The 135,989-nt window shown below is 39.5% G+C and overlaps 2 protein-coding genes and 1 pseudogene across 7 annotated transcripts; 1 reads left to right on the forward strand and 2 right to left on the reverse strand.

Moving 5' to 3' along the window:
- Positions 1-11,006: 11,006 nt before the first annotated feature.
- LOC306659607 (B-cell CLL/lymphoma 7 protein family member A-like) lies at positions 11,007-11,618 on the reverse strand (annotated as a pseudogene). The gene has a single exon. The product of its transcript is annotated as a B-cell CLL/lymphoma 7 protein family member A-like (transcript).
- A 3,653-nt stretch (positions 11,619-15,271) lies between these two features.
- Positions 15,272-95,374, forward strand: ERCC6 (ERCC excision repair 6, chromatin remodeling factor). Of its 5 annotated transcripts, none has more exons than XM_079136452.1 (22): positions 15,272-15,377; positions 16,115-16,206; positions 20,173-20,608; positions 22,320-22,440; positions 24,636-24,747; positions 29,926-30,640; positions 45,867-45,995; positions 50,989-51,147; positions 55,917-56,052; positions 66,623-66,793; positions 67,272-67,448; positions 71,653-71,769; positions 75,657-75,752; positions 78,713-78,928; positions 79,771-79,881; positions 80,316-80,435; positions 80,844-80,938; positions 82,092-82,237; positions 82,324-83,028; positions 89,610-89,814; positions 90,451-90,526; positions 92,471-95,374. In XM_079136452.1, exons 2-22 carry the CDS (start codon positions 16,125-16,127, stop codon positions 92,891-92,893), a joined length of 4,548 nt encoding a protein of 1,515 aa, XP_078992578.1. In that variant the 5' UTR covers positions 15,272-15,377; positions 16,115-16,124; the 3' UTR covers positions 92,894-95,374. The 5 variants fall into 5 exon arrangements, with proteins under 5 accessions (XP_078992578.1, XP_078992582.1, XP_078992579.1 ...); XM_079136453.1 differs by lacking the exon at positions 15,272-15,377 and adding an exon at positions 15,606-15,758; XM_079136454.1 differs by lacking the exon at positions 15,272-15,377 and adding an exon at positions 19,362-19,489 and having other exon boundaries at positions 16,123-16,206.
- Positions 95,375-112,814: 17,440 nt separating this feature from the next.
- LOC306658745 (phosphatidylinositol N-acetylglucosaminyltransferase subunit C-like) lies at positions 112,815-113,735 on the reverse strand (the record flags this gene model as incomplete). The annotated part of the gene is made up of 1 exon (XM_079135973.1): positions 112,815-113,735. One exon carries the CDS (start codon positions 113,733-113,735, stop codon positions 112,839-112,841), a length of 897 nt encoding a protein of 298 aa, XP_078992099.1. The 3' UTR covers positions 112,815-112,838.
- Between the last annotated feature and the right edge of the window lie 22,254 nt (positions 113,736-135,989).

Raw genomic sequence — 135,989 nt, forward strand, 5'->3', positions numbered from 1 at the left:
GTCCTGGGTTTCCACATGAGAATGTAGCTTTGGCAATTTCTTGATTTGACCTTTGTGAGACACTGGGCACAATTAGAATATAGTCATGCTGAGCATGAACTTCTGACCTACAGAACTGTAGGCTAATAAGTAGTTGTGTTAAGCAGCTAAATTTGCAGCACTTTGGACTGAGGATGTAGCTTATTGGTAGAGTACTTGTTTAGCATGTGCGAGGCCCTGGGTTTGATCCTGAGCAACACACACACACACACACACACACACACACACACACAGACAAAATTGTGGCACTTCACATAGTAACAGAAACCCAAGATAGATCTTGGTACTGTAGAGTGGGCACATCCATGAAAGTCATGCCCAAAACGTGGGCATGACTCTGGAACCAGGAGCCAGCAGAGGCTGAAGGGATTATTTTGGGGAGAATTTTGAAAATCATGACAAAAATCTTAAGTTGCCTTGAACAGACTTAGTAGAAATATGAATTTCAAGGATGCGGCTAGCAAGGGCTAAGAAGGAAGTGAGGAATATTTCATTGGAAACTGGAGGGAAAGGAATTCTAGTTATGTAGTGACAGAGGGCAGAGTTGTCTGTAAGTTGTGTGGAGAGCAGAATTTGCAAGAGATAAACTCGAATGTTAACTATAGACTTAGAAATGAGTACATATGTGGGTGCATATTTTTTCTTTTATTCTATCATATATATATTCTATTGGTTATATTTATATTCTTTTGATTCTGCTTCTCTGGAGACTCCTGATTGATACAGATTCATTTCCCTAAAGATTTCTCTGCAATACAGCCACATCAATGTTCATAGCTGCTCAATTCACAATAGTCAGACTGTGGAACCAACCTAGATGCCCTTCAATTGATGAAGGGATAAAGAAACTGTGGTATATATACATACAATGGAATATTACTCCACCATAAAGAATGATAAAATTATGGCATTTGCAGGCAAATGGATGAAACTGGAGAATATCATGCTAAGTGAGATAAACCAATCTCAAAAAACCAAAGGATGAATGATCTCTCTGATAAGCGGATGATGACATATAATGGGGGGTGGGAGGGGTTAGTGTTAGGGTTAGAGTTAGGGTTAGGGAGGGGGCAAGAATGGAGGAAGGACTGTAGAGAGGGAAAAGAGGGGTGGGAGGGGTGGGGGGAAGGGAAAAAATAACAGAATGAATCAAACAACATTACCCTATGTAAATTTATGATTACACAAATGGTACGCCTTTACTCCATGTACAAACAGAGAAACAACATGTATTCCATTTGTTTACAATAAAAAAAAAGATTTCTCTGCTATTCAGACTCTTGGCAGTGTACTCCCCAGGAAGGTCTGGATCTCGGCCTTCTTTGGAGATGCTCTCAGCTCTAGGAGCTGTAGCTGCACATTAAAGTCATTATTCTGATGTTCTTTAGAATTCTCTTGAGTATTTTTTTTAACCAGCCAAGCCCTCATTACTTGAATCCCCTGTTATGTTAGTAATTCTTTACATCAAACTTTTCTTAATAAAATGATGGTGTGGTTTCGGCTCTTCTGTCTGGATCTTGATTGATACCAGGAGTCATCCCAGAGGAAAGACAACAGAGACAGAACTTGGAATTGCTTTGGACACTTAATCATGTCTTTACCTATGGTTGGCTGTGATGAAGTATTGACAGAAGCAAGTTCTTAGGGACCCAAGTTCTTGTTGGACTGACCTGCTGTGGTAGTGATGATGATTCTAAGGACTGTGATATAAGACGGTTTTGTATTTTAAGCACACTTGAGCACTTACAAAGAGAAAACAGGCAGCACAGTTCTATTCCCTCTCAACTCAAGTCATAGTCTGAAAACTGGAGAGCTCAAAATAATCTCTTATTTCTTGTAGCTGAACTGATAACACTTAAAATCAGACCTAAAATTTATTGTTTTTTGCAGAGTTGGATTTAAATTTTAGAACACTGATGGGTAAAGAATGTGATTCTGAAATCTATAATGGGAAAATCTTGTTGGATCCAGAAAAAATGACAATCTTGAACCTCTAAACTACTCTGGGATGCCCTTCCCCATGGAAGAGGTCTGCCCTCTGGTATTTGAAAACATTGACTTTCCTTTGTCTGAAAATCTGGTGAAACTTCACCCAAGGCAGAAGTCTTTAAGAAGGGTGCCTATACTCCTCAGAATCCACCCAAATCACCTCATGTTGCCACTAGACTCCTAACTAGTGTCAAATCTCAGCCTCTCTAGGGGAACAGGTATATACAATGACCTATCCCCTTTGAATAACTTACACATAAATAATTATAAGATTTTATTAGTGTAAAACTAAGCCTCATTATTTGATATGGAGGTCTCTCAATAGGTGCAATACCTACCGGATGTTCTGGACTTAATGTGTTAGCACATGCAGTTGGAGATGATTCTAACAGTTTTCTTTGTTGATTGACTGAAACTTGATAGCAGTCTATATTTAATGAGGATAAGATGCTAGAGCTTTCCTGGTATGAAGCAAAGAATGGAATCTGAAGGCTATGGAGATAGAAATGTTGACTGAACTTCTGTGCAAACTGGACATCTACTCCCTCCCAACTACATTCTCAGAGAAGGTTCAGAAGATATTCCATTCACTAAGGCATTGAGAAATACATCAGTGAGCAAATCATCTGCACTCTTGAATGTCTCTGGTTCTTTTCTTCTATAGACCAGATATTTCTGTATGGAATGCTTATACTGAGATGGGCTCTTTAGTTTCAACAGGGATGAATAGCACAGGTCAAGAAGAAGAACATAACTGTCCAAGACACATATACTATTAAGGGCAGCATAGATGTGCCCACACTCAGAATGCCTTGACCCTCAGAGATCTTTGGCAGTGGCCAACTAATCATGATATTCCTAGGAATTCTATAGGTGGACAGCCTACTTTATTACTTTTGGATCCACATGGTAGGAAATACTTTAGGTCGAGTAGCCAAAAGTCTGAATCAAGCCTCAGTTTCTCACTCCATTTCTAGACATAAAGCAATTCACACGCTTAGAGCCCTTTGAATGGAGAAGTCCCTTGAGGTAGAACCCTGTATCACTGCCACCAATATACACTGTAAGTCTTACTCCAAGCCTTTTCCAAAGGTACCTATGGCTGTTAATCAGAAAGACTGCATGTGAGAGAAGGAAATTATAAGACCTTTCCAAGGTTGCTAGGCATTGACTCTGAGTTGACACTAATTCCTGGGGACCCAAAATATCATAGTGGCCCCCTACCCCAAATGGGGGTTCATAGCACTTGTGTGATGGACTCTTGGCCCTGTGGTCCATGGACCCACTCTACACTTATTTCCTCAGTTCTTGAATATATAATTGGAATAGACATACAGAATAGCTGCATGGGGTTCCCCACATAGCCTCCTGACCTGCAAGGTGAAGATCATTATGATAGGAATAGTTAAGGAATAACTTCTACCCTCTTTAAGGTAGTAAATCAGAAATAATACTACATCCTTGGGAGAATTGCAGAGGTTGACACTATCATAAAATACTTGACAGGAGGAGGGGTAATAATAGCTGTCACATTCCCATGTAACTCATTGTTTGGTATAGGCACAAGTCAGAAGAATCTGGAAAATTACAAACAATCAAATAATATTGCAGATATTACAAACAATCAAATAATGACTACAATTGTATTTGTCCCAGTTGTATAGTTTTTCTAGATAAAATAAACACAGCCCCCGGTGCTGCTCTGCTTACATAGTCATTTACCTAGCTAGTACCTTTTTTCCATAACTACTGCTATGGTTTGGGCATAATTTGAGTTTTCCACAAAGGACCTTGTGTAGAGTTTTGGTTCCCAGAGTGGTGCCATCAGAAGATGGTGGACTTCAGTAAGTGGGGCCTTTTGTGGGGTCCTTAAGTCATTAGGGAATGGCCCCAAAGGGGATTATGGGTCCCAAACTTGTCCCCCTTCTTTCTGTTCCTATTCCGGATGAGACTGTTTGGTCCGATGTGTGCACCTGCCACTGTCATTTGCCTTGTGGTCTTCATCAGAACTGAGCTGATGTGGTGCCATGCCTTTCAGCCTCCTGTGAACTAAATAAAACTTTTCTCTTTATAAAGTTAGTTGCCTCAGATATTTCATCGTAGCAACATAAAGCTTACTAATATGCCTACTCATCAGGACTACCAGTATCTGTTTGCTTTTATCTGTTAGGGTCAATGACACACATTCATATGCTTAGAGTCAGTTCTGAGCTCTGCATTACTAGAGTCCACTAAGATCTCAATCGTCTTAAAATTTGACAAAACATCATAGCCTTCCACTACATTGATAATATAAAGATGATCAGATCTGATGAACAGGAACTAGAATGTTCTTTAGATTACTTAGTAAGATACATACAATTTTCATGACCACACATTGGCATGAACAGTGGTTCTCAAATTCATCTGTCCAATGTACCCATTTCTATAACAAATAGATCTTAATATCCTTTACACACACACACACACACACACACACACACACACACACACACACAGAGTTTTCAAAATCATGATGTTCTAGAAGAATAAAATAAAAGGGAAGTAATTTATAATGAAAGAATATTCATTTCAATAAGTAAATGCCTAGGCCTACACTCAAGACAAATGAATAGTGAGATGCTTGAGCCTGTATAATCACCATGAGTGTGACAAGCTACAACAAAGACAAATACAGATGTACTATACCAAAGTTGTGGGTACTAGGAGGGGTGTTGTTATTGGGGATGTAGTTTTAAAAATGCTAAGTCCTAGCTATTTTCATTTCACATACCAATTGCATTCCTGGAAAAATCCTTACATAGTAAACTGAGTAAACAGGACTTTATGCTATGCTCAAATAAGTATACACAGGTTTATCACCTACAGGATGTCTGGAATATAGGACAATTCTTTTTTTTTTTCACATCCTACACATTGGAAATATTAGAATTTCTGACTCTTACCCACCAAATATCTATGGTGTGGCCCATCATTGTAGCTACCACTCCCCTTCATGAGGACCAGAAAATGAGCATCCTGTATGTGATGCCCCACCCATTTTTGGAAGGACTATGCTATAGTTTGAATGCTTCTCCAAAGTTCCTGTGTTAGAAATTTAATTTTCAATGCAACAGTGTTGGGAGGTGGGACCTTTAATAGGTGATTAGGTCATGAGGGCTCTGCCCCATGCATGGATCAATGCCGTTATTGTAGCAAGAGTGGGCTTATTATAAAAGTGAGTCTGGTTCTCTCTCTTTCCCTCTCTATTCCTTCCTCTATCTCTCCCCCTGCTCATTTTTCTGTCTGTCTTCCACCATGGAATAATGCAGAAGGTCCTTGCTAGATGTCTGCCTCTTGATTCTGAACTTTCCAGTCTCCAGAACTATAAGAAATGAATTTCTGTTCATTAAAAATTAACATATGGCATTCAGTTATAGCAGTACAAAACAAACTAAGACCGGCCAGAACACTGGAGTCATTCCTGTAGAATTAGTTACTAAGAAACACCAAAATGGGGATCCCACCGACTTACAAACTGTTCCCAGGAGGAGGAGCACTCTGTGGTCTCATTTCTGCTGCCCTTACATTTCTGCTAAAACACATCACTTGATGTGTGACACTTTCATTATTTACTGCTCTGAGGCTCAGAGAGCACAGCAGCCAGGCTGGTCTCTACTCACTCATTCATTAGTTTAATTAAACCCTCTAATTTTATTTATGTTGCCACAAACTGTTTAACAATTTGCCAGCATAAAACAGGAAGTCTTAAAAAGTACCTCGAGGACTCTGTGGGTCTCTAAGCATAGACCTTATACAAAATGAGGTGGGCTGTGGTGTGGGGTGGGGGGGGCTCCTGCCAGGTAGGAAAATTTGGGTTAGCCAATGGGTCTGAGATCTGGGGTTCCTCAGGGGCTGATGCATCAGGAGAGTGTATCTCTCAGTAGTGCCTATGTTCCTGTGACTGTCAGAGAGGGAACAGGCCTGGGCATGACATCCTGTGTTCCTGGAGGGTGAGGTTGTATGAGCAGAGATCCTATTCCCCAATCATTGGAGAAATGGACTTGGACTCAAGTAGCTAGTTACAAGCGTCTGGTGAGTACTAAGGTGGAGTTGTGAACAGAAAAAAAAAAGGACTCCAGACAGCCTGAAAGTGTTCTTGGGAAAGCTTTCTTTTAAAAGGCTGGAATTTGAGCTAACCTGTGAATGCCAGATTTATACTCTGAAAGAAAGAACATGGGCAAAGAATCCAATATTTATTCCTTCACTCTTTAAGGGCCAGGCACCTTGCTTGTTCCAAATACTTGAGAGAGAAAAATGAATGAGTGAATGTTAACCTGGTGGATTTTAATCCAGCAATGAGTAAATGTGATTTCCTCTCCCAATAACCACTCTATCCATTTTGTCTTTTCAGATTATTTTTCTGTTGCTTAAAGTGGGAAGAAAAAAAACTTAGTCTCTTGCCAGATAATATCCAGATCATATTTGAGAATTTTGAATTTTGGTCATGGGATTAAAACCTATGTCCTTTCAGGCAAATATTCAGCTTACTTGGTTGTTAAGGTCCCCTGCCCAGGGCTGGGAATGTAGCTCAGCTGCAAAGCACTTGCCTAGCATGTGTGAGGCCCTGGGTTCAATCCCCCAGAGCGGGCGCAGCAGTGGGGAATCCCCTAACTAGGTTTTCAGAAGCAGGGACCTTTTGGTAGAGACTATATGACCTAACTTCTTTTCCATACCTGCTTTCTTCCTTCTCCTCCTCTGTTCCCTGCCTCAGGCATCTGTGCCCTAAGTGTGGCATGTATAGGGGAGGTGTGAAGAAGGTCTTATTTAGGGACTACTGGTTCTTGGTTATGACCATTTATCTACTTCTTTTTTTTTTTTTTTTTTGGTACCAGGGATTGAACCTAAGGGTGCTGAACCACTGAGCCACATCCCCAGCCCTTTTTAAATTTTATTTTGAGACAGGTCTTGCTAAGTTGCTTAAGGTCTTGCTAAGTTGCTGAGGCTGGCTTTGAACTCATGGTTCTCCTGCCTCAGGCTCCCAAGATGCCAGTTGATTCCTGCATCTTCTTTCAATGCTGCTGGTCTGTGCACTCTTCGAGGTCCCTGGTGGTTGCCTTTGTGTGAACAGCAGGTCTTCTCTGGCACCATCTCATAAGGGAGCCATCTGGTTGTCTTCCATGTCTTTGTGCTGAGTGTTATGACAGCATTCTGGGTCACCTTCCACAGCAGTTAGCTTTTGCTGCATAACAAGTCATTCTAAAACATAGTGCTTAATACGACTGATATTCCTTAGTTCTAACAATTCTATGGGTCAGCTAGGAATTTATCTGGCTTAAGTCAGCATCACTGATCCCTGAGGTCAGCTAAAGGCTTGAATGGGACTAGATGATGTAGATTATTCTCACTTACACATCTTGAATTGACCTGACATCCACTGGAATGATGGAGATGACCTGGACTCATTCACATGGCAGTTGTCATAAGAGTTCCAAGAGAAAACTTTAAAAGTTTTATGATCTATTTTTTCTTTTGCTGCTCATTCTTTTGGTGTTATATCTAAGAATCCATTGCCAAATACAAGGGTATTTTAGGACTTAAATTTAGGTCTTCAATCCATTTTTAATTAAGTTTTATATATGGTGTGAGGTAGGATTCCAACTTCACTCTATTGCATGTGGGTATTCACCTGTCCCAGAACAGTTTGTTGAAGAGATTATTCTTTCCCCATGTTGGCACTCTTGTTAACTATCAGTTGAGTATGGACGTATGAGTTTTTTTCTTGACTCTCTATTCTATCCCCAAAATCTATATGATCAGCCATATGCCAGAATAATCTTTTTAAAATGCAAATTCATATTACTTCTTTATTGAAAAACTCCAGTGGATTTTTTTTAAATAATAAAATCTAAATTTCATGTATATCTTACAGAACTCTAGATATCTGGTCCCTTCTTATCTTGGTTTCAGTCACAGAGGCCCAATTTCTAGTCTTTGTGTTTTTTCATGATTTGAAATTTTACTTTCTGAAATGGAACCATTGTAATTATACAAACCATATCTACTGATGAAAGAAATAAGTGAAAAATTATACAGCTGTACAACACACCAAAAGAAGAATCATTTAAGAGGGGGAAAAAAATTAGGTAACAGTGAAAAAAAGGTCTTTATACCTTTAACCAGGTCCTCAGCCATAATGAACATTCCAAACCATGAAACCCTTTGTTGATGGGAGGTCACCACCCCTTATGAATCCATCATCAGTCTCTGGGTTATGGGGTTAAGTGCCAGCACTTCGTGGAATGTGTAGCCACAGCTTCTCTATCTTCAAGTTTGGGGGGGGGTGGCATTAAGTTTTCCCTGGGAGCCTTTTAGGTCACGGGGTCTGATGTCCTTGGAAGGCATTTGCTTAGGATTCCCTGAAAGGTCTTGGATTCTGTGGGCGAGGAGTGCAGGGTGGGTGGACAGCAGTGCCTCCTGTGAGCAGACTGCATCTGGGAAGGAAGCACTTTAGATTTCTGCAGTCTAACCATTCTGCCTGGAAGGCCTTCCTGGTCAGTGTGGAGTGCAAGGCTGCTGGAGCTTTGCCTGGTGTGGCCTTGGTGGGCTCAGCTGATCCCAACTACTGGCCCAATCCTAACTTTAGGCACTTCAGAGGAAAATTAATGACAGCTTTGGTACCATGGACATCTGCATCCTCCACCTGACCTGCTGCCCTCACCTGTCCAGAGAGGCCACTGGAGGAGAGGAGGCCCTGTCTGCCTTCCTGTCTCCATGGATGCATGTGTTGGAGTCTCCTTTAGCTGAGTTGTAACCTCTTGTTTAAAAAAAAAAAGAAATAAATATCCAGATTCATCTTTCATTAAAGTGGAGTTTTGCTGCAAAGAAAAATGTTACCCTAAATCTACAGGATCTGGAGGTAAAGTTGCCTTGAGATACCTTGAGAAGTGCCTTCTAGTCACTTCTGTGCCAAGGTGCAGAGCACAGTTCTCAGCAGAACTGACCACCTGAGGGGCAAAAGTGATAAGTGCAAGAATTTTTTTAATACAGGATTTTTTATTCATCAATGGACCTTTAATTAATTAATTAATTAATCAATTTATACATGGTGCTGAGAATCGAACCCAGTACCTCAGACATGCCAGGCAAGCATTCTACCACTGAACCACAATCCCAGCCCCAGGATTTTTTTTTTTTTTTTTAAGACAGAAACTTTCAACATTGCTAACTTCAACATTAAGATTTTCAAATCTTTTTGAAAAGATTTTTAAATCCCTTTCCTTATTTCAGGAGACATTTTGCCTGAGGTATTTGAAATTCAGGAACATTTCGATTCTTCTGAAGTGCAGGAAATAGATAGGCTCCCTTAAAAAAAAATAGGAGCTTCACCTTCAGAAACTCTTAGAAAATGGAACCTGGTAGACACTTCTCAGGAGAAAGATTCACATGTCAAAGTGGTACCTGAATACGCACCAATTAGCTAAAACAAAAACAGGAACAAATATCGCCAACAAAACCCAAAGTCCCCCTCCCACCCACCCCAGTAACACACAACTCAAAGAGAGTTAGAACTCCAGTGCAGTAAAGAAAGCTTAGGAAAAGGTTTAAGGTCTGAGGAGTTTGTATATTAATTACGAGCAAATCAGGCCTCAAAACTCAATAGCTAGGCAGTTTATCCAAAGGGGCATCTCCATTTAGAGAGGACTGTCCCAGCACACATGGGAAGGGGAAATTCAGTCACTGCTTTCTGGAGAGTATGTAAATCTTTCCAATTCCTTGGTGCCTTGTTTCTGGTCTTTAAGTCCCAACCATCAAGGCTGGATCCCTGGTGGAAACTGATGGCATGGCAATGAGATTCAATCCAACTGTTCTGAGAGTCGGAACATTATGCAGATATTGAGTGGTTTTCCTCCAATTGCAATCTTGCCTCTGGGGACTAAGGGAGGCCCAGGATGATGGTGGGGTGGTCAGAGGGCAGCAGCTTTCTGTGGATTTGAAATCCAAGCAGTATTCTGTGAGAAAGTTCAGCACCAGCTATTCCTGCTGCCTGCTCTCACCTTCGGGCTCTGCTGTTGTCTTAAGGAGACAAAAACGCAGTCAGCCAGAGAAGCCACTTCATCTTTGGAGTTTCCAGGAGAAAGGAGTGACAGAGGTTCCAGGAGAAAGGAGGGATGGAGGTGGTGGTGATGGTGGGGGTAGGAGGTTGGAAGTGCCAGAAAAATCTAAGAGCTTTGCATGTGTATCAGGGCCTCTGGGAGCTCAGAAACACCCGGCCCCTAAGGCCCTGAGGACATGAGCCATGGCCTGGACTGGAAGAAGGCCAGCCCTTGGAGACTGGGTCCTGGCACCTGTGACTCCAAGGGTCCTGGAGCCTGGTGCCAACCCCACCCAGGGCTCAGGGGTGCCCAAGTCCCACACCACACACATACTGGGCCAGCTGAGGAGCATCTACCCTCCCGCAGCTCCACCCTGCCTGCTCCACGGCAGTCCTGGGCAGGGAGAAGAGAGGCAAGGAAGGTGGTGGCCGCTGCCTCAGCCAACTGAGAGGGCATGTTTGAAAGGGAGATGCAAAACAACCAAGAAACATGCCAGAGGTCACCTCAAGGGCACAAGGCACAGGGGGAAAAAAAGGGGGGGGGAGGAATTGGTAGAACAGTGAAAAGCCCCTGACAGAAAGTGAATTTCTGATGGTTACCACTCTCAAATAGTTTATATTGTTAAATTTTAAAAAGTGGGGAAAACAGCAGCAACACAAATGTAATCTTGGCTTCCCAGTGTGGACCCTTGTGAGTGGTCGACTCCGCCTCCCAGGAGACGTTTTGCTGTTCTGGGTTTTCTTGGATTTACACTTGGTAAACTTGAAATGTTAGTAGTCCTGTTTGTTTGTACCCTAGAGAAATCACTGGGGCTGAGCTTTACTAGATTAAGCCTGCTGATGCACCTGCCAAGGAACACTGACCAGAGGATTTAGTTCGGTGTCCACATCTCTTTCAGGTTCTGTTGAGAGGTCTACAGTTTCATCTTTTTAGAGGATGGCACTCCTTCCAAATCCTGAGAGATTGTGGACATCTCTGCAGCCAGCTCTGACTCTGCAGGTGGCTGCTGTTCTACTTTCTCTGAATTATTTATTGAGTTTTCCATCGAAGACTGGGACTTCTGCTCATCAGAAGCGTCTTCAGCCCCCAGTGCTCCCTCCTTGCTGTCAGCCTGCACCTCGTGCACTTTGGTTCTGTGCTATGGTTGGGCAGAGCTGAGTTGGGTACTGGAGCAGGGCTGGAGTTGCTGCTGTTCTCCTGTTTGGTGAGGGAAGCATCTGCTATGGAGCTCTGGTTGCTGTTATGGTCATTCATGTCCATCATTCCAGGAGAGGGGTTGTTCTCTGGAGTGGTGGCCTCAGAGTCACACTTCTGGTCTTTGCCTTTTTTCTTATTCTTGTTTTTGTTGTTAACCTTTGGCTCTGTCACAGAGGCCCAATTGTAGATTCACAGGGACGTGTTACATACAGTCATCCACGTCTCTCGTTTGTGTACTCTCTCGATAGCCACCCAGATCCTCTTGATATCATCTTTGGCCTGGCTCCTGGTCTCTGCTCAAACTGATCTGCCCAACATGGTTCTGGCTGGGAGAAAGACTGGGAGAGCATGCCCGCTGGGTCCTGCTTGTGCTCCAAGGTGGCCACACTTGAGTCTGCCCTTCTGTGCTCTCTCTCTCTCTCTCTCTCTCTCTCTCTCTCTCTCTCTCTCTCTCACACACACACACACACACACACACACACACACACACACACACACACACACGAAGTCTGATGCTGCTGCATGCCCAGGGCCCAGTGCCCAATTTCTAGTCTTTAAACATGCTAATCTGTGCTTGCTTTACCATCTTTGCATTACTGTACCTTGTTGAGAATCCTCTTCTGCCTGATGCTCTCATAGCTATCTTTTTCCTGTAATTTAGATTGCAACAGAAATGTCTCCTGGAAGCTGCTGTCAACTGAAAGAATTCTCTAAATATTTCCCTCTTTAAAAGTTTCTGGTGTCTTATTAAAGAGTTTTGGACAAACTTCAGATTCTTGGACACTTTTTTTTTTTTTCTGGCTTATCCCATTTTGATCCTTAGCACATTGTTCCCTTTCCACCTTTAACCCTGGGCGTCCTGGTTCTGAGTCATGAGCTCTTTTCAGTCATCTCGAGGATTCCTAAGGGCACTGCAGTTCCGTCAGCCATTCAGACAGTTCTTCAAGGGAATAAGACACCTGCCAATACAACCAGTCAGCAAAGTTTAAAAACTGAATAAATAATGATTCACACAGGTAAGTGTTGCTCATTTCCAAACCATATAAGAATTCCCTCAAAATGGAAGTCAGACACATCTGATGAAATTCTGGGCTCAGTCTCCTTGGCTCCATTGGCATGTTATTGTGGGGAGTGCTGAAGACAGAATCTACTGTGCTCGGTGTGTGTGTGAATGTGAGTGTGCTTAGAAAAGAAACTAGGTTGAAGAATGCAGTGACATAGTACCTGCACTGTGCAGTGCTCTCCTTGGGGACAACATATCCTCATGTATGCTGCTAGAGGTGTGTGGACCTGTGGGATTAGGGATACAAGCAGAGCTACTGTGAGGCTCAGGTGATAGCAACAGAATTTTGGAGAGTCTATTCCCCATCAGTCTGGAGACAGGTTCAATTAAGGCCTCAAAGAGTGCCAAGTAGTGGTTTTGGCAGAGCTTTTGTGGTTCCCACATGACAGTACTTCACTAAGTGGTGGGCACTGGGACCAGACATCATTCCCAAGATGTGAGAACAAACAGCAGATGGCAGCGAAGGAGGCCTGAGCAGGTACACAGGCCAGAGGCATCCAGGGAACTCCAGAAATGATCAAGAGACCTTGCAGGGAAGGTGTGAGTGAAGAGTTGTCCTTGGCATTCAGGTGGGCATAGAAATAATCAAATCTGATTTATCACAGCTCATGAGACCTTAGTACTATTCTCAGGGTGGGGAGGGCAGAAGATACTTGGCTTAGACAAAGTATGTAGATCCTTTAATTAACGAAATATTAATCCATTTAAAAATCTTTACTGAATTAACAGTGAATGTTATTCCGTTTATTAAGTAAGAAGATACTAAAAGGATAATTGCAACTATGTGGGGAATGATACATAGTTTCTGTTTGATGCTCCAGGATCACTTTTCATTTCTCTCCACCTTATTCTGTGCCCTGGAGGCTGAACTGTAGTCAGGCATCGATAGGCTCTTTGGTCCTCTGGCTTTCAGTTGGCTTTGGGAGACACCAGCAGATGAAACAATAGAGGAAATTGAGGTCATTCTGTATTTATTTCAAGGGATCTTCTCCATTCTGCCATTTCCTTCTGCCTGGGTCCTCTCATTGTTCCTCCAGGCCTGTTTGCTAGGGTTGCACTAACAAAATATTAAAATCTGGCTGATTTAAACAACAGAAATTTACTTTCTCATAATTTGGCAGACTGCAAGTCTGATAGTAACTTGTTGGCAGAGTTGTTTTTTTTTCTGAGACCCCTAACCTTGTCTTGTAGATGACTATCTTCTCTCTGTATCCTTACATGGTCTTTCCTCTGTGCATGGGTCTGTGTTTAAATTTCTTATAAGGGCAGCAATCACAATGGATTAGAACCTAACCTAATGACCTTGTTTAACTTAATCTCTTTATTAACCCTATATCCCCAAACAGACTAAGGTGCTAGGGGTTAGGACTTTAACATATGAATTCAGGGGGGACACAATTTAGTCCATAACAGGTGGGCAGAGCTCCTGGCTCTTACTAGCCCAAGGTTATGTGCTGAGCGGTCCTGTTTTCCTAAACCATGCCCGCATTTTTGTAAAATTTATTAACTCTCAACTGCCCCATTTGTGTGTACCATTTGTTTCTTCTGATTGATACATAGATTTCTCAAAATAGTCCATGTTAAATGGGGAACTCATTCTCAAAATTGTTGGAAACTGCTAGGTAAGAACTCAGATTTCACTTTCAAGCATCAAAATTACCAAAGACCTATACTCAGTTTGGAGTGGTGGTGTTGGGGATTGAATCTAAGGCCTCCTGCATAGTAATCACTGCCTCTACCACTGAGCTATGTACACAGCCCCTCTCAACATTTTACTTAAAAGACCACTAGAATTTTCCTTTTTAAAATACATTACATTTTCATGTGGGATGACCACAGTGGATGTCTGTCTCTAACAGAAATAATATGATGTTATTACTCAGCATTATTAAGTCCCCTTCCATTGTCAGATTTCAGGCTTCAAAAGGAGGAACATACACTCCCTTAATCAGATTCCAAAACTCCTTTTGATATTCACCTTTGCTCCCAGAGAACTTTTGCTGCTGGCCCCTCTTCCAGTGCTGGCATTCCTGAGTTGAGAAGTTCTGGTCTGTATACCCACCATTTCTTTCCTTGGGGGAAGCTTGGCTTCCTTCTTTTGTTCTGTACCTATGAGTGAATATCTTATTTCTTTTCTTTCTTTCTTTTAGTGGTCTGGAGATTAACCTACACCCCCATCCTTTTTATATTTTATTTTGAGACAAGGTCTGGCTAAGTTGCAGAGGCTGGCCTGGAACTTGCGGTCCTTAAGTCTCCTGTGGTCAACTTGTTTCCTCAAATGCTCCAAGCTAAAGTTATTGCCTGGTTCGAAATCTTCCCTACCACTAAGCTCTAAAGACATAGATACAGAATGATTGACCTAAAGTAATTAAGACATTTATGCAGGTCCACTATGGGTGCATACACTGCCCAGTGCCTTAGGGCACAGGGGAGAAGAGAGATAAGACTTCTCCCTATTCTTTACGAAGTCAGAGGTGTCAGATGACAAGAGAAGTAACAACCCCATTGTCTAGGGCAACTTACCGATGAAGCACTCAATTGGAGCTGACTTGCTTCCCCCAGTGTACTTTCTTTCTAGGGTTCAAGGTTAAGTGGTAGTATTTACATTTAAATGGCCAATCACATACCCCTCTCTCCCTTAGAAACATTTTAAACTTCTTTAACCGCTTTACTAGTGTGTGCGTGTGTGTGTGTGTGTGTGTGTATGTGTGTGTGTTTTAAATCAGAGGTGAAGAGCTGGTCTCAAGCCACCCACTGGCCAGGGATCGAGGTGATAGTAATACCAGAGTGGCTCGAGGCAGTAAGACCAGACTGCCCGCATTCTTCAAACCACGTGGCCCAACCCGTGCTTCCGAAACAAATTGGCAGACCCGCGCATGCGCCGTCGCCCTCGCAGCGATGTTGGGGGCGGGGCTTACGGTGGACAGAGGGCGCATGCGTTGCGGCTGATTGGGTCGTGTTCCACGGTGGCTGCGGCTTGTCGCGTTACGTGTGGGCAGCTGCGCGGCTCTCTGGTGAGTGGTGACCAGGCTCGATGTCGGGTGGCGGGTGTATGGTCCTGGCTTGGGCTTTTCCGGCGGCCGTGTCCCCGCGCCTTTGGCTTCTGGCTGCCGTGATGGAACCTAAGGGTACGCGCGGCCGCGAACCGGTCCTCTGTCCGGGCGCGCGCTTCATGGTAGGCTTGCTTACCTGCGACCGGAAGTGACGCAGCGGCGCTCGCTCTTCTGGTGTTGCCCTGTTCGGGGGCGTAGAGGGAGTAGCCGGTGTCCCGTTCGCAGGTCTTGGCTCCCGGCCCGGCGGGCCAGCGACCAAGCATCTACTTCACCGAATTCTTTTGAGGTCCGGCGCGCAGGTCCTGCCGCGCCCTGTTTGATCTCTTAAAATACTAGAGAGAGGTCGGTGTGACAGATGTCCGGAGTCTTTTGCATTGATATACCCAAGTTGAAGTAGGCGAAGTAGGGTTGAGCTGTCTGCTTGTATATTCTGTAACCTGCTTTTCTACACAGCGACCGTCTTCACTGCTGTCACTCTGTTCCAAGCTGTCGTCATTTTTCCTGACCATGTCTCAGTATCTTACTGCACTTTCTCCAACCCATTATCACTACAGTAGCCTAACTGGTTTTTAAATTGGGTCACACCATCATCACTGCTTAGAACTCTTCAAAGTCATTTCATTGCCCTTGGAGTAAAGTCCACCCTCAGCTTTCCCAGACCTTGTGTGACCTGACTCTTCTTGCTTACCTCTTCACAGAATTGTGCGTATGTACAAACAACCCTCCCTACCAGGATTCAGCTTACCCTTGGCCACAGAAACTCCAGTGCTTAAGGGAGAGGACAGTGAAGGTAATGTTTTCCCAGATAATTAAGGCTTGCAGTGTATTAGAAAATATTCTGTAAAATTTACACAATGAACGGAGTCCTAATAATCTCTCTTTAACTCAAAGTCAGAAATAAAAAAAACACTCACTGTTTTAGTCTTCTTCCACTTTCCCAAATTCACCAGCTCTTTCCAGCATTAGCAGTTACATATGTTGTCACTCTACTTTTGGCCTCATTAAATTCTGTTCATCTTTCAGATACTGGCTTTATCAGATAGGCCTCATTGACCTTACTCCTACCTCCACAATGTCAATTAGATTTCTCTTATTTTTTTCCTAAAGAGTTCAGTATTCTCTTATGGTAGTTACCATAAGTGCATTTGTATATCCCTCTGTCTATGTATATATAATTTTAAAGATATCTAGCCTTCCCCAAGAGACTAAACTCTGTCTGGACAGAAATTAGTTTGCCTAGTACATTGTTTGATATAATCGACTCTCAGCTATTTGTTGAACATATGATTTATTTCACTTCTGAAACTCTTTAACTTTCCTTTTTTGCGGGGAGAGTGTATTGGGAATTTAACCCAGGGGTGCTTTACCACTAAGTTATCTCCCCAGTCCTTTTTTATTTTTTATTTCCTCAAGATATAGAGTCTTGCTAAGTTGTTGAAGTTGGCCACGAACTTGGTGATCCTCCTGTTGAAGCCTCCCGAGTCAGATTAGTCATGTGCCACTCTGCCTGGCTTTTTTTAACCTTCCGATGAGAACCTTCTGGTTTCCTACCATGACCAGATGCTAGGTGGGTTCTCCACCTCTATCCTATTTCCGATCAAATCCCTTTTTGGCTTTTTTCTTTTTTAAAAAAAATGTGGTCCCCAACCTCAGTTGTTTCACCTGCTTTTCTCAGCATCAACTTCAGGAACCTTTTGTTCTACTACTACTACTCTGAAAATCCCCAGTAGTGAAATTTACCCTAAGGGTCAGCTCATTGCTAGAGGAGGAAATTTTACAGTGTTAGGGAGTGTTGGCAATCCATGGTTTTGGGAGGCCAAAGCTGGTACTCTCAGTATTCATTCTGCATCAGCCCTCTTTTGTTTTCAAATAAGAGATTGTTCCAGAGTTGTGTTGTTTTCCAGCCCCCATCCCAACTTTGTCACCTGACTCAGGAAATGCCCAGATATCCCATCTGATGGGATATTTTTTCTGTGGTTCACTTTAGCTTCTCTCTGCATCTGTAGATATAGGTGCATCAGGAATTACCCTTTTGCCAGAATCAGAGAAAGTGGTATCTTGCTCTCTGTTCCTTTGCACTGTGGACCTTCTACTGCTGCACAATTCATTTAGGTCATCTCTATATCCCCTCCAATGATTAAATTTTCTGTTTTTTTCTTGCCCTCATTTTTCTCTTCCCACTTCCCAACAGATCTCTTATTACTTTGTCACTCCTATTTCCTTCCCACAACCAACCTTCTTAAAGGGATAGTCCACTCCCTTATAGGTACCTTATCTTCTGCTGACTTCATAGCCCACTACAGTCTGGGTTTTGTCCCCACTGTTCCATCGAAACTTCTTTTACTAGATACCCAGTGACCCAATCATGTCCAAATTCACCAGACCCTTTCTTAATTTCCTTATGTGAATGTGCCCTGTCATTTTCCACTTTTAATGATTCCTCCTACCCTTTTTAAAGTTGTTTCCCCAAATTTATTTTTAACCTTGTCTTTGCATTACAATACTATTAATATTTATGTTTGAAATGACCTTTTTTTTTTTTTTTAACTTAAAAATGAATCTGGGCTGGGTTGAAACTCAGTGGTATGGCACTTGCCTAACATGCATGAGACCCTGAGTTCAATCCCACGGACTAGGAAACAAACAAACAAATAGACAAAACCCAAAAAAACTTTTGCATGCATGCAGATAAGAAAAATGAAAATAGAAGTGTTTCTTGTTCAGAAACTTACAAAGACTCTGAACAAGAATCCTGCCCCTTCTGTTGGAAAGGGAGAACAAGCTGAACCTTTCTCCTGAAGATAATCAGAAGGCCTCAAAGTGCTCAGCAACTTTTAACTGTTTCAGTGTTAGCCTCTTTTTACCCTCCAGAATGATGATCTCTGGTACTTGTTAGAGCCTTGAAAACTCTGGGGCAACTTGCTGTGCTGGTGTGTCCTTATTTTTTCCAGACCTTTCCCTTGAGCTCAGATTTGTATCCTGACAGCATCCTGCACCAATATTGGTGACTTCTGAGCTCCTTGCCAGCTCCCCCTAGCCCCTGCTTTTCCCTTCTGCTTCCTCTCTGAGAGTCTCTTTTGTGTGTGTGTGTGACTGAATCGACTGGTTACCCAGACCAAACTTTATACTTTAGACCTATCTGAACCTTACTTCCTCTCAGCAGATATTGAACACCTCCTCTGTGTTAGACCATTGGCCAGGGGTTCAGATCTTAGCTCATCCATAATGTTTCTTGAGCCCTAAACACAAAGCGTTTTTCCCTCTTGTGAGTTCATGTGGCCAGTAATTGACCTGCCTTACTGTGTTGTTACTGGCATGCTTCTTCTCTAGTATGAAGTAAGCCACTTGAGGGCAGATGATGCTAAATTCATGGCAACGTTGTATCTTAGTGCTTGGTCTTTGGGATTGTTTTATTCATGAGGAATGAGTAGGTGGGGTGGGAGGAATTTATGATCATTTCATAAAAGTAAAGTTTCAGAAAACCTTAATTTATTCATAGTTAAAATCAAGTCTGTTTCTTGATGATTTTGCTGCTTTTTAATTTATTTGTTAGATGTTACACAAGTAATAGTGAATATATTCTCTTTCAAGCAGTCCCCAAGTATGTGAATAAAATGTAGGCACTCCCCTTTATTTCTTTCTGTTCCCTTCACTTCCTCCTCCAACTATTGCAGGTTTAGTATGCATCTTTTCAGATCTCTGTGTGCATTCCATATACACAGATGCCCACATGTCTTTCAACATAAATGCACTCATGGTTTTATATCAATGCCACAGAAAATACCTAATGGATACCTTAAACTATTAAAACATGCTATAGTAAGCATCCTTGTACTAGTGTATAAGTAGAGATAGTCTCTGACTTAGAACTTAACATTTTTTAAAAGTTTTTAATGGTATGAAAGTAACATGCATTCAGTTTAATTTTGCTCATTTCCTGTGCAGTATGATCCTTCTCATGAAACTAGGCAGCAGCAGTGAGCTACAGCTCCCAGTCAGCCACATCATCATGAGAATGAACAATTGAGTCATTTGGTGTTCTGTATTTCTCTGGAATAAATACCTAAAACTAGGTAAATGTCATGTGCATAAAAAATTCTGATATATATGCTAATTTATATTCCCACAGTGGTTGCAGGTGGGTCCTCCTCCTTGTTTATATTGGATAGTGCCATGCCTACCAAACCGATAGATGAGAAATTATATTGTTTGATGAAATGGAGTAATTTTTGAGAATATTTTAATTAATCTCTCTGAGAGTCTCATTTGTTGAAAGCTTCTGTGTACTGAATAGATGTTTAGCCTAAAAATTTCTATTGTCAGATTGATATAGAAGTTCTCTCCTTACATCACTGATCCAATAAATTACAGTTGATTGTGCTACTCTAATATAAATAATTTGTGCCATAGCACAATGAAAATGTTAACAGGAAAGAAAGCAACCAAACCACTTCACTGTTGAGAGTTCACAGTGTCTCTCAGGACTGTGTTGCTGGCATTCGCAGCTGGCTCCCCAGGTATTCTTGTTGATGATACTGAATTTTTTTGCTTTTGGTTAATTTTTCTTATTTATTATCAGAAATATGTAATTGGTACCATTTTGGGAAATTATTACTTAGAAACTTAAATTCATATGAAAGGTTATTACTTGATACTTTAAGAAATCAGTGTGTTAATTATAACAATGTTTAAGAAATGATATAGTGATCAATTCTGTATGATCAAGTGGCTCATCATATTTTTTCTATCCTTTTAGATAGTCTGTGGAGGATGCCAAATGAAGCAGTCTCTCACTCAAGTCAAACTCAAGAGCAAGACTGTTTACAAAGACAACACATAAGTACTAATGAAGAATCACCAACTGAACAGAAAAATGGTGGGGATGCAGAGAAAGAGGAGCACCTCCCTTCTCCTTCTTCCAACTATGGGCCCTCTACTTCTACTGAGGGCTGTACATCGGCAGCTGCAAGGAGAGGTCCAGCCCTGCTGCACATTGATAGGCATCAGATCCCGGCGGTGGAGCCCAGTGCACAGGCTCTGGAACTTCAGGGCCTGGGTGTTGATGTCTATGACCAGGCTGTGCTGGAGCAGGGTGTGCTTCAGCAGGTAGATAGTGCCATCCTTGAGGCCAACCGTGTAGCACAGCTCATAGATGCTGAGAAGGAATATCATTCAGTCCTGGATGACCTCACGTGAGTGTGGCCTATTTCTTTTTTCATTTTGTTTTTAAACATGGCAGGGAAATCCAGGTAATAGCTATAATATTCCACAAATGTAGGAGATGTATAAAACCTGTTTTTCCAGGAAACAGCATCAGTAAGGGCAACCCTCCACTTTGACTTTGATCCTTACCCCTCTCCTCAGGAGCAGTGTTGCACATAGTAGTCAGGTGTTCAACCCAGCCAGCAAAGTCCTGTCTTGTGCATACTGTCCTAAAGAGGTACTATTTAGGTCTCATTACCATGTGCTATGTGGTCTTAGAAGAAGCATGGCAGAATTTGGGCATTTTCCTATTTGAGATACCAGAAATATACTGCCCCTTTATCACAACACTAGTTTCTTTCCAGTTTGCTGTCCCCAGATTGAGTGTTCAGTACCTTGACAATTTTTTTCAGATTTACATTTCTAGAAATAGCAACTCCCTTCCCTTTCCTTTCTTCTGTCCTACTTTTGACTCTATGAGGAAAGATGAAGCATGGAGACTTCATTTGTATCACAGAGGAGAGACTGACATGGGCTCAGCTGAGCATAGTGTATTGGTGGAGAAGACAGGGCCTGGGCCACTCTGTGGGATGAGGACAGGAGTGGGGAAGTTGTGGAAAGTTGAGCTTATTCATCGTTGCCATTGGACAGTGTTCTGTGCAGGTCAGGCAAACAAGAAAGAAACTGACCTCTGGACTGGCTAGAGGAATGAGTTAGTCTTGGGGTAGCTGGGGAGGGAGGGTGTGGAATCTGTGTCATCTGATTGGGGAGGCTATGGTATTGGTATTGTTGACACTTTAAGGACATATCTGCTGACAGTTCCCTGGTGTGTTCTTTGGCCTCTTTCTTTTTTGTTTTAATTTAAATTACCTTTTTTGGGGGGCCTTTTGAGTAGGGGATGCGTTTGCATAGTTGTTAGTGACCTTGAGTGTTGAGGACCTCAGCTCCTTATAATGACATACCTTTTACATTTGACCTTGAAAATGTGTCCACTTCCTATAGAGATTACAGACAGAGGAAAATGCTGTGGAGTCTCAAGGCAGGGTGACACTATGGCAGGTGATGTGGTACCTTAGGTGGCATTATTTTTCGTGAAATTCACAAAGGACACAAACAGCAAATTGTGCAAGTATCCAGAAGATTGAATTTGTGTTTTGAAAATTGGAAGCTACAATTTTATAGTAACTGTTTTAGGAATAATTTATTTTCGTTTTTTTTCCACACCCCAAAGCTTAATGCTACACTAAATGAGTCTTCCAGTTGTGCAAAAGAAAAATATTATCACAGATTGATGATTTAATATAAGAAAATGTTTAGGAACTTTTTGGACTTTCAAACTTTGGGAGGCTTCCATAATGGGCTTTAAAAACCTGTGTATGCATTTCTTCATATAAAAGGGAAACATACTGCATCTTGTCCTAGCAGTGTCTTGATTAAAGTAGACTCTTAAAAATGGTTGTAGAAGGAATGAGTCAATTTAAAAATGGAAATGAGCTATTTAAACCAGGAAAAGAAAAGAAAACCACTAGTAGTTATCTTAAACCTCTAGTCTGTTTGTAGCCTGTAAGAATGTGAACTCTGTTTTAGTTTCTTTTTAGTTTGTAAGAAGTAGAAGAGACATGTTTCTAGTATTTGTCTTTATATTATATGATATAAAAATGTTGCCATAGAGGAAAATAGATAATTTATCTTATTTTTCAGGTCATGTACAACATCCCTAAGGCAAATCAATAAAATTATTGAACAGCTTAGCCCTCAAGCTGCCACCAACAGAGACATCAACAGGAAACTAGATTCTGTAAAACGACAGAAGTATAATAAGGTGATTCCAAATAATGCATAAAATATTACATTTTTGAAAAAGTCATCATGTAAGCCTATTTAATAATTTAGGACATATTCTGGGAAGTATTTATAAGATATAAAGCAACTATTTTTCTTTGTAGAGAAGTTTTGAGTCATTTTTATATGTTTAAGCTGTTTCCCTTTTACATCCTTAGTTATAAAGTATTTTTTAAAAACCTGTACATATAGACACACACATATATACACTATATGTGCCTTGCATACATGATTGAGAGTAGCTCCTATGTAACTTTCTGTGCCACTCCACTCTGTTCATTTAAAGTCTTTCTACTGTGACAATTTTCCTTTACCAGCTTTTGCTCTTGTCAGGTATGCTGGTCTCTCACTTAAATCTTGTTTCATGTGGACTTTGTTTTTTGTTTAGTTCTTGGTAACACTGATTGACTTCACCCCTGCACTATGCTTTTGCTTCTTGTTCTGAGAGGCTGGTTCTTCATCCTTAGATATCACATTCAGCACCCAGTTGCATAAGGTTGGAGAACTTAAGGGTTGAAAGATATGTTATGTAGGATGTTGTTTTTATGAGGTTGGAAACATTATTTTTTTTCTTTCTTTTTTTTTAAGGATTTATGTATACCTTTATGCAGGAGCTAGGAATGACTAGTTTTGTTTATTTCATTTCTGCCATCCAAAATGACTGATAGCCTTGTGCTTAGAGTTAATCATTTGCGGCTGGTGGAGTCCTCATGTTTTTAAGTTCTACTTGTGGGGGCATACAGACTCATTTCATGTGACCCTCCTTTTAATTTCCACCCACCAGCTGATTATCTTCACCACCTTTTCTCTCATTTCTGGAATCACAGCCCACATCAGAGCTAATAGTTTTTTAATGACAACTGGATCCCCCCAAATCAAAGAGGGGCCATCTGACCTCTTGTGGGAACATGCAAACTGATGTATGTGCAGAGACCTTTGAGCTTCTTGGGCTTCTTATGGACTGGGATTTCAAGGATGGAGATGATCAAACTTTAGGCCACTTTAGAGCCTTGTCTAACTTAATTATGTTTTCCTGTCTTTCTTTATCAGCTTCTTTTTTGGTGGGGGTGGTAGGGTACTGGGAATTGAACTCACACTCAACCACTGAGCCACATCCCCAGCCCTATATTGTATTTTTTTAGAGACAGGGGCTCACTGAGTTGCTTAGTGCCTTGCTTTTTGCTGAGGCTGGCTTTGAACTCGAGATCCTCCTGCCTCGGCCTCCCAAGCTGCTGAGATTATAGGCTTACACCACTGCACTCAGCTTCTTTATCAGCTTTTTGATGTTTAGAGATAAACTATTCAAAGAGAAAATGTTTTAAGTGGTATTTTGCTGAGAGAAAAACTAAGAAAAAAAATGTAAGTCATTGCAGTATACTATTTATGTTCAGGTTTCCTTCTTGCTCCACACTCTTATTTAGAGTTGAAATATTCTTTTATTTTTTTTTTTCAGTGGTGCTAGGGTTTGAACCAGGTTCTCATGCATGCTAGACAAAGGCTCTACCACTGTTGGAGTTGAAACATTCTTTTCCTTGTAAAAACGATGCAAGTACTCCAGGCCCAGTTAATTGGGAAACTGTAGGAAGACCACAGTATGACTTCTGATGATGAAGACGACAAGACAGGAATCTAGGGCAGGCAGGGTAAAGATGCATGGCAAAATGTATTTGCCATTGAGTTTTATGATTGGGTAGGACACTGTAAAGGATGTCATAAATACGGTGGGTTATCAAAGAGGAGTGACTTTTTAAAAACTATTTGAACATTGTGTTTTTTATTTCTTATCCTTATGTCCAGTTGCCTTCCATAGCCCGTTGGCTGCTCAGATCAGAGGCACAGAGAAGTTTAATGATGTATCCAGTATTTAAGGGGATGGGCAGGGAGGGCAATTCCACCCTGTCGGTTGGTACATGTGATTTAAGTGCCCAGGGATGTGGAAAACTGTATGCCACACAGTGAGGAGGGCCTGTGGGGCAGGAATGTCTACACAACAAGATTGTTTCAAGGTTAACTTGCTGTAGGAAAGTGGTAGGTTGTTCAAATAAGGTTCTGTTAGTAATAGTAATGTAAAATTTATTTTACTCTTGATTCAAGTTTTAAAATTTCATGGTGCTGCTTTTTTTAACAATAAACCACGGCATCGCCGTGTTCTGTATTTGGTATTTACCTTTCAAGGAACAACAACTAAAGAAGATCACTGCAAAACAGAAACGTCTGCAGGCCATCCTTGGAGGAATGGAGGTAAGAGTGGAACTGGATCATGTCAGCCTGGAGGAAGAGGATGCAGGTGAGCACACTGGGAGAAGTTTCTTTGTGTTCTTGAATTAATACCTGTTTAGTGTTTGCCTGGGCTTTGAGAAAAATACCTTTCTTTGTCTTAGTGTTATACTGGATCTAGGAATATTTTATCCTCTACGCTTGCAGACCCAAACCTCTTCAGTCAGAAGGGGCTCTTAGAGAATTAAAATAATTTTTTTTTAAAGGCGGGGTGCTTCACCACTGAGCTATTTTTCTATTTTTTATTTTGGGCCAGGGTCTTGCTAAGTTGCTGAGGGTCTCACTAAATTGCTGAGACTGACTTTGAACTTGGGATCCTCCTGCCTCAGCCTCCCAAGTCATGGGGATTATAGGGCTGTGCTACTGTGCCCAGCTCGAAAGTAAATTTTTAACTTAATTCTCCGCAGGCTGCTGATAGACATTTAGTATTACATTTAATAAACTGGAGATTCTAAACATTTGATAAAGACAGTAGCATTTTGATTGAAATACATTTTGGAAGCCCAGTATCATCAATCAGGACCTGTATAATTGCTCTCACATCTCTTTAAGGATCGTATTTGGCCATTTTTCCAAGCATCCATTCTGTTGCATAAGAAAAGACATTCAGGTTATACCATAACCATATTTCATTAAGTTACTGCTTTGGATTATTGGTTTTTGGAAAACATTTTTGGAAAATGCATAAGCTCTGGAACTAAATATCTTTGCTGTGTTGTGTGTATGTGTGTGTGTGTGTGTGTGTGTGTGTGTGTGTAGAAATTGTTAGTTGCCGCTCAGTCACTTCACTGCTTGAAATTTAAATTAAGGTTTCTTAGTATAAGCTCTTCAAGCAAATATTTTCTAGTAGCTCCAGTTTATTCACTAAGACAGTAGTGTTGTTATGAAGAACTTGTCAATAAGTGATTGAAAAAATATTAGATGTACATTTCAAAGTTCAGTCTTACAAGATTCATTAGTCTTAGGACCAGTGCTTTCTGCTGCTGTGGTACTGTATTTCTCATTGGTAGAGGACATTTGTTCCTGTCTAGCTGTCAAAAATCTAGTTGTCAAAATATTGCTATTTTGATAAAACTTTGCCCAGGGTTAATAGATACCTCCTCAAACCTAAAAGCGTCTTTTCACTCTTGCTTCTCTCTGTTGTTTGATAGCAGCTGATACTTCTGTGCCATCTGGGATCCCTCTCTCTTCTGGTTTTCCTTTCTGCCCTCTGATTACTTCTGTTGAGTTGTTTGGGCCAGCTTTTCTGGTGTTATTTTAAATGCTGTTGTTTCTCAGAATTTTTTTTTTTTTTTGAGCCCTTTTCTTGTTCAGCTTCTCCCTAAATCTCATCTACTCGCGTGGTTTTGCAGCCACTTACTATCTTACAAATGTGTTGCCCTCATTTTTTGATTTCCTGATTCCTATGATAGCTCTCCATCTGGGCACCAGCCATTACTTGAGACTGTGGTCTCTCTTACCATTCTCTTTCCTCCACTCTGCTGAGTCAGTAGAGCAGAGGACCTGAGACTACAGGCTTTGGGGGCTCAGCTCTGCATTGCCAGGTGGAACTTGGCTGTGTTCTTTACCCAAGTCTATCTGAACCAGTGCAGTAGGGGGCTACTTCCCTGAGACTTTCTTTCCACAGCTCTCCACATGGTGATTTTAAGAATTACCTGATAGTCCTTTCTTAGAAATAAATGGATGAGAACAGATTACAAACAAGAGGAGACTTTGTCTTTGCCCAGAGGATGATCTGGAGGGTGACCTTTCCTATTCAGCATTGTACTGGAAGTATAGGAATTGAAGAAAGGAAATACAAAGTGCAAGGATGACAAAGAAGAAATAAAACCATCATTATTCATAGAACATATGATTGCTTATGTGGAAAATTCAGAAGAATTGATGTGTTTAGCAATATCACTGAATACAGGGTCAATATATAAAAATTTATCATTTTTATATGCCAATAAAAACAAAAAATAAAACTCAATAAAGATGCCAGTTGTATTGAAAATCAAATACCTAGAAAGAAATCTTAGCAAAAAATGTGGTTTTCTCAAAGACCATATGTTCTCTCTGATATGCAGATGTTAACTCACAATAAGGGGGTTGGGTAGGGAAAAATAGAAGTACATTGGATTAGACAAAGGAGAATTAAGGGAAGGCAGGTAAAATGGGAATAGGAAAGATAGAATAGACTGAATCAGACATAACCTTCCTGTATTCATCTATGAATACACAACCAATGTAATTCTACATCATGTACAACCAGAAAAACAAGAAGTTCTACTCCATGTATGTATAATATGTCAAAATACACACATAAATATATATACTGTCCAGTATATATAACTAAAAAGAAAAAGAAAAAAATGTGGTTTTCTACAGTGTTTCCTACATAAAAACTACAAAAGACCACTGAAAAATTAAAGAAGACTTAAGTAATGGAGATATACTGTTTTTGTGGATTGGCAAATACAGTGTTGTAGAGATGTCATTTCTCCTAACTAGCTGCAGTTCCAGTGCAGTCCCAGTGCAGTCCCAATATACATTTCAGGTTTTTGTTTTGTTTTAAAGCAAAGGGCATGAGGGGAGGAAGTGTAGGTTGAGGTTAGAGGTCATTAACAATTCAGTTCTAAAATTTGTATAAAGTTGTGTTGGGCTAAGAATAGCCAAGGCAATCCTGAAGAACAAATGTCAAGAACTATCACATAGCTGTAGTAATTAAGTCAGTGTAGTGTTGACACAAGGATACACAAACCAATAGAGGGTCCAACAAACAGGCCCACCCACATAATATCACTTGTTTTATGGCAAAGCTGGTAGGCAATACTGTTGAGAAGAATTAGCTTTTCAATCAATGGTGCTGGGTTGATCCACATAAAAATAAAAGGAATCTTGACCTGTTTCACTGTGCACAAAGATAAATTCTGAGCAGATGATAGATCTGGATGTTGATGCTAAAACAAAGTATTTAGAACATTCCGTAGGGCAAACATTTTCATGATTGTGGCATAAGTAAAGACTTAAACAGGATACAGAAATGCTTTCTGTAAGGGAAAAGATTTATTAAATGGCCAGTATAAAAACTAAGAACTTCCGTTTGGCATAGAATTTAGGGAGTGCAAGGGAATGCTGCAGAGTGGGAGAAGATATTTGCAGAACATGAATGACATATAAGACTTGAATCTAGAATGTATAAAGAACTAGAAATTTTTATTTTTGAAATGCAGATGGATTAAGAGAAAAATGGATAGAAGACTGGAACATTTTGTGCATAAAAGAGACTGTCCAAAAGATCAATAAATCTATGAAAGGAACTTTGTTTCATTAGTCATCAGGGAAATTGCAAATTACAGCCACGATGTGGTACCACTACACACTTGTCAGAATAGCCACAAAGGAATGGCAAGAATATGGACCAGTTGGAACTTTGAAACTTTGCAAGTCTGTTTGGCAATCTGTTTGTTTTCTACTAAAGCTGAATATACTCAAAGAATTATATATGTTTATTGCTAAAGGATGTATATGAGAATATTCATAGCAACATTATACCTAGCAGCTCAAATCTAGAAACCACCCAAGTACATTAACAGTGGAATGGAAAAATTGTAGTATGTAGCCTTATAGAATATTGGCAGCAGTGAGAGTTAATAAACAGTAACTTCATTCAATAAGTCAGTGGATTTTGCAAGTAGAAGAAGGCAGTTACAGGAGCACAAACTTTCCATTTACATCCCTTGACCAGAGTCAGCCCTGTCATTGTCCCTGGGTATGCTGGAGGTGGCACCAACTGCACCTTTGGGGATGCTAGTAGTTTCTGTTACTTGATGTGGATGCTAGTGCATATATATTTTTTCTGCATATTCATTGAAGTTATAATTTGTGCACAATCTTGTATATTTTATTTCAGTGCAAGTTTAAGGGAAAATTGGCTTGGTATCATTGGCCTTCAAGCATTATAGATTTTAGAATATGGATTCCTTCTTTTTAAACCTGAGGTTTTTTGGTTTTCAGATTATGTAGTTAAGTAAATATTTTGCTGGAGATTAATTTCGACTAGTGGGAGATGGATTTCTGCATGACTTTACACTTATGGGGGAAGTTCTCCACGTTGAGGGGAATGTTGTCCACTTTGTCAGTATGGTAGCCATTACTCACATGTAACTGTTGAACTCAGTTTTTAACTTAATTTTTAAATAGCTACAGTTGACTGGTAAATACTGAGCAGTGCAGAGCTAACACTTTGTATTTTTCCTGTTTAGGTACATGGTGATGCCTGAGATGTCTGTTTCAATTTTACTGTCTTGAATTTAGGTCTATCTGAATGTTGATATTAGCAAAGATATGGAAAGTTGGGATATTATTTTTCATGTGGGCTACTCCTCTGTTGATAATTTATATAGTTCTAGGCCTGTCTTTAGTTGTACTGAGTATATTTATAATGTGGTTTTTAAAACTTTAAGTTCAAGTGTATTTTTTTAACTGAGAAAAATTTTTACATGTTTATAGGGTGCCATGTGATATTTCAATACATGTATATAGCATAAGGTATAAGTCAGGTTGAACATATCTCTTCAAATAGTTATCATTTCTCTATGGTGAAACATTCAAGCTACTTTTCTTGCTTTTTGGAATATATAGCATGTTATTATTATCTAGAGTTACCTGCTGTACCTGGTTCTAGGAAGCAGAACTTCTATTCCTAACTATAACTCAGTACCTTGACCCCATTCTTCCCTCCCCTTGCTCTCCCCAGCCATTACTACCATTCTGCTCTCTACTTTTATGAACTCAGCATTTTTAGATTCTGAATATGAGTGAGGTCATGTAATACTTGTCTTTCTGTGAATAGCTTATTTCACTTAGCATGATGATCTTCACTTCCATTCATGCTGTCCCAAATGAGAGAACTTCATTCTTTTTTTATCTCTGAATAGTATTCCATGTTTTATTTATATATATATATATACACACACACTGTATTTATATAGTATGATATATATTTATATTGTATGATATTTTGAAGAAAAGTAACTGAGAAGTCATCTTTTGAATAGGTATATATTAAATGCTATAATTTTTATACTTTATTACACTGATTTTTTTATGTGAGTTATTGGTAGTTACCTACTTGAATAAGTGTTTATTTCCAATACACTCTTGGGAAGTTTTATGCTAGTCCACATTATTGTTGCTCTTTCAGAGCCGGGGCCATCCTGTCTTGGCAGTATGCTCATGCCTGCCCAGGAGACTGCCTGGGAAGAGCTCATCCGCACTGGCCAGATGACACCATTTGGTACCCAGGTCCCTCAGAAACAAGAGAAAAAGCCTAGAAAAATAATGCTTAATGAGGCATCGGGCTTTGAAAAGTATTTGGCAGACCAAGCAAAACTGTCTTTTGAAAGGAAAAAGCAAGCTGCTAATAAAAGAGCAGCCAGAAAAGCCCCAGCCTTGGTCATGTCTAAGGCTGGCCCAGCACCAAATGAAAACAAACCAAACCAGAGAAGCAGAGTTCTCTCAAAAACAGATAAGTGCTTGAAAAAGCACATCAGGAAGCTCCAGAAGAGGGCACTGCAGTTCCAGGGAAAAGTGGGGTTGCCGAGAAGGAAGAAGCCCCTTGAGTCAGAGACCAGGCCAAAGTCAGAGGGAGACTCTGAGAGTGGGGAGTCTTGGTCCTGTCTCACAGAGCAGGAGGAGGAGGCAGAGGCCAACCTGTCTGGAGATGGCACTGACTATGAACTAAGACCTGTGCTCAAGGGCAGGAAACGCCAGAAGAAAACCCCAGTGCAGGAGGTTGATGACGACTTTTTCCCAAGTTCTGGGGAAGAAGCTGAAGCCAACGGAGGAGGAAAGGGAGGTCGCAAAGTAGTGAGATGCCAAGATGATGGAGACGAAGATTATTATAAACAGCGATTAAGGTGGGTCTGCAGGGATTGTGAGTACTTTGTACTGCTTGCTTGGTGTTAAGGCAGCAGCTTTATTAATATGTAAACATTCTAGGTCCAGCTTACTTTTCTGGACTCCCATTTGTGCAGAGGTTGGACTTCCTGCAGCTCTAACCTTCTAGAAATAGGAGCTGAGGCCTCAGTGGACCTGGCCCCAAAGCCTTGTACTTGTGGGTCTTGAGCCACATTTGGAATCAAGTCTAAGATGAAGAACTTAAGAAAACGTCTGAGGAAAGAGCATAGAGAGTACTGAGGTGAGAGCTATGTGACTTTTACTCAGAGTGGTCACACTGTAATAAGTATAACAAAAGGAAAAGATTGTGTTGTGTATACTGGGTATGGTATTTATTTTTTCATTTTGAAGCAGAATAGTAATTTTAGAAGTCTTTTAAGCTTACTTTCTTAAATCTCTCCTTCCGTGTCTTGAGAAAATAGTCATCTACAGAATTATAAACCACTATTGTGTAAGAAATGTACTTTGTTTGCACAGCATACCTTCCTTTTCACTGTGATTTTTTTATGCCAGAGACTGACTTTGTCTTTTGCTTCTGTGACTTTTTCGTATATGATACAGGTGAGATAAAAGGAAAGTAAACATGTGTAACATGAAGTCAGAATTGTCATCACCGTGTTTTTTGCAAGCCAGGCAATCTGCACACTGTAGGCCTCTCACTGAGTGCATTAACTCTAGATCTCTGAGGAAGTCAGAGGAAAAAAGGAATGGCAGTACTTCTTGAGTATTTAATACTAGGGTGACTTTTTCCCAGTCCTCAAGATTTTTTCCTTATTTCTCAATGTGGGGAGACCTAGTTAATTGTATTTCTTGTAGCTTTCCATTGGTCTTTGAAGATGGCTGACCTACTCTTTTTCTTCTTTTTGGAACCACTAGTAGCAGGGAGTGGTGGTGCATGCCTGTAACTCCAGCTGCTCAGGAGGATTGCAAGTTTAAGGCATCAGAAACTTGGTGATACCCTGTCAAAAAATAAAAAAAGGGCTAGGGTTGTAGCTCAGCGGTAGAGTGCCCCTGTGTTCAAACCCCAGTATTGCCAAAACAACAACAACAAAAAAAACTAATTGTAATCCCAAATTACACTCCTTTTCAGAGTGGATGCAGCACAGTTGTTTCAATCATATGACTTAAATCCAGTTGGTGAGAGCTGTTGCTCATGTTCCACTAGTACTTTATATAGTACTATATAACTGAGGAGTGATTTTTGTCATTTCTCACTGCAACTTCAGTGTGCATACTTGATATCTGTAACATCGAAGAATATTGCTCAATATTCTCAAAAAGTAAGCAATGTCAGTCTTCTTAATTACTGTAGAAAATTAATAAAAGTATTAATCTCAACATATTGATTTTAAGTAGAGCAATATATATTCTCATTAAACTTGGTCAATATTAAATACATTTTAAGTATATCAGTATTTTGATCAAGAGCAATTTATTTTGATTGAATTTTAAATATGGGTGCAATTTAATTTCATGGCAGTAAGTTTTTCTTAATAATGTTAAGATTGTAAAACAATTTGTTATTTCCAGAGCTATATCGTAAGCCAGATTTTTTTTTTGCTAAAGTTACAGTAAAAATCTCAAATGAATTTCAGAAATATCAATAACTCTAATTGCCACCAAAATACGATAGCTCTTAAAATTTTATAGCTAGTTATTAAGGTTGTTAAGCTGCAGATATCCACATTGAAAGGTTTGTATTACATCTCCTTTGGTGCTCTTTGAATTGGGGGAAGTTAAAAGAAAATAAAATGCTCAGGATTGAAAAGCATATTAAGAACATTTGAGAACTGTGAGTCTCTGTATTTTGTTGCTTCTTGCCAGTCTTTGTGGATAGATTGAAATAGTAATGATATTCCCTTCAGTGAAGAAGAAAAAGGATTGTGTATTTTAGCAATGATTTAATGATGGATGATCCAAATTAAAAAGCCACATAATTTACAATTTGGAAACTGAATTTTTTCTTAGCGGTTAGAATTTAGGAATACGACTCGGGCTAAGAACCTTGTACAAAACTTAATAGATACACATTAGTTGTAGCCTGCTAATTATAATGCTCTTTCAAACTCTTGAAAGTGAGAGTGGGCGACTCCTAGACATCTCATCCCCTGTATCCTCTCACCTTGAGAGTCATAGGCCTTTCATTAGCTATAATGAAAAGTTTGTCCTAATTAGGCATCTTTGTTTTGCCTGATGCTCAGCAGGCATTTCCTGTTGGGCCTTTTGAATAGCATAATCTTTTCTGGAACTGGGCAGTAGGAGTCATGATCCTGCTTTCTCTTCATTGATCTAGGACCTCAGCTCAGTCTTGGTGGTTCTAACCATTTTTAAACTACCTGTACATTTTCTCTTCCCACATGTTTTTCTTTTCTTCTGTGTACTCCAGTGCCTTTGAAGGTTGACTTCTCAGAGGTGTTCTCTTGGTGTTTGTTCCTCTGCTTAATTCAAGGAGGGAGGCAGTGAGTCTCTGCTTAGAAGTAAATGTTTTGTTGATTCCTATTCGCATCAGTGGTTTGCAGGTTCTATCATTTTCTATTAGGATATGACACTTAAAATATGCCACTGTTTTAGAAATCTCAACACCAAACCCTTCTGTTCAGGGCAACAAATTCCATTGGTACCTGTGCTGAGACCTTGCTGCCTCAGTGTTGACTCACTTCCCAGTTGAGATGTGGGATCAGCTGTCTTTGCTTCACCTCTGCCTCTACTATGTGAATGCACATTTTCATTCTAGGACTGGCTTTGAGGGTTTCTGGCAAAAAATCTGCAGGCTGTTAGTGGACATGAGCACAGATAGGACCTAACCAGGAGTGAAGGGAATAAATGAATTTAGACTGAGGTGTCTTGGGACTTTGGAGGGGGGCCTTGTGGAAGTGGTTTATTCCAGTGCAGGGACCTGTTGACTGGGTAGCTCAGGTATATTGACATAGACCTCATGATGCAGGTTAAAAACTTTCTGCATTTTCCCCAAAACTTTAGGTGTATGTATCACTGAGGAGGGAAAGGACTTGCTTTGCTTTGAGATCCTCAGGCATCTCATTTGGATTACCTTAAGAGATTATTATGATAGTGTGATCTGCAGAGAGGCCCAGCTTCTGAATTGTCCACGTCAGGACAGGGATTCACATGTACTTCACTTGGCCTGTTGTCTTCTATCTCGGAAATGGACATCTGTTCAGTGGGAGGTTGAGGCCCGTTGGGTTCACTGGAAGCGTGCTACAGTTTATTAGTGGTGGAGGAACCAGCAGCATTCATACCAGCTGTTTGCCACCTTTAAGATAGTCAAACAGAAATGCCACTGACTCTGGCACTTTTCCCAGCAACGGTCAGAACTGCTGTGGGGTGCAGATCAGGCCCACTTCCAAAGATGATTCTGTCTTCTTACTGACTGAACCACAGCTAGTATTTATCATTTGACTTTAACCCCAAGCTCGCTCTTCTGTTTTCACCTGCCAGTTGTTATTTAAGTTGCTAAGTTAACTTCCTGTACTTCCTTAGCAAAAACATGGGCTGAAACTGTCCTTCCTGGCCCACAAACTGATTTTGCAACCACTGGGGACCTCATTGCTGGACATACTAAGAAGGTCTAGTGTGGGGCCACAAGGCAGGACTTTGAAACACCTTGCCCATGTCATTCTGGTACACTGGATTGGAAACTACTGGATGTATATAAATTGATTTTTTATGTTTTCGTTTCTGAGGCTATAGCTGTTAGCCAACTTGGTTTGTATCACTTTTTCTAAATATTCCCTTGTGTGCTCTGCTCAATTGTGTTTACATAGATGAAGGCCTGGAAGGTGACTCAGGGTCAGTTCATTCAGCTAAATTAGGTGCACTAATCTGCTAAATGCAACAGATTTTCTGGTTGTTATGAGTGTGTGCACATCAGAATCACCTGGGCACATTTCAGCAGGCAAGAGCTTGACTCAGCTGCTGAATCTGAGGCAGCAGGTCTGGGCCTGGAGGAACTGGAGGCTACTCTTACGCTTTGACTGAGCTTCACTGATTCTGCGGTGAGGTCAGTGGCATTCTTCATTATCATTGGCTCTGGTTTAGAAAGAAATGTGCTCCCATTTAGGGCATCTTTGAGGTGGTTGGAAAGAATAGTAAGGATTTTGGGGTTTAAGATGTAATGTTTTCTTTCTACTCATCCCAAAGTCAGCATAGTATCGCTTCTGGGATAAATCTCCAACCAACTCCCACCCACAGTCAGTAAAACACAGAGTTCAGAAACAGATTGTTCTCTAGGTGCCTGAGTTTCCTCAGATGATCTGGTACATTGGGCTAGGCTGCTGAGATTGCAGCCTGAAACTGATTAGAGTTAGTACCTTTTTATAGTTTGAAGGCTTTTCACTCTTTTCCAACCTCTCTGCACTTTTGATAATTTCTTGTTTTTTAAATTATGAAAGTATAACAATATAAACTGGGCTGTGGTGGTGCACACCTATAATCCCAGCTACTGGGGAGGCTGAGCAGGAGAATGGAAAGTTCAAGGCCAGCCTATGCATCTTAGTGACAGTCTATCTCAGAATTAAAAATAAAAAAGGCTGGAGTATGTGGTTTAGCTGTAGAGCACCCCTGTGTTAAATCCTGAGTACCTCAGAAAATAGCAACAACAACAACAAAACAATTATTAAGATGAAGAAACTACCTGTATCTATGTTTGTTTTTATTTTCTACATTATTCCAGCCTTTGATTCTGTGCATACATGTCTTTACATTGCTACAATAATAGTGGTCTATAAAAGCAATGTACCATAGTCCTTCCAAGTTAATCACTCTGCTCATGGTCTTACTGTTAAAATGCAGATAGAGCTGAGGTTTTGAAGAGTCAGTGCCATGGAAATGTGTTTTCTTACATTGAGATTGGGTGGAAAGTGCAATATCAAGGTGTGACCACACGGTGGTGACAAGGACAAGCACACAGCTGTTGTCATCTCTATGACCTAGAAACCAAATCAGAAAGCTAAGCTAGGATCTGGGAGTTGGAGGAGGGTATGAGGAGATGGCTAGGGAGTCTAGAAGACCGCAAAAGTGTGGTATAGATGGGGATGGGATTTGCCTCATGATCTGGTGTAAACTGAATCTGTATGATGCTTCTTGCTATAAAGTGTTTTCACTAAATTTTGATTCTAAAGGTTTTTCTTTTTTTTTTTTGTTTATTATATATGTATACATGTACATATATATCATTTTATTTATTTATTTATTTTGATTGTACGCAAATGGGGTACAATTGTTGTTTCTCTGGTAGAATCCCACCATTTGTATAATCATACATGTACATAGGGTAATGATGTTTGTCTCATTCTGTTATTTTTCCTCCCCCCTCCCCCATCAAAAATGGGTCACAAGAAAAGAAAAACCAAGTCGGGGTTTTTTTTGGTTTTTTTTTTACTTTATGTGAATGAATATTAAGTTAAAAAGGGCGGATGGGGAGTCCATTCATTGTGTAAATCTTACAGAATGTCTTCTAATTGACCACTATGCTTAATCATCTGGAAAAATAATGCTCCTTATTGTCTTTCTCCTTAAGCAATATTGCTTCTATGGCCAGGGTAAGTTGGATCCTGGTTTGTAGGGTTTGCTTGTACACATGCGCAGTTCTGAGAAGGGGCAGGCTGTCATCATTTTTAAATACTGAGAGGGATCAAGCTGTCACTGCACAGGAGTCCATGGAGGTACCTCCAAGGGACAGCATGACTTGAACTAGGCCTCAGTAGGTTCTTGACTCAACATGGCTGAAAAAAATTCCAGGATGCATCAAAAACAAGGTGTAAGTAAAGATTATTAAAGGATAGCAAAGGTGTGCACACCTCACCCCAAAGGTAGGGTGCAGATGCCACTCACCTCTCAGAGAGGAGCAGACAATTGATACACCATGGTTGAACCCTCTGCCTACATATAGGATTTTCTGGGAAGAAAAGTGCAGGTCCCCAGGCAACCTTTTTGGAAATGAAATTCCATGTCAATCATTTGATATTTGGGGTTCAGAATGTTTCTTGGTTAAGCAGTTGAGTCATAAATCAGTTGTGGCCTTGTTGTATGAATCTTTGGATCTGGTAATGTTGAAATTGATGATGTTTTCCTCCTATTTGTTCTGGTACAAGCAAACACTGTAGGTTTTGTTCTTTTAACTAAAGTGACAGGCATGACTGGTGACGCTTATATATTTGGGTCTTCATCTAGTAGGTGTCTTTTTTTCTCTTTCCTCAAGGTCCCACCTATCTCAAAACCAAATAGAATAAATATTTAAAACTGTCTTATGGATTTGCCTGAGCAAGGGTGATATCAGGTATGGGGGGTGGGGCAAGCTTATAAGGACAACCAGAATTATTCTGTTTGGATGTTTACCACTTGGTGATGCTTCACAACATGTGGGCTATTTGGTTTAATCCTCACATGCCCTAGGAGATAGGAATCTGATCCCTGAGAGTGATGACATTTAGCCAAGATACAGTTAGTGGAGGAAATCTTGGGAAGGCCTGTAAAGGTAGGCGTGATCCAGTAACTGATCTGTTGTAGTGGACTCAGGTGAGCATTGCCTCAGGGACTGGTTTCTCTCCTAACTTGGTGGCACCAGCTCCCCTTTGTCCAGAGACCTTGCTGAAGGCCATGTTTGCAGAACCTCTGCTCCATCTCCATTTTGTTGTCAGTATGGAGCCTCTTTCTCCTCCTTTTGCCAAGAGCCCTTTTTCACTGGAATTGTTGCCTCTCTTGTCTTTTGGTTGGATCCTTGATTGCACTGGGTGAGCATTCAGCAATGTTAGGCCACACTTAAGCAAAAATAAAATTGATCAGCTGGTACCTTTTGTTTTTTAAAACCCAAATAACTTGATCTCTGAAAATCTGAATTTAGTAAAAGTTTAATCTAGATTCATTCCAGAAACCTAAATACAGTGATTTGAAGATTGTTCTTATCTATTTCTGTGAGTTCATTTCTTTTTAAAAAATAAGCCAATGTTCTTTTTTATTTTCTTCTTCTAGGAATCTGTATTTTAAAGAGAAAAGAAAAAGTTATTCCCTTAAGGGTGTTTTCTTAGAGAGCATTTTGGCTTCTTTTAAATGACAAAGCTGAGACACAAATGAAGACTAATTCTGCTTCCTGCTCTATGCACACCTTTCATTCTCAGCTCTGGGCATAATTGTCTGCATCAGTCTTAATTTACTCTGTGAGATCTGGACTCCTAACTGAGGGTATTTCATCTGCTCAGATGTGCCAATTAAGTCCACCCAGATAAACCATATAAAGGCAGATAAGAAAAGTAAAATACTGAGTATCTCAATTTAGCAAATTAGACTAATCTGTAAGGAATTCTTAGCTGTCTGAAGTAGAAAACCTATTGCAGTACAAAAATGCAAACTATATTAAATACCCAGCTTGGTGCCTAAATATATTTTTAAAAATCAAATTGTACTCATTGTACTGCTATTGTAGAATTTCTTTCAGGGAGATTGCAGTAAGTGGAGCGTGATTCTGAGGTTGAAATTTCACTCCATATTAAGAACAGTTTAACTCTGTGATGTGTAGTTTTTTTTCCTTCCCATCAGTGTAGATTTAAATTGTTTTAGGCCCAGTGACCCTTGCAACATAAAAACAATATAAAGGCAAAGCAGTGGGGACAGTCTTGAATTTTAAGCACCTCAATATGTGCTTAAATTTTATTGACGTTTTGGAGGAGATGTGTTCATTTACTAATAAGTGATCTAAGGCTGCACATATTTGACAGTTCCTGTTAATAGGTGTACCTTGTCCCTTTGATATGGGTTGATATGGGCTGTATGTATGTTGATTTATCTGGTATTAATGTATCTCATGTGATGGTTCAGTCTAGATTGTAGTCAGAAGAACTTCTATGCTGACTTTCCTTTGGTTTGGAAAAGTTTGCTGATGTTTGAATTGGAGTTTTAGATTTTGGTTTGCCCTCGTATAATTGTTTTCCTTCTGTGAGAAAAGGGGAGTTCTATGGAGTGGTGTTTTTTTTTTTGTTTGTTTGTTTGTTTTTGGTACTGGGAGTTGAACCCTGGAGCACTTAGACCACTGAGCCACATCCCCAGTCCTTTTTTTACTTTTTATTTTGAGACAGGGGCTCATGAACTTGGCTTAGGGCCTCACTAAGTTGCTGAGACTAGCCTTGAATTTGCCATCTTCCTGTGTAGCTGTGATTACAGAGGTGTACCTGATTATCTGGGCTGGAGGCTTACTCACTATCTTGATAATCCTTTGTTATGAGATTACACACGTCTCCTAGCCTGCCTTTATTTAATTGCGAAATAAAAAAGAATAACAATAGTAATAGTTATAGTATCTGCCCGATTGGATTGTAAGTACTAAATGAATCAATAAATGTGCAGTACTTAAATTAGTGCCTATCACTAATCAGTAACTGTCAGTTGTTATTGCCTAGTATTTGTCTTCTGACTCTGAATTTAAAAATATATATGCATGTACATGTGTGTAATCTCAGAACAAAATTTGTCCAGAGCTAGCCAACTTTACTTGAGGAGACAGTATATTGGATAGGGAATGGAACTCATAGGCGGTGGGATTTAAGTGCCAGAGATTCCTCATCTGTAAAATGGGAATGGTTATCAAGGGTGGTGGAACTCCCAAGATAATGCTTGCTGACTCTTAGCTGTTTGTGTTTTTACATGCCACTGACTGAAACAGGAAAAAGATTCCACAAGCCAGTAAGATGCTTGAAAAGAGGGTCTGTGTGAACCACAAAGAAGAGCTCAAAATGTTGAGGTATTTGAAAAGGAGATCTCTTTTCCAAGCAAAAGACAGTTTACAATTGATACTAACTAGTATGTATAACCAAATTATTAGCTGTTATACATTTAGTTTTGTACCTTTCACACATTTTTGATTAAGGCCTACTTAGTGATAAAACATCTATACAGGGTTGGGGAGATAGCTCAGTCAGTAGAGTGCTTGCCTTGCACGCACAGGGCCCTGGGTTCGATCCCCAGCACCGCAAAAAAAAAAAAAAAAAAAAAATCTATACAGATATGAAGTACAGTAATCAATAATACAGTCATCAATTCTCCTTTGTATACACTAGGGGGCACTAGACCTCTGTCCAGGGGACACTGAAACTTTACTGCTTCTCCTTGCTTCTGGGGGCAAGGTAGGTCAAGATGGCACTGTGGGTCCTCATAGTTATGTTTTATGGCAGATGTGCCAGAGCCTTCCCTTGGGGATCTTGTATCTTCTCCCGGGGCTTAATTTCCAGAGTTTTTGTAGTTCTGGATGCCTGGAATGGCATACCCACAATGTCCTGTCCATGTTGACCGGCCAGTGTGGGGTGGAGTAGCTTGGAAGCTGAACTTAAATCCTGCCTGCCCAAGTTTACAATAGGTGTTTTGACATCAGTTACTTTTAATTCACATTTAACCTGCAGTTACCTAAAATTTCTTGATTTTACTTTTTTGTGAATGTTATATAATCTGCCAATTATTATAAAATAGCTTCTGATATTTATGTAGCATCCTAAGTGTATTGTCCATATACCATCTCATTTAGTCTTTAGAAGGACCCTGTATTTGGCTCATTTGTGATCAAGGAGACAAATGCAGCAGTGGCGAGTGACATTTTCTGAAGTTTGTGTCTCCCCTTCCCAGTTGAAGGCCTATAATACAGCTAGCTATCTGCCTGCATCTTGTTTTTATTTCTCGGTAGTTAGCACAAATCTGTGTTTATTACTGGATTCTACTCTAGTGGCCACCACTGGAGTCTGAGGGGGGCCATAGGAGGGAGAATACCCTGCAGTGGATAACACACTCACTCTGTTTTAATTGGTTGTAGCTGTGACTGTTCCAAGTCTTGAGTAAAGACAAAAATGAATATGGGAACACCAAAAGCATTATTTCCTTCTTAGGAATGTACACACAGTTTAGGATGAGTTAAACTCCTTTTTCCTATTGTAAGAAACATTATTTGATAAGCAGTTGACTCTTTTGACCAACTTTCTCTATTGGTCCTGAGGAATCTTGGAACCAAACATGGGGTTTCTGATTTTTTCCCACTGGGTGGGATACAGAAACCAATCAGTCTTGTTACAAAGTAGATCCACTGGTGGACCCAAAAAAGTGGTATTCAGATTTGAAAATAGCTTAAACAACTTTAATTTCACTTACTTATTTTATTTTTAATTAATTAAAATAATGAGTTTTCCTTCCCCTCCTTTTTTAAAAATATTTTGTTTTTGGCTACAAGATTCTAAATTAAGAATTTCTTTCTCTTTGAGGTCACCCTCTTCAGGGGTCATTCTGAAGGGGTCATTCTTTATAATAGATTGTAACCATGTTTATTTGACTGATAGAGGTAGGTTCAGGACATCAAAAGTCACACAGGTAGAAGGAACAGAAGATGAGGAGGAGGTAGGCTCTAAAGAAGATGGAACAGAAAGTTTCTAGAAACATTTCTGGATGACTTGCTTTGACAGTTTTCAAGCCATGCCCCTCTGTCCCTCTGTGTCTCTGTCTTATTTGTAGCCCAATTCTGAACTTCATTCTTTCATCATTTATTGAGTGTTTGCCACAAGGAAGGCATCATGCTAGTCTCTCAGGATATAAAAATGGCTAAGTAAATCTCTGTCTTATGACTAATGGAGGAGACAAGTGTGGATTTCACAATATGCTAACACTTGATGGAAGTTATAAAGGGTACTTGGAAGATAGGATGTTACCTCTGCCTGGTAAGGGAACACTTACTTGGATCAGAGGTACTGCTCGGGGTAGGGATTTGAAGGGTTCAAAAGATGGGTGGATGTGCATGGTATTAGATATGCAGGTGGACAGAGTTGAGGAGGTCACATACAACATATGGCATAATGATGGCTAGCCATGTTTTTCCACTTACACAACATGAACATCCTTGAATGCTGGAAATTCTAAAATAAATTAACTTTAGATGGTGGCAACTTGCTCTTGGGTGTTTTCTTAGGGTTCCATTGATGAGGGACCCCATCAGTTTACACTGGTTGTGGTGCAGTTGAACTGGTTATGCTGAGTTGCCTCTGACAGTTCATTGTTGCAGGATTAGCCCCAGGCCCTGCAGCCTGGGCCAGGGTCTCATTCCTACGTGAATGTGGATAAGCCAGGGAGTGTTTTCTGTGCCTGCATCTGATTGGAATTGTAAGTTTATGTTTATTACTGGCTTCTCTTCTAAGTGGCTGCCAGCGGAGTTGACAGTGGGTTGAACATGGCAGCCGTGCGAGAGTTAGAAACCCTGCCAGGGAACACCAGGCCCACTTCGTTTTATGTGGCTGCAGCTGTGACTATTACATGTGTGGATTTTTTTAAATGAGAGTATAGAGAACATGAAAAGTTATTTCTTTTCTAAAAAGGTAAGCATTGGACAGTTTACTGCCCCCTTCTGCTTTTTCTCAGTTAGCTGATGTATTTCTTGAAGTAACAGAATTAAGACACTTTGGACTCCAGTTCACTTAGGCATAGATCTTGATTTTGACCTGCCTCTACCAATTTCAAGTTACTGTGTGTGTGCCTTTATTACAGTTATACAGAAACCTACTGTACTTCATGACAGCTTATTTATGAATTCATGGAAATTTTTTAAAATTTATTTTTGGAGCTGGGGGTTGAACCCAGGTTCTTGTGCATGTAGAGCTAAGAATGTACTCTACCACTGAGCCATATCCCCAGCCCATGGCAAAATTTTTTAAGTATGATAGTCCAGCAGGTGTCTTCTGGAAGAGCAAGTGTCTACTTATATAGTAATCACATTATTCACAATAATTTACTGAACATCCCATTTTGATCAAGTTTTAATTCAAATATGCATGTTCTGGTAATTCTGTTAAACATTTGTGGTGCATTGCATTGCAGATTTTGTTGTGTATTGCCTGTTTACTCCTTTATATGTGAATGTGGTAATAGTGCCTGCTGCAGGGTTATTGTGAGAATTTTATCAAGTTTCATTGTATATAGTACTGTTTTAATTGATTAAGCACTTGTATTTTAGGCTCTGTTTTGAGTGCTTTGCATGTGACACCTAATTTAAACCTTCCCAAACCCAGTGAAATTCTCCCCATCACAGATGGAGTATGTGCTCACAAGGTTTAGTTACTTGGTGAGGGTTCACAAGCTAATAACAGTATTCGATTCTAGCTAGTTTGCATCCAAACTTTTGTGTATGGGCCTGTGCTTTGCATGTGCAACCTGTATTGCATACAAAGCACAGCTTCCTCCTTTACTTCTGCTGGTCAGACAGATGGCTCAGCTCATAGGCCGCTGGACAACCCGATTAACATGCTGAAGAGGGCACCTTTAAGGTACTTGATAGCACCCAGGGTGGGGAAGTCCTCTGTCTGTCTGTATTCAGGTGACATGGTTCTACCTCTCCCTGATGTACATGTTCTGTACTATGTCATCCCACTTGTTGGCCAGCACCTTGCTGTACCACTGTAGTGGGCACAGCTTAGATGATCTGCTCTAAGCCACATGAGGAAGCATTACTGTATGTAACAGAATCTCTTACTTGAGCTACATATGCCTAAGATTTTATCAGCCTGATATTTTGTCTTTAACATGTGTATGTAATTCTGCTGGGGCAATTTGTCTTCACAATGCTACAGGTACTTATAGGCCATAATGATTTCTCCCCACTACCTTTACTTATCCTTTGGCCAAACTTAATAAATGTTCAGTGCTTTTCATCCTTGTGAAGCGGAAGACACTGGGATGCAATCACTTCTGTGGTCGCTAATGTGGTTTTCTAGGTGCTGAGTTCTGTGGTGACATGATGCCTATATATTTTAGGAGGAAATGGGGAGGAATGAGGAGAAGGTGAAACCTTGTCAATGCAGAGAGATGCGGTGGGAAATTTAACAGCCACAAAGATTTACTGGCTAAGTCCAAGGAAATAGCTGTCATCTATCAATGACGTTTAATACATGGTACTCTGGTGTGGAAATTTTATTGGTATTATTGTGTCAAACTTCTAAAGCCAGTTTCTTCTGATGTTTTTATTTCTCTTCCTATAGGACGTCTTTGAGAAATTGCAAAATGAAGTCTTTTTAAGTGACTCTGATAGCTTTTGTGATTCTTTGAATTTCACATCATCCTCAAGTGTTTTTTGTTATTCTGCTATTTGGCACTGAGTTGATAATAAGGATTGGGTACTGAGAAATTACCTCATTATCTGAATCTGTTTGATTGCTAAATTTCAGAAATGAGTAGTAAGAATTCTGACATGTGCATCAAAAAATACATATATGTCTTTTCTGTTTCTAAGTTCTGATATTAAGGGATACCTCCATACCAGGGTTTCTCAGCCTTGACATTATTGACATGTGAGACCAGATAACATTTTTTATTAGTGAGGGTGGGGAGCCTGTGAGTTGTAGGATGTTTAGCTCCACTTGCATAATGTCCCCTTACTCCTCCCATACTTAAAACAACCAGGTGTATCAGATTACCTCTGTGAGGGTGAAGAGACAGAATTACCCCCTGTGGAAAATAACATGAAACTCAAAAGAATAGCAAAGAGTGTTGTAGGCACTTAGAGAAACTTCAGTTCGTCAATTGCATAGGAATAATTTTTTTTTTTTTTTTTTTTTTTGGTACTGGGATTGAACACGGGAGCACTTAACCACTGAGCCACATCTCTAGCCATTTTTTATATTTAACTAGAGACCCAGGGTCTCACTGAGTTGCTTAGGGCCTGGCTGAGTTGCTTACGGCCTGGCTAAGTTGCTGAGGCAGGGTTTGAACTCCTGAACTTCCTGCCTCAGCCTCCCAAGCCGTGTCACTGTACCCAGCCACAAATAATTTTTAAGGAAAAAATTCTAATAAAAGAAAGGGAGAGATTGCCTTTACAAGCTAAGTACAAAAAGGACATTAAGTTTTTTATATAAAAAGAACATCATATATTATACCTTGTAGTTTTATATGATAGCTATTTCCCTAGACTTGTCCATATACTGTCTTTTCCACTTGCTGTTCTCTTGAAATAACCAATAGTGCTTCATTGATCTTATTTTCTAAGTTCTTTTACTACCCTGCAGTGCAGTTTCAGATCATCAACTAGTGCTTTCTTATTGATGACAAATAAATTTTAGCCAGCCCTTCCTTTTGTTAGTTTGAAGAGTTGAGATTTTCAACCAGGGAAGAATTTATCAAAGGATGTATGTGCTTTAAGATCTACCAGCAGCTCTCTGGATGGGAATGCCAATTGCTCTGGCAGCTGGCCTCCATGCTGGGTTTGTAATGTGTCCTAGAAAACATATTCTACCTCTAACTGGGCAGTGTTTACAGTCTATATCTTTTCAGTTCTCTCTTGCCTTCCCTCAGACAGTTTCTATTTTTATTGCATAATCACTGGCAGGTAAATGCCTTCTTTGTATGTTGCTGTTCTCATCCTCTTCCTATGAGATTTTTTAGTTGGAAGGCATGTATCTATATTTTTTATTCCATTCCAACCATTTTGTGACATTCAGAATATCAGTTGCATGTAAGCTGAAAAAGTTATTTATTTATTTTAAAGTGAATAGAATCTGAGGCTATCTACTGTGGGTATTTTTAAAAACAAAACCAGGGTCCATTATAGTTATATGAATGCAAAAAATTTATGACTTCAGACTTTATCCAGTGGACACATTTTTTTCTGAGTGGTATGATTATTAGTAAGTTCATTTTGTTGATGCTTCCACCTCATTTAAGTGATTAATAAGGAGTATCAGATACAACAGTTTTGACTAAAACATTTGCTGTATGTCCAAGATGCTGTGTTGTTTTATGCTAATGACTATCATTTTTAGCTCAAAAATAGTAATTATAAATAAAATGTTTTTACACTGTATTGCTGTTTTGGAGATAACAGTTATATTGAAATTTTTTCTGAATCTTTTCTAGAACTAAGTTCACATATTTTTAGAAATTTTTCCTTAGGACATGCCAGAAGAGGAGCGAGTAGTTTTGATAATGAAATGGGACCTTATAGGAATATTTCTAGGGCAGCTATAATACTTTAAATAAGAATCAATTGAGATGGCAGGAGAAGAGAATTGTTTTTCTTTGACTCTCAGAAAAATAGGAGTAATGATGGCAGTAGAAACCTGAAAGACCATTCTAATTTGACTGTTTTATTCCAGTGTATGATCTAGAACTACCTATTTTAATATAACCAAAATAATGGAAATATGATTTTTATTTTCATGATAGGAGATGGAATAAACTAAGACTGCAAGACAAAGAGAAACGTCTGAAGCTTGAAGACGATTCTGAGGAAAGTGATGCCGAATTTGATGAAGGTTTCAAAGTGCCAGGTTTTCTGTTCAAAAAGCTCTTTAAGTATGTGCCATGTGTTCTGTCCTTTAAATTGTCATTGAGCCATTGGGCACAAATTAATATTTTAGGAATTACACAGTAGTTATCTGTGGGCCCTTAAGGTACTTGCAGCAATTTATTGCAAATACAAACACTGTCAAATGAAATTTTAGCCACATGCTGTTCATTAAAATTAGATGATAATAAATTGACTAAAGTGTGCATTGGGTATGTTTGTAAACTGATGAATCTATATGCATCTGTCTCAGCAGACTAAAAGCAACACATTTTAAAAACTCTCCATTGAATTGTTTTTTTTCTGTTTTTAGTAATTTTAAGGAGCCAAACCTCTAATTTCTTACTTCAGACTAATTTAATAGAGAATTGTATATTAAAATCAATATCTAGAGTTGTATATTAAAGTCAAACCTCTGGGAGGGTTTTTTTTTCCCTTTAATTTCTATGTAGAAATAAAATAATGTCGAGACGATTTTCTGAGTGTCCTATATGGTACCTAAGGGTATAATACGTTTGAGCTGACCAAATGTGCTTCTGAATATTTTATGTAGATGTTGTTCTAATGTCTAAAAAGAAGGCAACACCTCGATGATTAAGTTGCTATTTGAAGCTGACTTAAGTTTCTTATGTAAATTGGCTGAGTGTTGTGAATGATCAGCTGCTGCCTGATAGATGTATACTCTGAGTCTGTAGGCTGGGCATCTCCCATGATGAATGTAAATACTAAGGAACCTTTTCCATCTCCTTACTCCTAGGATTTACTTAACAAGATGCTTAGGAAGGCTTCTTATATGCATATAGGAAGTTAAACCATTAAATAGCTTCTTTCTCTGTCTTTCCTATCAATTCACAGTTGGTAGCAGGATGCAAACTTTTTTCTGTGAGATAATTAAGTTTTATGTCCTTTATAGATTCAGCCATCAGCCATGCCCTAAACTTGTGGAAGATGTCTACATAAAAACAGCATGCTCTTTATATTTCCTTTCAAAGAGTCATGTGTGTATACATATATATATGAATATATATATGTATATATATATATATGTACATATATACACTCCATATATACATGGCGTGTGTGTATTATGCTGGGGATCAAACCCAGGGCCTCAGGCATGCCAGGTGAGCCCTCTGCCTCTGAGCTATATCCCCAGCCCTGTATTATATATAGTTTGAACTTCTCTGTTGGGAGGGCTAGGGGAGGTAAAGAGTAGTTTGTTTGTTTGTTTTTTTCATTAAACTTATAGCAAAGAGGAGTCTGCAAAATATATGAATTGATGCAGTTGGGTGACCATAACTGAACAGAGGAAGAATTGTAGGTAAAATCTCAATCTCTCTAGTAATTTCTGCAGAGAAGTCATTTCATAGCCTGGAGAGGTGGCTGCTTTGTTTATTGCTTCTCCCAAATGAAAATCAACCATGGAAGAGTAAATAAAGGCAACATTTATTGGCAATTCTTTTCATTTTCTCTAAACTGATTGCTTATTAAGGAATAGGCCAAATATTATCAGTGTTATACTAGCAAAAGGAATACCCAAATTATAGATTAAATTGATTTAACAAAGACAGGATATTTCTGCACATGTAGTAAGTGATTTGGCAAATATCCTCAGGAGTCAAGTTTGAATATGCATTTTTGTATAAATGTCAGATTTTCTAAGAAAGAAATTTCACAGTTGATAAAACCAAACTTAAACCTACTAAGAGTATATGTACTTAAGAGTCATTGCATTGACTGTTAACCCTTTTGAATTAAATATTAAATGCATATATGTTTGTGTTTTTAATTAGTCTTAAACACATTCTTGGAAAGAATTTTATTGTTTTTATCAAAACCAGGATTTTAAATATTTTATAAGTGTTTAAAAACTTCTGTTCCTTTTCTTCTGTATAAAAAAATTAATACTAGTCTCCATTTTCTTTTATGATTAAGTTTTTACCAGGCCTGTTTAATTTTAAACTATAGATATATTTTTACTGTATTTACTGTGCTCTGTGGAATTAACAGGGTGCATAGTTGTTCACAAGGGAGTCAGAGGTACAATTATCCACTTAAGTGCTTTTTTTCTGCAAGATAATATTTAACTTCTAAATTTCTGTTTTGAAAGTTTGCCCAGTAAATGCATTAATCTGTATAATTTAGCAATCAAATGACAAACTTCTATCTTTTGACCTTACCTTTAGTCAAACTAGTAAATGCAGTCTTGAGTTAGTGTGGCAATGCTAATATACACCAATTTTTGTGGTTATTTTGTGATATTTGGTATTATGGAGATAGCAGAGTATAGTATTTCATTAATATTTTTAATTAGTCTGTAAGAATCTTTACCTTTTTTAAAGAAAAATGTTCATGCTTTTCAAAGGCTTTGAAACTTGATTCTGTAACTGTTTTCATCTCAACTGTGTAATTGTTTTACAGTATTTATTATTAAGAAAGTAGAGCAATAAAACTAGTCAGTTGGTAGCTCTGCTGGAACCAGAGCCCAGGCCCCCTCACTCCTCACCCATCATACACTCCTGCTGACCATGGTGCATGTGTGAGTGAATTTCCTTCAACTGCAAGGGCCTACCTGCTGTGGGTATACAGATTGAGATACTCGTACCATCTTTGTGCAATATCCCTAGCTATTGGAGATTTCCATGTGGAAATGTGACTTACAGAGCTACCTATTATATATTTTTCCTGAAGTTATTTCTTTAGTGCCACTCATCTTCTTGTAAACACACAATTGTGCTGTTTGAGAGCTCTTGGAAATTAGCTTTGGAGATGTGGCAACAACTAGCACATTACCTTTCTAGGGTCACGCGGAATCCAGTGTCCCCACTCTCTCCCAGACTACTTCTGGAATACCATACTGATTACCATTCCTTATCATTATTTCCCAGTTGCTGCTCTCCAGATTCTTCACACTTTTATTACATTTAGGTCCCAGACAAAGAGAGGCGTTGCCCCTGTGTTGGGTGGAGACAGTGTGGGTTGTATGCCAGTAGTGATCACTGGGAGATTCTGATTCCTGCCCTGAGTACCTTAGAAGGAGATCAGTTGGCTAGAATTCAGTGATTCTGAAAGTGACTTGATGAGTGTGCATTATCTTTTTGGAGGGCGTTTTAGAACGTGTCTTTTAAAAACTGAGGTTATTCTAGGGTAACCGGTTCATGAACCTACTTTTGTTCCAGATCAGGGTTTCTCAACCTTGTCTCAGTTGACATTTTGAACCAAATAATTTGTTGTTATGGGGACTATCCTGTGCATTGTAGAATGTAAAATAGCATGTCTGGCCTATGCCATTTGACTCCAGTGGCACTTTCCCAGCTGGAACAAAAATGTCTCTAAACTTTGCCAAATGTGCCCAAAGGTGCAAATTGCCTGTGGTTGAGAACTATTGGTCTAGATTATTTCCAGAGTGAAATTGCTTTGGAATTATGAAATTCTGAATTTCAGTTTTGGCTTGCTCATTTTTTTCTAGCAGTGTGCCCTTTCACAAGTTGCTGAACCACTCTGAGCCTTTGTTTCCTAAATAAAAATGTGCTGATTAACTGCCTCTGTGCAGGTTGTTTGTGAGTCTGTGTCCAAACCACCTGGCTGAGTGCCTCCCCAGCAATAGACTCATTATTCTCTGTTTATATCCCACATATTTATGGAACATGTCCATTCTAAATTAAGTGGTCTTATATCCATACTAGACCATTGTGCTTTGATTTTTAATCCTCTTCTCCAAAGTGCATATCCAGTGTGTATATTGTAATTAGCAAACTTAATAAGTAGTGAAGTTCTCAAAGTTTTCCTTACATTGTAGGTAATAATGGTAACAACTAGAGTAAAACTTCTAGATTGATTTGCAAAATACTGGGGGAAAGTTAATTACTAAGAGGATACTAAATAAAATCAGCTCAATAAGAACTTAGGTCCAAAATGAGATTTTGGGTACACATACCAGATAGCAAATCATAAATACTGAGGCAGTAAAACAATAAGAGTAACTCCATCTTCTTTTAAGGTGAGTAGCTCATTAGATTTGTACTTTTTGGGGGGGAAAACTTAAGTAGTTTTTATTTTAGATTTTTAAACTTCATAAGATCTCATATTATTGAGTGATGTTAAGTCTTTCACTCACAAAAATGTTTTTGCATTATTACTTTAAAAAAAAAAAACACTTCAGTTTTGGATTTATAAACTGACTGTTCCATTGGTGGAGAAAAGAAAATACCATCTCCTATATATATATTTTTTTTAGGAGAATAGGAATATATTATTTCTCTTTGACCTGTTTTCCTTATTTAAAATTTTAATAGTGCTAATCTTCTTGTCCCTATGATAAAATCCCTGAATCAATTTCTATTTTAAAATATTAAAAAGACCTTTGTATTGTTGAGTCTTTAAGCTTTCTTTTTGCATCTGCTAGTAATACAACAGAGTCATCTGTTATGTACTAATTTTGAGAGCAACCCTATTATTCAGACTTGTTTATTGCCTTAAAATTTAATTCTTCCTATAAAAATATGATTATCAAGTGACTTGACAGTTGTATAAGCTATAAATTGTGGTGTTTTCTTCCTGCTTTCTTGATGCTATTCAGATTGAAAAAATAAACGTATTGCCTCTTTTTAATAGAAAAACGTATGAACCTTTATAGACTAAAAATATTTGGAATTTTTTCCCAGAGAGTGAATAAAAGATAAGAAGTTTATGATTGTTTACCAAGCTATTCCTAATGTTGGAAAAGAAATGAAATAGTCCTTAATTACCCCATCTATCAGTTTAATTAGAAATGTGTTAATGTTCTGTAAAGAAGAATTTGTGATTTTATGCCTAGGTGATCAAAAATGTATGACCTTATAAATATAATACTCATGTAAAACACACATCCGGCCTCTTTCTCTGACTGGTACTAGAACCTAGCCAAATGATTAATTCATGAATACTTTCTGTTATGATCTGTATTATCCACCATTTGCTGTTTTCTCTTTTCTCTTTTCTTGTTGGTGTTTGTTGTTGTAGGTACCAGCAGACAGGTGTTAGGTGGCTGTGGGAATTGCACTGCCAGCAGGCAGGAGGAATTCTGGGAGATGAAATGGGATTGGGCAAGACCATCCAGATAATTGCCTTCTTGGCAGGTCTGAGCTACAGCAAGATCAGGACTCGTGGTTCAAATTACAGGCAAGTGCTCCTCTGCAGACTGTCAGTCTGTGGAGCTCAATTAATATTTCATCAGATGTATTGCTGTGGAGGAGGGCCTTGTGAATTATTGATGACATTTCAATTACAATATTCCTTTAATTCTTTTAGTGGGGGACATCAAAGGAAAAATTTTACGAGACAATGGAGCTGTAGGGCAGGAGAAATTAAACATGTAACACTTTTAATGAATTCCAGGCATTGATGCTTCATTTTGCAGATGAGCCCCACTAGATATTTTGGGTCAATACGATGTCTAAGGTTAGCTCCTGTAAATGGATTGTTTACAAACTCAATTATGTTAATATCAATAGTTTACACAATATGGAATTTTAAATTAGACATAATATCTTTAGTTCCATTTATTAAATTTTACATTAAAATATTTGTTCTGGCAGGAGACCAGGTGAGCATTACAGTAAGTACAAAGTCTATTCATGGGGAAAGTTGGAGCTTTGAAGAAGCCATTCTCCCTAATTATAGTCAGTGTGTGTGGTAGCATTTATAGAAAGTGCTCTTTTTCTTTCTTGAATGAAGTTACTTGTCTACTCACTACACTCCCGTTTCCCTTTTGGCTCCCCTCTCAATCTTTATGATTTCGTATATATTCTAAGGCTAAAGTCAAAGACTGTATAGATTTTAATTTTTATTCTCCTTAAAAATGTAAATAAACTTTAGAGTTCCAAAAGAATATGCATTTTATTGTTTAGTATGGTAGCACTGAAATACCTGATCTTGAAGCAAAAGACTGAGTACATTTCCATATGTAAGTTTAAATTGGCTTTATGGAAGTCTGTATTAGTAAAAATATTTCTAGGTAACTTACATAGGATGCTTAATCTTGAACCCAGATAATCCAAGAACTCCTATGTTTCGGTAGATTTGTGTAATGAGGAACAAATGGTTAAGATCTAGGAACTTCCAACACATGATTTGGAAATGCCTTTAAAACAGTGTCTGTGTGTCTGAAGTCAGCTACTGCAGAAAGTTACTTCAGTATCAACAGAGAAATGTTTAGTAGAGAGACAAATATGGACTGTGAGCTATTGAGTAAAGACTGTATTTTTAGTTTTCAAAGTTTGGCATTTTGCTTTTATTTCTTCTTGTTCTTTCATTCAGTTAGCAGATTAGCATTTCTTGTGAGGAGTGTTTGAAATTTTTTAAAAATTTGGAAGTTCCCATTGCATTTATATGAATGTAGGAGGGGGAAAGCATTTAGAGAGTTTAAAATGCTAAATATTTTGTTACTATCATTACAAGGAAGTTGTATTGAAGCAGAGGAATTTCTTCAAATGTTAGAATTCTATTATGTTTTGTATGGAAACATGTAAAACCATTTCAACCCAAGGGAAAAATCAAAGTTGAAAATGGGCACATGGGGCTTTCTTATTTATGATTGTCATTAGTTTAGCATTTAAAAAATGATTTTGTTTTAAAAAAGTTTTTTGATTGGCTTGGTCTCTGACTGTTGATTTTTTTTTTTTTGTTTTGTTTCTGTTTTTTAGATAACTAGAATGTCCCAAGTTGCCCCAAATGATTTGTAGGATTGTCTTTCCTTAAATGATTTTTAGAATTGTCTAATTTCCCATCTCTTTCCTTTCCTATTATCATGAAACTTATGTGGAGTCTAATACTCTGGGTGTGGAGTCTAATACTCTGGGCCTAGGAAACAAAGTCATCCCTGCAGTGTAGTTTAATCTAAAAATTAAAACATGTTCTCTCAAGTGGTGACAATCCTACTAGGAATGTAAGTCAGGACTAATAATGAGCATCATCTGTAATCAATTAACTATCAATGCTCATAACCTCTTCTTCATAATGAAATAGTGCAGCATATTGGACTAGTGCCCAGATCATCTTTATTAAAGTAGTATTGGTAGAAGTGGCTTCTGAGAATGCTGTAATATATCAGGCAAACAACTAGGGTCTTTATGAATAGAGGTGTACTCAGGAGCTTGGTTCCCCTCCACTCTTGTGCCCAAGCAAATTAGTTGACATTTTTCTAACAGTTTTATAACAGGTTCTACCCTGAAACTAGGTGAACTCAAGAGTCCTCCTCTTTGCTTTGTCCTAGAGAAAAATAATCAGTGCTTGAGGTCAAATGAAATTCTGCCTGAGTTGTCATTGCTTCATTGGCTATGTACATTTTCTCTGAATTCTTGCAAGCAGGACATATTGGGGACCAAATTTGAGATGGTCTTATTGTTGCAATTTTAAGGTTCATGAACATTGGAACAAGAAAATATCTGTGATACCAAGAAACTTCATAGCAAAAGAAATTTTTTTAATGCCTATTATATGCCTATTCGTTTTTGGAAGAGGGAGAAACATATTACACATGGTTAATAAAAATCTAAACCAGTTGTTTTGTTCCTGGTTCATAATGGTTATACTGCCTTCTTTCTACCTTGCCATTCTTATTATAATGATGGGCCCCCTGAATGTTATGATGGAAAGAAAATAATTTACCTTTCAGACTTCAGTTAGTACTTTAATGTCTTGGTTATCATTTCATTAATTTCTAATTAAGAATGAACATCCCAAAAAAGTTAATAAACTTTTTATTGTACTTTGTAATTCCTGGTAAGTTCTAGGCTGTGACTAGCAGGTTTGCAACCTTATGATTGAAATATTTGACCATGAAGCTGTTGGCGTGTATCAAATTCATTAGGTAATCAATGATAATTAAAGATAAAAGAAACTGGAGTCTGTTTGGTAAGTGATGCTAATAACTCTAGTACATTTTAGCCATTTCTTAGGTTCATCTCACTGGTATTGAGGTTGGAAAGGGTGGTTCAGTTGTTGTGACTGTTAATGGGTTTGATTGCCCCTTCTGTGGTCCAGGAGCAATCTGCCTCAGCTCTGAGATTTCAACTCAGTGTGAAAACCTCCTTATTCTTTTAGTGGGGGTTGGGGGAAAATGGCAGAAATTAAAGAGTATAATAATGCCAGATAGATGTAAAGCCAGAAGAAAATAGTAGCTTTAAATGACAAAGTGTGAGTTATCAGTGTAGCAGTTTGCAGAAGGTGTGTTGTAAAAGAGAAAAACGATGATATACAACCTACAAAGGCATATGTATGAACATGTGCTTATTTGAATGTGAGTTTGTTTTTAAATATTTTAAACAGCCTTTGATTGGTTGTTCCCTAATCCCTGCTAAGTGCATATTGATGATAACTCTCTTTTATGACCCTTGGAGGATATAAAGAAGCTGGTGCTTTTAATCCTTTTAAAAAGAAATGTGTTGTGGAAGGAGCTAGGGCAGAGTCCCACTCTCCCCAGAGAGTTTAAGGGGCATCTGTCCTGGCCTTGCCACTGGTGAGGAGCTCAGCTTGAATATTCTGAGGACATTCTGCAGAAGTGTTGAGTCTGTTGTGGCCTCTGGCTTCTGCTCTGACCCTGAGGGCCAGGTGACAGTAACCATTCATAGCAGGAGGTGGGAGTCTTCATAGGCAGACAGAGGCATTTTGTCATGTTGGCAGCGGGGAGGATTGGCATTTACCCAAACCATAGTTCTGTTAGGAAGGAGAGAAGAGAAGAGGATATTGACACAGTGGCCACCACCAGTATCCTGGCTACCCGTGTGTCCGAAAATTGGAGTGATTCCATAAATAATTTTACTTTATAAAAATTTACTATGAACATCTTCCAGGTTATTAAATATTCTTCAAAAACTAGTTTAATGTTTAAATCATGTTTTATCTTTTACAGTATTTACTATATGACACTCTCCTGAGCACACCACATGTTTAATCTTTATAGTAACCTTGTAAGATCAGTACTGTCATTTGTTCTATTTGAAGATGAGAAACTGAGGTTCAGAGAGGTTAGTATACCTATGATGACAAGTTAGTGTAAGTAGAGTTGAGGTTCAGACCCAGGCAGTGTTCATAACTACTGACCTGTGCTGTGCAGAAGATACGGGATGATTCATTCAGCCCTTCCTGATCTTTTTGGATATTTTTGTTGCCTCTGCTTTTTCTGTAGTATAAATAGCACTAAGATGTGTAACCTGGTACTAAATGTTTGTATTGAGATTGCTGGGCTCCTGTGTGACTGCTCATAAAGCTCTTGCTTGCTGTGCTCAGCTGTTTTCCAGTACAGTCCACCAGTGCAGCCTTTCTGGGGGAGAACAGTCACTGGCTCCTCTTCCAGGTGTGAACACATGGAGAAGCAGACAGCATGGTGAACTGAGAGCAGACCATAGCAAGCAGCAGACTCACTTCGAAGCAGTTCTCCCATTTCCTGGTGACGATGTTGCTCTGGGCACACCAGCCTTCCAAGCTGCTGAACATGGGACTAGTTCTTTCATACTTGCTTCCTAGGATGGTTATGTATTGAAATTCTGTGGCTTGAAAATTCTGGTAGACTGTTAAGCTCCAAACAAATTTAAGATGATAATTGTGTTCACTTGTATAATAACTTCACTAATGTGGAATAGAAAGGAAGGTATTTTTGTTATATGATATTGTTCAACTTTCCTTTACTATAGATGTTAATTTTTAATATTATTTAGCGTTTTCCTGCATCCATTGATGATTGTTGGACTAAGATTTTACTTACTGGGTTTTAACCTCATTGAGTTGTTTTCTTTTTTTTTTTAAAGAAATACCAGGAAACTTTCATAGTTTGCATTTTCTTTTTTGAATGTTAAGGGTTTTTTGTTTGTTTGTTTGTTGTTTTTTAGCAGTTGTTTATGCTGTATGTTGGCTTTCATGGTTGTGTTTTCTTCTTGGACATTTGGGTGCAGGTTCGAGGGGTTGGGTCCCACTATACTTGTCTGTCCAACCACAGTGATGCATCAGTGGGTGAAAGAATTCCACACATGGTGGCCTCCATTCAGAGTGGCAATTCTACATGAAACTGGCTCCTATACCCACAGAAAGGTAATGCTACAATACTTCAGTACTTTTTGTTTGTTTCGTTTTAAAGTTGTCTATTACATAGTTGGTTTTTCTTTGAACCATGCATTTTTCAAATATATATTCCTGTGTTTATTTCATGCATTTAAAATTACTTCGTAATTATTGACAATGTACAACTCAATGCTTATGAATATAGACTTTATTGTTCTAACAGTCTGTAGTGGTATTGGGATGTGTGTGTTGTCCAACAAAACACAGCTCAGCACACACTGGTACATAAGCCTGGTAGTATTCGAGGGATCACAGCGGGTGGCTTAAATGATGGTTCACTGAACTTTGGGCAGTATCAGCTTTAAACAGTTTTAGGAAAATAAATACAGGTTGAACATCTCTAATCCAAAATTTGAAATGCTTCAAAATCTGAAGTTTTCGAGCACCAACATAACACCACACCTGACTTCATGTGGTCAAAATATAGGTACTGAAAATATTGTATAAAATTACCACAGGCTATATGCATGAGGTGCATAGAAAACATAAGTTAATTTTGTGTTTAGACTTGGGTCCCATCCCCAGGATATCTCATTATGTATATGCAGACATTCCAAATTCTGAAAAATTCCTAAATCAGAAACAAGCATTTTGGGTAAGGGATACTTAACCTTAATTGGTAAATCCATTAGTTAATGTGTTTTTAAAACATGTTTTTGATGAATAAAAGAAGCAGCCTGACAGTTTGAGATTTTACAAGTATTATTTTTAGTTTGTTACTTTTTGTTTCCTGAATCCTATATCATCATGTATTGAGAGTTGTATTTCTTCTTTATTTATGTTCTGTTAATAGCCACATTATCAAAAAGGAGGTTTATCTCTGCTCCTATGGTTAATGTTATTGATACATTGTGCTAGGCTTTTTTTTTTTCTTCTTTCTCACCATCCTGACTGCGAACTCAATAAACACTGTATTTGACTCATTTTGCATTCCAATTGCCCCATAAGCATTTGCTGAATAAATAATAATCAGTTTCACTGATGGTTTTTCCAGTTACATTACTGATAAGAAGTGGGAGTTTTTTATGAGTTCTGCCTTTCCTAAGAAGTGAGCTCTCCTTCACCCCATGAAAGCAGTGCCAGCTGAAAGGGCCACGGAAGATTTGCCTCACTGACAAACTCTAGTGGCTCCCTAATTTTCCCCATTCCCCCTTCAAGTACCCATGTGTTCACAATCATGTGTGAGCAGAACTTTTGATAAAAATTAATCAGGAATATCTGATTTGGTGACTGAATAAGGTGAAATGGAATCTTGTTTATACTAGCTGTTCCTGTTAAACCACCAAAATCTTTTTTTGCCCATAATTTAAAAGAAAATGGAAAGCATTTTAAGGTGATTGGGTCAATGCTATGTTTTAAAAGAAAGTGATTTTTAGCAGTGTGAAAATACTAAGTTTAAGTTGTTTGATAGCCAGACTCTCACTTGTTATAACTATTCTGTCCTCACCCACTTGAAACTTTTTTTGCAGGGGAGGGACTGGGAATTGAACTCAGGGTCTCTTGACCACTGAGCCACATCCCCATCCCTATTTTGTATTTTATTTAGAGACAGATGTCACGGAGTTGATTCACACCTTGCTTTTGCTGAGTCTGGCTTTAAACTCCCCATCATCTTGTCTCAGCCTCCTGAGCCACTGAGATTATAGGTGTGCAACACCGCGCCCCACCATTTAAAACTTTTTGATTCCTGTTTTCATTTCCATTATCTATTGACATCTCTTAATGTTTTATGCTGTAAAATCCTGTAGCAGGATTCATTAGTAAATGTTTGTCTTATAAAGGCAAACTTTTCATTGTTCCTTCTTTATCCTTTTGTTTTATTTTGGGTTAGCAAAGTGCACATACTTGAAACCTTCACCTGGTTTGTGCTTACCTGCGGTTCCTCTGTAATTGTAACCTGAAGAACTACTGTCCTGTAAACCACCTACATTGACTCATTAGTGGAAAGAGAATTGACAGTGAACTGGTTGGGGAAACTTGATTCCTTAACTGATGGAGGGCAAAAACTTAAAGCCTAGGTATTTTGCTTTGGTTAGAATAGTTCCACCTTCTGAGGTGGATTTACACCCACAGACACATGCATACACCTGGTGGTTTCTCTTTTTTTCAGTGCTTTCCATTGTACCAAGGACTCAAACTTGAAATTTCTTACTTTTGAGGAAATGAACTATTACAGTTGCTACGTGTTTTTACTCTTAATTTTCTTCTGTTCCTTTCCCGTTATAAAGTACCTAAGATCTCTGAAGATGTAAGCTGCTATGCAAAGATTGAAAAGATATACCTTTTATCTTTCAGACTATATTCTTGACTTTAAAAAGTTTGTTATTTATTATTAATGTTAATATCAGTTTATTATTTGTGGTGGTGACCCATCGAGAATGTGTTAATAGTTCCTTTGCATAGGCCTGGTTAGGGTCATTTCCAAGATAGTAACTTTGCTTTCTGGATTCAAACATTGAAGTGATAGTTGATTCCTCTGCTCCTTCCTTTCCTATCTGTGTGTGCATATCTTTGTCACCACCCCATGCACACCTGGTAGCTTACAAATGTATGTTAGGCTGCAATAAAGTCTGTGTCTCTTTTTCACATTTTAAATAGTCTGTCAATGCTGGTCTGTCCCCTAAGCCAGCATTGAACTTCTTTTCCAGCCTGACTTCTTTCCCTTCCTTATCAGCTGAGATTTCTTTTTCCCGTGGTTGAGGGTTCTATACTCACTGACTGTCCTTTCTGAATTCAGTAGTGACACTTCGGCATAGGGACATGCAGTACTGCACAAAATAGGGGAAAGGAGAGAATTTCTCTTAAGAAATATTTAAAACAGTAATAATGACAGGTGTTTTCCTTATAATTCAAGTGGAGTATCTTTATTTTTCTAATGTCTAGTTGTAGCTGGTATGACATAAAATTTTGGAGATTTTTCATTTGGAAAGCAGATTATTAGGCAACTGAACAATTTCTAAATAGTGAACACCTGTCATTCTTCTTCCCCAAATTGTCTTTTAGCTTCTCACTACTCTCACCACTTAATCCTATATTTTCTTTGTTACTAGTCTCTTTGATTGGCAGCATAATTTAGAATTGTCAAGTGCACATCCAACAACCATGCAAAAAAATAGGCATCTAACAGTTTGAACCAAATGATCATATCTGATAAGGAAAATTTTGGGTATCTGAATCTCCTTTAATAGTCAGTTGAAATTGCATTGAATAGGAGTCTAAGATTTTCTCATTGTGATTTGTGATCTCTTTTTTTTCCTAGCACAGAAAAATTTTGTGTGAGTTAATATTTGTTGAACAAATATAAATACTACATTCCAGGTTGATATTCTTAGGGCTCTAAAATTGGATATGGTGTTTTTAACTAACCTTGAAAAGTGAACTGTTTTCTTGGGGAAAGAAAATAGGATGTATGAAAAGATAATGAAAGAAGGCAGTCTTGTGAGACTTTGCTCATAACTCCCAGTGGGTGGTGGCATCGTTAGCACTATGTTGTAAAGCTTATTTAATGATTAAGAATGCTTTTTTCAATTTGTTGGAATGTGTGTAATGAGAAATTGCTTTATATTCTGAAATAGTTCTCACCTTATCTCTCCCACCTTTTTCCACTGTGTAGGATCCAGTAATTCTGTGACTATTAGATAATTCGAAGTGTTTTGCCTTGTTTTGATCAATTTATGCTATTTAGAGTCATAGGAGTGGGAAAAACAACAATGATATAAAGTTTTAATTGCATAGGTTTTGAAGTTACCACACCTGGGTTTGAATCTTGACTGCTATTTTATAACTTTATGACCTCAGTCAGGCAAGTCACTTACCTTATCTGAGCCTAGTTTGATGGCCTATAAAATAGAAATTTTTTGATAGGTTAGTGAGGATTTCTTGGATTAATGTGCATGCACAAAGAGCTTAGTGTGGTCCTTGATATGTGAAGTTACTCAAATATTCGTTGCTCTTGTCAGAAACAAAGCACAACCCAGACCTCTTCATTTCAGTGGTTGAAAAAAGATCCTTAAAGAGGCACTGCTGATTGATGTGACATGTATTCTAGATAGATAGTTCATAAGTGCTTTATCAGAACCATTTGTGGTCATTGAACTTCTAAACCTGTTTTTCTCACATCTAGGTACATATGATCCCACATAGAATGAAATAGATGTTGAAGTTCTTTTTGGGAAGTTCAAAATTGGGAAGTGGTTAAAAAGCACACCTCACAAAAAATTGGCCATCTGATGAAACTGCCATCATCGATTCTTTAAAAAGGCCCTTTTCCTGAGATACTAGAGCAAAAAGATTTGGCTTTTTAAAAAGCTGAAAGGGGGTCAGGAAAAAAACATAAGTAAAAATGAAAAGGGAACCACCAGGTCCCTCAAGCATCCTAAACATTTCAGACCTATTCCAAGTACACGATTATAACACAAAGTGATATAATTGCTATTAACTTCAGAGTTAGTGTATACACCTGATATAAGAAATGATAGATGCTAGACTTGTTCCATGAGTTATATTGTAAAATTATGTTGCTGGGCCCTTTTTTCTTCATTGTCAGCACAAATCCTTGTTTATTAAAGATTTAGCTTGAAGGAAATTTTAATTAATTACAGGTGCAGTAAATCCTGCCTGGGAAACTGCCGTGCTGTGTTTACCGTGAATGGCCTTCATGTGCCTGTGCTTCACTCGCTCTCCCTGCTGCCTGACAGTGTGATTTATGGCTGTTGTTTTCTACCAGTCCACTGTTTGCCCTCTAGGAGGGATTGGTCTCCTGAGCCTCCATAATAACAGCAGCACTTCCACAGACATCTTTTAATGACAACAGCACTGCATTCAGTAAGTCAGGCTAATTGCAGATGTACCCTATTAATTGCAAAAACTAGGAGAGGTTACATATTTTACAAGCTTTTAATTTGAAACCGCCCGAGATGATTTGTCTTAAGTGTTTGGATAGAGACGTCCATAATATTCAACAATTCACTATTATTGAAACTCCAGTCTAGGCAGTTATAGAATTCTGAGATTGAATCAGGTGAAAACAAATAGTCTTAGATGTATTTTTTACCCAGTGGCTAGGTGAAGATTATATTTGCAGTGGAGACATTTTACACATCTTCTTTTTATAGAAGCATCTTCTTAATTCTTGTTAATTGTTGAACATCTCTTTGAACACGGTAGGAATTCTGTATTTCTATAGCTAACATTATAGAATATTCCAAATAAACTTTGATCTTTTACAAGCAAAAGAAACTACTCATTGCAGTACTTTTGAGGCTCAGCATCTCTTTTGTTTATCTCAGGTAAAGCTCCCAGCTACAGAGTGATGTTCAGAATTCACTTTGGGATTGTATTTCTTGAATGTTAATGGGAACTATGGCTGGTCTATGCATCCAACAGTTAGGAGTTCCAGGATCCTTGAGCAGGTAGACCCACATTTGTAGATGTGGCTATACATAGTGGACATTTTACAAATATGAGTGGTAATTTAACTTCCACTTTCTTTCAGGCCCCCCAGATAGCTGAAGTTGTTTCCTTTCACTGTCTGAGTGCACATGACTTGTGCCTAGAGTGGACTTGAGCACAGTCCCGTGGTTGAGTTTGCTATTGTCTCACCCCACCTGTTGGCATGGCTTCTGGCAGCCCCTCCTCTCCTGGAGGGGAAGATAGTGATAGAAATAGAGGGAAGCTGTCTGCCTAGAATCTCAGTAGAGAATTTAGATGTGGAGGAACTGTAGAAGTCAGTTCTGGCTTCTCAAAAGTTACAGGACTGGCCAGGTGAGGTATTCGATGTGCAGCCTGCTTCTCTGGCAGCGTTTTTCTACACTGGGCACCAGCAGCCAAGGCAGTAGCACTGTAGTCCAGTGAGTGGGATGGAGGTGAGACCTGGACAAGCCTGTACATGTTTGCAAGGCTGTGCACCCGAGATATTTACTGCTTCATTTTCCTAAGATAAAAACCAGAAAATGGTTAAAGCAAGTGTGACCTTCGTTATTGTACTGTGCAGATGTTGAACTTTGTGAATGGGACGATGATAAAAGAGTAGTTACAATAATACATTTCTCACCTGTCAAACCTTTAAAAGGCTCCAGGTATTGTTTTGAATCTCCAAAGCAATTTTATTAACTCCTTGAAAGTTGAATGTGTTATGACACATGAGAAGACAATTCCTTTGTTTCATTTTCTCAAAATTTCCTCAGTCTTCTTTGTACTCTTTTATACTCTGTTGAATTAAAAAACATTTTAATCCTAGTTATCGAAGATGATATTAGTAAAATTATCACTTTTTTAAGATTTTGAATTCTACACAGATTGAGATGATTGGGATTACATAATGATATTAAACTTTCTAATATTTAGCTATTCTGGTATTCCTTGATAAGCCTTATTTGGTTAATGTATTGCTAGACTTTAAAGTAATGACTTTTGGTTTGGAGATCTGGGCACATCTGTCAAGTTTTGGAGGCTGGGTTTTGTTAGCCTTGTAATAATCATTTGAAATGCATTCTCTTTCTGTATTGGAAACAGTTTTATAACTAGTTCTGTTCCTTTGTCACTTATAGAAAAGTGTATACATCTTTTTTCTTATACTTATAGAAAAGTATACATCTTTTTCAAGTTCCTTGGTATTGTTCTGCTCAGTTGGTCTAATTTTTCTTGGGTCCATTTTCATTAAGGTAATTTGTTTTTGTAACTATCGTCTTCTGTCATAATATTCAGACTTTTTGTCACATGGTATTTCTTAACATTTTTGTATTCTTTACATTGGTAACTGTTCCTTTAATATTTCTAAAGCTGTACAGAGTCTGTTCTTCTGACTGACTTTTCAGAAGTTGTTTTGGTTTTTTCAAAGAGGTTTTTTTTTTTTTTTTAATTCTTATCAGTTCTGTCAGGTTTTTTTTTTCTGTAAGATTTAAATTTTTCTTTTATTAATTCTGTCTCTTCTCTTTTTAACCCATTGGGTTGATTGTACCTCTTGATGTCAGCTTTTTATTTTTTTTATTTTTTAGATTTTTATTTATCATTATTATTTTTTTGTGTATGGTGCTGGGGATTGAACCCAGGGCCTTGTGTTGGTGAGGCAAGCACTCTACAAACTGCACTATATCCCCAGCCCTATTTTTTAGATTTTAACCTTTCTGAGTAGCATATTTATAATGAATGGATTTTTTAAAAAATTTTTTTTATTGTAAACAAATGGGATACATGTTGTTTCTCTATTTGTACATGGAGTCAAGGCATACCATTTGTGTAATCATAAATTTACATAGGGTAATGTTGTTTGATTCATTCTGTTATTTTTTTCCTTCCCCCCCACCCCTCCCACCCCTCTTTTCCCTCTATACAGTCCTTCCTTCCTCCATTCTTACCACCCTCCTTATCCCTAACCCTAAACCTAACCCTAACCCTAATGCTAACCCCTCCCACCCCCCATTATATGTCATCATCTGCTTATCAGCGAGATCATTCGTCCTTTAGTTTTTTGAGATTGGCTTATCTCACTTAGCATGATTGAATGGATATTTTTGATTCCCTTATTTGGAGGCAAAGAGGAGGAACGGTGGAATGAAATTGACCAAATTATGCTATGTGCATGTGTGAGTATATCACAATGAATCCCACCCACTTTTATGTATAATTATAATGCACCAATTAAAAGTAAGAAAATATATAAATGGAAGATCAGTAGAGTAGAGGAAGATAACATGGGGAAGGGAAGGGAAAATGTTGAGGTTAAAAATGAACAAGCATTCTTTGTGCAGGCTAAGCCACTGTTGGTAGCTATGAAGGGAGCTCTTTGGTGGCACTAAAATCCTTTGTATACCAATTTTTAAACCTACTTTCTTTAAACATCCTTTTCTCAGAAGCTGTGGTCAGGCCTCAGGACAGGTTGTGGTTTTCAGAGCTTTGCTTTTCTGTTTGTTGTTGTGTTTTTTGACAGGTAAAGGTGAATGGTGCTTTGTTTTTTTTTTTTTTTGCAGTGCTGGGGATCGAACCCAGGGCCTTGTGCTTGCAAGGCAAGCACTCTACCAACTGAGCTATCTCCCCAGCCCTGTGCTTTGTTCTTAGTATTTTACTCCATTTAAAATATAAAACATCTCTCTTCTTTCTGTTCACTTCTGTTTGTCTTATGTTCATTTTGCTAAACCTACTCTTTTTTTGTTTGCAGTTCTTAGTATATCTTTGATTAATTCTATTTCAGCTTTAATTAATTGCCAGCCAGGTTGGGTCTCCTTTAAACTCCAGGCTACAGTTTTGCCTTACCCCATGGAAAGTTTTGCTGTTAAAAATCCACCATCATGGTGACCTCTGATATGTGTTTAATCTGCAACTTACTATCTTGTTTTCTATTTATTATATATTGTTTCCTTTTTTTTTTTTTTTGCTATTTTTATTACTTTTTCCCCTATATAGTTCTACATTCTATATCTTTTCTAGTGTTTATAAAGAAGTAGCAACCATTAATCAGTAATAGGCTTAAATTTTTTTAAATTATTTATTTTTTTTATTTTTTTACAGACTGCATTTTGGTTCATTGTACACAAATGGGGTGCATCATTTCATTTCTATGGTTGTACACAATGTAGATTCATACAATTCGTGTAATCATACATGTACATAGGGTAATGATGCCTGTTTCATTCTACCATTTTTCATAACCCCCTCCCTCTCATTTCCTTCTGCATAATCTAAAGAAGGCTTAAATTTTTGACAAATGTATTTCAACATATTTTTCTTTCACAGTTAAGAATTAATACTGTATCTATTCTGTATTCCATTCTACCTGTGGATCCAGGATGGTTTATATCCACTTTTATTTTCCCCCAACTGTACTCCAGGTTTTATTAAGCTAAACAGGGATTATATTATACTTAAAAATATTTCCCCTTTTATATTTTAGATCATTTGTTAACAGTTTCATTTGTATTTGAAAGTGTTTAACATTTGGACTATTATGTTTTAATGATTTATTTTAAGGTACAGTATATATATTACCTTTTCCCTTTTAAAATTTTTTTAAAAATCTTATTGGTTCATTATTAGTATACATATTAGTGGGATTATTGTATAGTCATGCTTTATTTTATCTTTTAAAGTTTTTCTTTGTAATATATTTCCCAGCTTTGGGGAATGACTTCCTTCTTTGGAATTCTGATTCCACAACTTTGTGACCTAGTATATTGGATACTAAACCCAAGCCATGGTGTCTGCATATATAAAATGGGGTTTGTAGTGGTTACTCTGCCCTCACTTAGGAAATTGCTGTGAGCATACTCTCTGTCAAGAGCATAGAGGGTAGAGAGTGCTTCTCTGGCTCTTCCCAGAGGGCAGCATTTGCCTGTCTGCACATACCTCTCGGCTTCTGAATTCAGCACACTATATCTAGCTAGCCTCTGGGTGGCTTATTTTCTGAACCATTGCCTATCTGAAGCTGAAATTTTTAAAATGTTTTCATCAAGCATGGCTGCTAGTTGGATTGATGCAGAATTCCATGGTTGCCACTGCTCCCCTCCCCTAAGAATTGTGTAAAGAATTTTTTTTCTCTTTGCTTTCTAACATTTTTAGTGTTACAGAAAGAAATGCCCAATGCAGGCAGTCTTTCTATTCTGAAGGGAATCTTCTCTTTCTCAGTTGTGTTTTGGTCAGAAGCTATGTCATTCTCTCTCTTTTCTTTCTTTCTTTCTTTTTTTTTTTTTTTTTTTTTTTTTGCGGTGCTGGGGATTGAACCCAGGGCCTTGTGCTTACAAGGCAAACATTCTACCAACTAGCTATATCCCCACCCCCTTTTATTTCTATTTTTAGAATTCTGACATGCAGAAGGACATGCCTTGGGATAAGTCTTTTTCATTGTTTCTGCCTGACATTCTGGGATATGTTTTTCTTCAGATTCAGGTCTCTTCTCAGTGTTTTTTTCCTATTATATTAAAAACCATTAAGAAAAAAAATTAGTCGTAGATGGACACAATGCCTTTTATTTTGTTTATTTATTTTTATGTGGTGCTGAGGATCAAACCTGGTGCCTCACTCGTGCTAGGCAAACACTCTACCACTGAGCCACAACCCCAGCTCCCAAAACCATTGTTTTAATTATAGGATTCTGAACTCTAGGATTCTGGAATTTATGTTGTATATGGTTAGGAATCCTAAATTTGACTTCCTTGTCTCCATGGAGTTTCTTTCATTTTTTTTTCCTTTTATTTTAAAACAATCATTTTCCATTCACCTTGTTATTTTAAATTTAACAAGGGCAGAGACAAAGAATATTTTAGAAAATAAAAATTGAGTGTTTAACATATTATGCTTTTGCTCTTATCTTTGTTTTGAGAGCTCCCCTTTTCCCACCACCAATAGCAGCTTTATTAGTCAATGTTTACTGTCTTACAGATTAAACAAATGTAAAGTGCACTTCTGCTGAAAATGTATTATTTAGGATGTGTGTATTATGTTTGTGCTCTAAATTGTATCATGATTTAAAGGGTGTCACTTTAAGTCATGTTCACTGTATTTCACTTCCTTTTTAAAATCTGGCCTTGCTATTTTATTATGATTTTAGGAGAAACTAATTCGAGATATTGCTCATTGTCATGGAATTTTGATCACTTCTTACTCCTACATTCGACTGATGCAAGATGACATTAGTAGGCATGAATGGCACTATGTGATCTTGGATGAAGGACACAAAATTCGAAATCCAAATGCTGCTGTCACTCTTGCTTGCAAGCAGGTATGACCTCTCATAACAAGGGATTTGTAGGTTGGCAATAATATTTGATCTAGAATAGGCTTTCTGCTTTTAGTAACACATTTATTAATTCCTTATGCCTAAGGAATTAAAAATATACATTTTACCTTAATGTAGAAAATTCTGTATGCTCAACCTTGTTTTTTTTTTAAATTCTGATTGTTCACATTACTTAATGTCTCTTGTGAGGATCAGTTGTTAGAATGTAACCAGATTCCATTCTAACCTATGGTATTCAGCTTGAACAATAAGAAAAAAATTTTCCCCATTTTTTCATCTATATGTAATTAAAGAATTATAATTGCATAAAATGTTTTGGAGAGGATCAAAATGACATAAGAATTAAAATGATGAGTAAAATGTGTTAAATAATGGTATTAACTGGGAGTGTTTGGGGGCAGGAATGTCCAACCTGGTAAATGGTGAATTTATTAAGAAGGTGCTTTATTTCCCAAACTAGTTCCGCACACCTCATCGGATCATCTTGTCCGGCTCACCGATGCAGAATAACCTCCGGGAGCTCTGGTCCCTCTTTGACTTTGTCTTCCCAGGAAAGTTAGGCACATTGCCTGTGTTTATGGAGCAGTTCTCTGTCCCCATCACCATGGGGGGATATTCCAATGCTTCCCCAGTACAGGTAAGTAGTAGGCATTTTAGTATTTAAAATGTTCTCATTAAATATTATATTTTGTATTTTGTAGCCAGGTCATTCAAAATGTAAGGGAAATGGCCAGGCTTATAAATTGGCATCTGATAAAAATCAGGTAATTATTTTTGCTTGATAGATTATATTTTTCCAGATAAACTTTTTAAAAAATCATGTAAAATATTTACTTAAAGGAGAACTAAAATAAAACTTCTCTTTGCAGAACAGAATTGAAAATTTGGGGTTGGTTCTTCCTGGGATTTTTTCTGTCAGATAAATTAAAAAATGATGTTAACATGTGATCACAAGAGCAGTTAGGAATTATGAAGTGAGAGCAGATCAGTTCTGGATAGCACATAATTTAGTGCAAATTGGGTAGTGCATCTTATGAAGTAGTGAAAGACTTAGGAAAGGGGACACCAGGAGGGATTAGATTGTTAGGGAAAATAATGTGTCGCTTAGCCTGGTTCTGGGTAATAGGCCATGAAGAGCGAGTCTGGCTGAGGCAGTAGCGTGAGCACAGCCACACTTTATGGCTGGAACAGTGAGGAGACTTGCTTGACTGAACTGGAGATACTTGTTGGGGAAGGAGGTGGGAAGCTATGGATGCTGGAACTGGGGCCCAGAGAAGGAGGCAGTGGTGCTCAGGGATAGCAGGGAGGTGTCTGAGCAGACTGCTGGAAGGTGGTAGTTCTCAGGGATTGCTCATTCTGCAGTAGGATCACGAGAGGGAGGCTGGCACTGAGAGACCTTTGGGGACTTTTTGTAGTAAGGACAGTGAGGACATGAACGTGGCTGGTAGTCTGAAAAAAGACCATGGGGAGCAGAGAGACCCAGGTGGTGTTATAGGCAGTTCAAGCACGATGATAGAATAAAGGAAATGATGGGGCGGGGTTTGTCACAGGCAGGAACCTCAGAAGCTAAAGCTAACCTGAGGGAAGTTTGTGGCCTTTGGGGGCAGTCTCTAGTTTTGGAGGGAGGCAGGGTTTTTGCACAGCCCTTCTCAGGTGGAGGGTGCAACTGCTGGGTCATGACTGGACCAGGATTAAAGCCTTACATCAAAAGAATTGCTCATATGTTTTGGAATGTTTTTAGAAAAATAATTTCAGACCATTTTAATACTTTTACTTTAATACCTTTACCTTTAATACCTTTGCATTTTAAGATTGAATAGTTTTTAATTAACTTTTGCAAGGGCTTTCTTCTTCCTCTCAACCTCTGCTATCCTTCAGTTGTACTATTCTTTTTTTTTTTCTTTTAACTTGCAATTTTATATCATTTCAAATTGAATAGAATGTGTTAAGAATTGTAAAAAAGAACTCCCATGTACACTTCATCTAGATTCACTGATTATTTTCTAACATTTTACTGCATTTACCTTATCATCCTTCCATCTTGTTGAATAAATGTATACAAATTAATGCTGTTTTTTTTTTTTTTCCTGAATCATCTGAGTGAGTTGCAGGTATAATGTTCCTTTCTTCCAAATCCTTCATTGTATTTCCTAAAAACAAGAACAGTTGCTTACAAATTAAAGGAGGCAATTTAACATTGATATAATTCTGTTACCTAATCAGTTGTCATTCACATTCTTCCAGTTGTTCTAATAGTTTTTATGTCTCTTAAGTGTCTCTCTGTTAATCTGGAAAAGTTTATTTAATCTTTCTTTTGTCTTTCATGACCTGGACAGATTTTAAAACTGTAGGCCTGGTATTTTTCTAGACTGCACCTAAGTTTGGGTTTGTCTTACATTTCTTCATATTTGGATCAGATTATGCAGTTTTGGCAGAAATATTGCAGAAGTGATCTTTCTTTCTCAGTGCATTTTACCTGGAGGTACCTGCTGTTCATTTGTCCCATCATTGGTGACTGCTTGGTAAAGTTTTCTTGATTTCTAAACTCTGAAGTCATACTTCTGCTTTGGCAGTATTAAGTCTTTTGTTGAAAGATGTTTTGAGAACATGTAAATATAATCTTTCTTCCTGGAAATCTTTGATTAAGGAGTTTGTGTATAGTAGTCCCCCCCTCACCTACAAGGGCTTTATTTTAAGGCATTTAGTGGGTACCTGAAATCAAGAGTATCCAACCCAATGTCCTGTCTTCTGTAATTTTCCATTTGATATTTTTGGACTACAGTTAACCTCTGGTTGCTGAAACCATGTAAAAGTGCAGATAAATAAGACTCCTTTTCCCTTTCTAGTGTTTTTAATTTGCTTCTTTTTGTGTAAGAACATGGTTGCCATGTGCTTTTGAATTCCAAGAATAAAGACTGTCTATAGATAATGATTGTGTCAGGCTGGGACTAGCATGATGAGAGGGTATTGGAAGCCAGAAGCTTCCCTGAGTAGTATTTCTGGTTCAGTGTGGGGCAGACAAGGGGAAAGTGGTAAATTAAAATCCCAGAACAGAATAATGAGGACTGTGACCTAGGCAGATATATCCATTATCAGAGACTGTGGAGCTCAAGAAAGTCCTCCTGGAGAAAGGATGAGGAAGCTAGGCCAACTGGGCTGAGGAAGGTAAGGGTAGGACACCACCAACCCCCAGGGTGGACTGTTCCCTTCGTAGGTGCATTCAACTTGGGCATGGAACTTCAGATCTGTAAAGAATCTCAGGAGCTGTCTGGTTAAACTTCCTCATTTCATAGTCAAGGTAACTGAGACTCCTTGTTTTGGTGATTTGTCTAAGAGGCAGAGCTGGAGTATAAACCTCTCTACCTTGTCAGGAATAGGAAGAAGATTGGTATGTGCAGTAAGGTAGCCATTTTCCACAGCGCTAGGGACTTGGGAAAGTTAGAGAAATACAGTTAGATCACCACCTTATGTTTTTAATAACAGAGGCAGCCATGGGAGCCAGGTTGGAATTAACCACCTCAGAGTTGACCTGCAGGAGAGAGAAAAGCTGAGGGACCAGCCCTCCCAGCCAGCTCTGTTTTAGTTTACCAGTGTCTACAACCAATAGGAAAGAGATACAGCCAAAGGGAGGATGTGGGGAGTTTCCTCAGCATACTGAAAAACTGTTTCCTCAGTGAGACCATAATGTACTGTCAAATTCTAAAATTTAATCATCTCTGCATCACAAATTGTGTGCACCTCATGATTATCTTAAAAGTAATTTTGATCAGTGTCTAATGATACACTCAAGGGGATATAAAAGTTGTTGATTAGTGTAACTTCTTTGTTTCTGTTATCCCAGGTAACACCTTTTTTGTTTGTATGCACATCCATTCACACATCTACACAAGTGTACACATACACACATGGATTTAGGTTTGAATGAGATGTTCTTATACTTTTTAAAAATGTTTTCTTTTTTAATATTTTTAACTTGAACCTTTCTTTGTGTATTATGTCAAGCTCTTTATTATCATTGATTTTATAGGTAACTTTCTTGTATTGAAACTGTGGACTTTTTTCTTGTTCTGTGAAATAGTAATTTACTTAATTGTTAAGCCTATTTAGTTTTTTTTTTTTTTTTAAGTGTCAATAATTTATTGAAGTCTTTGTTTGCCTTTAAGTGAATTGTAGAGGGAGGGGTTTCCTGGGCTGTGGGTCTTTGTTTTTCTATGTATAGTTAATATCCCTTTCGTGTGGCTGTGTCCATTATGAAGCCATATGCTCCATTTTAGGCTAGAGTGACCTTTCATTTCTGGGATCATAGGGCTCCTCTTGAACTTACTCTCTTAAGTCTCCAGTGGGCAGTAATCTCTGCTTATTAGCCGGTGGCTCGCATTGCTGCAGCCTCCCCCACACTTAGCTTTTGATCTTCAGTCTTGCATAGTAGCAGTTCCTTTGTAGCTTTTGGAGTATACAAGATTATAAACAGATTTCTTTGAAAGCAGTTTTTCCCTAGAGTCTAGTCAAGAATCGCATAAATCTGTACTTTAAGGTCTAACTATATAATAATTAAAGCAAGTATTGAAAAGGAGTAAGACACAAAATTATTGGGTTTTCTTTTGTTGTACATTTTGGTTAATGAGATCAGTTTTTTCACCTGATGATACTATGAAAGCTACTGTCACCTGAAGTATATACAACTTGTACAAAAAATTTCAAGTCATTTTCTAACAATTTCAAACCACTTTGAACAAACCATTGGTCATCCTTTTAAGTTTTTAAGCAGTGGAATCAGTTAAGAGGTAAGAACAAATGCATTCCTTAAACATGTAATAATTTCCCCTTTTCTTTTATTATAGGTTAAAACTGCTTATAAGTGTGCATGTGTCTTACGAGATACTATAAACCCGTACCTTCTGCGGAGAATGAAGTCAGATGTCAAGATGAGCCTTTCTTTGCCAGATAAAAATGAACAGGTCTGTAAATCTAGAAGTTAAAACCAAGTATTCCTCAGGTGTGCCTGCCCCCTCAATCTGATTCTCCTGTGTATAAAAGACTAGGCCTATAGGTGGGTCCTGGCTCTGGAAGGCAGGCTGGTCCTCATCTGCATACACATGTATGTGACAGATATACCTCTGTGACATCTTCCCTCAGCTAGGCTCTTTCTCTAATCCATAGGCTTTGGTTTCCCTCTCTTAACACATAGGTTTCTTTAACTACTTTCCTTAAATGTCTTAGTTTTCCTTAAGCCCTCAGTTCATTCATACTGCACATTGTATTACATGCCAGTCAGGTGCCCAGCATGATTCAAGGCTCTGTACACAGCAGGTGGCAGAGCAAGTTACATTATCATGGTACTCACATTCTTTTTTTTTTGGTCCTGGGGATTGAACTCAGGGGGCACTTAACCACTGATCCACATCCCCAGTCCTTTTTTTGTATTTTATTTAGAGACAGAGTCTCACTGAGTTGCTTAGCACATCCCTAAGTTGCCAAGGCTGGCTTTGAACTCACGATCTTCCTGCCTCACCATGCCTGGCCTCACATTCATTCTTGATGTGGAGAGAGAATCACAAATAAGTATAGAAGATGGTAGGTGGTTAAGTATGGAGAAAAATGAATCTAGGTGAGGAGATGGGGAGTGCTAGGGGCAAGGGTTTTAGACTTTTTATAAAAGAGATAGAGAAGATCTCTGATCCAATGGTAGTTAACAACAGAGACCCATAGAAGGTATGAGAGGGAGTTGTATGGGAGTTGAAGAAAGACTATTCCTGCTGACAGATTGGAGCAATGCATTGGTATGCTTGAGGACCATTTGGGAAGCCACTGTGGCCAAAGCCAGGAGCAAGGACAAGAACCACAAAGGAGGAAGGTGGAGGCCAGATCTCAAGGGCCTGCTGGTCATGGGAAAGATTTACTTTTTGCGAGGCAGAAATTCGTAGGATTATACTGAGCGAAGGATTGATGTCATTTGACTTAGGTGTCAAAAGAATCATCCTTCTAAATTCCATCCTAGTGTTCTGTAATCTGAAAAGATGATTGTACCTCTGCTTGGCACCTTTAAATAAATGCATGTTCAATGTTTAAACTGACCTTTGAGGTCTGTTATAGAGGCTACTTCCTTTCATCCTTGCCTCTTCCCTTCCCCCCATACTTATCTCCACTTGGAGCTTTTATCTTTACATTCCCCACTCTCCCTTTTGAGAAATCCAGGTACCCAAACCACAGGTGTCTGAGCTGGCTAATTCCAAATCAGCCAATTGCTGTGGCATTTTATTTGTCCTTTTTCATTCTCACTCTTATCAGTTTCACACCCAAGGTTTGATCATAAACCGGTGCAGTCAATGTCTGATGAACTTCCCACCCAACAAGACTTCTCACTCCATTCGGTATTGCCCATTGTTGCTGGATTAATTTTTCCCAGGCTTATTCCTATCAAATATACCTTCACTGTCCCTTTCCCTATCACCTATTTAAGATCATCAGTTTAACTTATTCACACCATTTATTTTCACTATGGAATCTCAACTGTTTTCTCCATGCTGTAGCCAAACGAATCTCTTTCTGCTCTTCCAACATATGTCTCACTTTTTTCCATGTGCTTATAGTGTCCCCTTCACCTGAAGATTCTGCTACACCCATTCCACCCCTAAGAAAACACACAAAGAGAAGTTCTTTTATTAAGATCATTATAGGGAGCTGCAGTTGTAGCTCAGTAAAAGAGTGCTTGCCTAGCATGTGTGAGGCACTGGGTTCAATCCTCAGCACCACATAAAACTGAGTAAATAAAATGAAGGTATTGTGTCCATCTGCAACTAAAAAAAAGATCCTCTCAGTCTCTCTACTAGACTAGAAACTCATGGAGGTCTGGACTTTGTGTACGCATCTTAAAATCCATTATAACAATTATCTACAGTAATTCCTAGGTGCTAGGTCCTATTGGTTTAGTTTCCTTTGTGTTTTAGAGGAAAGGCTTTTTCTCTGTTGCCCTTGAAAGTAAAAGACTGAAATGCAGATGTAAGAAATTAAGAATTATAAACCCTCAGGTTCATATTTTAGAAAGACTACTCATGCCACAAATTAAAATTTCCGAGGGAAAGTAAGTAGAAGCAGAAGGATGAGGTTCTAAAAAATCCTGGACTGATATGAAGTTGGGGCTGATGGAAGGTACCAGAAGGACCCAGGATGTCCAGATTTCTCCCTTACGGTGCTGGGATAGATCTTTTGCTATAGAGGCCTCAAAAGGACAACCAGCTTTTAGGGCATGACTGACAGGTTTAATTTAGGATGCATGTGAAGTGCCTATGCAAATATTCACTTGCCCAAGAGGCTGTCGCAGATGGGTCTAGAGGTCTGAGGAGGATCTTAGGATGTAACTAACACCTATGAGTGTTAGTTACACTCAGTATTTTAACACCTAGGAAGGTATTAAAAATTCTGAACAGGGATTGGTTTGACCATAGAGTATGTGGAGAATGAGAGAAGATAAGCAGTCTAAGGGAACAGCAACTCCTAAGGGACTAGCTAGGAAGATAGGGAGACGCAGGCAGACAGGTAAGAGGTGAGTTAGGAGAGTGGAGGCCAGGGCTGCAGAGCAACAGGGTGAGTGGGCTGAACTGGAAAGAATCTGATGATTTTGGCAATTCTGAAGTCATTAGTGATAGACACACTAGGAACAATCTCAGTGGCATCAGTGGGGTGCCCATTAGACTTGTTCTCTGCAGAAGCACCTAAAAGGTGAAAAAGTAGAATGGAAGTGAGGACTATCCCATATTATTTCAGGAAATTTCCTCCCTCTTTTAGAGTGTCTTAATGGGCATGGTTTTCAGATATGGTACAAAGGTTGAGGAGTTACCTTTGATCCTTACTAGAGCCTCTTCCTCTGGAAATAAAGGAAACTAAGGCAAGGTAGGAGCAGAAGCAGAAACATTTTAGGGAGTAGAAACTAAGGAATCCTGTCAGATTCTGGTAGCTTCAGGTTTGGTTTTTACTGTTTTGTTTTTATTTGCTTGCTTTTAGGTAGAAGTTGAGACAACAGTGGCTGGTGTGGAATAGCTTGGGGAACATGAGGAGTGTTGGCACAGCAGTTCTCATGCTGCACTGGGCATTAGGAAGGTACCGGGCAGGGTATGTGTGAATGAGTTCCCTGAAACAGGCAGTGGCAATTTGCCTCAGGACAGGAGATGCTCCTGGATATTGACCATAAAGAAGTAGAGAAGGCAGGTTGGGGATCTGCCACTGGAAATTCATAAGGCAAGTGTAGTGGGTTGAAAAGGGCCCATGTTGGTGTCACAGGGATAGCTAGGAACATGGGAGTATGAATGGCCCTGAAAGAAAGTTAAGCCATGAGGTGGTGGTGATGAATTTGGAGAAGGAGAAAGGTTGAGAGGTGGGAAGTCCATGAACCCAATGGCATGGAGTAATTGATGGAGCTGGTCTAGGAGGGTAGAGGTCGCTGTCAGAGATGAGTCTAGTAAACTTACAGACTCCAGGAAAGGAGGAGTTCTAAGTGAGGTGAATGTTCCCATCAGGTCTGCTGAGCAGAGTGCAGATAAGGGGCATGGGAGATGGGATAATCTGGGCACATTGAGGCCAGGAATGATCTGTACACCTGGATTCTGAACTTGCCTGTGAACAGGAAGCCAGTATTCACGGACTGTTGGGGCAGTGGGGCATGAACCAGGAGAAATGGTCTTTGTTTAGCTATGAGAAGAATTGTCATTGTTGTTTTAGTAAGAAGTATTGTTACAGTTGCATATATTGTGCTGTTTGATTAGGAAACCAAATGCTTGCGTTGTAATATTTTGATTACTTTATTCTAGTGATTTTTTTAGAAACTATGGTTTGTTTTTTCCCCCTGCAGGTCTTATTTTGCCGTCTTACCGATGAACAGCAGAAAGTCTACCAGAATTTCATTGATTCCAAAGAAGTTTACAGGATTCTCAATGGAGAAATGCAGGTCAGCCGTAGAATAGAAGCTGGAGAAATAAGTTGTGGATGAGGAGAGGTGGAAGAGGAAAGGAAACTGGTGTCTAGAATGTGCCAGGCTTTTTATATCACGTTGCCTCGGTTCATTTGTGTGCATGCTGTGGGGAAGTGTATGAAGTCAGAGCTTCAGCATGCAGGCAGTGAGGTGCAAAGGGAGGTCACGGGTGGGAGATTGGTAACCGTGAGCTGTGTTGCTGGAACACAGCTGTGAGTGCGACCACAAGCCCCTGTCGTTCCTGTGACTCTCAAGGATCTCACCTGACAGGTGGATGAGTCTGGGTTTTCCTGGGAATGATGACAGAAACTATATATAATGAGAAGAGGAATCATAATTTTCATCAGCTTCTTAAGGAAACCCTGAACCCTAATAAACATGAATCATTACCATGTTGGAAACCAAATTTAATTTTGGTTCAAATGTCTCCGGTTCTAATTCTCATCATCTGCAGTGTGTGAAAAGAAATTAGGGTCACTCTGTTCCTTCCAATACTCCAAAAACTTTCTATTGTTGTCTAGAATTCAGAAGTTACTAGATAGTGTCTTCTTAGAAAAAAACAAAGCAACAACAACAAAACTTTATATAACTATATGAATGTGCTAGAATTTAGCTTTCTGGAACACATTCCCATGGTGGACTATCCCTGGGAACTTTTTAAATAAGAATGTGCTGCTGAGACTGCACAACTGATGGCATCATGTGCTGGAAGCTGGGCAACTAAATTTTGTTTAGATGACATGCTACTGCTGGGTCAGGGGTTTTCTTTGACCCTTTGAAAACATTTTGGTGATTACCTTAACTAAATTTCAAGCCCTTGCAGAAGTGAAAGAACACGTTAAATTTGTGTTGTATTCTTTACTGCAGTGCTGTTTCATTTGAATCCAACATTCTGGTCTAATGGAGGAATAGCTAAGTGATGGCATTTGCAGTGATGAAGTTTTCAAGGACTGGGGAGCCCATGTAGAATATAGAGAAACAGCCCCAGACTGCTGGGGCACATTGTGAGGAAAAATCATTTTTACACATTTTTTCTGTAATAACATTGTACCTATAGACAGTACTGAGTGCTCAGAGTGATTATATGTATGTTAAATAAGTAGGTGCAGTAGTATAATCAGCATTTAGTCTAAAGTTTCAGACAAACTGTACCCCTTCTTTGTGCATACCCTATGAATTCTGTCTTATTGATTTGATACATAAGATTCCTAGGGCTTAAGGATGCCCACTCTTCTTGCTGTCATCCTGAGCAAGAGCCATTTCTTTGAGGTGTTTTCAAAATAAGCCTTAGGAATCTAGACCTTCCCGTAGCAGGTGAATGCTTGTGTGTCCTTTAATCCATGCTGAGCTTTGAAGTCATGGTCCTTGTCCTGTCCCATTGGAGTAGTGATATATGCTCTGAAATCCACACTGGTCTGCTCCCAGGCAGGTGTGGCTGCCTGTGTTCATAGCACCTGAGGGCTTGTGCTTCCAGATTCAGTGGTCTCTTTCATTCTTTTAACTACATCTGTTTCTTACTTCATCTGTCACTGGTATATATATAAAGACTTCTAAATCATTCACATTTCTAACTCGTAAATCTCCCTTTCACTTCTTCATGTGCCTCCAAGTTATGTGGTCTAGATCATAATGTCCAATAGAGAGTGCAAGCCACACTTGTAAGTTTCAATCACATTACAAAGATAAACAGATAAAATTAATTTTGATCATGTATTTCATTTAAACTAATATATGTAAAATATCATTTTAGTGTATAATCAAAGTTTCAAAATGATGAGTAAAATATGTTACTCTTCTTTTTTTGTACGAAGTTTATGAAATTGGGCATATATTTTGCATTTGCCGCACATCTCAATTGTAGCACATCTCAACTTGCACTAGCCATACTTTATGTGCTTCATAGCCTCATATGGCTAGTGGCTACTCTTTCAGACAGTGCAGGTCTAGAGGAAGAAACATGAGTTAGAGATGGCTCTTTGGGGAGTTTTGACAGTATTTCTGATTTACTCAAATCTTTTACTGTTCGCTTGTGTAACTTTCTGATTTAAACTGCCATCCCTTTGATTATTCGCTTAATTTTATGAGCTTTCTTTTTCTTTTCTTTTCTTTTTTTTTTTCTTTTTGATACTGGGATTAAATCCAGGGGTGCTCAACCACTGAGCCACATCCCCAGCCATTTTTATTTTTTATTTTGAAATAGGGTTTCCCCAATTGTATGGGCCTTGCTAAATTGCTGAGGCTGGCCTTTAACTTGTGATCCTCTGGTCTCAGCCTGAGAGACCACTGGGATTATAGGTGTGTGCTACCATACCCAGCTTATTTCTATTTTTCTACTTGAGCTTTTATACTAATGAATTTGATTTGAGTCACACTCTGAAACCTGTGAGAAGGCCTCAGGCAGGGGCTGAGACAGGGGTTAGAAAATGCTTACCCAGCCTCTTAGTGCTTTTCTGTTGCATGAACCCTTCACATCCTTCTCATTTGTGCTTTTGTCATGCAGTTTCTGATATAATAATAATATAAAGGTAAATGGAACTTCAGCCTCTGACTCATACATTCAAATGAAGAATTTTTAGCAAGGTGCTCAGGAATGTAATATTTAAATGTATCTGATAGTTCACATGATGGATTTCTCTAAATTTAGATTGGTATGATATTTCAGATTGTTATTTTTAAGGAGTTAGTTTTTATATAAAGCTTACAATGCAGTAAACCACATATCGTTTTTTACATGATCAGTTAGGGAAAGAAGATGAGCAAAAGTTAATTTCTTCCAACTCCTAATAATGGGATTAGGGTAGAAAATTGGAATCTTGTAAAGAATGACTTTTTAATCCATGTCACGTATGGAATAGCTTTCTTCCCTTCCTTTTTTCCTGAATATTATTTTTACGTGGAGTAATCCAAGTGCATCATCATGTTCCTTTGTATCACAGATTTTCTCTGGACTTATAGCGCTAAGAAAAATCTGCAACCACCCTGATCTCTTTTCTGGAGGTCCCAAGAATCTCAGAGGTCTTCCAGATGATGAACTAGAAGAAAATCAGTTTGGATACTGGAAACGTTCTGGAAAAATGATTGTTGTTGAGTCTTTGTTGAAAATATGGCAGAAGCAGGGTCAACGAGTGTTACTATTTTCTCAGTCAAGACAGGTGAGTGCACAGACTTCAAGAAAGAAGTCAGTTCTTCATGCCTTAAGAACTCTTAATTTAAAAATAGGATATAATCTCCATGCACTGTGGCACATGCCTGTACCCCCAGTGACTCAAGAGACTGAGATAGTAGGATTGCAAGTTTGAGGCCAACCTCAGCAACTTAGCATGACCCTCAGCAAATAAGTGAGACCCTGTCTCAAAATAAAAAGGGCTATGGATGTAGCTCAGTGGTAAGTGACCCTGGGTTTAGTCCCTCGTACAAAAAAATAAAAATAAAAAAAAAAAGAATAAAAGGGATATAAGGGATATAAGCAAGTCTGCCACTATTGTCAAGATGGCAGCCTGCAGATCTCTTTAGGAGTTTGGAGCTTTCTCTGGAGATGGCGTCTAGAAGTGTGTGTGTGTGTGTGTGTGTGTACTAGGGATTGAACCCAGGGGCACTTAGCCACATCCCCAGCCCTTATTTATTTTTTATTTAGAGACAGGGTCTTGCTAAGTTGCTGAGGCTGGCTTTGAATTCATGATCCTCCTGCCTCAGCCTGTGGAGCTACTGGTATTACAGGCATGCACCACTGTACCTGACTAGAGTTATTAAAAAAAAAAAAAAAAAAAAAAAAGACGTAATTCTGGTGTTCAGGTGAGTTTGGGCCTGAGCTTAGGCTACTTAAAAAGTTTTAAGAGCTAATCATAAGGAAATAGCAAAAGTGCTTTTTTCTGCCTTAAAGCAAGAAACCCCTTTCAATATAGGCACACTCGGGAAGATATGGCTGTTTATACAGGTAGAGAAGCACACACTAAAATGTCTATTTGATTTGCACACTTTTCCTCTCATTAAACAGATGTTACACATACTGGAAGTGTTCCTGAGAAGCCAGAAGTATTCCTATCTCAAGATGGATGGAAGCACTACCATAGCATCAAGACAACCACTGATTACAAGATACAATGAGGTAACAAGGGTATATGACAGAGGAGTCAGACTGGGCTACTGTATGTGGAGGGACAGGAGTGACTGTTTCTACATCCACAGCCACCTGAGCAGTGTTCTTATCTTCTAGGGCTGGGTAGGAGCTAAAGGGGGACATTGTATTTTCAAATATATACACTTCAGAATCGTTGAGAAGTGGGATATGTGTGTGTGTACATGTGTGTGTACTTAAAAAATGTGTTATCTTACTGAAAACCCAGTTTTTAAGTATTGCTAATATAATTAGTTGAGTAGAAGCTATGAGGTGAAGTCTGATTCACCAGAGGTCTCTAGGACATCACCATTCCTCATACTAGGAACAGCCTAGTAGTCTACATATAGAATATGTGTAGGCAGAAGCAAAGAGCTATAGCTAGTTCAGATGTGTGTGCTAAGTACCATGTGACTTTACTGTAGGACACATCCATCTTCGTGTTTCTTCTGACCACGAGGGTGGGAGGCATAGGAGTCAACCTGACTGGGGCCAACAGAGTCATCATCTACGACCCTGACTGGAACCCAAGCACTGATACACAGGTCTGTCTTTTACTTTAAAACCAAAATGTATTAGTAGAAATAGAGTTTCTTGGTTAGCACTTGTGATCATTCTTTGATGTTCTAGTTGGTTCACAGTCCAAATTTTGGTCTTTTGCTATTCTTTCACATGAATGAGCACATCCTTTAGGGTCACATGGACTAGAGGAGTTTTTAGCAGTATACAACAGCATCCATTCCTAGATATGGGGTAGAAAGAGCACAAGCAAAATTAGGATCTTTTTCAGATCTAGATTTCTTGGTTCTATTTTTGTCAACTGATTTGTTCATCTCCCTATAGGTGTGTGTGGCTAAGAAGCCAAAATTTTAACTCTGGAAGTGAAGACAATGAGCAGCTAGTCAGCACTTGCAGGGGAAGGGTCCTCATTGAGATCTCTGTCTCTGCTGCAGGCCCGGGAGCGAGCATGGAGGATAGGCCAGAAGAAGCAGGTGACTGTGTATAGACTTCTGATGGCAGGCACGATTGAAGAGAAGATTTACCATCGGTTGGTGTAGATGGCTGCCTAAGTTTTGACTGCACCCAGGGTTTTGAGCAGGGAGTATTTTTAAAATATTGTTTTAAAAATAAAGTAATTGCTATAACTTAAGGGATATAGTTTTTCTTCTGTTTTATTTTTTTCTTTGACATCAAAATAAGCTTAAATGGCTTGTGAGTTTTTAAAAGTGTCTTCAAATTTTATCATCAAATTGTACCTTATTCTATTTCAAGGACCACTATTGGTAAACTTGATGTTATCTGAGAGAACTGTTTCTACCTGCTGTAGTATTCCCCTTTTAGAAAAATTGTGAAAAGTAGCAGAGTTAAAACTAACACTGGCATTTTCACATGCCTTTCAAGTGTGATCAGTGTAGGTCTTTGACTCAGATTCCCTGTGGAGAGAAGTTGACAGGATGCCTGTTCCTTCCCCACTTTCTTTGGAATGCAGTGGTTTTCAGCAATGGAAACTTCAAAAGTAGAGTCCAGATCTTGCCACCCACTGGAGAGTTCATTCTTGTGCTATACCACAGTTCCTAAGGGGAAGATATTGCTCTCCATCCTGCCCTGGACCATTCCTAGAATGTTCCATGTCCTTAAGCCCTGTTTTGGAGGGTTGAGGATGAGTTGGATACTGTGGGAAGACAGGTTTACCCTGGGGTTTACCCTCCTGCTTTCTGGAGTTGACCGTGTAAGAGGGACAATAGTATGGGGCTTTGGCACAGAGTGTAGACCAGCAAGTGGGAACTGGCAGGACAGGTAGAGTCAGGACTTTGCAAAACCCAGGTCAATTTCCTGAACCCATCACAGGAGGGTCAGAGCAGGGCAGGGGATGGGATCAACATCTTGCAACTTTGAGAAGCTGTGAGCTGCATGAATGTGTATGAAAAATCTTTTTTGAAATGTGTTGAATCTTGGAGGTTGAAAAAACTCATTGGATGTAAATAATAAGGTATTATTTCAAATTTAAATTCTATAAGTCATGGAAGATCAATTCATATGTACTTCCAAATTTGTAATTTTCTAAGACTGAAAGTTTGGGAGATGATTTAGAAAGTCTGGTGGATGATTTAGCTATTTATGTATATCTCTCTCATGTTGTTTATAACTAAAATTTTGAAGTATCTAACCATTTCATACTAGTATAATTTTTATCTTTTTAGACAAATCTTCAAGCAGTTTTTGACAAACAGAGTACTGAAAGATCCAAAACAAAGGCGGTTTTTCAAATCCAATGATCTTTATGAACTGTTTACTCTTACTAGTCCTGATGCATCCCAGAGCACTGAAACAAGTGCTATCTTTGCAGGTATTACATAAAGTTAATTAATTCAGAATGATCAATTTTATATGGATGATGTAATGTAACATTAGGGCTGTATTCTTTTTTTTAAGGAACTGGTTCAGATGTTCAGACACCCAAATGCCATTTAAAAAAAAAGATTCCATCAGCCTTTGGAACAGACAGTGACATTCCAAAATGCAGAAAACTTCCTGATTCTGATACATCTGCAAATGATGCCTTATCAACTGAAGAGAAATCTAACGCAACAGGAACTGAAGGAACTACACAAACTTCTACCGAACGTGATCCTTTAACAAGAAATAATCCTCATACAAGTGGTAACATAACTAGCAGTGATGGGCTTAAAGAAGAGACAAATGCAGTGTCTGGACAGGAGGAGCCACCAGTGATCAGTGGAAATAAGGACTGTTCAGATTCTCCAAGAATTGGCAGAATATCTAGGCCATCTGGTGAAGAAAGCCTTGATGAAAAGCAAGGTCCTTATAAAGGAGAAAGCTGCCAGATTCAGACAGAACCTCTTGGGAAAAATGAACAAATGGAAAGTCATTTTTATAAGCACAAGTCGAAAACAAAACATCATGATGTGTCAGGAGAAAAGACCTCAGAAAAACATCTGCAGCAGCAGCCAAAGCCCAAGAACTCTAAGCATTGGAAAGATGCCAAATTTGAAGGAATTCGAGTTCCACACCTGGTGAAGAAAAGGCAATACCACAAGCGAGACACTGAGCCTGCAAGTGAGGCCCAGGGACGGAGCAGTGATGATTATGTTTTGGAAAAGCTTTTCAAAAAATCAGGTAATACTTTTGATGCATTTGCCAACAGGTGCTAGGATCAGAGAACAAGGAAGCCATTTCTAGTATGGCAGCCTTTAACTGATGATACAGAGGGAGCTCACAACCAGAGTTATTTTCTTTCTAAAATTTAGATTCAAATTATATTGACATTCTGAAAATTGTATTTACTCCCTTTTCTGAAGACCTAGAGGAGTTTGAAACATTGGGAAACATAACCACTTACAGGTGGGATGTAATGCTTTAAATAGGCATGTTGTGTCTGAACTTTAATAGTCAATTTTCTTACATGCTGTATTTATCTGATTTTCAGCCAACAACACAGGGTCCTTTCCATACTTATGACTCTTCTTTTAGACTAAGAAGTATTGGCCTTCATTCTCAGCATCTTGACTTATTTTCTCAATCCTAGAATATACAGTAGCTTTAGAATTCACAACATGTATCCCCACAAAAGACAGCCATACTAAGTAGAGTTCAATATTTGTTTATTTTTATTTTTGTCTTTAGTTGGGAGTTTTTAGTCAACACACTGTGGTCAAGTTTCTTGTGTTCTTTTTTTCTCTTCTTTCATTCTGTTGTCATGATTGATAACAGGTTAATTTATTTCTACTTGTATCCATTTTAGGTCCCCCCATCCTTGTTTATTTTATTTTACTTTTTGAGTATGTAATATATTAATATAGTTATAAAGTTCAAAATGCTACAAAAAGATATTATTCAGAAAATTGTCACCCCCTCCTCATTCCATCCCTTCCTTACCAGTCACGAGTTTCTTACTCTTTCTTTACTGTTTCTTTGTGTCAAAATATGTAGCACATATTAGTCTGATACAAAAGGGTGCCACTATATCTTATGTTAACTTTTTTTGAAAATTTCGTACATCCTATCTCACTTCATATTCATTAATAGAAAGCTTCCTACTTTTTTTTTATTGCCGTTACGTGAACATACCATAGTTTATTTACAATTGAACATTTAGATTATTGATAGCTTTTTAAAAATAACTCTACGATAGATACTGTGCTCAGGTTATAGTTTGCATTTGGAAATGTCCCCCCAGAAGTTTACATGTTAGGCAACACAGTAATGTTCAGAAGTGAAAAGATTGGATTATGAGCTCTGTAACCTCATGGGTGGATGAATCCATTGATAACAACTGTTGGGTGGTAATAATAGGCAGGTGTGGCATGGCTGGGGAAAATAGGTCATTGGGGATGTGTCCTTGGACTGTGTCTGTCTGTGGCTCCTTACTTTATTGCTGCAAGCTAAGCAGCTTTCCTCTGCCATGATGTTTCTGCCTTGGAGCCAGCCACCCATGGACTGTGACCTCTGAAACCATGAACCACAATAAACTTTTCCTCCTCTAAGTTATTCTTATCATGTATTTTGGTTACAGTGACAAAAAACTAACATAACCTATATACTTTAGTACTATTAGAGATAAAATATTCAGAGAAAATTCGTAGAAGTGAGATTGCTACATCAAAAGGTAAACACATATGTAGGGTTTTTTTGTTCTTTTGAGATAATGTCCTATACCCCATTCATAAGGTTTATATCAAATTGAATTGTCACCAGCAATGTGTAAGTGTCTATCCCGACCCTTGCTAAGAGATTTTTGTTCAACCTTTAACTTTGGCCATCTAAAGTTTGAAGAATGATGCCTCATTTTATTTCACTGAGTGAAACTGAATATTTATAGAGCTATTTACATCTTTTTCCATGCGAATTGTATGTTTATGTTTTCTGCCCATTTCCTAAATCAGGTTTTTGACCTTTGTGTCCCTTTGATTTTAAAGAGTTGTTTTTTTTTTTTTTTTTTTTAAATAAATCACGGTTATTAACTCAAATATCCCTATTTATTGATTTATTTGTCATATAGCGTGTATTTCCTCACAGTTTGTCTTGTTTTACTTATGGTAATTTTATTTGTGAATATGTTATTTAAAAAAAATATATAGGACTGTGGGTATAGCTCAGTGGTAGAACCCTTGCCTAGCATGTGCAAGGCTCTGTTTGATCTCCAGCCCCTTGAAAAATAAAACAAAAAAAGTAATCAAATTGACTGATGTCTTACTGTTATTAATTTGAGTTATAGTTAGAAAACCCTTTCTACACTTAAATAATAATGGAATTCACCACATTTTCTTGGACTTGTAACATGTTTCACCACGTTACTTATGTGGCTTTTTTAAATAAAATACATTTAAGCCTCTTCAATTCATTTGGATCAAGTAACTCCTGACCTTTTCCAGCATCTTTTAAAATCTGTTTTTCTCCAGTGACTTGAGGTGCCACCTTTATCTTATAGAGCATTTCCATATGTAGTCGAATCCTTTGTGGATTGGGGATTAATTCCCTGTTTTGTTTATTCCTGCCTGGGCACCACATTTAGAATTCAAGAGTGTTGTACTGTCTGTCTACTGTTGGTTAAAGCACAGCTTTGCCTTTTCAGTGTTTTCCTAGCTACTTGTGCTTATTTTTTCATGTGTCAGAATCAGTTTGTCTAGTTTCATAAAAGCGGTTCTTGGTGTTTTTATTGGGGTTGCACTAAATGTATAAATTAGAACAGGGAGCAAGGTTATCTCAAGTCATTCTACTCAAGAGCAAGGAATGCCTTTCCATTTGTTCAGGCCTAAAATGTCCTCCAGGAATGTTTTTAAGTTTTCTTTATGTAGGCTTTATGTGTGTCTTGAGTTTATTCTCATTTTACATTCTGTTATTTTTTTCCCACCCTTGTGTCCTTTAACTAACTGTTGTTTGTGCATAGGAAGCTTATAGTTTTCTGTACATTAATTTTTATGTTTCATTCTTTTCTGAATTATTGTTAAAGTTTTGTCATTGATACTTTAGGTTTTCTAGGTGTGTTATCATTAAAAACTTCAAAAAGAAGGACTGGGGATGTGACTCAGTAGTAGAGCACTTGTCTAACATGCATGAGGCGCCCTGGGTTCCATCCCCAGCACTTCAAAAAAGAAAGAAAAAAAATGCAAAATATTTTTTACTTTTTCATTTTATGTCTCTAATTGAGTTTGCTTTTCTTACTGCCCTAATAATTAAAATGGTAAAGTGCTAAAGACATCTTATCTTTTCCATTGTTTTAGTAAGCTTTCTTTGCTGCTGGGACTAAAGGACCCAACCAAAACAATTGTAAAGGAGGAAAAGTTTATTTGGAGGTTATGGTTTCAGAGGTCTCAATCCATAGACAGCGGGCTCCATTCCTTGGGGCTTGAGGTGAGGTAGAACATCGTGGTGGAAAAGTGTGGCAGAGGAAAATAGCTCACGTGGTGATCAGAAAGCAGAGAGAGAAACTCCACTCTCCAGACAGAATATATATACCGTATAGCCATACCCCTAATGAACCACTTCCTCCAGCCATACCCCACCCATGTTAATCCATAAGGGATTAATTTAGTGCCTAGATTAAGGCTTGTTTTTTGCCAAGTTTTTTCACTGCTGCGACTAAAGGACCCAACTGTAACAACTTTAAAGGGGGAAAGGTTTATCTGGGGACTCAAAGTTTTAGTGGTCTTAGTCCATAAAAGGCCAGCTCCATTCCTTAGGATTTGGGATGAGGCCGAACATCATGGCAGAAGAGGGTGGCAGAGGGAACCAGCTCACATGATCAAGAAGCAAAGAGAGACTATACTCGCCAGATATAAATGTATACCCAAAGCCATACCCCAATTTCCACCTCCTTTAGCCACATCTTTCCACTTCAGTTACCACTCAGTTAATCCCTATGAGGGGATTAATTCACTGATTGGATTAAGACTCTTACAACCCAGTCACTTCTCTGAACCTTGTTGCATTGTCTCATGTGAGTTTTTGAGAGATACCTCACATCTAAACCATAATAAGGTTATGGTCTCCACTTGGGGGTCTCCACTGTAGCTTTGTCTTCCTCCTCACATTTCCACACTTTGACTCTCAGGGGGTGCCTGCAGGAACTCTGACCATGCTGCACTTTGCATGGCCTCCCAGGCCTTCCTTTGAAGTTTTGGTGGAAGCCTCCATGACCCCCTAACTCCAGCGTCCTGCATCCCTGCAGAACCAGCACCATGTGGTTGATGCCAAGGTCTGCTGCCATCTCCAGCAATAGCCAAGCCTCCAGGGACCCTTACTGCAGCAACCTCTGAGTGTCTGGGTGGCCAAGTATGTTGAACAAACTTCCTAGGCCCTCTTGTGCAAGAAGGGTGCTCCACTAGTCTCTTCTTAAGAGAATTTTCACCTTTACGCCCTTGAGCTCCTGAAATGCCCTCAAGCTATCTTTCTTATTGTCTCTGGGCAAAGTCTTTAGCATTTCTTGAGTGGCTATAATGTCTTTAACAACTGCAACTTCCTTAGTCCTGGTTTTCCTCCAGCCTATCAAGTCAATGTTTTCCAAATCTTCTGCTCTGTTTTCTGCTCCTGATTATCACAATAAATTTGGCTAAAAGCCACCAGCAATATTCATGCCACCACCTGACATTTCTTCTACCAGATTAAGAAGTCTGTCACTATCAAACAACATTGCCCTATGTAAATTTATGATTTTTAATTAAAAAAAAAAAAAAAGTCGTCTATCACTTTTAAAGTCAGCCTCACAGAAAGTCTCAGGGCACGGGCAAAATGCAGACATCTTCTTAGCCAGAACATAACAGGAATGGCCTCTATTCCAAATTCCAATAGTGTTCTCCTTTTCCTCTGAACCCTCTTGAGTGCTGTCCTCACTGTCTCCAGTTCTATTGGCATTCTGGTCTACTGAGCTCCCACCAGAATCAGCCATTAAGTTCCACTTACAGCAACCTAAAGCATTTCCAGCTTGCACTGCTAAGCATCTCAAAATTCCTCCCACCAATTCCAGAAAGCTTAAAAAGCTTCTGAATCACATGGTCAGGTTAGTCACAGCAACAACCCCTCTTGGTACCAACTTCTGTTTTAGGTCAGCTTTTTCACTGCTGAGACTAAAGGACCTGACTACAACAATTGTAGAAGAGGAAAAGTATCTTTGAGGACTCACGGTTTCAGAAGTCTTAGTCCATACAAGGCCATTTCCATTCCTTGGAGCTTGAGGTGAGGCTGAACTTCATGGCGGGAGAGTGGCAGAGGAAAGCAGCCACTTCATATCATGGTGATTAGAAAGCAAGAAAGAGATTCCAGCTTACATACAAAATATATACCCACTAGCCATGCCTCCAGTGAACCATTTCTTCTGACCACAGCCTACCTGCCTCCAGTTACCACTCAGTTAATCATATTAGGGATTAATTTACTGATTAGGTTAAGGCTATAACCCAATAATTTCTCCATCAGATCCTCTTGTCTGACATTGAGCTTTTGGGGGACATCTCACATCCAAATCGTAACACCCATTCTCAGTGGAAACATTCTAGTGTTTACTACTGAAGTAAGATTCTGGTGTTACAGATAAAGTATGTTTTATTATATTAAGGAAATATCACATCACTTCCCAATTTTTTGTGTTTTCATCTGACATGGAAGTTGAATTTGGTCATTTTGCAGCATCTGTAGAAATCTATGGATAATACTGAAACCCATGTCATAATATGGTTTATTAAATAATGGATTTCTTAATCTTGAATCATCCTTGATTTCTAGAATGCTCCCTACTTGGTCATCATATATTATTTCTGATTGCTATGGGATTCTATTTCCTAGGATTGTACTTAGTATATTTTCATTGATGTTCATAAATAATATTGATCTATGTTCTTTGTGCTATATTTATCATTGATAATTTTCTCCATTCTATATTGCTGGTCCATTTTCCTTACAGATTATCTATTTTGTTTAGTTTTCCAGTTTGCATACAAGTGCACAAAATACTGTTTTAATGATTTTTTAAATTCATTTTGTTCCATAATAATTTCCCCCTTATCATTTATAATTCCATAAATTTATTTTTCTTTTTATTTCTCTTGATAAAGCCATGCTAGTGAACTGTCAATTTTGTCTTTTCAATAAGCTAGGATTTTGAATTATTAAACTGGATCTGTGGTTGTTCTATACCTTTTTTTAAAAATTTTTACTTTCTTCCTGGTGTTTTTGTTTATTTTGGTGGAAATTTTATTTTATCATATAGGATTTTTCTTTTTGTAACTTGGAAATTTAATTCACTTTTTATTCTTTATTGACATAAGTGTCAAGACTACGAAATTGTCCACTGATCACTGTATTAAATGTATCTCAGTGATTCTGATACATAGCATTTTTATAATCATTAATTTTTTAGAAATTCTGTAATTCTGGTTTATATTTTTCTCCTCACTGAAGAATTTATTTATAGGTTTTTGCTTTTCTTCCAGGTAGCAGGGGAGAGGGTAAATATTAAAATTGAGATTGAAGCATTTTCCTTATTTATTTTAAAAGAGGGATAATTAATGACTCTTCCTCATAGGGTAGTAGTGATTGTGAATAGACGTGGCATTTGTGAAGTGCCTGAGTCCTAATAGCCACTTGGTAAATAGTAGCTGAAGATGTTCTGTCTGTCTCCCACAGCCCTAGACTATTATAGAGGAGAATAGTATCCTATATATGAACTGAAATATGACTCTTGCTGTTTTCTTTGTTCTTATCAGTGGGTGTGCACAGCGTGGTGAAGCACGATGCCATCATAGATGGGGCCAGCCCAGATTATGTCCTGGTGGAGGCAGAAGCCAACCGAGTGGCCCAGGATGCCTTGAAAGCCCTGAGACTCTCACGTCAACGGTGTCTTGGGGCAATGTCTGGAGTCCCTACCTGGACTGGCCACAGGGGGACTTTAGGTGCACCAGCAGGAATAAAGTAAGAGAATGCTCTGTGCCATGTTTGCAACGAGATCAAACAGTGAAGACTAGCAGAAAAGTGAGGGCAAGTGAACATGCCCATCTGCTTGCTTATCTGCAGTAACAGGAAATCCCTTAGGGAAGCATTGTGTCCACCAGTGTGGGTGACTTGGGCAATACCACTGTCTTATCTTCTTCCTCACTTTCATTCCCTGCTTTCCAAAGCTGAATTTCAGGGGAAGAAGAAGTGATCAGTTTTATTTGAAAGGTGGTAATGTTAAAAATAGTGCAAGATTCAGAATAATGATTAAATTTTAATAAGATGATTAGCCAACTTACACCAATTAGTAATTACTATGTTCTTCAGTTTGCCCTTGTAGAGTAATTTTCCTTCCTAAAATACGAATGTAATTGCTCTTGTGTGCTGAATGAGGATACTGAGTAGGTCTTATTCTAAGATGCAGCAGTTACTTACCAATAAAATAAAGGGGAGTAATCAAAGCAGACAGATTGAAAACCAGAAATGACATAACTTGGAGGGATAACCTTGATGTTGATAATTTTTCCAGGAAGAATTTAGGTATTAAAGAAGTATTTTGATCTTTAAGTCACAAAAACTAACAATTTATCTACTGTGATTCTTTTTCTTACTTAGGAGTAGATTTGGTCAGAAAAAGAACTCTAATCTCCCTGTGCAGCGTCCTTCAACATCTCCAATGGAAAAATGCCAGGTAATAGGATAGCCTGTATGTTTTTTTTTTTTGGTACTGGGATTTAACTCAGGGGCCCTCAACCACTGAGCCACATCCCCAGCCCTATTTTATGTTTTATTTAGATACAGGATCTCACTGAGTTGCTTAGCACCTTGCTTTTGCTGAGACTGGCCTTGCACTGGCAATCCCGCATCAGCCTCCAGAGCGGCTGGGATTAAAGGCATGGGGCACCACGCTCAGCTGACTTGTCTGCTTTTAATGTATAAGACTTTCTTGATTGAATTGCCAGGAAAATTTCACCAAATTCCAGATATGAAAATGGTTATTGCTGGTACAGTGACACCTGATATTTGCACTGTAGGCTCTAATTTGTGATATCCTTTCTCTTGAATCTAAAAGAGCTAGCTGACTTCCTAAAAAACAAGACCTGTGACAGTATCTGTTTTGCCCTCAGAAATTAATTCAGGGGTAAAAGTGTCACTGAGAAGGCAGCCTGGAGGGAACATGCCAGCTCCAGAGACCACCACCCTTTAGAATGAAGCTACAAAAAAAACCACCTTGAGTGTTGTGTTTATATTGACTACCTGCCAGGGTAGAGTGCTCATCTCTCCCTGTTCTGTAGCACACCATATACCCTAAGTGCTTCAGTAAGAAGAAAACTGGGTCAAACACCACCATTCAACATTCTTTGTCTTTCTGGTTAAGCATTGTGTTAATGATAAAACTTAAAAATTCCCAGGTTCAGATCCCAGCTTTAGATTAATATTAATGCACATTTAGGAATAGAGAACCTTCTGAATTCCCATGTTGTGTGCTTTTGAGTAGTGGTTTGAGGCCCTTTCCAGGTTAGATTTGTATTGTTTTAAGGAAATTCACATGAGGTGTAAGGTAGTGTCAAGGGAGAAGTCCTGTCTCCAAAGAAGGATCCAGGGAGTTCCCAGAGAGAACTTGACTCAGGACCACCGGGGTTCTTGGCATACGTGATAGAAAAGAATTGCAGCTCATGCCAAAGGCACAGACAAAGGCTTATTTAGGAAAATAGATACAAATTCAAGGGAGAATGGGGGAAATCTCAAAAGAGATGCCTTTGGGATTAAGCAAGGAATATACATTCAAGGGAGAATGCAGGCTATCTTCAGAGGGAGAGACAGCAACCTCTTGGCGTGGGGTATTAATATTCATAGAGGGCTGGTGATTAGGTGCTGGACTAGAGGTGGATCTGGGATGGAACTACACAATTTCATACCAGTTTTCCCTGTACTTGCACATTGCTCTTAATGTTAACAAGTGCATGGGTCAGGAGCATGCCACCCAGGAATTTGCAATTATTCATGATTGCTTTCTGCATTTCAGTGGCGAATGGACTTTTCCTTTGATGTTCAGTATCCCTCCTTTTCTTCCCAAATTTCTCTCTCAGTAGGAAAGAGTGAGAAGGCTTAAAAGTGAAGAAAAAGCATAGCTATGATATTGCTTCTTAGCCCACTGAGTGTCAATCAGGGTACACGGGAAAGAAAGAACAGGATAAGACTCCCAGCCACAGAAAGTGGCTGGACCTCTCCAGGAGGTCTTCTAGGATCACTGCCTGGAGGACTGCCCTTCTACTCTGCCTCCCTCTGCTCTTGCATGCAGAGTGCAGAGTGGTAACCCATGGAATGGCCTATTTTGTTTTTTCCTCTTTATATATAAATATAAATACATATATGTGCATATTTATATATCTATATACATACATACATACATATACTTTTTTTTTTTTTTTAGGAAATATTCTTTAACTGTGAATGGACTCAGATGTCTGACCCACTTCCTTTCCCTTAGTGTTATGTAGAGTCTCATTCTTTCCCCCATTACCTCACTACCTGGCACCTGAATTATTTTGTGACCCCCTCAGCCTTTGGTGATCTAGGTAGGGGTATAAGCTAGAATTCCATCTATCATTGCAGTGTGGTCTTCTTTCCGCAGGATGGTGTCATGAACAAGGAGGGAAAAGATCATGGCCCTAATCACTTCAGTGGAAAAGCAGAAGATTCAGAGTCTTCTTCTGGAGCCCTTGCTTCTTCCTCACTCTTGGCCAGAATGAGAGCAAGAAATCACCTAATTCTCCCAGAGCGGTTAGAGAGTGAAAGCGGGCACCTGCCAGAGGCTTCTGCCCCAATGCTGCTCTCTACAGAACATGATGACCTGCTGGTGGAAATGAGGAACTTCATTGCTTTTCAGGCCCACATTGATGGCCAGGCCAGCACTCAGGAGATTCTGCAGGAATTTGAGTCTAAGCTATCGGTGTCACAGTCTTGTGTCTTTCGAGAACTGTTGAGAAATCTGTGCACTTTTCATAGAACTCCTCGAGGTGAAGGAATTTGGAAACTCAAGCCAGAGTACTGCTGAACAACATTGTTCCTAAACTTTCAGTCATATCTTCCACTGGAAGTGTGTGATTACTAACTTGTGCTTAATAATCATGTTTGTCGAGGAAATTTGGCTGTCCCTATGTTTACTTTAAAATGGTATCTACCTCATACCTAAAACTTTAAAGAAGAAACTCTTCTCCAGAATTGAGAAGTTAATAATGCTATTAAAAGAAAAATACTTGGATGGATTTTTTTTTTTTTTCATTATGAGTTGTGTTCTAAAATCAGGGACTTAACTGTTGCTTCTTGGAGCACATTTGTTCCTTTACCCAAAAGATGGTGTCATGGAGCATATAACTATTCATTTGGAAGTTTATAGAATAGAGCCAGTGACTCGGGAGGCTGAGACTGGAGGATCTCAAGTTGAAGACCAGCCTCAGCAACTTAGTGAGACCCTGTCTCAAAGTAAAAAATAAAAAGGGCTGAGGATGTTGCTCAATATAAATCCCCCCTAGGTTAGATCTCCAGTACCAAAAAAAGAAAAGTTGTTTGAAGTTTGTAGAATAGAAATCTCAATTCTTTTTATCGGTGCTAGAAACATATCTTACATTCAGTCAACCTGTTCAATAAATCAGTTTATTGATATCCGATAACAGCAGCATTTTGATGCATAACTTTTACATCTTTAAATTTATCATTTGCCATATACGAAAAGATAATATTTCAATATTACACCACATTAATCGCCTTTAAACAATCCTCCTTTAAAAAATATCATTAAATTGGTAGGTTTCTTTTCCTTTTTTTGGAAGCCAGGGATTGAACCTGGAGCCTCACAGGTGATGAACATGCGCTTTACCACTCAGCTATATCCCTAGCCAGAGGGCATTTTTATTAGTAAAGCATGAAAGCCTGGTAATAAATAATAAGGCAGATATTTGTGGAAAGTTTTAGTGTACTCGTTTTACTCTGACTTTAAGTACATTTTTCTCCCTATTCTGACTATTAGTTTCAGGAAAATAAAATGTATTATCATTTAAAAAAAAAAAAAGGAAAATCCAAGTGAAACCAAAAGTACATGCATGAAAGAACACCTGAGCACACAAGAGGGCAGACCACTACCAGGAACACCTTCCTCACCATGAGGTAACCACAGTACAGTGCTCTCTGTCCTCTTGCTAGCAGGTGTCTGAAGATCTGTCATTTAATTTGTTGAGCTTGATTTGCTGAGGGTGCTGTTTTAGATATGAGCACCATTCTCTCTTTATGAGTCATCGTCTGTCTGATTGTATTCACCTCTTGTGCTGGCATTTGCTGTGATACTCTCCTGTTTTAGCGGTTTGGTCTTCAGCTGAGTCTGTTCATACAGACTGTTAGAAGTCTGTTGTTATATTTATGGTTTCTGTGATAATGTAGCCTTAATCCTCAGTTTATTTCCTCAGCCTTGTTTTTCTTGTTTCCTTCTCATAGTTACTTTATCATTTCATCTCTGAAGTCTTTTTTTCTTGAATCCATGCATTCCTAAGTTTCTTATATAGCCATCACACTGTAGTCTGTTGCTTAGACATGTTTTCTGGGGCTTGCTATTTTTTCTCTGTCATTTCTCTGTATTTTTTTGCCTTCCTCCCATGCAGTGCTCTTAAATGGGACTCATGCTTAAGTGGGCAGCTGTGTCCAGACCTGCTATTTACTTTTCCTGCAACCCAGAAAAGAGGAATCTATGCAGGGAGTGCCTCTACTAGGCTGCATGTGGCTTTGGAGGGAAGACACTGGTTTGCGTTTCTCTGTTCTTTCTTTAGATAGATTAAACCAGGGTTCCCTTCCCTTAGCAGAGTCATGTTCCCATCAGGATTTTCTGCTTCCTTTTTTGGATTCCGGAATATTCATTTTGTTTGTTTATTTTTAGTTGGATTCATATAAATTAAGGGAGGAAGATTATATTATTTTCTTCATTTTGCTGTTATTATCTATTTTTAAACCACTCAGTAAATCCTAAATTTGAGTACTTGACTCAGTCAGAGAGTCAAAACTTATCATTAGTTTGCTTCTGGGGGGCTTTTTTATTGTTATTTTTGTAATCATTAGCCTATAAGAAAATTGCACCCGCACCCCTACTCGTTCTCAGGGTGATGTACTGACCCGGTTCACTAGTGTGGAGCATTTGGGCATCCTACCTATAGAGTCTGAATCTAAATTATATTGAACTACAGAAGGTGTATCCTTCTCTTTAAGCAAAAAATAAAAGTGTGATGCAGTAAGTGCAAGGTAATCCTCTTTCCAGTCTTGCCACTGACAAACCATGATCTTGGGTAGGTTGTGTTGTGATCTGTAAACATGGTCATTATGCCTCCAGGGTGGAGGCCTTGGAGAACAATGCTGTAAGTGGAAAGGTTTTAACAATAGAGAGTAACTTATTCATTTAGATGAAAGTTAATGTTTGGAACATTAAATGCTTTGTACAGTGTAAATAGATTTAATGTATTGAATGTATTAATACAAATAAAGGATTTTAAATTTTGTCAAGTTTTTAAAATTCCTTAGTCATTACATGAATCACTGTTATAAATTTCAAGCAATATTCATGCTGTCTCCCAACCCCCACACCAATCTTAACTCCCTTTCCAGAGCTAAGTTTGTTGTGTATTCTTCCAGGCTGTTTTCCATGCATTTATGAAACAATTATCATAAAATTTCCCCTTTCTTCCTTTAATAATATTCCTGAATTTTACTTGGACACATGGTTCACTATATATCTCAGCCTCCATGACAGTTGAATATGGCCAAATGATGAAGTTTTGGGCAGTGGGATGTAAAACTTCCAGGTAGAGCCTTCAGTAAGGATTGGAGTGTGCGCTCGCCTTGACATTTCCTTCTTGCTGGCGGGCATGCCCATGGTAGCTTCAGTACGCCCTGGCATCTCAAGAGAGGTCATGTGTTGAGGATGAAGAAGTTGGTCGCCAGTACTGGAACTGTACTCTTTGATCGGTTACTTAATAATGAAATAAACCACCATATTTTGGAGCCTATTACAGCACCTGGTTTGTTTATTATCTATAATTTATATTAATGGAATATATCATCCTTATTGCATTTAATAGTATTATATATGTGACATCTTTTCATTCTTATAACTATGCTTTCATGGGATTGCTATGTTATAAAGAATACAGTTTAAAATTTTTTAATGGATGTAGTGAATTTGTTACCTCCAATTCACAGTCCATTGAAAGAACCTATTTCTCCACATCCTGGGCAGCAGGAGATAGATAGGCTCAGGCTTAGTAGGTGGTTGTGATAATCTTGTGATTGAGAATAACCTTGGATTAACTTGAATTTCCTTGATTACTGTAAAATCAAACATTTCTATATTTATTGACTATTTGTAGATCTCTGCTGTACCACGCCTGTTCATGTTATATTTGCCTGGGTTTTTATGAGTTATTAATTTTTTTAGGGGTTCTCCCCCAAACAGAAATGAAAGGCAGTTTCTTCATCTATTAATGAATAGTCCATTCTTTTTTCTGCCCAGTTGAAATTCCAAGTTTCAATTCATCATATACTATATCATTTACTGCTAGACAATGGACCTAGATGTCTGTTTTCCCACACTCTTCACACTGTCACTTGGTTTTACATCATATTTTGCCACCTGCGGACAAGTCCTTCTTCCCTTTTTTACCTCTTTGATGTCTTTTTCTTGTGCATTTTCAGTTCCAAATGAATTGAAGAATCAGCTTATTAAGTTCCACTAAAATTGTGTTATTCTTTTGATTGGGATTGTATTACTTTATTAGTTTAAGGATAATAGACTTCTTCATAAGTAATATAATTTTCCCCATTAGCATCATGATGGGCCTCATTTTAAGTCCTTTATATTCTTGGATAAAATTTTAATAACTGTCAAAATCTTGTACATTTTATATTAGGCTTATCCCTGGGTATTTTTATAGATTTTTGGGTTGGAGATCTTCTTTTTTACTTATACATAAAAATATGGAGATTAGGACATCCATATACTACTTTGTGAGTTTTATTATTCAGGAGTTTTAAAATTTTAAATATAGTAAATTTAGTCTTCTTATGTTTTGTCTCTATTTAAGAAGCTGTTCCCTAACCTAAGGTCATGAATACATTCTCATAAGTTTTATTGTTAATTACATTCTGTGAGGGACTGGTAAGAAGTTCATCCTTTTTTTCCTGATTTATAAAACCACCTTTACATTATATACCACTATCATATAATTAATGGGAAAGAGTCCGAGCTGTGTATTCTGTTAAATTGATAAAATTGTACAGATCTTCACCTTTAATATCACTCTTAGTGTGGTGAAATACATAAATTTTCCAACATCAAAATATCCCTTCGACTTCCATTACCAAAATGTCAGTGTGAGTGGCTCTGTAGACCCACAAGCCACAAGTCAAACAATCAGTGAAATTTGTAAAAACAACATTCTACAACACACAAACATTTGATGTTTTTGGAAATCATCCTAAAAGCATATGCAAATGAAGTAATACTTATTCAAGAAAATCTAAACCTTGGTAGGAACAATGTGTCTATGATGTTTGAGACACAATGCTCCCCTCACCCAGAAGCTCCAGGTATGTATTTCAAGAAAACAGCTCCCTCTCAGCTCAGTCAAGGGATGAAGTACCTTGTTGGGAGGTACAATGCCTTGTCAGCATTTCTCAACTCCCTTACCTCCAAGTGGTAGGAGCTAAATTCTTGAAGTTAAAAATGATCATAAAAAATGCAGTAGAGGGGTCAACAGTGGATTTTAATTAGGAGAAATATTCCATCATCTTGCATTGACAAGACTGTTATCCAAAAATCAGGAAAAAGAAGAAAAATGAGCATAGCCATACAGAACTGTGAAACATCACCAAGTACACCAATAAGACACCGTTAAGTGTTTATGTAATGGATTTACAAGAAGAACAAGAGGGAAAGAAGAAAAAAATAATGACTGTAAACTCCCTGAATTTATTGAAAAACATCCAGGAAGGTCAGTGACCTCCAAGTAAATAGTAAATGCAAAGGGACCCACAGACATGATAGTATATATGCTGAATTCAAAGAAAATTTTGAGCAGCAAATGAAAAGTGGAAAGGCAACTTCAGTAAGATTGGAAGCTGACCTCTGTGGGGTGTGGGGGAAATGGAAGCCGGAAGGCAGGGATAGCATTCCAAGTACTCAAGAGGGGGCAGAAAAGAAGAAGTCAACAAAGAATCTTAATCAAGAATGTGGGCTTGGGTATAAATCAGTGATAAAGCACTTGTCTAGCATGTGCAAGGCCCTGGATTTGAACCCCAGCACTGCAAAAAACAAAAATAAGAAAGTCCCTTTTTTCAAAATGGGTAAAGGATCTGAATAAACATTTCCCCAATAAGCATATGAAAAGATACAAATTAAAACCATAATGAGATACCATTTCACATCCACTATGATGACTAAAATTTAAAGGTCAGATAGTAACAAGTGTTGACAAGGATATAGACAAAATGCAACCCACATCGCTGTTGACAGGAATGGAAAATGGTGGAGCCAGTTCAGTGTCTCAAATACTGAGTTGCTCTGTGATCTAGAAATTCCACTTCTAGTTATAAACAAAAGTGAAGTTAAAACAAGATTCAGAGTTTTGTACATGAATGTCTACAGCAGCATTATTCATAATTGCCAAAAAGGGAAACAACTTAAATGTCCATCAACAGGTGAGATGGATAAAAAGGAGGTGCATTCATACAAAGGAATACTATTCAGCTCCAACAAGCAATGAGGGACTGGTTATATGGTACAGCATTGATGAAATAAAAAAGAAATGGTAGGTGATTAAAATCAATCATCAAAGACTACTTAACACAATACATGTCTCCATTCTTAGGAAGGTCCAGTGTAGGGAAATCTATAGGGACAGAAAATAGGTTAATGGTTGCGTAGGGAGGAGTGGTGAGATGAGAAGGGTAGAAGGACTAGCTAGAAGGTTGAGGGTTTTTAATTTTGTTTTTAGGGGATGAAAATATTGTCATATTGATGTGGGGAATGTTGCACATATCTTTGCATACACTAAAAACTATTGAGTACTTTTAAAACAGGTGAGTTAGACAGTAAGTGAACTGTATCTCAATATGGTTGATAATATATAATTAACATTGGGTGCAAGAGAAATTGGGAGCTCAACAGCAAAAGATAAACAATCAAATTTAAAATAATGGGTAAAGAATCTGACTGAGTATGGTGGCTCACATCTGTAATCCCAGTGGCCAGGGAGACTGACAAGAGAATCGTAAGTTCAAGGCCAGCTGTAGCAATTTAGAGAGGCCCTAAGCAACTTAGTGAGACCCTGTCTCAAAAACAAGAAATTTAAAAAAAAAGGGCTATGGATGTGGCTCTGTGGTAAATTGCCCCTGGAAAAAAGAATCTGATTAATTTCCCAAAGAAGACATGCAAATGGTCACCAAGAACATGAAAGATGCTTGACATCATTAGTCTGCAGGGAAATGAAAATCAAAAGTATAGTGAGATACCATTTGATACTCCTTAGGATGATTGTAATAAAATTTTTAAAAAATCAAAACATAATGAATGTGGGTGAGGATATGGAAAAACTGGAACTCTTAGACATTGCTATTGAGAATACAAAATAGGACTGCCACTATGAAAAACAGTTTGATGATTCTTCAAAAAGTTAAACAGAATTACCATATGACCCAACAGTTTCATTCAGTGGAATGTTCCCGAAGCAACTGAAAACTGGTATTCAGGAATACTTTTATATGAATATTCACAGAAGTACTATTCACAATAGCCCAAATGTGGAAATAACTTGTGTTAATCAACAAAGGAATGGATAAAAAAAATGTATCGATCTATACAGTGAAGTTTTTACTAAGCCATCAAAAGGAATGAAGTGCTGATACATGCTACAACATGGATGAACATTGAAAACAGGCGAGGTGACAGAAGCCAGATACAAAAGATGACATATTGTATGAGTCCATTTACATGAAATGTCCAGTACAGGAATTCTGTAAACAGAAAGCAGATTGGTGGTTGACAGAGGATTGGGTGGGCAGATGAGGGGCAATTCTTCCTGGGTTTGGGGTTCGTTTTTGTTGAGATGAAAATATTTAGATAGACATGGTGATTGTACAACATTTTGAATTGTACTAAAGGCCATCGAATTGTACACTTCAAAAGTATTTTCAGGCATTCAATATTGCTTTCAATTTTCATGATTGCATTTTTTCAGAAACTTCTCCATTTTGTCTGTTTTTAAAGTTGTGTCTTTGTGGATAACATCTCTTTGTCCTTGGTATTCTGCATTTTCTTTCTGCTTTGTGCAGATGTATTTTTATCCTCTATGAAACTTATGATTCCTGAACTTAAGGGTTCATATCTTTCAACATTTCTAGAAAAGTGCAGGCATTATCTTTTTTAATATTGTCTCTCTCCATTTTCTTTCATTCTTCTGGAACTATTTCTTTCTAACCTAAGTAGTCATTGAATTCTCAATTTTCTAACTATGTTTATTTCTAAAGCTGCTTCTCTCTCCCTGAGAGACTTCCCAATTTTGTCTCACAATGTTTTTCTGTTTTTTAATTGAATTTTTATTTTGTGGCTGCAATAATCAAAATCATTGTTTTATAATCTGTGTCAGATTATTGTACAAGCGGAAGTTCTGGGCCAGCAACCTGCTCTTTGCCATGTCTCTGGCTCTTGCTCATGGTGATCGCTTTCTTGTGTGTTTCCAGTGTTGTTGGGTATGAGTCATCTCCAGGGGGACTTATTTGTGGCTATAAGCCTTGCCTGACCAGTGTGGTTTTTTATTTACTATGTCCCATGGGTATTATCAGTCTGAGATCAATTTTTCTGTTCATGCCTGTATCCACGGCTCAGTTGTGCTAGGGCAGTAGGGCAGGTTGCAGACAAGTCAAAGAAATTGCCCAGAGACAGGATAGGAGACATATGGTTTTACTGGGGAAACTTACAAGAGATCAGGGACTGCCCCAAGAAGAGTTCAGTGGTGACAGGCTGACATAGCACCCCAGTCTCTCACAGCGTTTTGCCAGCAGAGCCACTTCTCCCTCATGGTGTTTTGTCCAGTGATGGCAGGCTGGATGAGTGATAAGTGCCCTTTCCTCAGCACACTCAGTTCTGCACCTGTGCCCACTGAGAGAGAGGCTTTATATGTTAGGCTGCAGAAGCAGTGACATCAGCATTAGCTTAGCTTAGTTTGCTTGTATGACCAGCATTCCAAGGAGCAACTGTCCTGGCATTCATGAAAGAAAGTAGCTTTTTATGGATAATGTTAACTTACCCTAGTTCCCAGTGTGCAGAAGAGAAAGCCATTGTTCTTCAAGATAATTTGTATCTGAACTTTTCAGCCCAAACTTGCTCTCATTGTTCTCCTAACTCTGCTAGGTTTTTGAGAACAGAAAGGGACATTCAGGGAAATAGTGTTTTACTTTCCCTTTGCTTTAGGGATGATACAATGTCTTGACTTGCAGCTTTCTGGATCATGTGGTGATGTAAATTGAACCCCCAAATGATATTAATAATACCATTATGAATTCTCAGAGTGTGGGTGTGGGATGAGGGATGGGATTATAAAGTACTTCACTAAGCTCCCAGGCCAGAGAAACTTCTTCGTACCTGGAGGTAGATTCTGTTCCAACCTACCGTTTTTCTGAGGACTGTGGCTGTGTGTAGAGTCCCCAGCTCTGAATTTTTTCTGAAGCAGGTCCATATCCTTATCCTCTTATCCATACTGTGGTGTTAAATTCAAACTTCTGGATTTCAGGAACGGCACTTTACAGTGGCTCCATTTTTGGTTTCTTTTTCACTTGGAACTTTACTAAGATCTCAGCTTTGTTAAAAGGATTTTTGTTATATAACTTTTCTGTTTAGAAGGTCTTTTGGGCAATCTTATTTGTAACATTTGAAACCAATACATTCTCCAATTGGTCTTATTGAATTTAAGAGTTTAAAATAGTGCCTGGTATAAAAGTTAACACTGGTGCATTGGCTACTACCATTTTTGTTGTTAGGCAGTATTATGACTATTTTATTATGGTATTTATAATTCTAATACTTTAACAGCAGATTCTTATGTCTTCCAGGTATACTAAACACCATCCACAAATAATGGAAGGATTGTTTCTTTCTTTTCAATATTTGGACGTCTGTTCTCTTCTTACTGTGCCACCTGGTTCTTCCATCCCATCATTAGCCGGGCACGGTGTTGGGTACCCCACCTCTGACATGATTCTAATTTGAATGAGAAACTCTTCGATGCACATTTGCTCTAAGTCTCTGGTTGACACTTTTTAATGAGGTAAGAACATTTTTTCCTGTAAAAAAATTTTATTACAAATGAATGCTAAGTTTTTAAATTACATTTCTGCATTTACTGACATGATAGTACTTACCTCCTTTGCTGAATTTCTGAATTGGATTAGTACAACTTTTTTTTTCTTTTCTTGTTGAATCAACTCATTCAGTCATTCCTGGGATGTTCCCAATCCTGGGACGAGTTGGGGGAATCCCTGTTTGGTCATGATGTATTTTGCTTTTAGTATAACATTGGCTAATATTTTATTAGATTTTCAACCTCTTGGTTCATCGGGAATGTGCTCTATAGTTTATTCCTTTTTTTTCCCCTTTTCTTTTTTCTTTTTCTGGTACCGAGGATTGTGCTTAACCACTGAACCATATTCCATCTCTTTTTCCTATTTTATTTAGAGACAGGGTCTAGTGGAGTTGCTTAGGGCCCCTCTAATTGCTGAGGCTGACTTTGAACTTGGGATCCTCTTGCCTCAGCAGGTGTGCACCATCACACCCAGCTTCTTTCTCTTATTTTTTGATGGTCTGTGTGTCAGTATGTGAAGGTTATTCTAGTCTTGAAAAGTGAATTGGAAATTTTCAACCTTTTTATGTTCTGAAAAGAGTTCATATAATAGGGATTATATGAGTATATCATAGAACTGGTATAAAACTGGACTTTGTACTTTTTGGGAAAATGTTTCAGTTTTATCCCCATGCTCAATTTTATATATATATATATATATATATTTTTTTTTTTTTTTTTTTTTTTTGGTACTGGGGATTGAACTCAGGGGCACTCGCCCACTGACCCACATCACCAGCCCTATTTTATATTTTATTTAGACAGGGTCTCACTGAGTTGCTTAGTGCCTCACTTTTGCGAATCCTGGGTTTGAACTTCCAAGTCTCCTACCTCAGCCTCCAGAGTCTCTGGAATTTTGTCATTTATGTTATTCTGTCCATGCCTTACTGTTTCTCTTTTAATTTTACAAAATTTTGTTCTTTTCTAAGAATTCTGTTCTTGGTCCTTCCCAGTCTTTTGTTCTGCCATGGGTGTGCTGGACTGTGTCCTCCCTGAGTGCATTCATTCTATTCAAGATACTTTTGTTTCCTCCATCCACGCTTTCCCTTGACTTACAGTATCAGTCACTGGTTGAATTGGCAATTCCCTTTGTGGTGTTGGTTTCCTTATATGTTGGGTAATTCTTAGCTGTGTTTGTGAGACAGAACAGGGAGGGTCCTGATTCTTCCCACCAAGGTTCCCAGGAATGTCAGCTGCTTTCAAAGAATTGTTTCCACCAATGATGGGGTTGGGGAGCTGCTGACTCCTCCCCCAAGCTTTCCCTCAACACCCCATAGGCACTACAGGCCTGATCTTGACAGAAATTTTACCTTCCTGGGGCAGGGGGTAGTGAGCATTTTTTTCATTCTTTGCAGGCTGTTGGGTTAAACATTTATCAGTGCATAGGAAAGATTGCAGTAAGATAAGGACTTCAAAGAATGTGGTATGGAAGGAAAAGGAGAGGGGAATCAGCCACTTCCCTTATCTCCAATCTTTAGGTTAGGATTTTAATGGACCTTGGTTGTAAAGTAAAGGAATGTACTCATACAACGTCTGAAAAAATTCCGCCTGCTGCAGAACTCAACAGGCAAGTGCTGATCATGGATCCCTGGTGTGGAAAGCAAAGAACTGACAAAGCATATGCAGAAATCCTGACCTTGTGTGCAGCAACTGACTCTGAGCCTGGAGCCTGCCCTTTTTGTCAGTAGGCTTTGCTCCTCACGTCCTCAGAGAATAGTTCAGGAACTCTAACCCATGTATTGTTTTTCTCCTGCTCAGCTCCAATAACACGTCCTCCAGATGATACTGCTTGCCTATTTGTAGTTTTTATCTCGAATTGAGTGGGAGAACCCTCTGATGAGCTGGTAGAAATAAGAACAGGTAATATGGAAAAGAGCTGTACTTTTGCCTTTCCATGATTTCTACCCTTAATCGATCAAGAGAACCCCACTCCGACTGATAACATTTGCACTGGTGTATTTGAGGCCCCCTGTTTGCTTGCCTACATATGATGCTCCTGTTGATCCTAACCTCCCTCCTGCTATGTGCAGAGCTGGGCAGGACTTCTGGGGAGGGTGTCCAGAGCCTCTCAGACTTATGTAGACTTCCATTTGTCCTGGATTCTTCCAATATCCAGGGCATCACAAAGCCTATTGTCCACCTACTCTCACTAATGGTAGAGGCAGAGGTGTCAGGGGTCTCTGTTTGGCAAGGAGGCAGGTGAAGTAGGACCCAATCCTTAGCTGATCCTAATGCAACCACTTCTCTTGCTCCCCAGCACACTTCTGGCTGCTCCCATCTCGGCAACTGCCACCTCCTCCATCTGGGGTGTGTTTTCCTTCTTACCCCACCACATCATAACTTCTGGTTCATAATTTATATACATACATACGTACACACTATATTTGTATTTATACAAAGTATGAATTATATGCATAATTTACATACATATATGGTTATATACATAAATGTGTGTATGTATATATGGTTCAAGCATTTATGAGTTTTTGTATGTGATTTTTATGTGTATTTATTTTTTTCTGTTGTCCTGAAATTTTTTTTAGTCTACTAAAAAATATTAATATATATAAATATATATATTAATCCTCAAATTAATGGGTTACTATTCAAAATTATTTTATCTGGATAATGAAAATTACATTTTGTTGAGCAAATGACCTGAAATTAATATGGAAAACATTTTTCGCTAAAAATAATTGGCTACTTGGGAAGCTGAGGCAGGAGCATCACTTGAGCCCAGGAGTTCCAGGCCAGCCTGAGCAACATAAGGAGATTGTGTTTTAAAAACAAACAACAAACAAAAAGAATTATTCAAGAGGGAAATGGCAGAATTTTGTCCATCCTATGAGAAATTCTTCAGAGTCCTTTGACCTTTGCAGCTGTATGACCTTTCTACTTCTACGACCACCTTCCCCCTAACATGTTCAATGATGCAAAGGTGGAATGTGTATATTTTCTCTGATGTGTATAGTAGATTTCAGATCTGAAGATATTTGGTCTGCCTGTTTCCCCTTCCCTGTACGGGGGATTTGAGATTTGAAATAAGGCAGGAATCAGCTTGAATTGAGATTGTTGTTTTGGGTAGTTTCTGAATCTAAAACAGAAAAACTCCAACTAAAGTTTCTCATTTGCATCATCACTCCCAAGAATCGCTAAGTTGTTAGAGTTTCTGGTGACAGCATCTCAAATTTGCACCTCGATTTCAAAATTGTGTGATTTTGAATATTGGCCACTATGATTAGTCATTTTTTTCTTCACAATGAATTTGGTGCCCTCTGCCTTGAAAGTATTGCAAAGTAAGAAAAATTTGCGACATTTGCAAACTTAATTTTTGCTTTTCAGGACAATTATGGTAGCACTGATTTCCCTCCTTGCTTAAGATTTTAGCCCCAGCACAGAGTGCAAAGGAAAAAGACAGTGGGAGAAGTTTGTGGTCCTCATTCTTTAGTACCCTGGACTTTACCTGTGCATAACTCATTTGGAAGACAGTGATAAATTCAGGAAAACTAAGTATTTGGTTGACGATTCTGCCCGGAAAAGAAGATAGAAGAGGGGGGAGGGGAAGGAAGGAAGGAAGGAAAAGAGTTGGCTATTTGCAACTCTGGCTATTCATTTTGGTATTCCTGCGGGGGCAAACAGCTCTGGGGCATGCCCCTGTTTGGATACAAACACCCTGAGGTGTGAATATGCGGCTAAAGACAGAAAGGAGATAGTCCCGAAAGAAAAAGAGGCAGGTCAGGTTTCCGTGGCTCCCAGGAGAGTTTCAGGTCTGATCTCGCGAAGTGTTTCTTTCAATTTTAAGTACCCAGTCTCTTTCCTTCCTTTCTCACTTCCAGGTTTCGCAATTCTGCTTTATCTCCTTTTCGTTTTTAGTTAGTGATAAGTAATCAAAGGAAATAAAACGCTGTTTTTATACCTACGAAACCCGGAATTTGCAAAGCGGAGATGACATTAAAGATCCGCAGTGCGGCTCCTTGCGCTGGGAGATCCCGACGCAGCCCCGGAAGTTTGGGAGCTGCAAACTCCGGGTTCTGCTCCGCACTGGTAAGGCAGTCGTGCGTACGACGTCCCGCCTGTGGGGAGTGGCTGCCGAGACGCTGGCAACTGTCAGACAACATGTTTTATTGTTAGGATATTAGAATGTGACATTTTACACCGTGCAAAATGAGTCCATGACAAAAGAGGCAAAGAAGAGAGCAAAATGTAAATGGTCGTTCTGAGTTTACTAAGAGAGCAAAGTAGGTTTTTTTTTTTCATTAGTCGTGCGTTACAATCCCACTTTAGAATATTGTGATTTGCATTAAAAGGGAGGCAACTCCCTCTTGTATTTGATAACCACAGTTTGGAATCTGAAACGTGACTCAGGGAGGTGATAGGTTTCTAGACCTTCTCAAGGCTCTCCGGGCCTCCCCCACTCTCCTCCCATCGCCCACCTCCAACTGCCCCCATCCTTCCCACCAAGTTGCTTCTCTCAAAGATTTCAGTCCCTCCCCATTCCCGTTTCTGAGTAAATTCTTATTAACTTCCTTAAACTGAAGCAGAGTTAAATGATGATATTTCAACATGTATCTTTTGCCCAAGTTCTGCAGGTATCAAGATTTTAAGCAATATTTACTTCAGATCTTTTTCCTTAAAGAAATAAATGTGATAAAAAGAATTAACCTCCCCAAATTTCTTTTCATACTCTTCTCCTCAGAGAGGTAACTAATCTAAAGTTGACATATATTAATCCCAGCCATATTTTCATGCATTGACTATCTATGCACACATCCCTACACTAAGTATAATATTATTTGGTGACTTTTTTTTGTTTGTTTGTTTGTTTTTGCTGTGCTGGGGATTGAACTCAGGGCCTTGTGCTTGAGAGGCAAGCACTCTACTGACTGAGCCAGCCCAGTGACTTTTTAAAATAAATAGAATAGTGTTTTATGGTGCACTTTTTTTTCAATTTGCTTTTTTATCTCACTATGCTCTTAAGATTTATTTGATGTTGGTAATGTGTAGCTATTATTTTGTTCATTTAAACTGCTCTATAGTATTCCATAGAACTTCTCTACTGCTGGTAGGCAGGTGTTTACCCTTGTTTGCTATTATCAAGAATGATGCATTGACATGTTGTACCTATTCCCTCAGGTATTCCTGCCAAGGTTTCCGGAGAATCAATATCCAGATATGGGGCAGTCTCTGATTTCTCTGGGAATTTAGAAGTTGCTATCTTCCATCAGGTTGATTTACCTCCCCAGTAGCAGTTTGTAAGAGCTGTCCCCTCGACAACAATTGATGTTAATAGATTTTAGAAATGCACATTAAAAAAAACCTTATTTTAAATGGGTGGATAGTGAAATTGTTTCTCTTTGATTTTTTTTTTTTTTTTTCTTTTAGTTTCAAATGAGCTTGAACATCTTTTCATCGACTCAAAAGATCATTCCTGGTTCTTTTCTGTGAATTGCCTGTTTATGTTTATTACACTCCCCCTTCTTCTTTACTGATTTTAGAACTGATGTACTTATTCTAGGTAACATTCTTTGCTTGTGTTTGTTCATTCATTGACTATCTATGTACATATCCCTACACTAAGTATAATATTGTTCAGTGAGTTTTTAAAATAAATAGATCAATGGTGGGGATTGAACCCAGGGGTCTTAACCACTGAGCCATATCCCCAGCACTTTTTAAAAAAATATTTTGTTTAGACACAGGGTCTCATTAAGTTGCTGAGGCTGGCTTTGAACTCATGATCTTCCTGCCTCAGCCTTCTGAGCCACTGAGATTACAGGTACATGCCATCATGGCTAGCAACAAATTGGATTTAAATTAGAGTTGCAAATAATTTGTAGATTGTGTCAATGAGAATTGTTGTATTTACAATATGCATAATCAAACATGCTCTACTCCCCATTTATGTAGGTCTTTTATTCCCTATAAAGGTTTATACTTTTTGCAATTAAAGTTCACACACATTTTTATCACATTTATTCAAGGATCTCTATCAATTTTATTGCTATTGTGAGTAATGCTTTTTTGTAGGTGGTACTGGGAATTGAACCCGGGTTCTTGAACATATTAAGCCCTCTACCACTGAGCTATACCCCTAAACCCTTTCAGTTTTTTTTACATTTTGAGACAGGGTTCATTAAGTTACCCAGGCTGGCCTTGAATTCACAATCTTCTTGCCTCAGTCTCCCAATCACTGGGATTACAAGGTGTACGCCACTGCATCTGACTTGTATTGTTTTTAATGTGGGACAGTGTGGATTTCCTTATGAGAGTGCAGTCTGTCAATGCCACTGTGATGAGCAAGGGCTACCCCACCCCTGGAGACCTCTGCCAAGGCAGGGAGGTGGAGACACCCGCTCAAAGGGGTCCTGGGGAGGTTTAAGTAGGAGGAACCAGAAGAAGCCCTGTTGTGGGACTTGGAGTCCCCTGGTAGGTAACCTAAGGCAAATTCCTTTTGCCCATGCTGCCCGGCAAAACACAAATTCTGCACTATTTCTCTCTGCTGGACTTGCTGCTCTTCAGGACTTCTGGAAAGTTGTTCATTTCCCTTCCCACATAGGAGAAGCTGCCCTGTCTTCTCTGGATACGAAGAGGTAAACTCAGGCATCAGTAATTAAATGGAATTATGCTAATCATCAGTTACCCATTAATAAACTGTGACTGAGGGAGGGGAAGGGGGAAAATTCCTACTGTTGATACTTAGCATGGGTATTAGAGATGATCCAGCAGGATAGGGCAAATGGGTTAAGACACTTTGAGAAAGAAGGCTAGAGAGACAGCACAGCCCAACAGGGCACTTAAATCACAAAGTATGACAATAATGATAATGATAAAGTGTTATCGGTCCAAGAAAAAGACAAATACAGTCAATCCTCAATATCTCTGTGTAGGTCAGCTTTCCATTACTGTAACATACATAGTACATAAGATAATCAGTTTAGAAAGAGAAAGGGTTTATTGTGGTTCACAATTTTGGCGGTTTCAGTTCAAGGTCAGTTGTCCCCATTGCTTTTGGGCCTATGGTGAGGCAGCACATCATGGCAGGAACATAGGGCAGAGGAAGGCCATTCACTGCATGATGAAGGAAGGGCGAGGAACAGACTTATGATGTCCCACAACTCCCTTTGAAGGCACATTCCAATGACCTAAGACTTCCTTCTCGGTTCCAATTCTGAAAGATTCGACCACCTTACAATAGTGCCAAGATGAGGACCAAGACTTTAACATGTGGGCCTTTGTGAGACCCTCCAGATCCAAACTATAGCACATGGTCTCCCCACTGTGGATTCAACCAACCTCAGGTAAGAAAATATTCAAGGAATGGTGAAAGAAATCAGAAAAATAATTCCATTCACAATAGAGTTTTTAAAATACCTAGAAATAAGCCTAAACAAGGAGGTGAAATTCCTCTATGGTAAAAATTATAGAACACTGACGAAATTGAAGAAGACACTAGAAGAAGGAAAGAACATGTTCATGAATGGACAGACTTAATATTATTAAAATGGTTATATTACCAAAAGCAATCTACAGATTCAATGCAACCCATCCCTAAATACCAATGGCTTCCTTCACAAAACTATAAAAAACAATTGTAAAATTCATATGAAAGCAAACATGATTCCAAATAGCTAAGACAATCCTAAGCAAAAAGATCAATGCCGGCGGCATCACAATATCTGATTTCAAAATATACTACAGAGTCATCATAACAAAACCAGCATGGTACTGGCATAAACGCAGACACATAGAGGCCAATGGGATAGAACAGAGGACAGAAACAAACCCATGTTGCTACAACCCTCTGATTCTTGACAAAGTTGCCAGAAACCTACATTAGAGAAAACATAACCTCTTTAACTATAGAAAAGCTGGATCTCCATATGTACAGAAGTTTGAAACTAGATCCCTATCTCTCATCCTGTACAAAAATCAACTAAAAATGAATCAAAGATCTTAATATAAGATCTGAAACTTTGAAACTGCTGGAAGAAGACGGGGTAAACACTTCATAGGTACAGGCAACAACTTCCTGAATAAGATTCTTGTAACTCAGGGAAAAAATAGCAAAAATTGGCAAATGGAACAATATCAAGTTCCTTTGCATAGCAAAGAAAACACCAGACTGATGAGACAGCCTAGAGAATGGGAGAAAATCTTTGTTAGCAACTCTTTCCACAGAGGGTTACTATCCAGGATATATAAAGAACTCAAAAACTTAACCCCCCCAATAACCCAATTATTGGGCAAATGAACTGAACAGACACTTCTCAAAAGAAGTACAAATGGCCAATAATTTTATGAAAAAATGTTCAGCCACAGGGAAATGCAAATCAAAACTACATTGAGATTCCATCTCATCTCAGTCAGAATGGCTATCATCAAGAATATAAAAAAATAAGGGCTGAGGATGGAGCTCAGTGGCAGAGCAGTGGCAGAGCACTGGCCTAGCATACACAAGGATCTGTGTTCAATTCCCAGTAACACACACACACACACAAAACAAAACAAAACAAAACAAAACAAAACAAAAAAAACCAAACAAACAATAAAATACAAAACGATAAGGATGAGGGGAAAGGAACTGTTGATGGGAACGTAAATTAGTATAATCACTATTGAAATTGATATGGAAGATACTTAAAAACTAAAAATAGAACTACCATATGATCCAGCTGTACCTCTCCTGGATATATACTTAAAGAAATTAAAGACAGCATTACCATAGAGATACATGTTTATCATGGCACAATTCACAAGAGCTAAGTCATGGGATCAGCCCAAGTTTCCACAGGTAGATGAATGAATAACAAAAATGTGGGATATATACACAATGGAGAATATTCAGTCCATAAATAAGAATTAAATCATGTAATTTGTAGGAGAATGGATAGAACTGTTAAGCTAAATAAGCCAGACTCAGAAAGACAAATATTGCATGCTTTCCCTCTTATGTTGAATCTAGGGTGTTTCAGTCAGTTTTTTTTTTTTGCTGCTGTGACTAAAAGACCCAACCAGAACAAAAGAGGAAGAAAAGTTTATTTGGGGGCTCAGGGTTTCAGAGGTCTTGCTTGGTCTATAGGAAGCTGGCTCCATTCCTCAGGACTCAAGGTGAGGCTGAACATCATGGCAGAAGAGTGTGGTGGAGGTAAGCAACTCAGATGATGATCAGACAGTGGAGAGAGAGAGACTCCACTCACTAGATACAAAATTTATACCCCAAGGTCCTGCCCCCAGGGACCCACCTCCTCCAGCCACATCCTACCTGCCTTTAGTTACCAGTTAATCCCCAATTAATTCACTGATTGGATTAAAGATTTTATAATCCAATCATTTCTTCTCAAAACCTTCTTGCATTTTTTTCACACATGAGCTTCTGGGGGACATGTCACATCCAAACCATAACAGGGGGAAAAGATGACATGAAAGTAGCAGGGAGACTATCAAAGATGGGGCAGGAGAGTGTCAGGAAGGGTAATGGGGAGTGGATATGATCAAGGTATGTCATACACATGTACGAATATGCCACAATGAAATCCATTATTCTGTGTAAGTAAAAGGCACTAATAAAATTTTGGGGGAGAAATTTCTTCTGTATTGGAATATGTACAGACTTAATTTTCTTGTCATTATTCCCAAAACATACAGTATAACAACCATTCACACAGCATTTACATTGTATTAGACATTAGATGTTATCTGAAGATGATTTAAAGGACAGAGGATATACATAGGTTATATGCAAATGTTATACCATTTTATGTATAGACTTGAGCATCTATAGATTTCAGTATCCATGGGGTGGTTCCTGAAACTAATCCCTCATGGATATCAGGGGATGACCACATATCAATGAACCCAAATGAAATCTACTAGTAGCCCATTCATTCAATCAGTAGGTCCAGAAAGATACATCTGCATAATTTAATAAACACTAGTAGGACCTAAATATATATCTGAAGCATTGCAGATAATCATGAAAAAAATTTTTTCAAATTAAAGATCTAAATGTAAAAAAAAGCCTATAAAGGCATTGTAAGAAAGGATTAATTTGTATATACATTTAGCATAGGAAAGGTATTCCAAAGTAACACACACAAAAGAGAAGACAAAACCGAAGAAAAATGAAGGATGTACTTGATTCTGACAGAAGTTTAAAGTTTCTGAGCCACAATTCTGCTCACATTATGAGCAGAGATAGACTGAGAGAATAGATCTGCAACATCTACAACACAGGATGCACATCCAAGACATATAAAATCATGTAGGAAATGATGAGAAAAATTTTTTGTGCCTGTTGTTACTTTTTTAATGGAGACCACATCACTTCATCTGATGTGAACAACAGATGAGAGGCAATAATTCAAGAGAACACAAGAAAGCGTTTCATCATAAAATGACAGAAAGGGTAAACATCTTCACCACCCAAGCCTTTGGTTAATTTTTTTCTTCTGATCTCTGTTCTCTCATCCACATCAGCCTGCTGCTTCCAGAATGGGGTCTGCCTTCAGATTTTATTCTAGTTAGGATGCCAGTCTATCAGCTTGCCTTAATAATGTAATGGCAGTTCCTAACTTAGCTGAGGAACCTGGATAAGTCTTCTTTGATTTCAGCTTCATCCCAAGGCCCATGAATGTTTTCTTTAAAAAGCTGTAGGCGAATGAGGTAGAAAGGGCAGAGAAATGAGATGGAAACCAGCAGAAGAGCAAAGAGTATGGCTCCCACAGCACTAATGGACAGTAGGCCTACAAACACTGAAAATGCATAAAGCACTGTGACCCCCACATAGCTTCGGGGAGTATACACCTTCAGTTTCTTCTGTAACATGGGCCACAGTGCAAAAATCTGGATGGCAAATGTCACCATGATGAAGGCATGCAGGGACCGAGGAAGACGGGAGGCCAGGCAGACAGAAGCAAAAATGGCCATATTCAAGGACAGTGTGCTGGATACAATGGCAGCATTGGCTCCATAGTCAAAGAAGATGAGGTGGCCCAATAGCATGAAGACTGACATGGCATAGACGGTGTCAGTGCTAATGGACTCTGTCAGGGTCTTCAGCACTGGTGAAAAACCGTAAGCGAAAGTAATGAAGACCAGGGCACTCTTCAGGTCAGCCCACCAGGTCCTCCCGCTCTTCTTCCGCCCATCACCTCCATCAATAAGATCGAATAAAAGGTAACCAATGAATGAAAATGCCAGGCCACTTCCAAAAAGCCAGTGGGGGGCCAGAAGGCCCTCATCCATGTACCACCAGGTGACCACAAAGACAGTGACATTGCACAGCTGTTGTATCACCACACTGGACTCAAATACCACAGCCCAATATTGGTATTTCCGGGCATAGATGTTTTTCCGGAGGTCTTCCAGGAACCGCGGGTCCACATAGTTATCAGGGAAGGACTGCCGCTCATATAAGACCTTCTGCCACTTGGTCTCCTTGGTGTTCATTACGGGTTGGGCAGACATCATCCTATCTTTCCTCTTAAACTCAAGCCAGTTCATTCTCCCTCCAAGAAATCCATCTGAAGTCCATATGGTTCTCGTTCTTTATGCAATTTTTAAATAAGACTTCTTTGGAAATCTTCTGCGGTCTTTCCTGCATTCAAAGCAGCAATCCAGGCTTGGCCTGCAACAGGTGAGTTTGTTTCCTGAGGCAGGACAACACAGCCCAATTCCCGGCCGTGTTCCCAGGTGTGCGTGGCCCAACCGCCCACCGGCTTCCCCTTCCGGGTCGCCGCCTAGAGCTGCAGCACTTCCGGGAGAAAATGTTTAACAAGGTACGGAACGTAGGCATGGCCGGCAGCATGAAATAATGAGCACTCTTGGCAGCAATTGGAGCTAAATCATCTACCATGGCCACAAAGGATCTGCGTGTGCTAACCCATCGAGGGAAAAAACAATTAAAAGTGAAGGATGTTCCCATGTGGGAAAGGGGTGCTTTCTATTAAGGGACCTGTAAGCTGATGCTGCACTTGGAATGGTTATTTTGTTACATTTACTTATATTGCAAGTCTAGGTTTCTAATCTTGTCAATTATTGACAAAGAAGAATATGCCAGATCCCTCCCTTCTTCCATTCCCTCCCCATCTCTTCCCCTCTCCATCCCCTTTCCCTTCCTTCCTTCCTACCCTTTCCCTCTTTCTAAGATGTCAGGAGTTGAACCCAGGACCCCAAGACAAGTGTTTACTTTCAAATTGAAGCAACCTACTGTGTTTAGGGGCGCAGGTGGTGTGGTACACAGTACTGAGTGCTGTACTTATTTATATACTGAGATGTAGTTTAAAAAGAACATGAAAGACCTTTATTTACTGATGCAGAAAAACTCACAAAATTGTGTGTGTGTGTGTGTGTGAAACTGCATACAATATGATACTATTTCTGTTTTTAAAAAGCCCTTTATTAAAAAAAATCTGAGTTGCAGTCTTCAAAAATGTCAACGTTTTAAAAAACTCCAAAAGGCTATTCTAGATGAGGGGGAAAAAAGACATAAGGATTAAAGGCATTGGCAGACACCCTCGTTATAGAAAAACTTGACATTTGAATGTGAACTGTGTATTTTTTATTTTTAATCGACACATAATGTACATATTTATGGGACATGATATTTCATGTGTGCATACATGTGCAATAATAAAATCAGGGTAATTAGCATTTCCATCACTGCAAACATTCACCATTTCTTTGTGTTGGAGACATTTAGAATCCTCTTTATATTAAAATATATAATAAATTCTTGTAACTTATACTAAGCCTGATATTTTATTCTGCAAGTTACTGTGAACTTCCTGAGTTTAGCAACTGTACTGCATCATGAAAGAGAAAGTCCTTGATCCTAGGAAGTATACCCTTGTGGGGGATGTTGGGGGTTAAAGGTCATCCATCAGACCAGCAACTACCTCTCAAATGATTTGGGGGCAAATGGTGTTTTGTTCCACAGTCTCTAGGTTTCCACCAGTGGAGATCTCATAGCGATTACCAGCCCCAAGTAATGCAGATGGCACACAGCTGCCAGTGATTTAACACTTGCAGGGTGCTGGGGGCTGGTTCATCCACAGTTGAAGCAAGGAGAAACCTGTCCCAAATCAGGAGATAGTTTCCAGGCATCCGCACGCATGCCAAGACATTTGCCCAGCCCCTTCTGAACCCTGGAAAGTGACTGTCTTGGGTGGGGCTGGGCTGTTGGGCATAGGGCTAATGACTGCCGTCAGAGTAACCAGCAAGTGACAGAAAAGGGCTGGGAAGCTTTCCTGAATGAAGTCACCTGCTGAAGGCAGTGACAGCCTCCCCACCATTAAGGCTGAAGCCAAGCTGCCTGGAAGGAAGACCCAGAGCCCCTCTTTCCTATCAGTCACCCAAGTGCCTGCATGAGAAACAGGGTTAGAACAATTTTAATGTTTTAAATAAGCAACAGGTGGTCATGAAAGAACACTCTGAACCTCTGGATTCTCTCACTATATAGTATAACTTTTTATTTTGAATTCCTCCTCCTGGGCCCAGGAGTAGCTGTTTGGAAGGGCTCCTAGAACCCGACATCCTTCCTGGATGTTGTCCACTGACGGGGTGACTGTGTGCAACAGCAGTGGGTGCGGCCCATGCCCTTCCACAATGCAGGTGAATGAGGTAATTTTGATCATTGATCTTCACAAACAACCCTTGGAGGGACATTTAAAAAAATATATTTTTAGTTGTTGATGGACCTTTATTTTATTCATTTATTTATATGTGCTGAGAATTGAACCCAGTGCCTCACACATGCTAGGCAAGCACTCTACCACTGAGCCACAACCCCACCCCTCTTGGACGGACATTTTTACCTCTTTTGTAGATGACAAAGCTGACAACGGGCTGGGTTTGCAAGTGATGGAGGGAGAGAACAAAGTCTGGCGCCCCTGACTCCGTGCCTCACTCTCCTTACCAAACCAAAGTGATTCAGTATTCACTTGTATTTCTCCTCAGAGATTCTCAGACTTGACTTTCAAAAAAGATCGGCAGCAGCTAAATTTTCCAATCTTTTCTTGTGCCTAGTCAGGAAATTGAAAGAACCATGGGGTGAGCAAGTTCGTTTATCATCAATTGCAGCTCCATGAGTGAGGTGTTAATCCCTCTCTTGCAAATGGAGAAACCCAGACAGGGCAGAGAGGATGATTTGCCCATAGCTGTAGATGCCAAGGCAGGCAAGGTGGGGCTTGCATTCTGCCATAGGAGGGGTTCTCAGGGTGCCCCCAGGGAGGTGAGGAAGATGGGGATTTTCAGGTAGGGACCTAAGGACCTTTGGTGCTGCCAAATCCTGAACATAATATTATGCCCCTTCCCTATAATCAGCTTCAAAATAAAAATCATACTAAACTGAAGCATGACGAGTCTGCACAAGTTGCTGATTTACCTCCTGTCCATTTCTTGGATTCGCTTTTTTTTTTTAATTGAAGTACACAATGATGCCACCCACACAGTAAGAGTGGGAGGGCTTCCACTCTTGGGACCAGAAGGAAGCAGCCACCTACTGCAGCCAGACCTTACTCCTGAAACATGCCTTGTCTTAGTGAGCCCCCTCCATCCCTCCACAGCCTGAAACCCAGTTTATCTGGTTCCAGTTTCCAGATGGGGATAGGCTGTGGGGCAGGGCAGACCCTTTATAGAAGTGTAAAGCTATCAGTCATCTCTCTTCACTTTTTTAGTGTTACTTAAAACAAGCATCTGGGTCAGTACAAACACTGTTCACTCAAAAAATTGTATTTTGAAATAACTTCAGACTTTTACAAAAGTTATGAGAATGGCAGAGAACTCTCATGTGCCCTTGATCAAGACCTGCCAATGGGTACATTTTTATTGCTTTTGCTTTGCCATCTGCTCAGGGTCTCTGACTCTGTCTCTTTCTCTCATTTACTTTCTTCCTTTCCCTCTACACTTCCTTCTTCCCTCTCCTTTTGTTCTTTTTCTCCATCTTCTCTTTACACACACACACACACACTCACTCACTCACTCACACACTTGCCCTGAACATTGGAGAGTAAATTGCAGACACTGTGCCTCCTTGTCCCTAAATATTTTAGTGTGTTTTCTAAGAACAAGGGCAATGTCTTAGAGGACCACAGTACAGTCACCAAACCAGAAAATTTCACATTGACACAATACTATTATTATGTAAGACAAGGTCCATGTTCATATTTTTCCAGCTATCCCAACTCTATCCTCTGTAGTTATCCCACCAGTCTGTCCAGGATCACACTGTGCTTGGTTGTCCATCTTTGCATGGCCTGTAATTGGGACAGAGTCCGATTTCCTCAGCCCTCATGCCCGTCACAATTTGGAATGTGCAGAACATCTCTCTAGCAGAGGCTGTCTGATGCTTCCTTGAGATTAGGGTTAGGCTGAGCATGTTTAGGATGTGTTGTGGGACCTCCTTATAGCAGTATGTGACACAAGTCCATTCTAGGGTTAGAGGTGCTGACCTTGACCCCCTGGGTAAGGTGGGCTCCTTCACCATCAGCTACTCTTGCCCCCTTTGAGTTTAGTAAGTAATTTGTGGGGAAATTCTTTTGAGATTATGTGAATATCTTGTTCCTCATCCAACTTTTGCCCACTGTTTTAACCTTCATTGATGATTTTTGCCTGAATCCATTAATGACAGTGGTGGCTGCCAAAGGATTTTTATGACTCCATCATTCCTTCTCCATTTATTCTTGCCATTTACTGGAAGGAAGAGCTGTCCCTATTATTTATTTATTTACATCAGAATGGGCTCATGAAATTCTGTTTTATTTGGTAGATTATAATTCATTAGTATCATCCTTTATTTTGGTGCTCAAATATTCCTAGTCTTGGTCAAGACTTCTCTGAGTTGGCTCTTGCGAACTTTTGAGACGTTCCTTTGGTTTGGGACTAGTTCCTCACCTCCTGGCCCAGCACAGTGGTAGTTTAACCTCCCTAGGTAACTTCCCTGCCCTCGCTGGAATCAGCGGTTTCTTTGAGAAGTCTTGTCCCTTCCTCCCTCTCTCCTCCCCTTTGAACTCTTTATTTTGAAATAATTTCAAACCCAGCTTCTCTTTCAGTGGGGAATGGGACTTAGAAGTCTAGTTCTATGTGTGCTCATTGCTATGTGTGCTTATAACTTATGCATTTATTTTATACTTAGCCCATGAACATATGCATATGGATTTATAATGGAATTAAAAAGTGCCCATTTAAAATAAAAATTTGATTACCAACAAAGCAATTTATAAAAAAAAGATATATTCAGTAGTAGACTCTGGGCATACTAAGCACTGTGAAGATGGAACGGGAATGAATGAAAACAGAGAATGTGAATAAACCAAATCAGGGAAGCCCTGGGCCATATTATGCTGGACATGGGTTTCAATACTGAGGAGCACTTTGGCAATTTCCTAAAATACCGAATGCCCAAATCTTGAGAAAGTTGATTTGGGTTAATAAATTTGAGCTTAATTTATTAAGCTCATTCGCATCAAGTCATATGAGTTTAATGCTCTCAGCAAGCCTATAAGGTTTATTTTATTATTACTGCTATTGTATAGATGGGGAGACTGAGGCATAGAAGGTAATTCAGTGAGGCAGAGCTCCTTGTTGCTGCAGGAACTCAAGTCTATACCGGTGACCAGAAACAATGACTTCTCGGATCCTGCTAGGAGTGTGGGATGTTGAACTGCATAAAATTGAAGGTACTTTGCATTGTTAATGTTCAAAGATAAAATGTTTGTTGGGAATTGTTTCTCCATTACAAACATACATTGGCATGGGTCCCTTGAGTCAGAAAGCAATGTCTTGCTTCCTCAGTTTGTCTTAAGAAGAATCGATAGGTACTAAAGACTTTTGGCTTATCTCTATACATTCTCTTTTATATACATTTAATTGACACATAAAATTGTGTTAAAAACACAATGTAACACAAACATTGTGTTACATTGTGTTTAATTGACACATAAAATATATTTATAGGATATAGTGTGGTAATTTGATACATGTATACTATAAGGATCATGTATACAGTATACATGATCATGTATACATGATACATGTATACAGTAAGGATCAAGTCAGGGTAATTAGCACCTCCATCTCCTTTAACATGTATCATTTATTTGTGTTGGGAAATTTCGAACTCTTCTGGTTTTTAACAAAATATAAAATAAATTATTGGGAACCAAAGATACCTTCTGTGCTATAGAGCATTAAAACTCATTCCTCCTATCTAACTGTATTTTGATATCTTTATCCAGCCTCTCTCTGGCCCCCTTACTCTCTCCCCTTCCTAGTCTCTAGTGACCACTCTTCTACTCTCTCCTTCCATGAAATCTACTTTTTTAGCTTCCATATGTGAATGAGAATATTCAGTATTTGTCTTTCTGTGCCTTGCTTATTTCATTTAACATAATGTCCTCCAGGTCCAACCATGTTTCAGTAAATAAGAGGACTTTATAATTTTCATGATTGAATAATATTCTATTGTCTAAGCATCTTATTTCTCAGTCCCATCTTCTTTGTATGTAGAATGGGGATCAATACAGCACCTACTTCATGACGCCATTGTGATGATTGGTTTGAGAAAATTTACTGGAAATATTGAGTGCCTGGAACATAGAAAATTCTCAATAAAAATGTTAACTATTTTTTTTTTAAGTGCCCCTCAGCTAGTCAAAGCATGAATTTTGATCCAGGAGATGTGGTTTTATGGACACTCTGTTTAACACCTACCCATTTGCATACAGGTCTTTGGCTGTTGTGCCCAACTGACTGCCCAGATCCAGTGGAAGGTCTTAGCTAATAGCTTTCTGGTCCTAAACACCAAGAATTTGTGCAACTCAAGTTGTACAGCTACAGCAAGACTATTTGGAAGTGGGATGGGAAGGAGTTCAGGAATTCCTTGCTGGTCATCTTCATCAACAACAAGTATCCCCAAAAGTAACTGCTCTTCCCTACACATAGGTGAGTTGACTCCTGGTTTAGCCTAAATGGGGAGGAGCCTTGGGATGGTGACCTCTAACCTTGTGTCAGGTGTCACAGGCTTCTCTGATAGGTAAGGGAGGCATCAGATAGAAGGTTGACTCAGTGGGCTAGGAAGGGAGCCTGGCCAGAGTGGGATTCCTGGGCTCCTGACACAGTGCCAGGCCGCAGTCTACAAGCAGGATTCTTCATGCATAAGTCTCCTTATCTGATCATATGGGCAGGAAAGCCCGCCAAGCAAGTGTGCCATTTGCATTTTACAAGTGAGAAAAACCAATTGCATTAGTCAGCTTTGCATCACTGTGATCAAAACACCTGACCAGAACAACTTAGAGGAGAAAAAGCTTATTTTGAGCTCGTATTTTTAGAGTTTCAGTTAATGATTGGCAGACTCCTTCACTCTGGGCTTGAGCGAGGTTGATTATGATGGTAAGAAGGGCATGGAAAGCCACTCACGTCACAATAACCAGGAAACAAAGAGAAGGAGGATCCAGAGGGACAGAATATAATCCTCAAGGGTAATCCCCAGTGACCTTCTTCCTCCAACTATGTCCCACCTGCCTATATTTACAGCCCAGTATAGTATCCTTTCAAATCATCAAGCCATCAAATGAACCAATCTAGGAATTGGGCCACAGCTCTCATGATCTAGTCATGTCACCTCTGAACACTGCTGCGTTGCCTAACGTGAGTTGTTCTGGAGGGGCATCTCATACACAAACCATAACACCGAGGCACAGAGAGGACAGTTGAAGGCAGTTTCGTGTAGTGGTTTCCATTCACTCAAAAACCAGGCCTCCTAGGTTCAAATCCTAGCTCTGTCATTCACTGCCTGCTAAGCTGGTTAATCTACAACCTCCCCAAGACTTTGTGTCCTTTTTTGTAAGCTGGGATCAATTTGTTTTCTCTCTTATAGGGTTGTTATGGGTTAGATATGAGATATTCCCCAAAGCTTATCTGTGAAACAATGTGAGACAGTTTAGAGGTGAAATGATTGAATTGTGAGAGTCTTAGCTGAATCAGTGCATTAATCCACTGGTTGGGATTAACTGGGTGGTAACCAGAGACTGGAAGGGCGTAGATAGAGGAGGTAGGTCACTGGGGGAGTGTCTTGGGGTTTATATTTTTGTCTGTAGTGAGAGAAGCTGTCTCTCTCTGCTTCCTTGTTTTATGTTCTCATCTGGTTTTCTCTGCCACACACTTCTGCCATGATGTTCTGACTTACCTGGGGCCCAGAGATGTGTGACTCATCTGTGGACTGAGATCTCTGAAACCTTGAGCCCCGAAATAAACTTTTCTTCCTCTAAAATTGTTCTTGTTAGGTCTTTCAGTCATAGAGATGAAAAAGATTACTAAAACAAGGGTTGATGATTTAAGCTTATCAAGTCATCTGAATTGAATACCCTCAGCAAGCCCATGAGGTAAACACCTTTCTTACTATTTTAAGATAGGGAAACTGAGGCATAAGAGGCTTTTCAGCTAGTAGAGCCCTAGCCAGAGTTCAAATCCAAGCAGTGTGGTGGTAGGGCCATCCTGTTTAACCAGTTTAGAGAAAGAAGAGAACCCTGCCAGAAAATTCTTCAATATTATCAGTGAGAAATCACTTATTTGAAAAAGTTTGAATAGATGTGACCTAAATTGTCCACATAGAACTTACTGCTGAATGAAGGATCATCAACTTACCTATCCATCTACCCACCCTTCCATACAAATTATGGAGAAGATTTGGAAGAAGATCTTCATAGCAATATATACAACATTATTAGATGAAAAAAAAAAAAAAAAAACTGCTCACAGAAGTCTTCAAAATATGACTCTATTTTTGTTTTCAACAATTAGCATAGAAAAACTCCAGAAGAAAATACACTGAAACAAACACTAATTTTTCTGTGCTTAGTGTGATCACATGTGGTTTTTATTTTCTTCTTACTTAGATATGTTTCTTGAAAATAAGATATATTAAGAAAGAATACAGCTATTTTTCTTAAAAGAAAGCAGATGTGTTCTATGTGCTTTTTGATTTGGGCAACACAGAACACTGAACAGGAGAGATGGAAGCATATGCAATAACCACCTTCTTCAAATAACCTGCTGGCCATAATTATGAGCCAGATAATTCCCTCTAAGTGTTCAAGAGCCCAGGACCAGTTCCAGGCTGAGGTGGAAAATTCCAAAGAGAAAGGAAATTATTACCTTCTCTGGGGTCTTGAGCTTTCCAGGGTCAATTATAAGTGGTATGGTGTGGCCCTGTAGAGACTCACAACTGTGGCTGTTTCCAAGGTCCTCCCACTTTCTTTGAGGCTGACATAACCTCTCCAAATCCCACCATTAAATACTTCTTTGAGGACAATGGGTGCTGAAGGGAAGTCCTACCTATAGATAAGCTTACTGAGGAAAGGCTACCACAGCAGTGTTTCGAAGTCTATGAGAAAGCATGCAAGGGAAACCAAGCCACCCTGCTGGATGAGCATCCAGCAGGATCCAGGACTGTCTGTGCTACAACTTTTTTTTTTTTTTTTTTTTTTTGCCAGGGGTTGGTTCCAGGATGCCCCCAAATACCAAAATCCATATATGCTGAAGTCCTTTATATAAAATGGTGTAGTATTTACATATAATCTATGCATATCCTCTTGTATACTTTAAATAATCTCTGCATTCCTTATAATACATAGTACAATGTGTTATGTACATAGTTGTTATATGGTATTGTCCCGACAGGGTCTTAACTAAGTTGCACAATCTGTCCTCGAACTTGTGATCCTCCTGCCTCCTGAGTTGCTAGAATGACAAGAATGTGCAACTGTACCCAGTTTATACTGTATTGTTTAGAAAATAATGACAAGAAAAAAGTCAGTATGTGTTTAGTAAATATTCAATTCCTGCCCCCAAATATTTTCAATCCGTGGTTGGTTGAATCTGTGGATACAGAGGGCTAACACTTTCCTTTCCCTTTAGTCCCAGGGTGTTTTTGTCCTCCCCAAACCTCTCCTAATCAAAAGATTCAAGGGAGCCAGGAGCCTAAACACAAGAGGAGAATAAAGTGAGTTTTTCCAGTTCTTAAGGCTGAAAGAGCCAGGAATGCAGGAGGGTGGGGAGAAAGAAGAGTCATTGGGTGAGTGAGAGAGATCAGGGTCCTCCTGGGACTGGGAGGAAAGGTATTTTCCTTCTTGAGAAGGCAGAGAACCTGCACTTAGGTACCACCTCCCACAGCTTTTGGATTGTAGCCTACAGCAAGATTCTTTTGCCATGGAGACCTTGTGCAGGTAGGAGGGGACTTTTTGCAGGTTAGAGGGCTGTGTGGGTCAGTAACTTTCACTCTCACCGAATGGAAGTGTTAAAGATATTGGGATTGTCATGTGAGTGGACAGACAACCACTGCCACCCAATAAACCAGGTAAAACATGTGTATTGCAGATGTAAACAGAAGATTAAAATCTTATGGCATGAGAGCTCCAACAAATCATGACCACTTCAACAGGAAGATTGGTGTAGATGACCCCCTTACTACAAAAAAAAACCCCAAAGAAATACAATGTAGTCAATAAATATGACAAACTGCTTAAATCTGTAAGAATGAGAAGAAATACAAGATAAAGCAAGATGCCTTTTTGTGTGGGTTATTGGACTTCCTGAATTTACTTTCAACGTTTTTTGCAGTTTTAGTGAATATGGCAAGCAGGGCCAAGCACTTGGACTGTGGGGAACTTCCATTGTTCCACAGTCCCTGGGTTCCTGATTGCTCTACAGGAGGGCAGACATCCTGCTGGGGTAGTAGGCTGAGAGCCAAGAGCAAAGGCGGGTGAATAAATGATAGGCTTTCTGGGCACAGGGAGTTAGTCAGGATTACAGTCAATGAAACCTGAACCTCCAGGCTCCCATGCACCAGCAACCCTGGCTTTGACAGATTTCTAAATGACCTCCTTTTGGGTCTTCTCACCATAGGTTCATTGCATCAATTGTATGGCTTATTAAACAACCATAACTAAAATAAAATATATCAGATCTATTTGTCCTGGACTTCATAAGGTAATCAGGTTGGCCATGGTGTTGGTGCAGAGTTGAGAACTATAAGGCTTGGAACTAGTGATGGAATTAGGAGGAGTTATCTCTGTACTGTGAATGTGAACTTCTCAGGGAAAATGAATCCCTCCAACAGGCAGAGTGGTGGGGAATCCTGACTGTGGTGGCCGAGGGGACCAGATGCTGCCTAGTGATGGCCCAGCCAGGGATGGAACTAGGGTTTGTTCAGGTAACACAATACTGGTGCTGGCTTCTGTTTGAGATGTTGGGGTGCACTGTGGAGCTGGCCTGCCAGCAAGGAGACAGACTCTGAGCATGTGCCAATAAAACATGCAAAATGGTAGCAGTTAAGAAGGAAGCCAAAGCAGGAGAAAGGTCAGAGAGGGTCAGCAGAGGGACATCTCTTGAAGAGATGCTTTTCAGCTGAGAATAAGATGCAGCGAGGGTAAGAGTCTTGAAGGTTATCCAGAGGCAGCTTCCCAGAAAGAAAGAATGCAAGGACATGTTGGGAAGATGGATATAGGAGGCAGGCAAGCCTGGGTTGGCAGCTGGGTACGGGAAGCCTCATGATTGCCTCAGGGGACACAGATGCAGTGTAAGAACATTCCCAGTGACTTACCTCTGGCACAAAGGGCAAACCTGGCTCCTATCAGTTTGTGCAATATAGACCTGCTTCTAGCTTATTTTGGGAGGTTAGGGGTATACAACTGACTTCGTCTACAGTGTCCACTTAAAGAAGGGGTGTTTAGCTGGGGAAGGAATAAAATTTATCCACCTGTCCATCCATTCATTCATTCTCCCAACCATCTGTTTTTCAGTTAACAGACATTTGCATATTTTCTGAGTTCCCAGATGGTAGGAGCCAGGAACACCCAGAAAAATCATCCAGGGCTCTCTGTCTTTGACACCAAGCTGACTCCACCACGGAATAAGAGCAATTCCCTTTGCAGTTTGGTGCCACCTGCTGGCAGTTAGCTCTGAATAAAATTGAGGGTGATTCTAGGTAGGATGGTTCTGGGAAACTTTAGGACATCAGTGGACATCTAAGAAATTGCTCATTTGGCTAGGACACCTTTCTGAGCCCCATCTGAGGACATTGGGAGAGTACTGGGGCTGCTGAGATCCCCTTCCTGCCTCCACTTCCCTGCTTCCCAAATGGGGTTGCCTAGGTTACTACCTTCCTCTGTTTTCATTGTTCTCCCATTAAGTTACTATTCAGAACTGACATTTTATGGAGTCTAAAGCACTGTTTAGTGACCCAGGCAGTGTGGACACTGAGGGTTCTCTCTGTAGGGTGGTAGGCAGAGAGCCTCATCTGCTGATGACAGTCTCCATAGGCCCATGGGAGGCACTCTGAGTGGGTTTGGGAATCTAGCACGTAGATTCCCAAGGACTATCATGTACTATATGCTAGACTATATAATAGATATCCCTGTTTGAGGAAGAAGTCAGTCAGCGGCCTGGGTATCTGACTCTCTTGGTGTGTGACATGAGTATCTTCCATTTTGGCCTCATGCCTGATGGTTGTAGAATCTGTCTCTATAGCCTTCTAGTTCCTATCCCAGTGTCCTTTGGCACTGGGTTTCTTGCTTGTAATCCCTGTCCCCAGTTAGCCTCTTGATCCAAGTGTCCATCTGGAGGCTCAGGAGCTTCCATGAAGACACTGTCCCCAACCCTGGTCCTCAGCAGCAGTACCTGGACACTCTGCTGTCCCTGATTCCCTGGGCTCCATCTTTGCCACTGCTGACCAGAGGTGAGTGACTCAGAGGCTGTGGTACCTACATTCTGAATGTAGTTTTCAGTGTGGGGGTGTGTTCACTGAGGTCAACCTACCTCCCCTTATTAAAGCTGAAAGGTGCTCGAGGTGGAAAAAAAGTCAAAGAGAAAAATATTTATGTGAATATCAGTCATCAACAGGCTTTTCCAGAAAAGGGAAGGGATATGAGTGATTCTCAGGAGTCTCAAATATGATTATTCTTTGATCAAATAATTTCTATACTGAATATATATCTTAAGAAAACAACCATGGTTGTATGAATGTGCCTAGTAGCTCTCAAAATAAAACACAATTGTGACAGATGCTGACAGTTGTCCCCAGTATCTATTCTGTTTTCTCCTGTAATAGCAGACTCTGCTATATATATATCTGGACACATGAATGCCAAGATGAAAACTGTTTCTAAGCCCCCTAACAGCTGAGTGTGGTCATAGTAGTGGCTAATGGGATAAACAAGGAGGTAACTGCAGCTTCCATGTCTTGGAAGTGGTGTGCCCTTTAAGGACGGTGTGCCCTCCTTCTCTCTTCTAATGTCCCTGGCGGCAGCAAGGAAGGTTTGGTGAGGAGCCTCTTGGACCATGTGGGCAAAGGCCACACCTGAGGGATGGTGGAAAATTCAGATTAAAGGAATTCCTGCCATCCTCACAGGGCAGAGCCAGAGTGCTCCTGGATATCCATGTTAGGGCAAAATAGATTCCGTTTTGTTTAAGGCACTGTGATGGGTCTCTGTTACAGCAACTAGACATGTGGCCTCACTACTCACAGAGCCACTCAGAACACAGTACAAGAATATTTAATGAGGTAGTAAGATCTACCATTAAGTGAAACAAACAAACAAACAAACAAAAAAACAACCCTGCAAAACCAGGTTGTTACATCCCATTATTTTCGACAAAAACTATGCATCTAATAAATTCATATAAGATATTGGTAAGCTATATGATAAGATGTTAGTGGTAGTTATCTTTAGGTTGTGAGGTTATAGATGGTTTTAATTTTTTATCATATGTGTTTTTTCTAAAACAGCATTTTAACTTTTAATTCATTGATTGATTGATTTTACCTTTAGAAAACTTTTTCTGAAGAACACAATAAAAGGAAAGTCAGCCATGCACTCACCACTTAAAAAAATCTATTCAAGGATTGTAAGTTCAGATGCCTTCAGACCTCAGACAGGAATCATCGTTGTGTGAAGGCACAAGACATCACAATGGGGCTGGGTATGGAGCATGGCCAGTTTTGTTCCGTGCAATTGTTTTCACATTTTAGATCTAAATATAAAACAAAGCCAGCACCGATTCTGAACAAAAAACAAAAAACAAAACCCTCCAAACACAAAAAACAAAAAACCTCTTCACTGGCTGAATAGTCAGGCATCAACCTCTGTGTAAAGTAAGAAATGGGAGTCTCCTGCCCATTGCTCATTCTCAACTCCGATCTCCCTTCTCTCCAAACAATTTCCTGGTTAAAGAGGTGAATCTTCCTAGATGGGAATAATTTTCTGTTTTCAGATGGGGATGCTCAAAAAGGTTAGGATATTCCAGAGCTAGAAAGTAGCAGGTAGGACTTAAAACACCTGACCTATTGTACTACTTCAAATTGCAGGAAAAGAAGCAACTAAAAAGGTTTTGGGTAAAGTTGTGGGGAACAGATCAGAGAGAAGTGCTTCTGTTCTTGGCCTCCCTTATAGGTCTGGTCAGGGTATCTGCTGGCTCTGCAAATACAGTGTCCTTTATGACCACCTCAGAGGTGCCTTTCTGTAACTGTCCTAAAGCCTTCAGCAGCATTCAGCAACAGATACGGGAAAGAGAAGACGATTGATTGTCCCTCTTTAATTCATGGGCTTATTTAAGTCCTGACTTATCCCAGAGAGCAGGGAAGGACACAGACCAGCCCTGAAGGGAGGAACTTGCTTTGTTCCATGTCTGAGGCACTTATGGCCAAATGCTTTGTTCATGACTCTGTCCTCTGTGACTTGAGGCAATAGATCTTGTCTTATTAATTTATGCATTCCACATATCTTTATTGCATGCCTACTAGGTGCCAGCATTGACAAGCCTGAGCTGACTTGCTTTCTACTTCCACAGCATTTATAGTATAATTGGGATCTAATATTAGGAAAAAAAAATCACACAAAAGCATTATATTAAAAGGTTTAAGCAACATGAAGAAAACAGAGCTCTTTTTTTCCCTGGCCCTTAGCCTAAGGCTGGCACAGACAGGGTTTATCAGCAAACATGTGCTGAAAGAAGCAGGTCCCAGGACCTCCATCTCCTCAGCTCAGGAAGGCTGGGAAGTGAGGATGCTGGAGCTGCCCTCTTGCTGGCACTCCCTGGGTACAAGCTTCTGGGGACTACCGGCAGGCTTGGGCAGGCTTGGGCAGGCTTGGGCAGCTGAAGTCCTCTCTGGGGGTGAATACTGGGGGTCTACTGCCAGAGCTGAAGGTCTGGCCTTGACAATATTCCTTCTTATGGCCATGATGAGATGATTTGAGATGCACGCCTGAGATCCCTAGAGTTTGTTTACTGGAATATCTCCTGGATGTTACTTGCATAAAACTGATGTTCCCTATCTCTTCATGGAATAAATGAATATATGAATCCATTGATAGGTAAAGCAGGAATGCCCCTGGTGTGTCATGGTAAGTCATGCTGAACTTCCCCCTCACTAGCCTGGCCTGTTGGGATTGCTGACACTGAGAAGTGGGAATTGCCTGGACCAGACTGACCCAGATACCAGTCAGTCTCATTCAATAAATATTTCTATTGGGATCCAAATAGAAGAGAAGTTGCTGTTGGTTGAGGCTGAGGTCACCAGGAGGGGAAGGACGCAAAGGTCCATTCCCGAGAATGCACTGAGAAGTCCTGCCATGACCTGGTCATGCATGGCATGACAACATGAACTACATCACCAGGACAAAACACACAGTAGGAGCAGAGCACTGAAGTATTGGGAGAGGGCAGCACCTTGGTTAGGTGGAGCCTAATTATGTGTGGGAGTAGGCTGGTCAGATAGAAAGAGGAAGGGTCTAGCAAATCGAAGTTTGCAGGAGTTTCACAGAAAGGTCATAGCTATGAAGCACCTATGTTGTGTGTGTGGTTTGTGTGTGTGTGTGTGTGTGTGAGAGAGAGAGAGAGAGAGAGAGAGAGAGAGAGAGAGAGAGAGAGAGAGAGAGAGAGAGAGGAGAGAGGAAGAAGTGAAGGAGAGAAGAAGAGAGAGGAGGGGGAGGGGAGAGACTAATCTGCCAATGGACTGGTCAGATACTGAAAGGTAGCCACTGTCAATAAAAGGAGGTTTAAGAAGCCAGATTTGATCCCAAGTCTGCCTGATTGAAAACCTTTCCCTCCCACTGCAGCTGTTTACATAATTCAAATCTGTTAGAAATTGGAAAGCTTTATTGTGTTTACTAATCATTCATGTAGCAAACTTATTTCATTCGTTCAATCGTCATTTCAATTAAATTTTGCACATTTATGGAGCACTTAGCAAGGGCAATCAACTGTGATTTTGTTTCAGGGGAAACATGTCTTGTTTAGGAGGGTTCAGTGAGGAGGGTTGGGCTTGGATTTGGGAGGGAGGCTTGAACGCCAGCCCTGTTTCTGTTGCTCATTAGTTCAGAAAGCCACCTTCACCCCGCCAACCTCTCACATTCTATAACGCCCTTCTTTAAGTCTTGTGGAGAACTGCTTTGTACCCAACGCTGACCTTGAAAGTTATTTTTTTCTGGAGGTTCATTGGTGAGATAATAAGCCTCCAATAAAGGAACTCTTTCTTCTATTTTTGGTCAGATTGGATTTGATATTTCCTTGGATTGATTTAGTTTTCTTATTAGCGATTCATTATTGCATTTAATAATAGCAAGACTTACTGACTAATTGCTTATAATTTTTTTTTTGTTCCAAGTCAGTGACTCCAATAGATCAATCCAAGCAGTCCTGAGTCCTGAGTCCTGCATGTTGGGATGCTAGAAATCAAATCCTGTAGGTGCATCTGTAAGATGTATCCAGACTGATGTGAAGTGCAGTCTCTGAAATTCTCACTGCGACTAGAACTGGGAAGAAGAAGGCTGATAGCAGATGCTTTTGAGAACCCTTAACTCTGATGCAAACCTGGGCCAGGGGAGACTATGTCTGTGAGCTTTCTCCATCTGAAGTTGCAGGAGGGGACGTGAGAATGAGAGCTCCAGAAGTTCCTCCAGGGCAGTGGAGAGAAGGTCGAATGGATCCAGTGTCTTCTGGTATCCTAAATGGTACTGGTATCCTTTCTTGCTGATTCCACATCTCCTTCCCTAGCCAGAACCTTCAGGGGCTGGCTTCTGAGGCCATGACCTCAGGTCTGTGTCCTCTGCCCCTACACAGAGTAGGTGCTAGATAAGTGTTTACTGAAATGAATTCAACTGGACCCTCATCTCCAGTTGAGTTTCCAATTTCCCCGAACACACCCCATTTCTATTCTTACACTTGACAAGAAGTGATCATCAGTCTGAGAATGATGATTGGTAGACTCATAAAGAATTTGTCAGGGATCAGAGCATCAGATTCCTGCAGGGACCAGGGGGGTTACACAAATGTGAGAGGTGGTCTAGAAGAAAGCAGTGTGGAAGAGTGAGGCCCGTGGCCAAGTGGAATTGATGTGCTGAGGTTAATGGCAATTAATTTAAATTTCTAAATCATTTCTGTTGGTCAAATACAATACCTTTAATCCAGTTCAAAGGACCTTGGTTTGAATTTCCTAGTCAAATGGGTGTGCTGAATGAAATTCAACAAACTAGGCAATTGAGTGTGAAAAGTGGAAAAATGTAAAGAAGCAAACATGGCAAGTAGGCAGGCACAGCCATAGGATGAGGAGCCATCATGGAGCTCTCCAACGGTGGTGTTGCTTTGGCTCATGAGGAACTTATCATAGAGCAACCAGAGGGCAAGTACCCAAAAGAGGTACTGTAGCAGCTCTCCAGGAACAGCTCCCTACTGGGGCCAGGAAAGTCCAGACAGTTAGATACCATTGTAGCAGCAAGACAATAAAAATAAGAACAAAATAGGCATAGCTGGTGTTCACTGAGTAGTTGGGTAATGGACATTGTGTTCAGCTCTATCTTTCCCGAACTTTTTTCTTTACTTTTTATAGACTTATTTCCTAGAGCCATTTTCTACAAATAGCAACATCAAGCAGATACTACAGAGAGTTTCATACAGCTCTAGCTCTCAAAGATATGCATCCTCTTCCATGATTAACAGCCAGTCAGAGAAGTAAATTTGTTGTCACATGGAGACCATAGTTTACATTATGGTTCACTCTTGGTGTTGGACATTCTCTGGGTTTGGACACAAGTCAAATGTCATGTATTCATAATTATAGAATTATGCAGGATAATTTGAATGTCCTAAAACTGTTCTAGAATTGTCTTTTAATCTTCCCCAAAGCATTCTGTGTAGGCATTATTGTGCCACTTCACAGAAAGAGTCACGGATGTTCTGTGTGAGTAAGTGACTTGCTCAAGTTCACCCAGCTCCTCTGGACCAGAGTCTGCTTGGATGGAACTAGGGTTGCACAGACTCTGCAGGCAGCACACCTGCCTTCCATGCACTGCCTTCTCTCTTTGTGTAATTTGGAGGACTGGAGCCACCCTTGAAGTTTGGCAGCAAAGATGGAGTCAAAAGCTGGAACTGAGTTGGGAGATCCTGTACCGCATGGGAATCCATATTTTCCTTTGGTCCATAACAGGTGAAGTTATTGGAATTTGGCTTGCATTTGAGCAGCTGGTATTACTTTTACATGACAGTAAAACTAGGGAATTATATGGAATTCTCAAGATAATAAAATGCATATCTATCCCTTGTGTGTATACATATTTTTCTGTTCATAAGTCTCTTGTTCATCTGGAATTTCAACTAGCTGCTATTTAAAAAATATATTTTATCATGTTTAGCTAACCCATGCTTTATTGGCAATTTCCAAAACTACAAAATGACAATAGATTTGCCAATAAGTAGAGGGCATGTTGTATTCACATTGATCACGTATGTATTTTGCCTTCCATCTTCCACAGGTGAGCTGTGTGGTCACTGGGAATTACATGGGGATTTTTTAAAGATTATAATCAAAATAACAGTACAAATCACCTGAACCCTTCTTTGAAGGATCTATGTTTTGATGCACAGCAATTCAATGTGTTTTTCCCCGCCTCTTCCTGCTAAGTGAAGTATTTTTATCTGCTCTACCTTCATTGCTATGTCATGTTTACTGAAATTGTTTTTGTTAAGGAAGTTTTAAAAGGGAGAGTGAAAAAAGCTCTTCTGGGCACAATTGAGATATGAAGTCCCGCTTAAATGTATTTGGGCTCAAATATATGCATAGAAGTTCCTCTAAATGTTTCCCCAACTTTCCTAAAACAGAGAAAATGGAAAGAAGTTAATACCATGTGTGGTGTTGGAGATCTCAATCCAGAGCCTTAAATCCCTAGATTTTCTAAGGATTTAGGATTCTTTTCAGGAATCAATTTAAAATGACTCATAATTCAACTGAAAACAATTGAGGGTTTGTATGTATAGACAATCCCATTTCCAACATTTTATTGCTGCTCTCAGTGTTTTTGTGATGACAGTTTTCCCTTCATAGAACCAACTTAAAATTAGAAAAATCAAACACACATTAGAGAACACAGATTTACTCTGCTATTAATTGATACAGAGATGTAAAGATCTCATCACCTGGGCGGGAGTCCAGCACATCCCCTGCAGACATTTTCAGGGGCCAGAGCCTGGGTCATCAGCAGCCTATTTGGCCTAAGCTGAGCTGTCTGCCTTTAGGAACTGAGCCTTGAATTTTCAGCACCAGGATGTGAGCACTGGGGCAGCTACCTCTGCAACACATCTGCACACAAGTTTTGGGGTGTGTGTGTGTGTTACTTTCTTTCCACTTTATTGTTTTTAAAAGGTGAAGAACCTTGAAAGTCAAACTCCTCACTCTGCTCTGGTTTTTCTTTGCCCTGCTGGACAGGAGGTAAGGTAGTACACCCTATTTAGCATCCAGAAAATGATTCTTAGCGGGAATGCAGTTTCTGCCGCTACTGTGGATTAAATACGTAGAGAAGAAGGCTTGAGGACTACAGAATTATCTCCTTGCTGAGGTTGGAAGGGAAGGTAGGCAATAGGAAAATCCGTTGAAATATGACCGCATGGTTTTAACTTTAAATAAGCATTTCTGTCCTAATAGAAACCCTTTCTAATGTCTCCTACAGCTTTGATTTTGGAACACGTCACATTCCTCATTAAAGCAATCACTGTTAAAACATAAAGCAACACAGGATTTATTTCTTCATTAAACTGATGATCCGTATATGAAGCCAATTAACATTATGAGTCTGGTGAACATCAAGTGTAAAGAGGTTAGAGAAAATTAAAAGCAGTCACCTTGGTCTTTAGATAAAGAAAGTACACTTTTAGGTTGTAAATTATCAGAGTGTCCAAGCGGGACAGATTGGCGAATTTGGTTAATTGGAAAATACATTTTACCGCACAAGAATTAAGAAAAAAAATAACCGTTTCGTTACTAACTCTTTTTGGGAGGGAGAAGGGAACCATAGCGAATACCTATTAATCACCTTCTCAGAGTATCTGAGACAATTTGGGAAATTAGGAACTTGCGTTATCAAAGTTTACTGTAGATTTTCGTTTCTGCAGTTGTTTGTTTATTCGCTGTTTTGCTAACAGAAACGAACCCAGACTATTGGCTCTGGGAGAGGGACGGCGGGAGAGGCGAGGCCGTGGGTCCGGAGCTGACTTGAAGCCCTGTGCAAGGTAGGTGTTTTCCTGGAGCTTGGCTGGTTGTCTAGCCAGGGAGGCATCCAGGATCCTGTCGAAGGGCGCTGGGAGGGCGGGGGCCAGGAAGCAAGGGGCCGTGGGATGTTTCCGGGTTGGAGCCGCCGGGTAGGATCCGCTCTCGCGACCGTGGAATCGGGAGTTCGGACCTTGATGCTACTGCGCGCGTCCCAAGTAATTTTCTCAGATTGTACCGGGAGAGGATTAAGGTCGGTTCCCCGTTGCCCGGAATCCGACTGGGCGGGTCTCCCCGCTGCGCAGCGTAGTTGCCCAGATAGGCCCTGGGGACCCGTTTCTTTCCCAGCAGAAGTCCTGGGATGGGTTGAAAACAGCATCGCTGTCCAAGGTTCTGATCGGCCGAAAAGCTTGGGAGTGCGCTGTTCGCAAATTCAAGACAAACTTATCGAGTCCATCTCTGAGCCTTGATAGAAACATGTGTCAGTTGATATCAGGGATGGGAAGCTTGAACCTCATGGGTTTCTGGGGCCAATACGGCTCCCAGTGCTGGGCTGTTTGTCCTCAGGTTTCCCCGCGCAAATCCGCAAGTGAGCCTTCCTCGCCTGGATTCACAGCCACTGGACTCCAGGAGCGCACAGAGTGCACAGGCGGGGAGTTGAGCTTAAGTCAGAAGGGAATCCGAGAGGGCTTTTGGCAGACTCAGGAGCGCAAAAGGGGGGGGTCCGACCCGGCTCTTGAAAGGGTTGCAGGGTTGGGTGCCTCTGAAGGAGACAGGGAGAGAGACCGAGACAAGCTCCCGTGAGCCGGCCTCTTGGCCTGGGGCTGAAAGAAGGTCCGCTCCCGAGGCTCCAGCCCTTTCTCCAAGTAGTGGAAGAGGCGCACTCGGCTCCGTCTGGCCCCTGCCAGCTATCTCACCCGCCTCCCGGACCTGCGGCATTCTCCCAGACTGGCCTCCTGCACTCCCGGAGTCAGTGGCCCTGGCAAAGCTGGCGCCGGGGGTCTCTCTACTCTGAACCGAGCCGGAGTTTTCAGCGGTTCCTTGCTAGCGGCAGGGCCAGAGTCCAGTGTCCGGATAGCTGAAGCCAGGAGGGTCTGCTTCCATGAAACAGATCACGACTTGCCTCAGTCTGAGCAGTGCGGCATTTCCTGGGTTTTTTTCCGGAAGAATGTCCACTGCAGGCCAGGGCACCAGCACTCAGTCCTTTAGCTGCACGCTAGTAGTTCCGGGGCGTATGTCCATGAGTGGGCCCGCCAGGCCTTTTGTTTCCAACGCGCTACGTCTTTAAGATCGAGGCAGGATTACGGGTCCGGGCAGGGACTCGACCCACCGCCTCGCGAAAGCTCCCGAACGCGGCATTAGAATGTTTATAAAATATTCAATTTATGTAGTCTGTCCAAGAAGCCATCGTCCCAAAAATAAAATCAGCAGTCTAGACGGAACACAGACACCAGAACTTATCAACAGTTGTCTGACTTGCATCTTCTGATGCATCTTGAGTGGGTCATAATACCAACTTTATTTTCAGTGGTGCATAAATTAATTACACGCATTTAATAACCAAAATATCATTATATTCCCCCTTTAATATCATAAAGGCTTTCCGCCAGGGAAGCACTTAATAGTGCAGGGGGCCGTAACGGGCTATTATCCTGGTGTAATGCTATTACAGAACCAATTATGCGCCATTAGACTTGCTTTTTTTGCAGTTTATGTGATTTGATCCAATCCCGCGCCCCTGACTTGAAAATTTCAGCCCGGTACTTTAGAGTTTAATTTTCACCCAGGCAGAGAGAAGGGCGGTCTCTCTCCGCTGAGTGTCTGCCTCGGATGCATTTTAAAAGTAATTGCGAAGGGTCCCACCGCATATCATTTGCATGGAGAAGCGAACATAAATTCAGGGACCCCTTGCTGGGAACAAAATCAAACTTTCCTTTTGTACGATCGCTTGGAAAGGAAAGCCGTGTGCAAAGAGTCCCCCCAAAACCCATCCGGTGGCGACAATTAGCAGCGCTTTGTCAATTTGCAGCCCGGGAGTCGCCAGGCCTCTGACAAGGGCGAACCCAAATCCATTCTCTCCCGGAGAAAGAAGGTTTGAGTCTGAGGGGATATGGGGTGGGGGTGGGCCTAGTGTTCAAGACACAACCTCTTTGTGTGTGGGGGGGAGTGCTGTTGGTGGAGGTTGTTTCTATCCT

Source organism: Sciurus vulgaris, assembly GCF_902686455.1.
Source record: "Sciurus vulgaris genome assembly, chromosome: 4".
Lineage (NCBI taxonomy): Eukaryota > Metazoa > Chordata > Mammalia > Rodentia > Sciuridae > Sciurus > Sciurus vulgaris.

Bases quoted from the DNA above. Each gene is read 5' to 3' on its own strand.
- ERCC6 (XM_079136452.1), top strand. From the start codon at position 16,125: ATGTACAAACAACCCTCCCTACCAGGATTCAGCTTACCCTTGGCCACA. The intron at 30,641-45,866 runs GTGGGTCTGCAG...TTTTCATGATAG, and splicing joins TATTATAAACAGCGATTAAG to GAGATGGAATAAACTAAGAC. The intron at 67,449-71,652 runs GTAAGTAGTAGG...CTTTTATTATAG, and splicing joins CCAATGCTTCCCCAGTACAG to GTTAAAACTGCTTATAAGTG.